This window comes from Pleurodeles waltl, chromosome 4_2 (genome assembly GCF_031143425.1).
Source record: "Pleurodeles waltl isolate 20211129_DDA chromosome 4_2, aPleWal1.hap1.20221129, whole genome shotgun sequence".
Lineage (NCBI taxonomy): Eukaryota > Metazoa > Chordata > Amphibia > Caudata > Salamandridae > Pleurodeles > Pleurodeles waltl.
This window is the reverse complement of record NC_090443.1, coordinates 12,650,480-12,794,658: the sequence shown is the minus strand read 5'-3', so window position 1 is coordinate 12,794,658 and position 144,179 is coordinate 12,650,480. Positions and strand designations below refer to the sequence as shown.

General features: G+C 43.7%; 1 protein-coding gene and 1 long non-coding RNA gene across 3 annotated transcripts; one reads left to right on the top strand and one right to left on the bottom strand.

The window, feature by feature from the left end:
- Positions 1 to 31,796: 31,796 nt before the first annotated feature.
- NACC1 (nucleus accumbens associated 1) lies at positions 31,797 to 122,235 on the bottom strand. Of its 2 annotated transcripts, none has more exons than XM_069230402.1 (6): positions 122,145 to 122,235; positions 84,213 to 85,108; positions 80,857 to 81,033; positions 79,587 to 79,692; positions 60,389 to 60,486; positions 31,797 to 35,890 (listed from the first exon to the last, which is right to left on the bottom strand). In XM_069230402.1, the coding sequence occupies exons 2-6, from the start codon at positions 85,078 to 85,080 to the stop codon at positions 35,625 to 35,627; spliced, it is 1,515 nt and encodes a 504-aa protein (XP_069086503.1). In that variant the 5' UTR covers positions 85,081 to 85,108; positions 122,145 to 122,235; the 3' UTR covers positions 31,797 to 35,624. The 2 variants fall into 2 exon arrangements, with proteins under 2 accessions (XP_069086503.1, XP_069086502.1); XM_069230401.1 differs by lacking the exon at positions 122,145 to 122,235 and adding an exon at positions 118,873 to 119,985.
- A 10-nt stretch (positions 122,236 to 122,245) lies between these two features.
- LOC138292056 (uncharacterized) lies at positions 122,246 to 139,696 on the top strand. Its single transcript, XR_011202577.1, has 3 exons — positions 122,246 to 127,532; positions 128,939 to 129,067; positions 139,624 to 139,696. It is a non-coding gene; the product is annotated as an uncharacterized lncRNA (long non-coding RNA).
- The last annotated feature ends 4,483 nt before the right edge of the window (positions 139,697 to 144,179 follow it).

Sequence of the window (144,179 nt, the reverse complement as noted above, 5' to 3'; positions counted from 1 at the left end):
CTATTCTAAACCACTACATTCTACGCCATTGCACTCTATGCCACTGCACCACTTTATGCTACTGCACTCTACGGCGCTGCACTATATCCCAATTCACTCTACACCACTCTAATCTACTGAGCACCACTGCACTCTACCCCACTTCAAACCTCTCTACACTACACCACTTTACTTTTTGTCAATGCACCACTACACTCTTCGCCACTACTCTGCACCACTCCACACCAGTGCACTCTGTGCCACTACTCTATGCCACTTCAATCTACTCTGATACAATCTACTCTACACTACTGTAGTCTATGCCACTCCACTCTATGCTGCGCCTCTGCACTCTACACCTGTCTACTCCAAACCACTGCACTCTACACTTTACACCAACTAATATGCACTCTACACCACTCTATTCTGTTTTGCACCACTGTACGCTACTGCTCTCTTCAGCACTCAACTCTGCCGCTGTACTCTATGCCAATGCACTCCACTGCAGTCCATGCCACTTCACTCTACTCCTCTGTAATTCATCCTGCACCACTAGTCTACTCTGAAACAATTACTCTACGCCACTGCAATTTACTATGTACCACTCCACACCATTGTATTCTGCGTCTCTGAACTCTACACCACTTTCACCACTTTACTCAAAACCAATGCACTCTACACCAATCTACTCTGTGCCACTGTACTTTGTGCCACTTCACTCTAGAACACTCTACGACACCATTAAACTCTACTGCACTCTGACGCTACTGAAATCTGGCACTCGACTCTACAACACTCTACTCCACTATGCCAGTCTACACTGCTCCATGCTCTATGAAGCTCCCTCTAATTCACTCCAAGCCACTTACTCCACTCTATTCTACGACAAACTACTTCACTCTATGCTACACCACTCTACTCCACAAAATTCTACTCCCCTCTATGCCATTCCACCCTACTACCCTACTCCACGCCTCTCTATGCCTCTCCTTTCTACACCACCCCACAACACTGTGCCATTCTGCTTCACTGCACTCTGACCCTCTAATCCACTCTGCCATTCTACACTACTCCCTCCTCAACACTGTACGACACTCCACTCAACACTACCCCCACTCTAAACCACTTCACAACTCTCTACGCCATCCGATAACACTACACTCTACTTTATGACAACTCCACACAACTCTCCTTTACGCCACTAAGTTTTAGCCATGGCGAACAGCAGCCACACTGGTATTACAGCGTGGCTAAAACTTATTGACAAAGCCAATAGCTCTTCCGTTGGCTTGACCTATTGCCTTTGGCAGTTCTGGTTATGTTTTCTCTTTTTTCAAACGTTGGTCAATGTTCTACTGGGCTCCGTTGTAGTGGTTGTGTGGTTCTCTCTCCACCCACTGGGTTGTTCCTGGAAGGCAATCCATCAGAGATGGCAGACTCAGCTGTGGTCGTTTTGTTGCTCAGCTTTGGCGGCATGCATCTTTATTGTGCCTCTATGGAGATGCATGCCGACTCTTGCTTCCGTTTTGGTGCTGGACGGGTACTAAATAGGCTCCAATGACTGCCATGCACGCCTTCACCAAGCCAAAGTATCTTCACTCTATGACCACCTGGGCTGACCGTTTGTGGGGGCTGGTGGTCATGCTCAATTGCCTCTGTACTTGCTCTCAAATATCTCCATTGGGGAGTTCCACGTGAGTCTATGATCTCTGTCTCTTTTTGGTTGGCATGGTTTTTTTTTTCCCCCCACCCAGCATTTATATGAACTTGATGTTCGGAGGAACCCAGGCTTTGATTTTCGATGTTACATATTTCAAAGTCCTCCAAAACTTGGTATTAGTGTGGCGTGGCTAGCTTTTGTGCTAAGTTTGTTCACATTCATCTTGGAGCAAGCTGTTATTCTATCACTTTGTCTAGAATTAGTCTCATGAGGAGGTCTTCTGCCACACCCTGAATGAGCTGCAGGGTTTGCTGGCCAGCACTATGTTGGTCTTTTTATGGTTACCTTTAGGGGAATCCGGATAGGGGCTGGACAACTCCCACTGTAATCAGTAGCAGAGGAAAGCCTTGGCTATTTTGTTAGGGAGTGGTTGCCTCTTGGGCTGAAGCTAAGGTGCATCGAAGTTACAGACAAGACTTGGGCTACCCCCATTTACTTTGCACATATTTGCCATTAGGACCCTTGTAGGTTCTCCAACAGCATGTAATCATCTATCCTTTGGATACCGAACCTTGTTTTGTGTTTTATACTATAGGGTTTTGTGGCTTGGATTTTCACAGGCTATGATTTTCTTGCTATGTTCCCATGCACCAAGGATTGTGACAGGGAAGACAAAACATGGTGGCAAAACCCTGATAATATACCTACTGGTAATTTTCGTTAGTCCAAGTTGAGATCGTACTTATCACTGTCCAATACACAGCCGTATCCCAGTCTTCTGCCATCATAGGACTGGTTCTTGCTAGTCCTCCTGGTTGTAGGGAAGGCATTTTTCAATAGTACAGCAGAAGTGCCACAGGCACTAACAAAGAAATAGGGCAGTGCTCACATAAGAAGTGGATATTTCTATTTCTATTTATATTTATATTTTTAAAAAAAACAGAGTAGACGGGATGCTTCAGAATCTCTTGTTGTTCAGGCAAGCACTCAACATCAAGTAGTGAGGACTGTCACGAGGAATACCTTGACTCGGGATCAAAGATTCCTTGTGAATGTCTAGCTCCTGACACAATGTTTCAGAGGCAAAGCTTCAATTTCACTCCTTGGTTGCCCGTTTGGCTAGATTTTGAAGTAAATATGCTTTTTGTGGCCAACAGGTCAGATTTTTCTGTGTGTTAAACTATGCTTTAAGCATTAGAATTTAACAAATTCTCCATGGGGTGCTTCAAATCAAAAACCCAATCAAGTATCATGTGAAGAAAAAAAAATGGGGGGTGCCTCGGGGCCAACGTTATCTCTACCTCTGTTTTCATATTGTTTCTTCAGAGAATGCGAACATGCAACCTAAGATGGGTCTTGCTTGTGTTTATTGGACTTTGTAGCCTTTATTTATATTAGGGTGGAAAGTGGAACTTTACAACGTTGAGGACGAATCCACAAAACATCTGCATCTTCACTAACATACATCTGTTTGGGAGTTTGACATCTGAGAGCTGTGTTCCAGACCCAAACAATGCTCACTTTGTACTGGTCCAACAGAAAAATCCCCATCCACCCTACACCCCAACACCATTCTGTATGCTGCCGAACCATTAAAAAAAAAATCATTGTTTTTTGGCGGAAAACATGCATAAAATTGGAGCAGGGGTTTTCGTCCAGCACAAGTATTGTTCTGAGGCACCTTTCGTATAGTTATCCAGGGAATTAATTTCTTACATTTTAGTCAAAACTTAAATGGTATGGTCTCCTTTGTTGAAATTCGTGAACTCCAAGAAAGCCCTTAAAATGTACTCATTTCTGAGCTATTCTCACATTGCCTGCTAATTTCCAGTTGAAAACTGTAAACACTCAAAATGTTGTATTGCTCAGAGCTTAACTGTTCGATTCACTCTTCTCTTTCGCTATTTTTACAGGTACATCTGAACCAAATGGCAGTAAAAACTCAACCTAAAAAAGCCATCAGTGCATGGGGCACTATGACAATAAGCTATTCTACCCACCCAAAATTCGGCATACTCTTACTGATTTTAAAGAATATAGGTTGCGGCTTCTGAGCCCAACACTACATAGTGCATTTATGCAACGCATTTAAATGGGTAAAGGACACATGCTGCTTAAAGGCGAGAAATCATATGATTAGCATGTACATCTAAAGAATTCAGACAACTGAAAATTATCAGAGTAAACGCCATACGCTAGGTATCACAGCATGTGATAAAGCATATTCCCCCACCTACCATTCATGAACGTAGCGGACAGATTGCAGTGGGTCCAAGGTGCTGTAAGCTGTAAAGTAGAATGAGAGATAGCTCACCAGAATGGGTATTGAGAGATGTCCCAAGAACCATAGAGAATTGCATTTCACCTGCTATGTGGCCCAATATAAAAATAATATTCAAAGACATGCAAGAACTAGATAAATAGCTTGTTGCAGGGCACAATTCTGGTCAGAAAAAATCATTCTGACCGAAACATGTTGATACAATTGCCATATACGTGCTGCACAGTTAACAAATGTACCTACATAGCTTTGTTTCTTCTTGGACTCGTAAAAACAGAATGGTCATTACACATTTACGTATAAAGTTTTGGAATAACATGGCCCATGACGCATACCTAAATAAGTCACACAGCATTTTTATTTTACAAATCTCTTCTTTTATTAACATTTTCTAGATACTTCATGTCTTCTTTTCAACGAATGTGCAAGGTCCCTATTTCTGCTTAGGGTTAAAATTCCACAAAGGTCTTGGCACTTTTAACATAGAAGAAAGAATACGGCCATATATCCAGGGATGCAGCACGAACAGGGGAAGGTTGTAGTCTTTGCAGTTGGTGTGTTTATTTATGGGTGGGAGTAGGCAATGCTGCCGATTATAAAAGTAGAAGCTAGTGCGTGGGTTGTAAGCAGCAGCGCCGGCTCATGCTGACGGCAGGAAGAACATCAGAACTTCACTAGTGCTTGATCATAGTTATAAAAAAAAAAAAAAAAAAAAATCAACAAAATTTACAGTAGGAACACACAGCGTTAGGAATAACCAAAAAGGAGGAACACCCGGCTATACTCATGCTAGTGTCTGCTAGCAAACGAAATCCTCCCCTCCATTTTATGACTTAAAAGGATGAAATGTTATTTATTGTCACCAAGATTATATTTTGTGTCCCTCACGAGCTGATTGTAATAACAGGAAACAAGTGAAGGGAGGCACCAGGGAAATTGAAGACAACATGTGGCCAAGGTGCAACGGTCCCCTAGTTAGGAACAGTGTGAATGATCTCCATTTGGATTCATTGTGCGTACATTAATCCAGGATATCTGGCACAGATCCATCCCATATGGAACTATGTTGGACATATTCTGGATAAATTGAAAGAAAACTTCCAGAATATCTTGCTGTATCGGAACGATAGGCACAAAACCATCTCTTGGACCTCCTAGCAAGTCCATTCCCACATGGTTGCACATGGTTTTCCTACAACGGCAGACAGTAGAGCAGACTCGCCCAGCAAACACATCGAAATGCAATGTATTAAAGTGCAGATTCATCCCCAACGTCTACGTGTAACTGCACACCACCAGCTTTTGCATGGCACTGCACAGAAGTTTGTGTTTCTAATTTCTGCAAGGACTTCTCCCGACTTTGGCATGGAACTCCTGACCAAGGTCAAAGGGAGAAATATACACTTTCCTGCTTCACAACAGTGCACACATGCAGCTCCAGGTCAAAAGTGCATACCTACTTAAAACCTCCCCAGCCCACTAGCAAAAAGGATCCAAGCAAAAGCCTCCATGACATGGTCTTCCCAGGTATCCACAGGCAGCTCCTACCACCCATCTTATATTCATTTCCCCCACACTACAAAAACCTAATGAAACGTCTTCCTCTCACGCACATTTGAGCTGAAGAACAGAATCATCCTTCTCAGTAAGGCACAGCCCCTCTTTGGGGTCTCTGAAGCAACAGGCTCACTTGCATGAGCTACCTTTCCTTGTGTGTTTAAAAATTCTCACTTGCCAAACAAGACTGTAATCTGAGGCCAGTGTGAGCCAGCTCTTCTACAGCAGCGGAGAGCGAGCCTTCTAACTGTGACAGGTGCATATGAGCGGCGGAAAAATAAAAATGCACAGAAATGTACACACATACAGTTGAAATCGAAATTCTTACCCACCGACATGGTACTCTTTATTCACCTCAGGGAAATAAAAGTCTAAACTGAACCCATTATACCACTATTAACTTTGAATTTCAAGTTAGATAATGCGAATTAACTAGCTTAATCCACTGCAAACTGAATATTAATTAATAAATAAAAAAATCACATGTGACTGTATGCCCCAAATTTAAATGTGAAATGTAGCTCACTAGAGTGCACGCCTCCAAATGCCCATTCCCACTGAGTATGTTGCCTTACCCCAGCAATCTTTAATCTATTATCCCCAGTCAGGCCGACTATGTCAATCTCTCTGGCTCATTTTTCACACTATTAAAAATATCCCCACCCCCAAACAGAATGGGTTTTAATATAATACTTCCTACTCCCTCATATCAACAGACACGTTAATTTAACAACAGGCTACATTACAATGCAGATGTGCCATGAAAGAATGGGTTTAATTGAAGAGTTGACTCCCCCAGACAGATGCCATTACCTTCTCCATCTTCCTCGGCAGAGTACTTAAGCAGTATTCATGGCGGTTCCTGCCTGCTACCATAGATGGGATCGCACACTTTACTCACACCTTGAACCATCCTTGAGCACCCCCTGTTAGCAAGACCACAACAAGTTTAGGAGGGTGGGTATCGCATGACTGCACCAAGGAAAACCAGGGCTCAGAAACTGAAGGTTACCCAACATAATCGAAGCATTAGAAAGTAAGACCACAACCGCCCCCACACTTCATTAGGAACTTCTATACAGAGATTACATCTGAACTGATGTAGGCCAGCAGCGATGTCTGTTTGTGATGCTGGGTTGATTCAACTGGAACATGCGACTAAACACATTGCAGGTGGGATTCCTGGTTACAATTTAGCAAGTAAACTGTAACCCTACCAGGAAGTGGAATGAATACTTATCGTCATATCCCGCATATTCTGATTAATGGCAAACCTCAGTAGAGAAATGCATCTCTGCTGCTGCTCCTTATATGTTAAGATGCAGTGCTCGACAGCCATGGGTTGCGAGATCAGGTCTTTCGGGAACGAGGAGATTCAGCAATTATGAAAGTGGGTCTGGTCTATACTAAGGGAGGTGTAGCTTCATGTTCTCCAATCTACCAACTTAAGAGGTAGGCTATCCGTTTTCAACCATTCCTAACCTACAATTTTGAAACACATTCCTACAGCCTGCAATTACATCAGAAAATGTGGTTTTCAGAGATTGCATGTGCTGCAAACTAAAACCGACTTTTAATCAAAACAGTTGTTCAGTATGCTACATGGGAATTAGGTTATGTTGTTGTCGTTTTAAAAGTTTTCCCATTACAAACATTTGAAAAAGAAAAGCATAAAAATCTGTTCCAGCTTTTAACAGCACCCCTTTAAAGGTTTTTCTTGTATACATTTAAGGAACACAAAGGCAGATTTCATAGTTTTGAGGTTGCTGCTGGAGTACTGACTGAGGTACGGTTAGGAAGAGTAGTGCTGTTGGCTACATTTGTCAAAGCTCTTTCTCTTAGGACATGAACATTCCCTCAGACTGAGATTTGATTTCATGTTATGTAATTATATATGAGGTCTGCAATTTCTAGTGCTGTCATTAGTAGGGTAATTAGTATTTTTGACACTTAAAAAACCTTCGATTATTGGTCACAGAATGTTGCCAAGTTTGTACTTCTAACAATCACGTAGTATTGTTGTACCCAACATGCTGTGCCCTCTCCTGGTATCTAGTGTGATGCAACTTCTTTTTTCGGTTGCACGTGTGCACTAATGATTCATCATCATGTGTTCTCAAATCCACAATGCATTGGGAAACACAGTTCACCTTCGTTTATATGTTTTCTTCAACATACTTAAGTATCTGTGTTCCTGCTTGGGATGTGTCTCCCATACTACTATCCAACCAGTGAGGTGTGTGGGTCATATGTGAATCCACAACACTACAAATTGCAACCCAATTGTTGCAGGTAACGCTCTTTTTGCAGCATATGTTGTTGTAGATCACATGCAGTGCATAAATTTTAAAGCACTACCCCCTCTTCCTCCAAAACTCTGGCTGAGTGAACGTAGTAGCAGAGGCAGGGAATATAGTTTTTATAACTGTATTACCCACCTGTGCTTTCTTTCTATCCTATAATCCAAACAATAGCGTAAATATTTTTCAAAGAATGTTACATACGAAAATCACTATTTTTCCCCCATTTGGAATTCACATACAAGGCCCATCTCCAGTCCCCAAATCTTTGTTATCCATCCATCTATAAATCCCAGATTTCAAAATAGGTTTCCCTTAATTCGGATGTGAAAAAAACTACAAATTATGTTTTGTTGCCAAATTAATTTGGTCCTGATAATGCAAGACATTAAGACTAGCTTAAGATAAAGAGAATGCAGAGCCCTTAGTGGCTGTCCACGTGGCTAGATGAAAAATACTGGCAATTTAGTGGCTTGACAGATATGAAAAGTGGACACTGGCCAAGATAGGAAACCTGGGTCTGTTTGCAAGAGCATTCTATCCTTGTGCATCTGCATATATGGTTCTGAGACGTCCAAAGTGTTTAACTTATGGACTCTACATCGGGGGGGGGTTTGGGGGCAGGAGAGAGAAAAAGAGAGAGAGCGAGAGAGATACTCAGTGGGGTTACTCTCTAAGCCATTGACAAATGAAATTTTGAACAGTAACATGCATTAACTATTCTATAACTATGCTAAGACTGCTATCAGATGCACACTATGGACCCGTATGTTAAACCAGACATTTCTAACATGAAAAAATATCCTTTTTTTTTAAGCCTTTAAAAGATAAACATATCGATATACAGTAGGTAGAACATCTCTTATTTTGAGGCATAACATGCCGTTGATAAAGGGCATCTAGCCGCTTCTATGAAGTCCATACATTCTTCTGACAACACAAGTATCCAAATTCTAATCTCTGGAGCCAAACAAAGGGCCCAATTCACAAACAGCCTCCCCACCCATGGAGGACTCTTCTCACTGCAGAGATTCCGCCACGACTCTTTGTGAATCGGGCCAGAGTATCTGGGTTTGAGATGCAACACATGATCTTTGGCTCCACAAGTCTGCAACAGTTTGGTGAATCCAGTCACTCATGACCAGATGGGTGCAAATGGAATCAGTGTCATTCACGTTTGGCAGATTTTCCACACCATGTAAGGAATGAGTGGCAGAGGTGAAAAACTGTGGACAAATGCCTTTATCCAATCTATCCACATAGCGTTCCCCAGGGAGAGTGACTAGCTGGAGGCACAACTTTGGCATTTCTTGTTTTTGTTGGTGATGAACAGACCACTCTTTGAAGAAATGATTGTGGCACTTCCCACTGATCTCCCATTCGTCTTTCTCGGTGGTCTGCTTGGGAGGTTTGAAGCTTGACAAACCCGTTTTTGGTCAAATGCAGCATGATTAACCCAATATCTATTTGCTGCCATATTTATCCTTCCTTCAACTTAAAAAAAAAATAATGTGAACATTTAATATTCACTGTGTTCATCCCAAAAGCACAAAGTACACAGGCATTTGATAATCATAACTTGTAAACTACATACGGCACATGAATCAAAATCAAAACAACATATTTTCTATAGGCCACTCCCCATTAAGTCATTCTCACGTTTCCTGGAATCTTAAGGGACACATAAGCCAAGGTGTCGGCAGAAAAACTTGCAAGCCTATGATCCAACCATACTTCAGTCCTGCGGCTCACTTGACTTTATATGTTAAATGTTCAACCTGTTTGTACATAGAGCATGGAAACATAGCTCTGAAACCCAATATGTCACGAGGCGTTGGGGAGCATGGTTACGAGTCACTTCATGCATGGTCAACAGTGAAACAAGGACTATGAAGAAAAATGTTGCAGTATTTCCAACTAAACACTAGACGGGGCCACAGCATTTTATCCAAAACAGATGCTGCAAACACTATCCAAGAATGGTGGTTGGGGCAAAACCAGAAATTGAACTCAACGAGGCCTGTGGAAGACAGATGGAATTAATGTTAGAGTGGGAGCTAAGACTGAGCTGGATACGTTGTACGTTCTGTGGGGCTGAAGCAAACAGGACTTCAGAAGAATGGACTGGACTGCCACTGATATCTATTAAGCCAAGTGGAAGCAGAGCAGTAGCCCTGGACTCCAAAAACTGCTGAAGAAACCTGAACAAAAACAAAGAATAGTTGGTGGGGGAAAAATACACTACTGCGGTGCAGAGAAAGAAGGTAAACATTAGTTCAGGTGTGAGTGCCATAGGAAGAGGACTAAAAAAGAAGGCAGGTGAATAAATCGGAATATCTGTGCATAAGTAATACATTGGTCCACAGTTACTGGGAACAGGAGTCGGAATAAATGGTGAGCTGGGATGCTATGGCGTAATGCCCATTACAAGTACATCACTTCTGCCGGTTATTAAACCAGAGTTTCGACTGTGTACCTGGAGCTCTAGTTGTTGCTAGTATAAAGAATATTCTAACAAAAAGACATAACAACAATCTGGTACGATTCACAAACGACGTTTAGCAACCTAGTGTGACAGGTGCAGCAAAAAACAAAACAACAAAAGCAAGTTGTGCTGCAATAATTTAGTAACCGGTTTTCAGAATGCGGATTCCTGCAACTTAAACTCTTCCAAGATGATAGGTCTTCCCAAGACAGATATGTAGAGACAAGGAATAGGATGTTGGCATTACAAACGCCTATAAGGTGGGGATAGAGAATGCAGCGTAGGTACATAAACTCGTATACTTGTGGGAATACACAAACATTTTGCAGGTAGTTTCCCAGCCTAAAGACACATGAAAGTGCCTTCACAGGGTCCTAGGGGTTTAACATTCCCATGGTTTAATTGGCAAAGGTGAAGTGCCTTGCACCATAGAAGATAAATTCTATAGTCCTTTTTAATACTAGAGGATGTGCAGTTATTACACGTCAGCTACAGCGCTCTTTGGCAACTTACAGTCATATTCAAAAGTAATGCAGCCACAAACCACCAGCCTTAAAGGCACTCCCCTGAGTCCCAGAAGACTCAAGAATAAAGTTCAATTTTCTTTGCCTGGTGCACAAGGCTTACTGGAGCAGAGTCCCAGGATACCAGTGGAAACTGGCTACCTACTACATGTCCGACATAAACCTGTGTTCAGCTATGACAAACCTCATCTCTTAAAGAGCATTCGGACAATATAAACACAGAGGCAGAGCCGCCGAAGGACAACTGTGGCGCTTACTGAAGCCACGAGCAAATCTCTACCTTTTCAGGAAAGGCCTGAAAAAGGAATGCGTTCGGAATGCGTTCACCCTGCCTTCCAGTAACAGAGGAATAGCGGACTGGCAACAGTCACGACATGGACTCTAACGCAGACACTTCTATATTTCATCTTTCTGTATTTCAACCGGTTTGAAAGAACGGAGGCATAGTGAGCTATGCAGACTCTGAATAAATAGAACTATCAGAGACTTGGGAACGGGATTAGGAAAGGCACAGCATTATATGCCAACAAGCCCAAAAGAAAAAGAGAGATCTTCTGAGCCCCTGGTTGATACCAATAAGACTGTAATATGGAGACAACATCTTAACGAAATAACTTTGGTGTGCACTTTTCACAGAACGTTCATCCTCCCACGAGACAGTTCTTTTCAGCGGATGAATCACATAGCTAAATTTGATGCCACCAGTACCAGAGCATTAACTTGTTTTTATATAGTGCTTATTGTCATTTTTGCCAACAGCAGAGTTAGCTCAGCCTGGATTCAAGCTGCAGGTTTCGCTATGGTTGAACAGATGCTTCTGCCACGCTACATAGAAGCAACAGACTCCAAGCATTACCCATAATGTGGACACATGTACACCAGTACAGAATCATTATGCACATTATGACAAACATTTTGCAATATAAACCATCCAAGAAGAAGTGACAACAGATTCTCGCTGTCAGAGCATGGTAATAATATGGCCTTCGCAACACCATCTGGCCTAATGAGATCAGATGCCCCTAAAAACTACATGAGTTAGGAAACCAGGTGGCAATGAGCACTACTTATCTCTCGCTCACACCACATTTCAACATATTGACCAAGAACACATTCTTCACCATGAGAATCATATGCAGAATCTTCCCTCACCCTGGACCTAAGTTTCTGTACAGACTTGCAAACTCTGGGACATGCTTGGAAAAACTCAGAAGAGCTGCTGGTCAGTATATGCAAGCTGTAATCCCATCTCACACACTCCTTCTACACTGCTTTCATAATACTGCATGGTGACGTGATTGCTCTCTTGATGTTTTCATACAGCCAGGGCTCTAAGTGTGCCTGTTCCCTCCACGTCTCAGACTTGTTAGTAATTAAAAACGAACATTGAAATGGTTCACTATGGGGCCCTAGAATCATGCCTGACTTTTCTGGCAAATAACACTGCTCGATTTTTGATCCATTAATGTAAAAAAATGTTAAGGTATTCCATGTCAGTGATTTAGTTCCTGTTCATGTTCTAATCCTGTTGCAAAATGCGGGTCAAGTGACACGATCTAGGGATCACAAAAATGAGTTAATGTATTTAAGCCACGCTTCTAATTATACAGGCTATATCCCTTTTACAGCCCCTCCCACCCTACACTTTTTGTATCCTATCTAAAGCCATGCGTACAGCGATACTCTGTATACTCAAGGTAACTGTATTTATATAGTGCTTACTATCTCTGACTAGGTGTTCACATTAGTTCTCCACACCTCTCTACCAGTACATCTTTTAAGGACAAAACTACAACCATGCCCTTTTCAACGAAGCAATCAGAAGGGCACTCAATAAACTGCAGTAAATTGGAGTAGTTCAAGACTTTGCCAGAGGCATGAAGTGCTATATAAACCATACAAACTGAGCAGATACTTATTAGATCACACAGAAAGCTCTTAGGCCTCGCAAGGGTTAGGAAAATGTAATATTAATACCAATATAAATCCGACTTCAAGCCAAATGGACATGAACTGTTTAAAACATTTCCTCTGGCAAGTATTCATTAGGGACCTGCAGTGTGTGCTCAGGAAACACACTGCTTGTTTGCCCCACAAAAAGACACTCTGCTCACACCTTCTCGCTCTACTCAGAAGAAACCAAAACCCATTATTATACCAACCCTTCTTGACAAGGCCTCATTCAGCACAAAAAGGCGAGCTTTTTGGTAGATAAAAGATATTCTGGTAGATGAGTGGTTCTTAATGTAAATTTAAAGTTTATCCTCAAAGTCATCGTACTACACGTCGTTTGCAAAGCTTTCAGAGCATCTCATCTGTGCTTGCTGGAAAAGTTTCTCGCCCATGCAAAAATAAACTGCAAAACAATTTACTTGTTAATGACAGATGTGGAAAAACATACAACTACATATTCTTCTTTTAGCAGTTTTTAGATGAATAAAGCCTAACTTTACAAAAACAAATGTTATCAAACTTTTAACCAAACTTTGTAAACGCTATTAAATTCACAAAGCCTTCCAGGCTTAAAAACAAAACACTAATTCACTCTGTTCTGGAAAAAACACTTCGCACAGCCCTACTGGAGCAGGCGAGGCTGCGGCAACTGTACGTCGGGTGGGTGATTATAAAAAGCGGATAGGGCGAAGGGTAATTATCACGTCATCCTCATGTACTTCTGAAGGGCCGGTACCACTGGTCCATACGTAATCACATGGCAGAGGCAGACACAGCTGACCCGTGCCCAATCTGCAACACTGAGCTTCAGCAGCAATAACCTTTAGGCATGTCACTGACTTGCTGAGGATTCGCACCGTCAGACCTCTGAATAAGGGCTCTGCTCTTAAATGGGGTTATCCTGACACCTAGTGGCTACTAAGGAAAGCACTCCTTATTAAGCTTCCTATTCCAAAATAACGCCTCTGGTGCGAAAGAACGTTGAAATTACGCCTTGGATAGAGTTATTAAATCCTTAGCCCTTCGGAGGCACGTACAATTTTTTTTTTATAGTATGAACATACATTTCTAGCACTTGAAGCACCCTCCCACCTTCAACATCTGTATTGGACCTGGCGCAGAACAGACCTGTCATCGGACTCCTGGATCATCAAACCGAAAAATGTAAACTATCCAAAATGAAATAATTATCCTTCACTCTAAAATGTTCGACAAAACCCTTAAGTGAACTCGCAAAAAACAAAAAAACTACATTTCAGAACCCAAGCGATTTGCTCGTGCCTACTTACCACTGTTTGATTGCTACACATCAGAAACACAAAAGTAATTCACCTTCAATGTTAGTCATAAAACATTTAAGTGGCAAAGATCCCGCAATACGTCCTGCAGCAGCGAGCAGACTGCCTAAGATGACCTGAATTTCAGATTTTATGTCGAGAGGAGGCTAGCATTAGGCATTAACCTTTTATTCACCTCTTCTGAGCAACAAACACATTAAAAGTATCCAATAGAACATTAACAACATCATAATAGAAACAGAATGTTCAACTCCATTTAAACTGTGTGTCCTCCATTTTGTTCCTCTTTTGTTTGCTGCTTCTGAACAGATAAGTATATGTTTCTAGTTGCTGCGAGTTTTATTTGCTGGTATATATGTTATTTATTTTAAGTAGGCTTTACCCAATTTATGGGTAGAATTAGTTGTGGGTAGTTATAGTTCCAGGACTTTAAGGGCAATATAAACAAATAAAAAAAATAAAGAACAAAATGATGTGGTTTCTTCTACTTGAATCGTGTTCGGGAACATTTAGTTCAGTTTATGGTTTTGCATGTTTATTTGGTTGAAGGGAAAGAAGGCAGTCTTACCTTTAGCTGTCTTTTAGTAGCGCGTTTAGCTTGAAGCGAGAACTTCAGCGAGAGGCCTTTCTTGCGGGTAGTGCTGACGTGACAGCGTCTCTGCTTCACTAACAGGAAGCGGTTAGGTGTTATTTTTTATGGGCACTGGAGCATGTTGTGAGCAATACTGTGTATGTTTATAGCGGATTGCTGTTACTGTGGTTTCTATTGTAACGGATCACCGTTGGTGGTTCAGTCCGAAAAAAAACAAAATTGTCACTACGTATGGAGAGAGATTTTTAAGAGGTGTAGGCATCACTAAAGGATTTTTGAGCAAGAAATAAGTATATTTGAAGCTTTTGGGAGAGGATGTCTGAAATAGACAAGGAGAAAGAAGGAAATCATGAGGATTTCATTAGGAAAATTGTTAATGAGGAGTTAAAAGTGGTAGTTCAGGAGTCTGTTAAGCAGGCCTTGGGAAAACGGAAAGGTAATGATGAGGAGGAATTTGTCTCGTTGTCTGAGGATGAGGACCGTTTTAGGGGTCCAGGGCGAAAGTGTTTAATTAAAAGAAAACATTTGCAGGTGATGCAGGAGAGATTTGGAGTCCCAAGCGGCTCGAAAAAGAGGTACCCTGAGCGGTACAAAGGAGAGTCAGCCTGACGCTGAAAGAGATTATATAGATTAAGAAATGGATAATGATAACCATTTGGACAAGTATGTTTTAGATCTAGAGTATAAAGATGGTCTTGAGGACGAGTTGGGAGGTAATTTAACAACTAAGAGTTGCAAGGATTTATTAGACCCGCTGGGTGAAAAGTGATTTGAACTTAAGGATATAAGACATCCGCGAGGTAAGGAATGGTGGCCTTTGGATCATGTGGCCAGTTTCATTAAAGCAAGGTTGTGTAAACCTCTGGAGAAAAATGAAAGAAATGTAATGAGGCCGGAGTGTTTGAGACCCATCATTGATAAGGTGTGTTTAACACCAAATTTGGATTCAGAGATGATTATTTACTTACTTAGGTTGGGTAGAGACCCAAGGAAGGGATTGGAAAAGTCACTGAAGCATGTTCAAGATAAACTGCTTGATGTGCTGGGTCCTTTGGGTAGAATATTTGATTCAGTAGAGGATGCATATCTGGAGGGGAAGGATTTGGATGTGCAGCTTTTAAGTGGATGGTGTCAGGGAGCCATTTGTTTTGTTGGGAATGCAAATGAGGGACTTTTAGCAGAGAGAAGGAAAACTGTACTAATGCATATAAATCCTAAAATACCAGATTTGGCTAATAAAGAGTCTTCTGATGAGGCTTGAGGACTTCTATTTGGTGATGGGCTGGTTAAGGCCACGTCAAAATATGTGCGTACATTTACTAGCCTAGATAAAGTGCATTTCTCTAAGAAAAGAGTGTTTTCAAACAGTAATGTATAAGGAAGGGCTGGTAGGAGAGGGCAGCTTACCAGCCGGGTAAATTTTAGAACCCATTATCAAAATCAAGGATCAGGTTTCTTACAGGGAACCAAGGTGGTTCACAATTCTATCCCCACAGAGGGAGAGGACGTTTTACCAGAGCAAGAGGTAGTAACCTTGGACATGTACAGAATCGGAGTGAGTAAGAAGACTATTTCTACTTCTATCCCTATAGGTGTAGGAGGAAGATTGAAGTATTTCAAAGAAAATTGGGAAATAATCACTCAGGATATGTGGGTGTTGCACACAATACAGGGATATGTAGTCAAGTTCGATCAAGAACCTGTGCAGGAAATGAAACCAAGAGAATTAGTGTTTCACAGGGAGTTGGAACAGATTGTTCATGTAGAAGTAACGCAGATGTTGTCAAAGAATGTGATTGTGAAAATGGAGGAACAGGAGAAAGTTACGTAAGCACGTTGTTTTTAGTGGAAAAGAAAGACTAGGGTTGGGGACCTGTGATAAATCTGAGGAACTTGAATCAGTTTGTGTCTTACAATCATTTCAAAATGGAGGGAATTAATCTTTTACAAGAGTAGGACTGAATGGTGAAGTTGGATCTCAAGGTTGCTTACCTTACAATTCCCATAGTGCAATGCAGTCAGAGGTTTTTACAGTTCAGGTGGAAGAACCAGTTATTTCAGTTTCAAAGTTTGCCTTTTGTCCTTCCTCAGCACCTTGGTGCTTCAGAAAGATATTGAGACCAGTGGCTAGTTTTCTCAGAGAAAGAGGTGTGAGAATGATGATTTATTTGGACGATATATTGATTTTAAACCAGGATTTAGGAGAATTGAAAGAACGTTTGAGTCTTGTAAGGGATTTACTGGAAAATGTAGGTTTCATTATAAATCTGGAGAAATCTGTGTTCATTCCTATGAAGAGAATGGAATTTTTGGGTTTCATAGTGGATACAGAGTTATGTCAGTTACAGTTACCAGTATGGAAAGTGAAGAAAATAAAACAGGAAGTCCAGTCTTTGATGAAGAAGCAATAGGTGGCATTGAGAGATTTGGCACATGTGATTGGGCTGTCTTCATCCATTCAGTTGATTTTTCAAGGTCCGTTGCATTACAGAGCATTACAATGTCTAAAGGTTTAAGGAAAGGTTTGTGGTACGGAGAATGGGTGTCGATGTCTCAGGAAGCATGAGGGGAGTTGATTTGGTGAAAGAGAATCTGGATGCATGGAGTGGTCAAGCTATTTTTGGAACAAAACCAGATTTTATAGTAGAGACAGATGTGAGCAAACTTGGATGGAGAGCTCATTGTCGGGGATTAGCAACAAGTGGAATGTGGACATTTATAGAGAAAGAGAAACATACATTGTTTAGAGTTACAGGCAGGAATGTTTGTTTTGCAAAGTTTCAAAGAAGTTCTGGAAGGGAGGTCTGTACTTTTGAAAATGGACAATGTCACTGCTGTGACATACATAAACAAATTGGGAGGAGCACATTCCAGGAGTCTGGCAGAGCTGGCAAAAGAGTTGTGGAGTTTTTGTTTGGAACACAAAAAAAGTTTAAGGGCGGAGTATTGGCCAGGTGTACAAAATGTTATAGCAGATTGGAATTCTCGTCAGTTGAGGGACTTCAGCGATTGGAAACTAAGGGAGGATTTCTTCCAGGAAATAAATCAGATGATGGGTCCTTTGGACATAGATCCGTGCGCTTCCAGGGTAACCTTTCAATTGCCAGTGTATGTCAGTTGGAGAGCGGATCCGGGTGCTTATACAGTAGGTGCAATTATGCAGGATTGGAGCAGAATGAGGGGTTATGCTTTTCCCCCTTTCTCGATGATTCAGAATGTTATTACAGGTGAAACGCCAACAGTGTCAGTTAGTCTTGGTGACCCCTTTTTGGACAACTCAGCTCTGGTTTCCAACGGGGATGGAAATGGCAATAAAACAAGCAATTTTAATAAGGTGTTGCAAAGGTCTGTTGTCAGGGGTAGATGGAGAAGAACATCCCTTAGTGGTGTTGGGTTCTCTGAACCTTCTAGTTTGGAGGATATCAGGCATTCAAGAGGATTCATTGAACTTTCGGAATCAGCTGCAGGTTTATTGGATGAATCCTGGGCCCCAGGGACAAGAAAGAGTTATAGGAGTGTTTGGAAAGTTTGGTCTTGTTGGTGCTTACAAAGGAATTTGGATCCCGTGAAGGCGGATATTCATGTAGCAAATTTTTTGGCTGAATTGTTTGATAAGGGTATGTCGTATACAACAGTTAATTGTTACAGATCAGCTATAGCTGCAGGTCATAATCTTAAACAGGGAGTATCCATTGATAAGAGTCCTTAATATGTAGAGTAATTAAAGGGATTTGTTTAAAACGACCGCCTACCTCGAATTATCATGTTCTTTGGAATGTGAATTTGTTTTTAGAATTATTTCAGAAATGGCCAGCTATTACGTATTTAAAAGAAAGGGAGCTTTCTTGGAAGTAAGCGACTTTACTCTGTTTGATATCTTTTAGAAGGGTTTCAGATGTAAAGGCTTTAGAAGTCTTGCATAGATTTTTCCAGCCAACTGGTGTTTTGTTTCAAGTGTGTAAGCGTACAAAAACAATGCATGGTACAATATTTTTAGCAATTATTTGATGAATTTCCAAAGATGTGTGGTTCATTGTTTGAAAGAATATGAGTCTAGGATGCTGGACAAAAGAGGGGCAGGGGTTGAGCAATGACTGATTTCATATGTAAAGCCTTTTAAAGGTGTATCAAATGCTACTATTGCAAGGTGAGTAAAAGGTGCTATGAAGGAGGCTCGTGTGGATATTTCAAAGTTCACAGCCCATTCAGTGAGAGGAGCAATGGCAAGTAAGGTTTGTACGGTGGAAGGAAGTTTGGCTCATATTAAGAAGGCTGCGGATTGGTCCTCAGCAGAAACGTTTAGGAGATTTTATTTTAAATCTATAGATCATGTTTCAAAATGTGTTTTGAATGACTTTAAACATGCGTAATTGCTAGCCTCCTGTCTTGCCATAAAATGGCTATTCTTAAAGGTTTAAAAGAAGTGGGATTTTATTAAAGGCAAGGAGGCTAGCATTATCCTACCCTCCCTTCCCTAGGGAGTGGAGGAATAATGAGTTTTGTGTACTTTATGGTTATACTACAGAAAAATAAAAAATGAAAAAGAGAGAAAGTTTTATGTTTTGAGTTATTTAAATATTTTTTGCAAATTCTTAAAAAGGGATAATTTCAGAAAAAGGGGATTCTGGAGGAAGAGAAGAATTCAAACAAAAGAGGAACAAAATGGAGGACACCGTTTATATGGAGCTGAACATTCAGTTTCTATTATGATGTTAATGTTCTATAGGATACTTTTAATGGGTTTGCTGCTCAGAAGTGGTGAATAAAAGGTTAATGCATAATGCTAGCCTCCTTATCTTTAATAAAATCCAGATTCTTTATACAGTAAACCATTAAGAATCGCCATTTCCTTCTAACACTTCTTGAGCTGTCCGATTAACTTGGCCTTCTCCATATGTTAGTATTTGGAAGCGGGAGATAGACTTACTTGTACTGTACTGAAATGGCGTCAATTTTGTCCAGAGAAAGGTGAAATAAATCCACTTCTGGGGTTCAAGTCAGTAATCTCCCGTCCAATCGAGCATGTTGGCATTAGGAGACTTAAGTCAATGGCCAAGAACTGCAACTGAAAAATGAAAGAGGGCTAGTTTCACTAACTGCCCCTCCCAAGCTGCAGACATTATAACTGGTCCTCCTATGATCACTGCAAATCAGGCGGTCAGGATAAGAATGGTTTGACTTACTTTTCCCTTTTCTTCACCAGAGGCATAGTTATTACCCTCCCCTACTTCAGCATGTCAATTCCAACTTCAAGGTGACAGGTAGTTTCTCAACTTCCCACATGACCTAGCCCCGAGCTAAAGACATGTTCTACACGCCCATACTTAGTGGCCGCAGGTGTCTTCCACTCGTAATTACAGCGGAAGCCAGTATGTGTAAAGTGCTACAAGGCAGCGTCCGGGCACTTTCTGGCATATACATGACGATAGTGAGAACAGTGTTGATAATCATGGGAAAACCAAACGATAATGCAGCTAAAGGTCTGTATGTACCTCCAAAAGCCTACCTAGATCATGTAATGATGACTAAGCATGAAAAGGGCCATCGTCTGGAACAACCTAGTAGTTCCAAACCGGCCGGTGGAGATGCAACATTAGAGGAAGACGTTCCATATCTGAAAGCTTGACTAGCCTACAAGTCTTTGTCACGTTATACACTACAGATATGTAATATCTGCAACATGACTTAAGTGCATCGACAAACCTCATGCACAACTCCTAATGGTTACCACACAGGCCAAATACAAATACAGCTTTATCAAGGTAGGCAAAACCAAACACAATAAAGAGCATTGTTATGGTAAGGGGAAAAGAGCGGTGTCAAACATCTGAAGGCCGAACAATTCTGGCAGAACAGATTACCTCACCAGTCATATTCATGCTAGCATTGAACAAACAGATTAAGCAGCTCTCTTGGTGCGAAGACAAAGCCATGTTCAGAATGAACAATCACCCATACATGTCACCGACTGGGCAGTCTTACACGAATGCGTTCTTTAAAAAGTACATAAAAATAAAAGTGCTGAGAGACAGATTTGGGCTACCATAACTCAACGCAGAAGGTCACCAACCTATATAGCACGAGTGCAGGCTTTGCCAGCATCCCCAGGAAAACTCCTGCACATATGGATCTGCCCAGCATCAGATCGTGTTGCCAAACAATTCTGTTCTGCATGAAAGGTATGACGCCACAAACCATGGCATGGTTTGCAACATTTCTTTCAAAAGCCGATTCTCTCAAGCAAACAAACTACAATTACATCTTCAGGAATCAGGACGGAGCGTGCACACAAGCTACTTCCATGATTGGTCTCCCACTTCCATCAATTACTGGACCACAAATTTACTGATACACTTCTGGGTAATTAACGAACAATGGAAAACATGCACTTTGGCCCTTGCTACAACATACAGGGACGATTTCAGAATGCGTGTCGATAGGACCTGTGCCGGCGAAGTGGCACACACCCCTCTGTCGCATACCACCTTAAGTGGAAGCATGGCACTGCACCACTTTACCTCCTGTTGGATTTGGAGTATCACCATTACGGTTGAACTGCATTTTTACATTTTTTAAACTGGTATTTCTGTAGCCCTTCATAAACATTTTAAATTCTCTTCACTTCTCGTTTTTCCTGTTTCTCCAGTTCACGATGTAACTACTGTACTGCTCATGCTTTTAAAAAAAAAAAAAAAATTTAATATAGCTGATTGCAAAGGTTTTTATCAATTGTGCAAATGAAGTATTCATTCAAACACAGCTTTACCAGTCAAGCTCATCTTACCCAATCCCAGAGAATATGGCACTGGTCCGAACCACTCACACGCTTCCTAAAGTTTCCCACATTACACCATAAACTCCCCTTCCACCAACCAAGCACAAAAATGTTGTAGCCCAAGCAGATAAACCAGGTGCGGTTTGGGGCTCAGTATGCAGCATTATATAAATGACACCACAATCTAACCATAGAGCAGGGGAACCACTTCTATCTACAAAGTGACCCAGAATGGTGGTGACAGAAACTGTCATGTGATCAAAGGTCACTTCATTTTTTTTTTTATGTCTTGTTAATATTATCACGTTGAATGCAATCCATAGTTTGTCTGTATTAATCATTGTTTGATCAGTTGCGTTAGTGCCCGTTTCTGTGACTTTCACAGTAGCCACACATTTCAACTATTCTTCTAATGTTTTTTTCTTTCTGAGCAGCCAAACGGAGCCTTCTGTTTGATATTCAAGTATTTACCGGGGCCTTTTGGGTCGCCTGGTCCTTCTTATGTACTGTGTTGGGGGAGACACACAAATTGACCCCAGCACCCCTCTGCTTCCCGTCCTTCAGTTATTGTTAAAGCCGCCAATATTGCTTAACCTTACAGAGCAACACTGGTTGCAGATGGTGTATTCAGTGCACCAGCCACATTGGACATCAATTGTCCTAAAGAACGAGTTACTTACCTTCGGTAACGACTTTTCTGGTGGATACATTAGCTACCTGTGGATTCCTCACCTGATGAATACTCCCATGGCGCCAGCATTTGACGGAAATCTTCTTACTAGTCTCTGCACGTCGACGAGGACGTCACTCTAGCCCACGCGACGCCGTCTGACGTCATACAGGCAATAAGAAGTCCTCGCCGACGTGCCGATGACAGTACCAACATTTTTTACGTGCATGAGAATAATAATAATAACCCAATGCAATGAAAGAGCAAAGCAACATCTCTTAATATTGTAAATCACACAACATTGCAATAAAATAGCTGTAGATTTAATATAACCTTTTTCTTTTTTTTTTTTTTTTTTTTTTTAAACAAATAAATATATTTATACATACGAATCATGTATATACCCAATATATATATAGATTTATATATAAATATACACATATATACAAATATCATACATGCAAAATGTATTGCAACTTTGAAGACCAAAAGGAGCACACTCAAGGATTGCTTGGAGAGACCAAAAAGGCAACGGGGAGGCGGGTGGGACCGTGAGGAATCCACAGGTAGCTAATGTATCCACCAGAAAAGTCGTTACCGAAGGTAAGTAACTCGTTCTTCTGATGGATACAACTACCTGTGGATTCCTCACCTGATGAATAGAGTCCCAAAGCAGTACCACGCCCGGCGGTGGGTGCCTAAATGGTCAAACCAAGAAATCCTGCAGCACTGACCGTGCAAAATGACCGTCCCTTCTGACCTCAGAGTCCAAACAGTAATGTTTCACAAAAGTGTGAAGGGACGACCAAGTTGCGGCCTTGCAGATGTCAACCACAGGAACACCCCTGGCCAAGGCCGAAGAGGCCGACTTAGCTCTGGTGGAGTGAGCTCTAATGCCCTCAGGCGGATCCTTCTTTGCCAAAGAGTAACAGATTTTAATGCAAAGAACAACCCACCTGGAGAGTGTTCTCTTGTGGACTGCCTTTCCTCTCCTCTTGCCCACGTATCCGACAAACAGCTGATCCTCCAGCCTGATATCCTTCATTCTGTCGATATAGAAGCTCAACGCCCTTTTTGGGTCCAGGCGATGTAGTCTTTCTTCCTCCTTTGAAGGATGAGGCGGAGGATAAAACGTGGACAAAGTGATTGTCTGAGCCAAATGGAAGGGTGAAACAACCTTCGGAAGGAAAGCAGCCTTGGTCCTCAACACCACCTTATCCCCATAAAACGTTATATAAGGGGGTTTAACCGATAAGGCCTGCAACTCACTCACTCTCCTTGCAGATGTTATAGCTACCAGGAATACTGTTTTAATAACCAAATACCTTAAGGGGCAAGAATGCATAGGCTCAAAAGGGGACCCCATAAGGAAAGTCAGGACCAAGGACAAATCCCATTGAGGCATAACGAATGGTTTTGGAGGATATTGATTCAGAAGACCTTTCAAGAATCTGAGAACAATAGGGGATTTAAATAACGATGGTTGGTCTGGAAGACAAATGAAGGCTGACAAGGCCGACAAATAACCCTTAATGGTAGCTACTGCACAACCTTTCTGCGCTAGAGACAGTGCAAAAGACAAAACATGTGACAGATGAGCATGTAAGGGATCAATCTGTCTCTCTCCACACCACATAACAAAATTAGACCACCTATTAGCGTAGATAGATTTAGTGGAGTGTCGCCTGGCCGCTAAGATAACATCCACTACATCAGGTGGGAGAGAGAAGGAACTCAGGTTGCCCCGTTCAATCTCCAAGCATGTAGGTGCAGACTCTGGAGGTTGGGGTGTAAAACCTGCCCCTGCGACTGCGAGAGGAGGTCTGCCCTGAGAGGGAGACGGAGCGGAGGGCACAGTGAGAGTTGGAGAAGGTCGGAGTACCATACCCTCCTTGGCCAATCCGGAGCTATTAAGATGACTTGGGCCCGGTCTTGGCGAATTTTCCTCAACACTCGAGGAATCAAGGGTATGGGGGGAAACGCGTAAAGCAACTGGTCGCACCAGGTTATCTGAAACGCGTCCCCCAACGCTCCCTGCATCGGATACTGGAGGCTGCAGAATAACGGGCAATGCGCGTTCTCCCGAGTGGCAAACAGATCTATCCGAGGAAACCCCCACATCTGGAAGATTAAACAGACTTGATCTGGATGGAGACGCCACTCGTGGTCTGCCGAGAATTGGCGACTGAGACTGTCCGCACGTACATTCAAGACCCCGGCCAGATGATTTGCCACCAAGCAAATCTGATGGTCCTTTGCCCAGGACCATAGCCGAAGAGCTTCTCTGCAGAGAAGGTACGACCCTACTCCTCCCTGTTTGTTTATGTACCACATCGTGGTAGTATTGTCCGTCAGGACCTGTACCGACTGACCACGAAGGGATGGGAGGAAGGCCTTGAGAGCCAAACGTACAGCCCGTAACTCCAACAGATTGATATGAAACACCTGTTCCTCTGGAGACCAAAGCCCTTTGATCTCCAGATCCCCCAGATGAGCTCCCCATCCTAGGGTGGAGGCATCCGTTATTACCGTGGCCACTGGTGGCGACTGCGCGAACGGCTTCCCCTGTGAAAGATTGTTGCCCGCAATCCACCACTTCAATTCCACAGCAGCATCTCTGGAGATCTTGACAGTACCTTCTAAATCTCCCTTGTGTTGAGACCACTGCCTTCGGAGGCACCACTGAAGAGCCCTCATGTGCCAGCGAGCATGCGTGACCAACAGAATGCAGGAGGCGAACAGACCGAGCAGACGAAGGACCTTGAGGACTGGAACTACCGCTCCATTTCGAAACATTGGAACCAATTCCTGAATATCTTGAATCCGCTGAGGCGGAGGAAAGGCTCGACTCAATGTTGTATCCAGTACTGCCCCTATGAACAGGAGGCGCTGAGAGGGCTCCAGGTGAGATTTGGGCACGTTCACCGAAAAGCCCAGGTCGAACAACAACTGGGTTGTTGACTGCAGATGATGCGACACAAGCTCCGGGGACTTGGCTTTGATCAACCAGTCGTCCAAGTAAGGGAATACTGCTATCCCCTTCCTTCTGAGCTCCGCCGCAACCACTGACATCACCTTTGTGAAGACTCGAGGTGCTGAAGTAAGACCAAACGGGAGGACCGCAAACTGATAGTGCTGCGACCCTACCACAAACCGGAGATACTTCCTGTGCGACTTGAGTATCGGGATATGAAAGTAAGCATCCTGCAAGTCGACAGACACCATCCAATCTTCCTTGTTCAACGCCAAAAGCACCTGTGCTAGGGTCAGCATCTTGAACTTTTCCTGTTTGAGGAACCAATTCAAGATCCTCAGATCCAGGATTGGTCTCAACTGACCATCCTTTTTGGGAATCAGGAAGTATCTTGAGTAACAACCTCGACCCTTTTCCTGCTCTGGGACCAACTCTACCGCGCCCTTTGAAAGGAGGACTTGAACCTCCTGTTCTAGCAACAGGAGGTGTTCTTCTGAACAATAAGATGGGCGGGGCGGGATGAGGTGCGGGAACTCCCGAAAGGGAAGGGCGTAGCCTTTTCCCACAATGCCGAGAACCCAAGTGTCCGTTGTGATAGACTTCCACTTGTGGAGAAAACGCTGTAATCTGCCCCCTACAGGAGAGGAGTGAGTGGGAAACGGTGGAAGCCTAAGGCTGCTTCCCCTGCTGCACCCCTCCAGAGGACGAGGAAGAGGCAGAGTGCTGTTGAGAGGCTCCTCTGGTACGGACCCCACCCCTCCCCCTCCCTCTAAATGACCTATAGGGGAGGGAAGAGGCGGGTTGCTGGAACCTCCCCCGAAAGGAAGAGGAATAAGAGCCACGCCCAAATCCCCGAAACCTCCTGAAAATTCTAGAAGAGGCAGAGGAAGAAGGAGCTTGCAGTCCTAACGATTTGGCTGTGGCTCTACTCTCCTTAAATCGTTCCAAGGCTGAATCTGCCTTGGCTCCAAACAGTCTGTCCCCATCAAACGGGAGGTCCAGCAGGGTCGACTGCACATCCGCAGAGAACCCTGAGTTTCGGAGCCAGGCCTGTCTTCTTGCCACCACAGCCGTGCCCATCGCCCTGGCCACCGAGTCGGTCGTGTCCAGCCCAGACTGGATAATCTGGGTCGCGGCAGCCTGGGCGTCCGAGACCACATCCAAAAGACCCTGGGGAAGCTCCGTGAATGAAGACGAAATATCATCCATCAGCGCATGGATGTACCTCCCCAGAATGCACGTGGCGTTGGTGGCCTTCAACGCCAAACTGCATGACGAAAATATTTTCTTGGACTGCGCATCCAGTTTCTTGGAGTCTCTGTCTCCAGGCACCGTCGGGAAGGAACCAGGCGCTGACTTTGAGGAACAGGAGGCTTGCACCACCAAGCTCTCCGGCGTAGGGTGTCTAGAGAGAAAGCCAGGGTCAGATGGTGCAGCTCGATACCTCCTGGCCACAGCCCTATGAACGGCCGAGGAAGACACCGGCTTCTTCCACACCTCCCACACCGGATCCAGCAAAGCCTCATTAAATGGCAAGAGAGGCTCAGCTGCCGCAGAGGCCGGATGCAATACCTCTGTCAGCAAATTCTGCTTTGCCTCTGCCACCGGCAAAGGCAGGTCCAAAAAGCTCGCTGCCTTCCTCACCACAGCATGAAAGGAAGCAGCCTCCTCCGTATATTCCCCTGGAGATGAAAGGTCCCACTCAGGGGAAGTGTCCAGCCCACTGGCGGCTGTATCCAGACCATGCAGTCCGTCTCCAGAGTCCTCAATCTCTCCCTCCTCTAGGACTCGCTGGTACTCTTGCTCTTCTAAAAGACGGAGAGCACGCCTCCTCGAATGAAGTCTCTCCTCGATACGCGGAGTCGACATGGCCTCCGCCGACGTCGAAGAACGGCGCCGATCTCCAGAAGCATCTGACGCCGCGTCCGGCGCCACAGGCAGCTTCGGCGCCGAGGCAGGAGCCGGAGGACGAGGTCTTGGAGCCGATGGACCAACCGGAGTCACAGGGCAAAATCCTGACTTCGACGGAGGGGCAACCTCCGGGGCCGAAACATCCGAAGCCACCGGAGCGGCCACCGACGCCGGCACCGGCGCCGAGCCCACATTCCCAAAAGGGAGAAAGGGCATAAAGGGTGCCGGCCGAAGAGGCGCAGGATCACCCAACGAAAAGGCCAAGGGCCCCGAAGGACCAGCCGGAGCAGCTCCTGGAGCCATCTGCTGAAAGATGGTATACATCGCATTAAGAAACGCGGTACTATCGGCTCCAGGAGTGGGAAAAGCCGGATACTGGGGTGCCTGGATCGAGGGCGACCCCGACGCCGGCCTCGACGTCTGCGACGCCGGAGAAAACACAAGAGGCTGCACCACCTCAATCACTGACGCCTGACCAGGTGAAGTCGGTGACGCCGGAGAGGGCAACGGCGTCGATGGATGCGGCGTGACCGTGGGGCTGACCTCCCAAGTCCTCCGACGCCGAGCCGAAGGTGACCTCGAACGAGACTCCTTGCTGGAGTGACGTCGTGAGTCTCTACGGCGCCGGGAGTCTCGATGACGCCGGTGAGACCTTGGCGAAGAAGACTTCTTATGATGTTTCTCCTTCTTCTTTGACTTTGCCATAAATAACTTGGCCTCGCGCTCTTTGAGGGCCTTCGGATTCATGTGTTGACATGAATCGCAAGTCGAGACGTCGTGGTCGGAGCTCAAACACCATAGACAGTCGGAGTGAGGATCTGTAACTGACATCTTGCCCCCACACTCTCGACAGGGCTTGAAACCCGACTTCCTCTGAGACATTGTTACCGCAGAGAAGACTACGCAGCAGACAATACACTGTAACCACGAAGGTAACAGTAACTCCCTCGAAGATAACCGTTTCGAATGCACGGAAAAAAGGGAACTGTCATCGGCACGTCGGCGAGGACTTCTTATTGCCTGTATGACGTCAGACGGCGTCGCGTGGGCTAGAGTGACGTCCTCGTCGACGTGCAGAGACTAGTAAGAAGATTTCCGTCAAATGCTGGCGCCATGGGAGTATTCATCAGGTGAGGAATCCACAGGTAGTTGTATCCATCAGAACAGACTGTGCACCGTCTCCGTACGTGCAACCTGCAAACTTTATCGGTGCTTCATCCATCCTGAGCTTATTTCCCACTTCTCTGGTTATAAAAATCCGAGTGATGTCTAGTGTTCTTTTGTGTACCCCTCTGGGCCTATCAAAGTCAAACACATTGTCCTCATCCTGAAACTGACCTAATGGCCTTTCACTGTAAGGGCTGAAACGTCTACATACCGAGGTGGATTTGAGAAAAAGAGAGCATCATTAGCCATACATAGATAATAACCTAGATCTGATTTGCCCCTCTTTATCAAATTACTTCACCACTTGTACATACCATTTTAACTGTTGTAGAAACTAATATGTCTGAGCACGTCTGGACCAGTGCCCAAAGATTCAACTGTAATTAATTTTCCAACTCATTCAACTATATACAGAATTTTGTCTTTCTTTTATTTGCTTATGCCTATTAAGTGTCCTCACTGAATCGATACTTTTGCACAGAAAACCGTGTGCGTGCTGGAGAGACCTGTATCATCATAAGAAAAATTAAACCAGACCAACCCCTGCTCTTCCCAGTTCTATTGAGTATTCATGGCAAACCTATTACTTGCACCAAATAATCTCTAGATGTCTGAATAACAGGTTGACTGGGCATCTGCAGGTATTTAATTCTGCTAATCTAATACTGCTGCAAATTCAAAGATACAAAAAACAGCGACAAAAAGCAGACAGACTTCTACCTTGGCCCATTCTCCTGGAAATACTCGCCAAGTCACTGACGCAGAGCTCTCCATCACTTCAGTTGCCTGAAACCACTGAAATTAAATTACTAATCTTTTGAATATGGTGTCCTAAAATGGCCACGGTCTTAAACAATAACTAGTGACACGTAACCAACCAGGGTGTAGGTGCCCTGCAAAAGCTATCTATAACTTAACACTGGTGCAAATTAATAATACACAACAAAGATCTCTGAACCTCAGAAGAGAATATCCAATACATAAATGCATATCAAACATTACTACCGGTTGTAACCACACTTCCCGAACGGCTTCCTTTGCAACCACAATTTTGCCAACAGTGGAGTAAATAAAATAAAATAAAAATAAAAATAATATTTTACTTCCACTTTGTTTCTAGATTCATAATATGCTTAGAAGTTATTACAAGGTAGATTCCTGCTACTGCATTCAAATACCTTTCACTGTGAAATACTACCACTACACTCATTCACCTCAAAGGGTGAGGATCATGAGGCTTGGATCTAACACTTAAAAGGGCACAAACCACAGAATATTCACTACACAAATACCCCGTAAACGTCTCTGTCTGTACAAGACATATTTTTTGAGGCACTAACCAATCGATCAGCTACAATCAATATTTGAAATATGCTTGGGTGTGCGTACCAGCAAAGAGAGGATATTTTGCAGCACGGACTGCAATCAGGAGTACCCGAGTGTTATCCAAAGACTTGGATCTTTGGTATCCCAGCCACTGCATTTTTTAACCCTGGCCATAAAAGCGGCAATCAGAAAAAAATAATATAAAAGAGGAACCAAAAGCCATGGATCTTTCTTTAGTTTTCATTCCCTGTGCTTTCTGCCCAGCCCCAAGGCAGCAACTGGAAGGCTGTTGAGGTTGGCTATGAGTGGGGAAATGTGGCGAGGCTTATGCCATTACCAGGGATCAAAATGTGTGTGATGAGGCTTCACTAAAAAATAACCCTGCCATTCTTCAGGTAAATCAACGTCCATGTTTTGCAGGATGGGTAAAGTGTGGAGGAAGCACACCAGGAAGGAGGTCAGGGCATGGGCTTTTCTTGTAAATCGGATCAATAACATACCGTTAAAGACTCGGCCTGCACACTGTGAGATAGACCCTCAGTAAAACAAGCTGCATAAAGATGATCATAAGGAGTAGCCATTTGGTGAGGCCTAAGTGTAACAATCAATAGGGTTCACAGTAAAACCTATTGGCTGTGCCAATGTACGTGTGTGTATATGTGTGTATATATGTATTTTTAAAAAAATTTTTTTTTTTTACTGGTAAATGTAAACTAAGAAATCAGACCCGGCAGCCATCTCTGAATAACTTCTCTGAAAATATATCTTCCAAGATGAACAACATATGTGGGTACACACAGTCAGTGGGTATCTTGGAATGTTTTTCTAATGCCAAGTTAAAAAAAAAAAAAAAATCACTCCAAGATTGCCCCCGGACACGCATATGTGGTAGCCATCTTGAGATGTGTTTTTTAGTTTATTGTGAATTTACTGTTCAAAGATGGCATGGACACTGTATTAAATTTAAACATGCGTTTTGCTGTGCAATAAGGAAAAGCAAGTGGCCCGTAGCTGAGTGCCAAAATAAATAAATCCAAATAAAAGCTTTGAAAAGCAGGGGTGGATGGAAACATGACATGAGAAGTGGGGCTTCAAAAGCCACGAAGCTGGCTGTTACTATAAAAATCACCCACACACACATCCCTTGAGTCTGAGGGGCAAAAAATCAACGTCGGAGGAAGGAAGATCAATGGAAAAATGGAGGATTGGAGTAGGGAGAGCAATGGAGGATTCAATAGAAACCAAGCACACAAGAGAAAAACACACATGCATACCACGGAGTACTGAATGAAAAAGAAATCAGTAGTTCCCGAACTGTAAGCAAAGGAAACATACAACTCGTTCACCTAGGAAACTAGTAAAACATCTATGCTCCAAAGGAGTTATAAATACTAGAAGAGGAACGAAAGAAACTGAATAAGCAAACTAAATTGACAAGAAACCCAACCAATGGGTAGACCTAAAGACCACCAAATTTTGGAATTGTACCAAAAATGTCTAGGCAAAATGCCGCTGAGGCGGCCTTGTAGGGAAGATCAACAGGGGAGCAACCACAAGACGACTTGGCCATATTTTTATCTAAAGTAGTAACATTCCATCAGCAAAGGGAGGGGATGCAAAGACGCACAAGAGGCAACTAAAGTTAGAAATAGTAAGAAACAATCACACATTTTATCACTATAGCCAGCAAATCAGATTCTGTTTCACTCTAAAACCATTCACCACTTCTTCAACATCCACCCCATTTTGCTAGATTAGAGTCCCCTTTTGCCCCACCCCGTGCTGACCCAGGCCACCGGTAACTACTGTGGTCCAGAAGCCAGGCCATAATTTTTCACCCATCAAGCCACTCCAGACACGAACCAGGCATATGCAAATTACTTTGTCTTGCTACAAAAGGACTCTTCCAGAGCAAACTACCAAGACGGTTCCCTTCTGAGAGAGAACACAAGCAACCCCAGATTAGTTTTAACCTGTTTGGGCCTTGTCAATAGACTGCTGCTCGACTCCCATGGCACTGAGTACAGATCTGTCTGGACTACTTTAGAATGCACACTTGCTACTGTGATTTCCATCACTAGATTACTGCTTCACTCATGGTCCTCACAGTCTCAAGTGTCTCACTCTTGGGCTTCCCCACTGTAGATTATACCTTGGCTCTTAGGCCTCACAGTCTCAAATTACAGCAGCATTCCTGGGGCCCTCCTCCTTTCGATCAAAGCCTCCTAGTCTCATATTACACCTTCAGTTGTGGGCCCTCAAATGCACATATAACATCCTCATACCGTCGATTAGTGTGGACTTTGGTCTACACTTGGATTACAATATCACACATGCTTCCTCCCCCAGACTAACCCAGATGAAGGCTGTTGGCTACTGGTCAATTTAACCACATATCAGAGCCTCCATCCTAGACAATCACTCAACCAGGCTCACCTTTGATTACCACCTCATTACTGGGACTTAGCCTCAAATTGAAGACTTACTCTTGAGTGCTAGTCTACAACTACAACCTCACTTTTGGTCCTCCCAGCCCTGATAATATACTGTCTCACAGGCTTCCTGACTTTAAGATTACAATTTGTCTATCCAATCTAAAATTACCTCACTTTGCGTCTTTCCAGCCTCAGATTACAGCCTCCCTCCTCGATTTACCGGCCTCATTTACAACTTCACTGCTAGCTTTTAGATCATAGCCTCAGTCTTACTTCTCTGAGCCTTAAGAAAGCCACTGTGCTGGTCTTCTTAGCGTCAGATTAAAGCCTTAAAGATAGGTAACATAATTTCTGGTTTCATGGTTTGCAGCAGTAGTGATCTTGTTCAAGTGGGATGTTCTACAACCTCGGGATGGTGCCCAATAATCTACCAAACACAGGACTGCCAGGTTTTTCTGTGAATCCAGAAACCTACGCAGTGTGTCTGTGGTATTAACAAATCACACTGGATCTTGCAACGGGGCCAGGTAGACTGTCCTCGATGTGACTGGTGGTGCAGCTGAGGAGGACAAAGTGAAGGGGAAGAATGACTGGCCACACAACTGCAGTTGAGTGTATGGGAGTGGAGGAAAGACACCCTTAAAGGGGGTACACAGACTAAACGGGGTATGATCACATATTGTGCTGCAAGATGAATGGAAACAAAACAGCAAGCAAAGCAAAACCAACAAAAGGCAAGAATCCAGGAAGAGTAAAGCAGCACCCTTCTTCAAGGCCTGCATTAGTAGGAGACTAGCATCACAACGGTTAAAGCAGAGTGACTACTAATCATTGAGTCTGTTTACTGCTAAGCACAGCAATACTGGAATAGGGAGTTTGCCATGTTAAGTTAAGCAGATCTGTAGGGCACACTATCGCTCGGGATGGTATCCTGGTGCTGAAATACAAGGATGTTGCCTCTGCTCTTTGTGAGAAAGGCACTTCCTTTCACTGGGATAGCCCATTATCTAGTCAAAAGCGACACCTGATGATCTGTGTTGAGGGCTGATTTTAGAATGGCACTGGTCAGTCTAGACACAGACCGATGCATAAATAACAATATCAGGGGTTCCGTTCCAAGTGCTGGCCTTACACTAATTTGTGCAGACCCTGGGGGTGCAGCTAAAATAAAAAAACTCTACTTGGGATGGGAAACCAAGTGGTGCTAATGGGCAACATGTGCTGGCTACAGCTTGGAATGCATTGTAAGTAACAAAAGTAAGAGCCATCCATAGTGCATACAGGATATATGCTTGACTAATGAATGCACAATTGCTGGCAGCATCATAGCCACACCAGCGGCTCTCGTGAAAACAGGGCATTTTACCCTAATAATCTGGATAATAGGATTGCAGGCTGCTGCTGAAAAAAACAGTCTTTGAGAAGGAGAGTATGTATTGCCCTGCTCTTACTATGACTGGGGGTACTGCTACAATAATGGATGGGGATCTACAAGTGACACCAGAGGTCATGACAAAGGCTAAAATATACCACTAATGAAGGCTTGGGTGAGAAGTGGTATACCATTTACAGTGACATCTGATGGGTATGACTAGGTATGCTACTGCATTACCAGCCTAAAGGGAATGATAACTATGCACTATTCGGCCAAAGACACCAGAAGGCCAGGCCAAGTGGTGTTTGTAAAATAAGAGCCGCTTGTGGATGCGGAGGTCATTACCTGCATAGACATCCGTTGGCTGGTTGTGCAAGTGCTGCTGAATTAACACAGCCCACTGTGGAGGGTCTGCAAAGCACTACACCTACAGTGACAACAAAGCAATTTAAAAACAAATGAAAATCACGCTCAGGCATAAACTGGAATATACATGCAAGCCTTTGGGAACACTGTTTGGAAGAAAAAAAATCCTTCTGCAAATGGTTTGAGTGATGTAGCTGCAATGAAAATGAAAGGGTGGGGAAGAGCACTTATCTTAAAAATGCTTTAATCAGACTGGAAACAAAAATCCAAATTCATTTAAAATAGACAAAAATATGTTTCATACAATAAAAACACCGTGTTGTCTCAGCACAATCAGCAGTAAAAAGAGCTAACGATTAGTAAAGAAAACACATTAACAGCAAAAACATCCGGAGCGCTTGAAAGAGCAAAAGGACAACTCTGCCCAGGCAATGTCTGCATGGAACGGGCAAGATGTTTGTGAACCAGGAACGTGACAAGAAAATGATACAGAGCAACAGCAGAACAAAACTGAGGCAACACAACAGACAAACATAAAGGAGGGCAAAGCAAAGTGACAAGGCAACAGAAAAGGGGGTGCAAAGTAACTGGCTCAGTGCTGATATGGTTGGCACCTGAGCTAGGGACAGTCTGCTTGTTTACCAATGCTACCAGCGTGTCCCCCTTATTACACCTCCAAACTTAATGACCTGTCCGCTTTGAAGACTGCAAGCACACTAGACCAATACTTTAAGGACATCATAGAGACAGTCAACGTTTTAACTGTGACTCGAGGAAATAAAAGATGTCAACGGAAGAACTCCAACTAGCTATTTGGAGGGAATGTAAAAAATATATCTATTCTCTATCAGATTATTGTTTTTTTCTAACATATTTTCTTTTTTCTCTCTAAAAATAAAGTCCCTTTTCTTAAGCACCTCCCCAAGCTGCAGCGTAGAATAAACTAGGTGTTTTGTTGCAGGTCAGCCCAATATACAGGTCATAGATAACCCTCAAACTATTGGAGTTCAACAGATATATTTAACCCACCAAATATCTCGCCTGCATCCTCTTCAGGTCATCTAGATAATGGCCAGAGAGAAGGTACCACAACCCATGAGCCTTCTCATGTTGATGACGGCATAGAAAACAACTCAAAAAATGTGTTCACTGTGGGAGGAGCGAATGAATTTACAAAGTGTGCAAACTCTTTGCCAAATAAAAACTTTGGTGCTAGTAGAAAAACAAAACGTTTGGAGAAGCCCTAGTAAAACCAGAGCGTCATAACCCAGCTTCAGTCACAAGTACATAAAGAGCAACATATCTTGGAATTCAGTGTAAAGCAAGAAAACGTCCCCCCCTCCCACCCAAGCAAAAAGAAGAAAAAAACAACAAGGCTCTTTCTTGCCCCTCTCCCCCCTCCCCCAAAAAAGGTACAAAAATAAAAGCTATCACCCAGCCCTCTTGGAGAAGTTCGATTGCTTACTTTTTTTTGAAGGCAGACAGTCTTTTCAGGAAGAAGCTTAAAAGAAGCACATGTTAACATTTTCACATTTTCCCTTTAGGTCTCACTCGCTCTCTGGTGCTTTTTGCCCCGTGGGGTTTATATTTCAGTTTTTTCACTCCATCAGCAAACGTACTTTTTAAAATCCTTTTTACACATTAAAAAATCGTCTGCATTCAAAAAGCAGTCTACATTTCCAGCCGATGACCAACTTCCCGGAGTGCAAAACGTCCACAGAACAGGGAAGGGGTTGGGGGTTGGAGGGGATGTTGGGGCTGGAGCTGCGACCAAACGACACATTTGAAGGGAGCTTCTCCTCTCCACCACTCAGTTTCCAACACACCTCTCTAATGCCTGCAACACCCAGACCACATATTTGTTTCTTTTGAAAGGTATGGTGCACATCTCCCAGACACTATTTCCGAGAGAAAACAAAAAATAAATGGAGTAGTGTGACACTGGTGGAGGGGGTGGAAGCACTGCATCTTGCAATGCAATTGTTTTTTAATCGCATTACTGCAGGGCTTCAGCAGCATTGGCAGCTGCGGCGTCCACTTCTGAGCCAGCAGCGTCAAAGCTGTGGTCCACTCCCATGAGATCCGGCTCCAGCTTGCCAGTATCGTTGATGAAGCTTGTGTAAGTGTCACCCTCAGCCATTAGAAGCTTCAATTTAGGGATCCAGCTCTTGCGCACCACGCGACGCGCATTAGTGCACATGTCTGCAGCGATTGCATTCATCTCACTCTCTTTGAAGTTTGGAGCAAAGTTCTGGCAATAGACTGGAGAAGATAGGAGAAAGTAATGGCGTAAAGTCAGAAACCACTTCAACTATATACATTATGAAAAAGTAATGTGAAAACAGAACATACTCATTTACTTTATTTTAACACGTGTTGGTGCTTTTATTACACAAAATATAGTGGAATAAAAACTTATCTCATGGAGATCAGTAACATAGGGGAAGTCATTCACAACATTCTCTAAAAGTAGTATTTTTGTATCCATTTGAGACTAAACTTTTTGGTAAAATTTGCAAATTATGTGGCCAAAGCAGTAACTGTATAATTATGCGGCAAGTCAGTAGCCACAGAAACGCCTAAATTAATGGACACCCACCCTTGCACGTTGGTTTATTAACAATTTATTCAAGAAAGGCAAACAAAGAATAAACATGCAAATCCAAATCAGTGCCTATTGTTAGCTACACTATGAAGAAAACAGATTGCTTTTTCCCCAGGTACCTGCCCCCCACACACAAAAACATGTAATATAAAATCAATACATAACGGGTGTCACGTATAATATGGTCAACTCGGGGGTCTGGTGACATTTACAAACTACTCTGCTTTCAGTCTTGTAGTTTATGATTTATATAAACGTTCTTATTTCCCAAAACAAATAAATAAGAAGAGATGCACTAAAAAAGGCATCATTTACCGTTTTTCCGAGTTAGCAATATGTTAAATCAGCAGTACATTTAGCTGGAGAACAACACTTAAAATAGTGTAAGCTACACAAAATAAAAACAGGATATGGTGCTCCAATATGAGACGGTACACAGAGTAACAATTCAAACCTGACCCTTTCAGAACCCTAGAGGACCGCGCCATTCCATCAGAGTGTAATTAAGGCAGGATAGGTGTCGTGGGCCCAGGTAGATAACAGTCAAAGCTACCTTAGCCATGGCACAGGTACAAGAAACAGCAGGCTTTGCCAATGCTAAAAAAAAACTTACTGAAATGTGTTTTTACGTTTCTGACGTCTAGATTGATAGCAGATATAACTGCTACCATAAAGCCCACCGCAAAACAAAACATTGTGAAACAACGCTGTCCCGCTCAGTTCATTACCCATTGGATAAAGGAAAAACTTGTCTCAACAGTCTCTCAAAAAAATGAAGAAACCAAATTGATTAACAGGGTAGGAAGATTTAAATGCAAATAGATGGCATTAATCAGGTGACACATTTATTTAATTACTATATGCACCTTTATTCAAACATAGTCTGGTTGTTTTTTTTTTTAATATGCCCATACTTATAGAGTCGTAGCTTTGGGGCCCAGTATTATGCAACTGCCATCCACTCGGCATAGCACTTGCAAGTTCAAAGCAGCAACTCCCCTCCAAGAAAGGGAGGCCACCTCTCAACATCATGAGCTTGACGTAATTTTTTATGACAGTTGTGATCTCTGATGAAACGAGGATAGCTCTGCACGAAACCAATCGGCACAATTATCCCTATATTTGGAGAGGAGAAGATAGAATCCTCAATCTTCTCAGTTATGGGAAAAAACATTTTTTCCAGTACGGACACCAAATTACGAACAGATCAGTATTTGTGCAGCTCGGGCGCTGCAGCTGTTCAGCCAAGCATGTGCGTCTTGGACATTTTGAGGTGCTGGTATATATTGTTTTTCAATCTTACAAGGTGTTGGGTATTGCCCGTGAACGTTTGAAACTGGAATTGTCATGGTATTAAGCCAATCGAGAGTATCCTAAAAAATAAAAAAAAGCGAAAGGAAGAAAGCACTGGGGCAAGGTGCTAGGCCCTAAGTTAACTGGCAACACCACCTGTCGACTATGACCTGATAGGACTGGGTAATGAAAACGGCTTGCAGCAGTTTGGATGAATCCTTGTGATCCCAGACCTTTTGTTCTCCAATACAAAATAATTTCATTGTCAACCACGTCCCAAACTGGAGAGGTCGATATGAATCCAGATATGGTCAGGATCTGGGGCGGGGTCTGTGCCCCTGAGCTGTGCAAATAATTTACTGTCGATCATGTAGTATGTAGTTGGCTTTCTTAGAGTACTGAAGCTCGTCGCTCTCTCCATAAGCTTATCTGGAATGTGTAGCTATGAGATGGACTGATAGGTCACCAGTTCCAAGTAGTCATCAGTCTACTTCTTTACCAGCAGTTATAATGGCATGCTTGAATGCCCTGGTTGCAGTGTCTTTTTGAAGGCATGCATTAATAACCGTTGGGATATCACGAGTAAGCCTGCCAAGGTGGTCACATTATAGTTCATATTTATATTGGGCTTACTACCCACCAGTGTGTGGTGCTGAAGTGCTAGCCCACGTGGGTATCACGCTACCCTGTTAGGGGTGTGTGCACAATGTTTTCAGATGCTGGACAATGTTCAACTTTGAGTTTTCAGGCTTTAATTATTCCAGCCACCCAGCAAAAGTGTTGGGAGCTCAACAACTTAAATAGAAATAGAGATAGAGATGTCCGTATTTTCGGGGAAGTGTTGTTGTTTCAAAGGAATCTTGGATAATACTGTGCAATGTCCTCAAGGGAAGTAGGTTATCTTGTTCTCTTCATGAAGAGGGCTTGCAAAGTGTTCTTCGTTGTCTCAGCCAGATCAAGGATTTTGAACACACTGTGCTTTCGCCAGGCCACGTCTGTTATGATCAGTGGAGTTGGCCTTTTTAGCTCTCTGCAATCACCCTAGTTTGCTGTTGAGAGCGTTACAGCGGTTTACGTCACTAAATTCCATGGTCATTCGAGCGTTGCTCTAGTTTCCATTGCAACCTTTTCATTGTAGATAAACATGTCCCAATTCACCTGTTGGTGCCTCCACAGCTCAATTTATCTGATCATGCATGAAAGAGGTTTCAGAACACTTACCTAAAGAACACAATGCTAACAAGTGAGGCTGCTGAAAGGACAGTCCGTCATAGGCTTTTACACTACTATAAGTTAAATATTCACCTTTGGTTGGTCGTCTTTCAACACTAAACAAATTCCAAGCATGAGAGGTTCCTCAATTTCCCTTCTATTTTCAACTGGTCTTTCCTTGAACAAAAATCTGTATGTAATTTTTAACCCTTTTCTGTGTGTTGGGCGACAAGGTGGGCGTGTGCGTCAGACAGCTCCTGGCTGTCCTGGCAACCACCCACAGGGGAAGCACTGGCGCTCCCCTCCCCCCCCCCACCCTGGGACACCCTTGTGCACCCCCTCAACCCCTCAGGCATCTGATGAGGTTAGAGCGCCACTATCATAAAAAGATGGTGGGACGTGCTGGAAGACAATTGTTTCCAGCACATCCAGGGGATTAGAGGTGAGTTTGGGGTCAGGGAGGGGGATCAGGGACAACACAGATACATGGAGGGGGGGGGGAGGGGGGAGTGGAAGGGTTTTTCTTTCCTCCGATGTCTCTTTAGTGTGCATTCCTGCTGCACAGTTGCGTATGGGGCCACAATCGTGCAGCAGGAATGCCCACTAGACACCAGAGAATTGTTTGATTTTTAATAATTGATTTTTGGGGTGCGGCCCCCTGGGAAAGTGTCGCATCCCTTTTGGGAGCATGTGTTTTGGCAGTTTCTGCCTCCTTGGGTTTTGATCGGCCTTTTTTTAGGTCGATCTGCCCAGTAGGCACTAGGAATATTTATTGTGGTGATATTTGGGGAACAGTGTCTAGGGGATGGGTTGCTCCCTGTTAGGGGCATGTATTTTGTCAGTTTCTGCCCCACTTGGGGTGGGGAAGAAACCACTAGATCACCAGGGATATTTATTGTGAATATATCTAGGGAGCAGCCCCTTTTTTTTGGGGGGGGGGGGGGGGGGGGGGGGGGGGAATTGCTCCTCTTTGGGAAGCGGGGGCAGATCCCACTAGTCCACCAAGGATATTTATTGTGGCAACAGTTGGGGAGCAGCCCATTGGGGAAAGGTCACTCCCTATTTGGGAGCATTATTTTGGCCTATTTTAAGGCCCATCTCAGAAACCACTAGACACAAGAGAAAGTTTTTGAATGTTTGGTGGGGGGGGGGGAAGGGGAAGAGGATGTGTGGACTGGCGATTAAATTTACATTTGGGGTCATAATGTTTTATTGCTCCTTTGTATTGTAGTGCAAAGCTTTTTATTCCTTTGGTGTGACTCCTGCTTGCTGTCCCAGCCATAGCAGATCTGCGGTTTGCATAGTTGCAGGTGTTTGTTCAGAAAACCTTTTTCGTACTGCTTACACCCAATGAGTATCATTGCCATGCATGAATTAGTTTTTTTTTTTTTTTTTTAAATGGTGTAATGATAGCAGCAAATTTAGCTTATGTTTTATTGTGTGTGAAAGTCTCCTTGGATTTGTGCACTATGTGTATTGTGTTGTCTTATGTGTAATTTTATTTTTGTTTTTCCTTTTTAGTGGGATATCGTTGTTGCTTGGTGCATCTGTGCAGAGTAGGTGATAGTGAATCTAGATGTCTCTGGCAAGCGAACGGCATTTTTTTTTTTTTTAGTATAAAGGACTTTTTGATAAAGCCACACTTTGTTTACAACCTATTTTACACAGTGTTGATTATTGATGATTTATTTGTCAAGTTACTTTTATTAGTATTATGGCTAGCTGCAAAATGACTGCTCAGCAGCCTGTTAGCAAGCTATTTGAATCTTCCCCGGACCATGATTATGAAACTGACTCTGCAACTGACGCAGAGAAGGAGGTGCAAGATTCTGGCAGTGAATTTTCTGACAGAGGAATCATCTGATGATGAAGCCACCCTCCGTGCGGATGAAGTGCCTGTTTTAGAGGAGGACACTGATGTGCCGATAGTGCAGCACAAGGCATCTGGATTGCAGCCTGGGGTTGAAAGGCTTGCCCCTGGAAGAGCTGAACTGGTGGCTGCCCCAAACATGGTGCAGCCAGCATAGCCTGCCTTTACTGATATCACAGAGTGTACAGTAAACACTGAAAACTTTGTGCCTACAAATTTCTTTCCGTTGTTTATGAATGATGTATTTTTGGGTGAGACTGTTGAAAAGACTAATACGTATGCTGAACAGAATTTGAGAGACAACAGTGCCAGACCTTAAGCCCTGCTCTAGAGCTACCTGGTGGACTCCGACAAATCTGGAAGAGTTGAAGAAGATAATAGGTTTAACTTCTTTCAATGAGCTTGATAAGGAAGCTGTGCTGTCTTCATACTGGTCTAACCAGTCCCTTGATGGCAACAACCATTTTTCCTGCAATCAGGAGTCATGATAGGTATTTGCTTTTGCTTCAGATGCTACATTTTGTTGATAATGCTTTAGCGTTGCTACAAGATCACCCAGATTGTTACTATCTTCTTAAGACTTTGCAGATCAATTTTCAGATATCTATGTTCCAGGGAAAGAAATAGCTGTGGATGAGTCTTTGGTCCTGTTCAAGGGCCATGTGGTTTTTAGGCAGTAAATTGCTGGCAAGAGAGTAGGTTATGGAATTAAGATGTAAATGCTCTTTAATTTCCTGGTCTACACAGCGACCACTATTACACCTCTGGTTGTTTGTCCACCTTTGGAGTTAGTGAGAAGATTGTGTGGGAATTTGGTAGAGGACTTTTTGACAAAGGTCACAATTTGTACCTAGATAACTTCTACACTGGTGTGCAATTATTCAGGGAATTGTTGAAAGTGGACACTTCCTTGTGGAAAAGTCCACTCTAACAGAAAAGGTTATCCAAAGAAGCTTACTTGTTTACCAAAACAAAAACAAAAAAAAAAAAACTTGAGAGGGGACAGTGCAGTGCCTTGTGTAGTGATGAACTGCTAGCTGCGACATTTGCAGACAGGAGAGATGCCTACATGTTGACTACCATCCGTAATGAAAGTACTTCACCTGTGACTGTTTGGGGTCAGGTTGCTAAAGTGCACAAACCTGTGTGCATTTTAGACTACAAGGAGCACATGGGTGGTGTAGACTGAGCAGATCAGAGGTTGGAACCTTGCACTGCTGTTCTTAATGCTTACTTTTGGTATAAGAAGTTGGCTATCCGTCTCTTCCATTTGGCAACCTTTAATGCTTTTGTTGTGTTCAAGGATACTTCTCCAAAGTCAAAGATGACTTTTGTTCAGTGTCAGCAGTCTGTGATAGGCAGTCTTTTTGTAGTGGAACACACAAGTGTTCGTAGAGTTGGTGGAGGATGTGGCTAGATTGAAAGAGCACCACTTTGCTGATCTCAATCCTCCCACACCCCAATAAAAACAATCCATGTAAGAAATGTAGTCTGTATGCGACGAGACATGAGGAAGAAGACTAGTATGCACTGCCCTGATTGTCCTTCTAAACAAGGGTTGTGTGTGCCAGCACGTTTTAGAATGTACCACATGCAAAACAGTTTTTAGGAGCTCCCATGAGCGTTGCCCAATCTGTATTGTTTTATATTTTCTGTTCAGTTTCACGGGTTGCATTAGTGGGATGTATTTAGTTAGAGCTGCTGTGTTTGTAGTTTTGTATTTGCTTACAATTGGTTTGTGTTTTCTTTTTTGTTAAAAAAAAATAATGTGATGGTGCTGTGCGTGGTCTGACGCTTGGCTGGCAGTGAGCGTGGACGGATGGTGTGTGAGAAGTGACTTGCTGCTGGTCACTACACACACTGCTAGTCAATCATCAGTCCACACACTTTGCAAGCCAGTGTGTAACTGCTGTATCAGTTATGTGGGCGTATAAAAGTGATGGGCCCTTGAATGGAGCAGTCTGCGGTTGTGAGTGTTGCAATGTGTTGGGCCCGCAGCTGGCAGCGTCAATGGTCGCGTGTGTGTCACGTGTGAAAGGGTGTGAATAGCCTTTAAAGCGGTTGGTGCCATGGCATGGCTTTACAGCTCACGAGCTATGAGCTACTGGTGCAGTTTTTTGACCTTTCAATTATTTACAGTGCATCTCATTTTTGTGAAATCTCCTGTTAATAACATTTTATATATAGAACCATCACTCACTCTCGTGCCGAATCCAACTAGTATGTATATGTAAAAATAATGGCGGGTATCCACAAGACGTATTTATTGCACTCTCTCTCTCTGTTGGGAACTCAACTCATGTAAAAAAAAAAAAAAAAACACACTATGCTGTAATCAAGCATTGAAGCACACCCCTGAGAGTCTAGGTGCCTCAGGTGGGACCCCAATGATGAAGCATGCCACCAACTAGGTAGGGGAGTGAGGGGTCTTTCTTCCACTATTTGAATGTCTGGAACATCAGAGAAGTAAGATACTTGGTGGTTTGCTCACTTTTTTGCCTAGGGAAAATCTATCAACTCTAGAAAGGTTTGAAAACTAAACACTCAGGGTAGTACTAGGTGGAGTGCTTCATGCGGACCTCAAAAATTTTTCTTACCCAAAGCGTCCTGCAAATCTCAAAATGTGACTCAAATCACAATTTTTCCTTGCATTTCTGTGGCATATTCTTCCAGAAACAGAAGTAAACCACACATTTTCTACCACCCATCATACCCCTTGGACACCCGATAAAAATGATGCCTCACTTGTGTGGGTGCTCAAACCAGAGTAAATATATATATATATATATATATATATATATATATATATATATATATATATATATATATATATATATATATATATATATATATATATATATATATATATATATATATGGAAAATCTCACTTACCCAGTGTACATCTGTCCGTGGCATGAGTCGCTGCAGATTCACATGCTTTGCACATCCCGCCATCTAGTGTTGGGCTCGGAGTGTTACAAGTTGTTTTTCTTCGAAGAAGTCTTTCGAGTCACGAGATCGAGGGACTCCTCCCCTTTCAGCTCCATTGCGCATGGGCGTCGACGCCATCTTAGATTGTTTTCCCCGCAGAGGGTGAGGTAGGATTTGTGTATTATAGTAATAGTGCCCACGCAATGGAGTAAACATGTCTGTACATAATGTAGTTTAAAGTGATATATTTACTAATTTACAAATGTTCAAGATCAACTTCGAAACGGCTACAGGCTCCCGGGGAGGCCGGTGGGCGCATTTGAATCTGCAGCGACTCATCCCACGAACAGATGTACACTGGGTAAGTGACATTTTCCGTTCGATGGCATGTGTAGCTGCAGATAAACATTGTTAGAAATGGGGTCCTTGGTTGACAGTCAGGTTACCCCCTGTTCAAGCAAAGACCCTCACTCTAGTCAGGGTAAAAGAGAATCACCCTCAGCTAACCCCTGCTTACCCCCTTGGTAGCTTGGCAGAGCAGTAGGCTTAACCTCAGAGTGCTAGGCGTAAAGTATTTGTACCAACACACACAGTAACTCAATGAAAACACTACAAAATGACAACACAGGTTTAGAAAAATAGGAAATATTTATCTAAACAAAACAAGACCAAAACGACAAAAATCCACCATACACAAGTAAAGTTATTAATTAAAAATCAAAAAGAGTCTTTAAGTAGTTTTAAAAACACACTAGCGCTGCTAGAGTGAAAATGTACCTGGTGTGCGTAAAAAATAACCCCGCACGGGCGGGCGTGCGTCGAAAATAACTCCGCACGGCGGTACTCGAGTCAAAAATCCAGCCGCACGATGAGTTGACGATCCAGCCGCGCAGGTTGCGATCTCCCAGCCTCCGTCAGCGATGCTGCGCGTCGTTTCTCCTGCTCCGTGCGTCGATTCTTCGGTCGCGTTTCCTGCGAGCGTCGTTTCTCAGCTGCGGAGCGGGCGGCGCGTCGTTTTTCAGCCGCAGATCGGATTCGCGTCGATCTTTTCCCCGCAAGGCGCTCTGTGCGTGGATTTTCTTGTCTTTAGGCTGCCAGCTTCTCCTTTCAGGGTCCCAGGAACTGGATGGGCACCACAGGGCAGAGTAGGAGTCTCTCCAGAGGCTCCAGGTGCTGGCAGAGAGAAGTCTTTGCTGTCCCTGAGACTTCAAACAACAGGAGGCAAGCTCTAGATCAAGCCCTTGGAGATTTCTTCTCAAGATGGAAGGCACACAAAGTCCAGTCTTTGCCCTCTTACTCTGGCAGAAGCAGCAACTGCAGGATAGCTCCACAAAGCACAGTCACAGGCAGGGCAGCACTTCCTCCTCAGCTAACAGCTCTTCTCCCGGCAGAGGTTCCTCTTGATTCCAGAAGTGTTTCTAAAGTCTGTAGATTTGGGTGCCCTTCTTATACCCATTTTAGTCTTTGAAGTCACCTTTCTTCAAAGGGGACTCACACCTACTTGTGAAATCCTGCCTTGCCCAGGCAAGGCCTCAGACACACACCAGGGGGTTGGAGCCGGCATTGTTAGAGGCAGGCACAGTCCTTTCAGATGAGAGTGACCACTCCACCCCTCCCTCTTAGCAGAGATGGCTAATCAGGAAATGCAGGTTACACCCCAGCTCCCTTTGTGTCACTGTCTGGTGTGAGGTGAAAAACAACCCAACTGTCAACTGACCCAGACAGGGAATCCACAAACAAGGCAGAGTCACAGAATTGTTTAAGCAAGAAAATGCTCACTTTCTAAAAGTGGCATTTTCAAACGCACAATCTTAAAATCAACTTTACTAAAAGATGTATTTTTAAATTGTGAGCTCAGGGACCCCAAACTCCACATGTCCATCTACTCTCTAGGGGAATCTACGCTTTAATCATATTTAAAGGTAGCCCCCATATTATCCTATGAGAGAGACAGTCCTTGCAACAGTGAAAAACGAATTTAGCAGTATTTCACTGTCAGGACATATAAACCACATTACTATATGTCCTACCTTATCCATACACTGCACCCTGCCCTTGGGGCTACCTAGGGCCTACCTTAGGGGTGCCTCACATGTAAGAAAAGGGAAGGTTTAGGCCTGGCAAGTGGGTACACTTGCCAAGTCGAATTTACAGTGTAAAAATACACACACAGACACTGCAGTGGCAGGTCTGAGACATGATTACAGAGCTACTTATGTGGGTGGCACAACCAGTGCTGCAGGCCCACTAGTAGCATTTGATTTACAGGCCCTGGGCACCTCTAGTGCACCTTACTAGGGACTTACTAGTAAATCAAATATGCCAATCATGGATAAACCAATCACATACAATTTCACACAGAGAGTATATGCACTTTAGCACTGGGAAAGTGCTCAGAGTTCAAAAGCCAACAGCGACAGGTCAGAAAAAAATAGGAGGCAGGAGGCAAAAAGACTGGGGATGACCCTGCATAAGCAAAAGTCCAACACGACCCCCTACCAGCCTAAAGCCAGGGGAGAACAATCAATACCTTGATGTACTTCCCTGATTGGGGCGATAGAACAAGGACCCAGGCCCACAACAGCAGGGGCATGTTCCAGTTCTACGCCTTCCTGACTCCAGTTGGATCCCTCTGTCCATACTCTCAGGGCCCACTAAGCTAACCCATGGGGAACCCTTCTCCACATCTACAGACACCATCTGTGCAGCACCTAACTTTACTTTGCTCACAGATGAATTGCAATGGGCAGATAGTACCACCAGGGCCAACACAGTGGTGTTGCCCACTCCACCCCCGAGGTGTGACTCTCGTTTCCCCCCCCCCCAGGGGCAACTCTGTCCACCAGGACAGCAAGCCACGGTGACCCCTGACAACTGTCAGGGATGAGAGCCCGACCTCAGGCCTCTCTAACCACTGTGACTGTGGAGAGTGGGGGGCGGTAGCCCCAGGTGCCTGGCACCCTTTGACCACTCTCTCTTCCACCAGGTCAGGGATGACACCATGAACCTGGCCTTCCAATCCAGGGTCTGTACCCTTAGATTGCACTGGGGCCAGGGGTGAGGCTCTTTCTCCCCTGTCCCTACTCTCAGGGTTCTGCACCCCCCCTCAGGGAGAGTACCCCTTGAAGTCACACCAGGGGGGGGTGATTGGGCAAACCGCCCACCCCTTCAGGTCAGGGTTTATCCCCTGCACCTGATCCTCCAGTCCAGGGTCTGTACCCACAGACTGGACCACTGCCTGGCAACCCAGGACTTCCTGGGGGGCATACCTACCCCCCCACCAGGTCAGAGTTTACCCTCTGAACCTGGTCATCCAACCCAGGGTCACCACCCTGCGGTTGAACCACTGCCTGGCACACCAGGACTTCCAGGGGGGCACACTTACCCCCCTCAAGGGACACACTGTCCCCAAGGGCCACACAAGAGTCTGGCTGGCGCAGGTCTCCTGACCTCTGCCCATCTGACAGAGTCTGGATTCCCCCCAACCCCGAAATGGTCTTACCAAGGTCATTCCTGGGGGGCTCTGCTCTCAGAGCTGACCCCTGACCCTCCAGGTTCTCCACTGGGGTCCGCAACCCCCTCTCAACCCTCTGTCTGGACTTCTGCACCCCCTCACTAGGAGTGGTACTGCCAGACACCAGAACTGGTGGGACGCTGGCTACAGCCACCCCCCCAAGTTCTCCTGACACGGTGGGGTCTCCCTCAACAGATGGCCCTATGGTACAGGCTAGGCTCCCCTCCTGGTGTTCCCTCATGGAACCCTCCAGGACCTGGGACCGGATCTCGGGCACCTTGGGCCTCAACCCATCCCCATTCCCTCTCCTCTGAGACTGGACATGGGGTCCCTCACCCATCCCACTACACTGGGACCTACCTGGGACACTACAATCCTTCCCTACCTCACCTGGTTGGGAACTACCTAGACCACTCCTCTCAGGAGCACCCCCAAATTCCTCTTCAGACTCTCTGGTACTCACCAAGAGGTCTGCCTCCATTGTAAGCTCCCTGGGGTCAGAGAACTCACACTCCACCTGGTGTTGGCATAGCTCTGGAAAATAAGGACTAGACATATGCTCTCCAGCAATTACATCACTCAGCCCCTCACATGAATTAACCAAAGTACCCTTCACCCAACCATCCAGTGACTCTGCTTTGAAAAAGCACCCCACATCACCCTCCTGAGACTGGTGAGACAGTACCTGACTGTCCCTGACACTCAACCCACACTCTTCTGGGATGTCTTCACACTCCATAACCAGGACTTCTACCTCGGGGGAACCCCTCTCCCTGTCACTCTCACCTAGAGTCAGTAGAGTGTCCCTCCCACCAGTAGGAATATGACTCCCCATGCCAGTTCCCCAATCCACCTCAGGGACCCTGTGCATCACTGGAGCTACCTCATACCCCTGAACCTCCTGGTGTGTGTTAACTGCCTCCTTCAAGTAGGGCACCACATCTCTGGGCATGTGCACTTCTTCAGCAGCACTGGATATACAATTGTTGCTGCCACCATTCCAGCTGGACTCAGCCCTCATGACTTCCAGCGGTTTCAAGTTAAGCTTGTAAGCATAAATCATCCTTTGTATCTCGAAGTCCCTTTCCCACTTGTCACACTCCCTTTGCATCCTCAACTTTTCTGCCTCCAACCGGCGAACCCTTTCTGCCTGTCTGTCCTGTAACTCTTTAGGAGTCAGACCCTTGGATGACACCCTGCTACCCCTCCTGGGGACCCTCCCCCCAGGCGTAACAGGTACCTCCACTACACCACTGTGTATCCTCTGCACTTCCCCACCCACATTCTCCTCCTCTGTGTGCCCTCCAGCCTTCTTGATTGTCACCCCGGCCCTCTGTGCCTTTTGCAGCTCCCCCTCCCTGGTGGAGCCCTTAGTGGGACAGTCAAGATCTTTAAGGAACTGTTTCAATTGAGCAACTGAGTACTCCTTCAGTTTCTCCATTTCAAACACAGCTCCAGCTGTTGCATCTCCAGATTGAGACATGATGGTCACAAGTGCAAAGTTCCAAAGGCAGAAAATAAGTTTCCAATGAAGTAAAAAGAATCAGTCAAGGGATCAGCAAAATCATGGAAGTAGAACAAAAAGGAGTCCTTAAGAGAAAAAGCAAAAGATCACCAAACAAGTAGTATGTGGTCACGTAGTGGTCTGAGATCAAAACAGTAGTGTACACTTAATCACTGTATGTCAGGCACAAATACAAGTCCAAATCCCGACCGCTGATCACCAATGTTAGAAATGGGGTCCTTGGTTGACAGTCAGGTTACCCCCTGTTCAAGCAAAGACCCTCACTCTAGTCAGGGTAAAAGAGAATCACCCTCAGCTAACCCCTGCTTACCCCCTTGGTAGCTTGGCAGAGCAGTAGGCTTAACCTCAGAGTGCTAGGCGTAAAGTATTTGTACCAACACACACAGTAACTCAATGAAAACACTACAAAATGACAACACAGGTTTAGAAAAATAGGAAATATTTATCTAAACAAAACAAGACCAAAACGACAAAAATCCACCATACACAAGTAAAGTTATTAATTAAAAATCAAAAAGAGTCTTTAAGTAGTTTTAAAAACACACTAGCGCTGCTAGAGTGAAAATGTACCTGGTGTGCGTCAAAAATAACCCCGCACGGGCGGGCGTGCGTCGAAAATAACTCCGCACGGCGGTACTCGAGTCAAAAATCCAGCCGCACGATGAGTTGACGATCCAGCCGCGCAGGTTGCGATCTCCCAGCCTCCGTCAGCGATGCTGCGCGTCGTTTCTCCTGCTCCGTGCGTCGATTCTTCGGTCGTGTTTCCTGCGAGCGTCGTTTCTCAGCTGCGGAGCGGGCGGCGCGTCGTTTTTCAGCCGCAGATCGGATTCGCGTCGATCTTTTCCCCGCAAGGCGCTCTGTGCGTGGATTTTCTTGTCTTTAGGCTGCCAGCTTCTCCTTTCAGGGTCCCAGGAACTGGATGGGCACCACAGGGCAGAGTAGGAGTCTCTCCAGAGGCTCCAGGTGCTGGCAGAGAGAAGTCTTTGCTGTCCCTGAGACTTCAAACAACAGGAGGCAAGCTCTAGATCAAGCCCTTGGAGATTTCTTCTCAAGATGGAAGGCACACAAAGTCCAGTCTTTGCCCTCTTACTATGGCAGAAGCAGCAACTGCAGGATAGCTCCACAAAGCACAGTCACAGGCAGGGCAGCACTTCCTCCTCAGCTAACAGCTCTTCTCCCGGCAGAGGTTCCTCTTGATTCCAGAAGTGTTTCTAAAGTCTGTAGATTTGGGTGCCCTTCTTATACCCATTTTAGTCTTTGAAGTCACCTTTCTTCAAAGGGGACTCACACCTACTTGTGAAATCCTGCCTTGCCCAGGCAAGGCCTCAGACACACACCAGGGGGTTGGAGCCGGCATTGTTAGAGGCAGGCACAGTCCTTTCAGATGAGAGTGACCACTCCACCCCTCCCTCCTAGCAGAGATGGCTAATCAGGAAATGCAGGTTACACCCCAGCTCCCTTTGTGTCACTGTCTGGTGTGAGGTGAAAAACAACCCAACTGTCAACTGACCCAGACAGGGAATCCACAAACAAGGCAGAGTCACAGAATGGTTTAAGCAAGAAAATGCTCACTTTCTAAAAGTGGCATTTTCAAACGCACAATCTTAAAATCAACTTTACTAAAAGATGTATTTTTAAATTGTGAGCTCAGGGACCCCAAACTCCACATGTCCATCTACTCTCTAGGGGAATCTACGCTTTAAGCATATTTAAAGGTAGCCCCCATATTATCCTATGAGAGAGACAGTCCTTGCAACAGTGAAAAACGAATTTAGCAGTATTTCACTGTCAGGACATATAAACCACATTACTATATGTCCTACCTTATCCATACACTGCACCCTGCCCTTGAGGCTACCTAGGGCCTACCTTAGGGGTGCCTCACATGTAAGAAAAGGGAAGGTTTAGGCCTGGCAAGTGGGTACACTTGCCAAGTCGAATTTACAGTGTAAAAATACACACACAGACACTGCAGTGGCAGGTCTGAGACATGATTACAGAGCTACTTATGTGGGTGGCACAACCAGTGCTGCAGGCCCACTAGTAGCAGTTGATTTACAGGCCCTGGGCACCTCTAGTGCACCTTACTAGGGACTTACTAGTAAATCAAATATGCCAATCATGGATAAACCAATCACATACAATTTCACAGAGAGAGCATATGCACTTTAGCACTGGTTAGCAGTGGGAAAGTGCTCAGAGTTCAAAAGCCAACAGCGACAGGTCAGAAAAAAATAGGAGGCAAAAAGACTGGGGATGACCCTGCATAAGCAAAAGTCCAACAAACATGCTTTGCATAGACTAGTAAGCAGTTATCTCCCCAAAAGCGGTGGTTCAGCCTGTAGGAGTTGAAGTTGTTTGAAACAAAGTTTGTAGTACTGCTTGTCCTACTGTGGCTTGTTGTGCTGTTAACACATCCACACAGTAGTGCTTGGTAAACGTATGAGGCGTAGACTATGTGGCTGCCTTACATATTTCAGTCATTGGAATGTTTCCTAGAAAGGCCATGGTAGCACCTTTCTTTCTAGTTGAGTGTGCCCTCGGTGTAATAGGCAGTTCTTTTTTTGCTTTGAGATAACAGGTTTGAATGCATTTAACTATCCATCTAGCAATGCCTTGTTTGGAAATTGGATTTCCTGTATGAGGTTTTTGGAAAGCAACAAATAATTGTTTTGTTTTCCGAATTTGTTTTGTTCTGTCAATGTAGTACATTAACGCTCTTTTGATGTCTAATGTATGTAGTGCTCTCTCAGCTACAGAATCTGGCTGTGGGAAGAACACTGGTAGTTCTACTGTTTGATTCAAGTGGAACGGTGATATGACTTTTGGTAACATTTTTGGATTTGTCCGTAGAACTACTTTATGCTTGTGTATTTGAATAAATGGTTCTTGTATGGTAAATGCTTGGATTTCACTGACTTCTTAGAGATGTTATGGCAATTAGAAATGCAACTTTCCATGTTAAATATTGCATTTCACATGAATGCATGGGTTCAAAAGGTGGTCCCATGAGTCGCGTTAAGACAATGTTGAGGTTCCATGAAGGAACTGGTGGTGTTCTTGGTGGTATAATTCTTTTTAGGTCTTCCATAAAGGCTTTTATGACTGGTATCCTAAACAGTGAAGTTGAGTGGGTAATTTGCAGGTAAGCTGAAATTGCGGTAAGATGTTTCTTAATGGATGAAAAAGCTAGTTTTGACTTTTGCAAATGTAGTAAGTAGCTTACGATATCTTTAGCAGATGCGTGTAAGGGTTTAATTTGATTATTATGACAATAATAAACAAACCTTTTCCACTTATTTGCATAGCAATGTCTAGTGGTTGGTTTTCTAGCTTGTTTTATGACTTCCATACATTCCTGTGTAAGGTCTAAGTGTCCGAATTCTAAGACTTCAGGAGCCAGATTGCTAGATTCAGCGATGCTGGATTGGGGTGTCTGATCTGTTGATTGTGTTGAGTTAACAGATCTGGTCTGTTTGGTAGTGTGATATGAGGCACTACTGAGAGGTCTAGTAGTGTTGTGTACCAAGGTTGTCTTGCCCAGGTTGGTGCTATGAGTATGAGTTTGAGTTGGTTTTGACTCAACTTGTTTACTAGATATGGAAGGAGTGTGAGAGGGGGAAAAGCGTATGCAAATATCACTGACCAACTCATCCATAACGCATTGCCCAGAGACTGATCTTGTGGGTACCTGGATGCGAAGTTTTGGCATTTTGCGTTTTCTTTTGTTGCAAACAGGTCTATTTGTGGTGTTCCCCAATTTTGGAAGTAAGTGTGTAGTACTTGGGGATGAATCTCCCATTTGTGGATCTGTTGGTGATCCCGAGAGAGACTGTCTGCTAATTGATTCTGAATCCCTGGAATGAACTGTGCTATTAGGCGAATGTGGTTGTGTATCGCCCAATGCCATATTTTCTGTGTCAGGAGACACAACTGTGCTGAGTGTGTTCCTCCCTGTTTGTTTAGGTAATACATTGTTGTCATGTTGTCTGTTTTGACAAGAATGTGTTTGTGGCTTATTATTGGTTGAAATGCTTTTAACACTAGAAATACTGCCAATAGTTCTAGGTGATTTATGTGAAACTGTTTTTGCCGATAGTCCCATTGCCCCTGAATGCTGTGTTGATCGAGGTGTGCTTCCCCACCCTATCATGGAGGCATCTGTAGTTATTAGGTATTGAGGCACTGGGTCTTGAAAAGGCCGCCCTTGATTTAAATGTATATTGTTCCACCATTGAAGCGAGGTGTATGTTTGGCGGTCTATCACCACTAGATCTAGAAGTTGACCCTGTGACCATTGTGATGCTAGGCACCGTTGTAAGGGCCGCATGCGCAATCTTGCATTTGGGACAATGGCTATGCATGAGGACATCATGCTTAGTAGTTTCATTACTATTTTGACTTGTATCTTTTGGTTTGGATACATGACCTGTATTACACTGTGAAATGCTTGTACTCTTTGTGGACTTGGCGTGGCAATCGCTCTTGTTGTGTCGATTGTTGCCCCTAAGTATTGCTGTTTTTGACACGGCTGAAGGTGTGACTTTGTGTAGTTGATTGAGAAACCTAGTTTGTGTAGGGTTTCTATGATGTACTTTGTGTGTTGTGAACACTGTTTTAGTGTGTTGGTTTTGATTAACCAATCGTCTAGGTATGGAAACACATGTATTTGCTGCCTTCTGATATGTGCAGCTACTACTGCCAGGCATTTTGTAAAGACTCTTGGCGCAGTAGTTATTCCGAATGGCAACACTTTGAATTGGTAGTGTACCCTTTGGAATACAAATCTTAAGTACTTTCTGTATGAAGGATGTATTGGTATATGGAAATATGCATCCTTGAGGTCTAGTGTTGCCATGTAGTCTTGTTGTTTGAGCAGTGGGATTACGTCTTGTAATGTCACCATGTGAAAGTGGTCTGATTTGATGTAGGTATTTAATGTTCTTAGATCTAATATAGGTCTTAGTGTTTTGTCCTTTTTGGGTATGAGAAAGTACAGAGAGTAAACTCCTGTTCCTTTCTGTTGGATTGGTACTAATTCTATTGCTCCTTTCTGTAGCAATGCCTGGACTTCTAGTCCTAGAAGATCTATATGTTGTTTTGACATATTGTGTGTTTTCGGTGGGACTTTGAGGGAAATTGAGAGATTCTATGCAATAACCATGCTGGATAATTGCCAGTACCCAAGTGTCTGTTGTTATCTCCTCCCAATGTTTGTAAAATTTGCTTAGTCTCCCCCCCACAGGTGTTATGTGTTGGGGATGTGTGACTTGGAAGTCACTGCTTGTTTTGAGGAGTTTTGGGGCTTTGGAACTTCCCTCTATTCTTTTGGAACTGTCCCCCTCCATATTGCCCCCGAAAACTTCCCCGCTGATATTGGCTTTGATAAGTGGGCCTTGCTTGTGAGGTTGTGGCTTCTGTAGGTTGACCTCGAAACTCTCCCCTAAATTGTGTCTTGCGAAATGTGCCTCTGCTCTGTGGGGAGTAGAGTGCGCCCATGGCTTTTGCTGTATCAGTGTCTTTTCTGAGTTTCTCAATAGCAGTGTCCACCTCCGGCCCAAATAACTGCTGTTCATTAAAGGGCATATTCAGCACGGCTTGTTGTATTTCCGGCTTGAATCCTGACGTACGCAACCATGCGTGTCTCCTTATCGTTATTGCAGTATTTACTGTCCTTGCAGCCGTATCTGCTGCATCCATTGCTGACCGTATCTGATTATTGGAGATACTTTGTCCTTCTTCCACCACTTGTTGTGCCCTTTTCTGGAACTCTTTGGGTAAGTGTTCTATGAAATGCTGCATTTCGTCCCAATGAGCTCTATTGTATCTTGCCAGAAGTGCTTGGGAGTTGGCAATGCGCCATTGGTTTGCTGCTTGTGCTGCAACCCTTTTCCCCACTGCGTCGAATTTGCGACTCTCCTTGTCTGGAGGTGGTGCGTCTCCGAAGGTATGAGAGTTTGCTCTCTTGCGAGCTGCCCCGACAACCACAGAGTCTGGTGTTAATTGCTGCGTAATATAAACAGGGTCTGTTGGCGGTGGCTTGTACTTCTTCTCCACCCTTGGAGTTATGGCTCTGCCTTTTACAGGATCCTGAAATATTTGTTTGGAGTGTTTTAGCATTCCAGGGAGCATAAGTAAGCTTTGGTATTGGCTATGAGTGGAGGATAGTGTATTAAACAAAAAGTCATCCTCAATTGGTTCTGCATGCAAGGTGACGTTATGAAAAGCAGCTGCCCTTGAGACCACCTGCGTGTAGGATGTACTGTCTTCAGGTGGCGACGGCCTCGCAGGTTAACAGTCTGGGCTGTTATCTGATACCGGAGCATCATAAAGGTCCCATGCGTCGGGATCATCTTGACTCATTGCAGTATGAGTCGGGGATTGCATCAGTGGTGGAGTGGCTACCGGTGATGTGTGCATTGATGGTGGTGGAGATGGTGGCGGAGTTGTCTGTCTTGCCACCTTTGCCTGTGGTTGCTTGTCTTTTTCTTGAAAGGCAAGTCTCCTTTTCATCTTAATTGGGGAAAGAGTGCTTATCTTCCCTGTGTCCTCTTGAATGTGGAGCCTCCTTTGAGTGTAGTCTGGCTCCATTGATTCAAGTTCTTCTCCGAACTTATGCCCTTGCATTTGGGAGGACAATCCCTGTTCCTCTGTGTAGGAACCTGTTTTCGGTTCCGAGGCTGGATGTTTCGGAATCGAAACCTTTTCGGTCGCCTTTTTGGGCCGAGGAAACCTTCTTTATTTTCGGCGTCATGGTGTCTCGGTGCCGACCCATTTCGGTGCCACTGTCTCGGGCCCGAGATTGCTCTGTGCCGGTATCTCGCCAGGAGTCGGATGACTTCGACACAAGCATGCCCTTTTTCGGTGCCGATGATCGGTCACCTATTTTTCGGGTTAAGCCATGGCCTGTTGGCGGTGGCGTCCCCTGGGCTTTTGTGGTCTTCTCGTGAGTTTTATGTTTCGACGTCTTACTCACGGTTTTCGGCATTTCTTCGGGATCAAGCTCGTCTGAGTACGATTCCTGAATGGAGAAGGTTTCTTCTTCCTCCTCAAAACGCCCTTGTCCTGTTGGCGCCGACGCCATCTGCTGTCTTCTCGCTATTCATGTTTTCCTCGACCGAAACGCTCAACAGGCTTCACAAGTATCTTCCTTGTGCTCTGGAGACAGACACAAGTTACAGACCAGATGCTGATCTGTATACAGATACTTGTTGTGACATTTTGGGCAGAAGCGGAATGGGGTCCGTTCCATCAGCCTTGAAGAGACACGTGGCCGGGCCGACCAGGCCCAACGGGGGAATCGAAAAAACCCCGAAGGGCCACCGGAGCTCTTCAAAAGTCGGTGTCGATCTGTTGTAACTAACCCGATACCGAACGCAAACAATACCGACGATTTTTCCGAGATTCTAACTAACTTTCCGACCCGAAACACGGAGCGAAAAGGAACACGTCTGAACCCGATGGCGAAAAAAAAAAATCTAAGATGGAGTCGACGCCCATGCGCAATGGAGCCGAAAGGGGAGGAGTCCCTTGATCTCTTGACTCGAAAGACTTCTTCGAAGAAAAACAACTTGTAACACTTCGAGCCCAACACTAGATGGCGGGATGTGCAAAGCATGTGTATCTGTAGCAAGACATGCCATCGAACATATATATATATATATATATATATAATAAAAACTATGAACACGCTTTGATGCCCCCTCAATCTCTACACATTTTTGTCCCTTCTCTGTCACAGGCACTTGGCCTACCCACACAGAGGAGGTATCATTTTTATCAGCAGACCAAGGGGAGAGCTGAGTTGTAGATTTGTGGCTCCCCTCAGATTTCGGAACTGTCAATCACAGAAATATGAGGACAAAGTGTTTTTTTTTTAAAGACAAATTGAGGTCTGCAATAGATTCTGGGTAATAGAATGTGATGAGAGCCACACAAGCTACCCCATCCTGGATCCCCGTGTATCTGTTTTTCAGAAATTTACAGGTTTGCTATACTTCCCTAGGCGACGGCTGAGCTAGAGCCAAAATCCACAGCTAGACACATTGCAAAAAACGAGTCAGTTTTCAGGGGAAAAATGTGATGTGTCAAACTTAGCGTTTTGGTGCGTTTCCTGTCGGGAGCAGTAGGCCTACCCACAAAAGTGAGGTACGTTTTTTATTGGGAGACTTTGGGGAATGCTAGGTGGAAGGAAGTTTGCGGCGCCCCTTAGATTCCAGAACTTTGCATCTCAGAAATTTAAGAAAAAATTGTTTTTTAGACAAATTTTGAGGTTTGCAAGGAATTCTGGGTAACAGAACTTGATAAGAGCCATGCAAGTCGCCCCACTCTGGATTCCTCTAGGTGTCTATTTTTTAAGAATTTACAGGTTGCTAGGTTTCCCTAGGTGCCGTCTGTGCTAGGGCCTAAAATCCACAGCTAGGCGCATTGCAAAAAAAAAAAAAAACAGTTTTCAGTGGAAAAATGTGATGTGTCCAAGTTGCGTCTTGGGCTGTTTCCAGTCGCAGGCACTAGGCCTACCTACACAAGTGAGGTAACATTTTTAGCGGGAGACTTGGGGGAACACAGAATAGCAGATTAAGTATTACCAATTGTCTTTCTCTGCATTTGTGCCTTTCAAATGTAAGACAGTGTGTAAGAAAGAATTCATTTTGAGAAATACCCTCTTATTCACATGCTAGTATGGGTACCCCAAATTCAGAGATGTCCAATAACCACTAATTCTAAACTTCATTTCGGAAATACATTGTTTGTTTTGATACCTATTTTTCACTCTTTACATTTTACTAAATGAATTACTGTATACCCAGTGCACATTGAAAAAACATTGTTTATTGGCTCTGGGTAGCTTGGGTTCTTGGAGAACCTACAAACCTTATATATACATGCAACCAGAAGGATCCAGTGGATGTAATGGTATATTGCTCTCAAAAATCTACCATACTGAGAAAAAGTTACAGATGAAAACAGACACAAATGGCTGTTTTTTTAAACTCAATTTCATTATTGTTTTTATTTGAAGTGTTACTTTCTATGCAAAAACTTTGAAGGGTCTGCACAAATGACCCCTTGCTAAATTCAGAATTTTGTCTACTTTTCAGAAATGTATAGCTTTCCAGGATCCACCATTGGTTCACACATGTTTCTGTCAGCAACTGGAAGGAGGCAGAAAACACAAAAAATAGGAACAAGCATTTGCAATGCAATGGGTTTCACGTTTGCTCGAGTTCAAGCCATTAGCGTTGTAAATTCTTACCTTGACTTTTCTTGCCACATAAATGGAAAATGAAAAGCGAACCAGTTGACATAAGCAAGCCAAATCAAAGCACCACAGCCGCTATGAGCATGAGCGCGAAGGAAAGACACAAAATGAAAAAGAAGTTTGCTCGCACTCAAACTTATAGACAAACGTGCAATTATCCATGTAACAGGGTTGATGGCCAAGGCGGTAACAAAACTGTTCCAAGGAGGGACAAATGTAAAGCATGTATCAATGATAAAGGATTTTTGTAAGGCAAGCACATAAACAAGTGATAGTGATGGGCATGCGGTGGACGCTCGACCTAAAAATGGGCTATATCCCAGTAAAATGCCAAAACTGTGTTGGAACATTTGGTTTTCTGATTCAAGTCTGCCTGTTCCTGAAAGCTGGGAAGATGGTCATTTTAGCACTGCAAACCTTTTGTTAATGCCATTTGCAGAAGGGGGAGGGGAACCAATGCTTTTTTCTGCAGCACCTTTTTCCCATTTTTCCAATGAATTATTTTTGGTAATTGCTCGGTCCCCTCCAGGGGAACGCACAAACCCTGGGTACCTTTAGAATCCCCAGGATGCTGGGTTAAAAAAAATGACGCAAATTTGGTGTGGAAAGCTTATGCTGCCAAAAAGGTATGGGAGTCTAAGCGCGAACTACCCCAAATAGCCAAAAAAAGGCTTAGCAAGGGAGTCGGGGGAAGGCTTAGCAGCAAAGGGGTTAAACTAACGATGCGAGTAAACAATTTGTAATTCAATATTTTGTGACCTCTAACGTGACCACAGAACATCCCAGTCAAACAAATGGCTGTTGTGAGGAGGCAGGGCCTGTTTTGCTCCAGTGAATGCTCAAGGGGTACATTGGCTTTAGGCAAACGGCTTGCTACTAAGTAATACATGGGGCAAAGAATACATACAAATGGCTGGTTGCTCTTCACCCGAGCATGTACTCCGCCCAAGTACTCAAGATATAGATCTACAAAAGTAAAACTCAGTGGGAAGGCAAATTAACAACCTAGCCTTGCATTCAACTTCAAAGTATCACCATATGTGGAAAAGCCCACCTTTGTAAGAGAGAAGCAAACTCTTCATTGAGACTCCATACACGTCATAGCTGTACTCAGTCTTTGCCTACATGAATAGTCCATCTGTTGCGCCCTGTGCTCCTTTCCAAACTAATATATGCTTGCAGCCCCAGCCCTTTCAGTCTTCTACTCTTGGTTAAGGGCTGACCAGCACTAGAGTAAAAAAATAAATTGCATCTTCTGTGAATGACCTTATCATAATATTTAATGCTGCTGGTATCATGAATATTGGGTTTTAGTCCAATACTCGTACCCTATCAGCAACAAACTAAAGTAAACCTCATAACTAAGAGGTATCCAGGTCCCTTCAGTTCACATGAACTTTCCCTATATATCACTAAAGGCACTCACTGCTGCACCAAACACTGGCACTCTCATCCCTCAGGCAAGGCATTGCCCAATAGGGGCCACGGGTGTCTGCTCCAATGCTATAGGGTTGATGAGGCTACTCCAAGCAGTACATATTTGAACCATGACAAGCTATTACCTTTCCTGTGCTTAATATCTTCCAATCAGACTCCATGAAGACTAAAACAACACTAACTGCGATGTCAAAAGCAGACGTAAGCACACATTACTGTGGAGCAGAAAGGGCAGATTTCTCCGGTATAATGCACTGAGGGAGGCAACCAGGGCATTTCCCATTATAAGAGATTAGAGAGGTCAGTGGTTTGGCATCCATGCTGGTCTCCTAAGAAAATTCACCACAAATAGAATATAAACACACATTCCTTTGGGACCAGAGGAGTTCTTTTGTAGCCAAAGAGAATATATTTCTGGCAGTTTAAGCAATAGAAAAAAATAACCCCGAATAATGTAAACTATCTCTCCAAGGCTAGCCCAAAAAAAAAAAAACAAGTGGACACAAGAGAGGAGAACTGGATTACAAAATATTTTTCAAGTGTTTTAGTCTGGTTGTTTCAATAAATCAGACAAGGATCATTCGTCCCAATATATACGTCTCACTTTGTAAAATATAAATCTGGAACTGGATTTGTGTATCCCTGAAATGGAAAGTTATCGCAACCAGATTACAGCCAAATATTCAAAGGGGATATTACATGAGGTAAGAATAAGTAGGTGGAAGGGAAAGAGCAAAGAAGATGACTTGAGGTGTGTAGTGTTAGAGACAGGCAGGGCAGAGAAAAGCTAGAGACCATTCAGGTTTGCCCGATTGTGGTAGGACAATAGGGAGGAAACCTAGAGAGAATTCAGGTTTATACTATTACGGTAGGACATTGAGGAGAAAATTCTGGAGATCACTCAAGTTTGTAATTTTATGGTTATTCAATTGGAAGAAAAATGAGACACCTTTTAGGTTTATAGTATTGCTCTAGCGGACAATCGCAAAGTACAGTAAGTCGCTCATCATTTAAAAAAATCCAGGTTTATACACATTATGCTCACAAAAGGCTCATGAATAAAACAGATAATATAATACCCCTTCCTAAACTCTACTCCTCAATACTCACACTTCACAGCATGTAGGACCCGACTATCCAGGGGCTTCCGGCTTGGGTCATTTGTAGAGGAGCGGATGCCCGTTCCGCAACTGTTCGCCAGTGTGTTCCTAAAGACAGCAAAAAGAACAAAAGGGAAAAACCATTCAGCACTGACTGCAACATGACCTACTCGATCCTTGACAGTCTGGAGCTTAACTGCCAACAATTATGCGGAAAGGAGCCTTGGACTATATATTCTCATATTAATGCACATCGTATTCCTCCACTGAAGGAAGTCCTCAACAATGGGCAGAATCCACTGCTTCCCCAAACCCCAGCAGAGAGTAACAAAGGGCCATTTACACTATCAATAATACACGCAACACCCCGTGCTGGAGGGACTCCTTGATATCTGATAAAGCCTACTATCCCCATACTTCCCAAAGTCCTGTTTAACAATGATTATATTACCAGTGATCCAATTCCTATCTCCAGAAGCATTTCCTCCATACTTTATAGGGGTCTGAAGCTACACACATCCTGCTGAAGTGGAGCAGTACATCACTCCTGAGGATACCAAAAGCATGTCCATGGTCTAAAAACACACTTCTAGACACCTCTTGGAAGGCCTTGAAGAATTTAAGATGACCATTGTAATCTACACACTCAAACCCCACAAAGATTCCTTTATGAGGTAGATGCCAATGATATGGTCCATAGATAACACCATGCAATGTATTCTGCCAGTAACACATCACAACCAAAATGAGAATCTGATGAGGACTCCAGCACCATTCACACTAGCTACTATGATGAAACTGATTCAATGAGTTAGGAAACACCACCTAATGAACACCCCTTCATAGATTGTTCAAGGGTATTTGACTTGTGAGCTCGACTTCCAATACGTAAGTCAGGATTATTTTGTAAACCAATATGCACCCAATTGTTTGCTGCTAATTTATGTCAGGATTTCATTTTAAAAGGGTCAGTAGCTCTTTCTTCAATCAAGTCCCCTATGCCTCATTCACAGACAGCAGATTTCTTCAGCTTGTAGACCAGGGCCCAAGCTACTTGATGAGCCTTTCTGGAAAAAAAGTACATTTACCACTGTACTATGAACCAGTAAGGTAACGGATTGTATTTCTCTGGGAATATTTTTCACTAGTATCTATAACACCTTTACCGTCTGGAGTGAAAAAGTATGGTTTAATATTTTTTTTAAATAAAATCTTTTCTGGAGGAAACGTAAACACATTCTATAAACACATGCTGAAGGAAAAGTAAACGCATTCCTTAAAGCAGTGGTTCCCAAACGTTTTTGATCCAGGACTCCCTTGACTAATTGAATGTGGCTCTCCATTCTATTACTTTATTTGGGTGGGTGGGGGGATGTAAGCCCAGCCCTGGGAATACTTCTATTTTTCTCCCTGAAAATAATTGGGATGAAGCCTATTAAGGTATTATAATCATTGATGTAATCCTCTGTGGAGCCCCATGCACTGTCAACGACTGACTGGAGGGACACGGGGTGTTTGGAGAAGTGTTACTGCATTGTGATGTAGTACCTTTTAAAGAGGTGTGTCTTTAGTTTGTTCCGGAGCAAGGTTCGTGAGGTCCCGATAGATATAGGAAAGTTGTTTCAGATCCTGGGTGGATTGACAGAGATAGAGAAGGCCTGCGTTTGTCTATTTTTTTTTCTTTTTTGCACATTATTGCATCCAGTCTAAGGGTACCTGGCTGTCCTTGTTTCCTTGGCAGTGTGGTCCTTGAGACCGAGGTTGGTGTTCAAAGAGAATCCAAGTAACTTGGTGTTGTATGAAAGTTGGAGTCTGAATTGGTCCCAGTTGATGCCACTGACTCAGGTTTGGACTAGTTATTGCTTGTTTTTCTTGGCAAATAACAGCCTCTTGTAGGGCTGAGATTCAGATCTGTGCTGAACATCCAGTTCTGAATGAGAGGCAGGCTTTTCTTGTGGCGTAGAATGCCTGAAGCAGAGGACGCTTTCGAGTAATATGATCTTTCCCCAGCAGTGCCCTGTGAGTTCTAAGACAGCAGGGAGATGCCACTGCTACAGTGCACCCCACAGGAACCCAGGAACGTTAGCTTCTTCGAGCATTATGTCTTTGATACCGGACTCAGCAGTAGGAGCTTTCTACCAGTAGTGCCTTGTCAGTACTGTAACCATAGCACAATATCCTGCCCTGCCTTCAGTGCTATAGGATCCCAAAAGTGCTATCTTCCTTCCATTAGTGACCCGACGATGCTGTAGGAAACCAGCAGTGTGACCTTCCTCCCAACTACAGATGGGCAGGACAGACAAGACTGTAAGCTGGCTCCAGTTGAAGATCTACGCTGGCCCTGCCATTGCCCCATGGAACTAGTAACCCTAAATGGCTCAGTACCCAGCACCCCAGACAGTGCTTCTATTCCTCCCTAATGTAGTTCCTAAAAGACAAAAAACACTGAATACAGGACAGCTGAGTGGAAACTAGAATTTGAACAAAGAACATGTACTGAACACTCAATATTTCTGGTTGAAGAGCTGTAATCTCAGCACCGCCTCTCTGGGATGTCCTGCACCTGCTATTAATAGGACAGAGACATTTCAGACAAGTCACTTTACTTCACTCTCTCAATTTCCTTGGCCAACTAATTTGAAAGTACTATGAAGTGAGTTTGCTCAGGGTGCATGCTATTCAAAAATCCAAACTCGTTTGGTTCAACTGAAATATGCTTCACATAAATTAGTAGGTCTGGCCATATATACAATGGTCATGACAAACTGACATTTTATGCTAACTGATAGTAGTGTCATCAGGGTATAGGAGTGACTCAACTCTTAATTGTTTTGGGATTTATTGAATGAGATTTTAATTTACTGCACACATTTAGCTCCTGAAATCCTGGTTTTGGTTAAATAACTTATTCAAACAAATATACATGAAAAATGTCATAGGATAAACCATGTATTCAAATGCACAGAATATAATATGCTACTATCATTGAGTAGCATGAGTGGACTTCGCCTCTCATTAATCATGTCCCCTCCTCACACTCAACAAAGGTAATAAACAGCATATTCGATTCTGTGCATCTGCAAACATACTACACCACTAATACATATATACTACGTTATCGTTGAATTACCCAGGCTCTTTGTAATGTAATCATATTAGCCAGCAATAAAGTTACATTTGCTGTAAAAAATCACTTGCCTAAAAAAAAAAAAAAAAAAACTTGCTTTGTACATTAGTTTTCAGACTCCTTTCTATCCAACTTCTATAAAAATTGTATATCTGTTCCGAACTCCAACATTCAAGAGCGGCTCTACATTTAGCATTGTGGACTTGTTGCTCAGTTGTGAGATCTGCATTTTCAGTCATTGCAAGATGTCCCAATATAACGCTCAAATGCGGTTTGACTTTTTAGTTAGGCAACATCGGTTTATCTGTCACTTCTGCTTCTCAGAAAGGATAAATCCGGCCCGGAGCTCTCTCTAATTCACGCTCTCTTGACGGTACTGCAATTTACAGAGGTTCGTTGCTAACTCCTAAGTGACGTATTTCATTGAGAGAGGAGCTGAGTGACTGAGCAGTAGGTGAAAACGACGGAAGAAAAATAGGATGCAAAAAGAAAATGATTTAATGTTTCCCCCAACAAAAGAAAAGGAAAGAGCATAAAAAGAAAAGGATGTAGTTTAAACTCAACCGGGTTCTAACACATTGCCACGATTTCATGCATCTGCTTCAGCCCTTTTGTGGGAGCAATTAAAAAAAAATTATATATATATATATATATATATATATATATATATATATATATATATATATATATATATATATATATATCTGAGTTTGGAAGCACAGCCAGCAAGATGACAGCAAACAGGTTGATCTTTGACCCACCGACCTTTCTCTCTGAGGGGAGCAAGGGGCTACCTTCAAACGTAATCACACAAAAGCACGCATAGAGTTAAACTGCCAGATTACAAATACAAATGATTAATAGAAAATACATATTTGTTTGTTTAATGAGAAATTTCAAGCCATGAAAAGTTGCAAATATGTGACAATGACATATAAACTCTTTCTGCCACCTCCCTAGCTAGTTGACAGCGCACCCGGGTAACTGGCGCACAGACTGGGAACTGTTGGCTTAAGTATTAATTGTAGTCAATATTTACAATCATAAATGACCTGCTTCATTTAACTACTTTTGACTAAAGAAAATGTGAACATAGTTTAAAATAAAAAGCAGTGTCAGAATTTAAAGGAAAATACTTGCCAAGGACTAATCTACTTTCCACAGGATTCAGAAGAGATGAACATGGCTCAGCCAGTCACCCTCTGCATGAGCCTAGGGATCAGATGTATGGGCTTCCAGTAGAAGGGACAACTTCTGCACCATGAAAGCCTTTTCTGTTCCAAAGTATTGCGTAAAACCTTTACTGTTTGCTCATTAGCCATAGTCCATCAAACATTTTCCTATTGCCATGCTTTTCCAGATAAGCTGCGAGGTGTGGAAAGCAACACTAAGAACACAGAAGAAGGTTGCCAGGACTTTGGGAGAAGACACGACGCACCAAAAGCAAAGAATGAAGAAAAGCTTATATGAATGACTAAGGCATTTTCTTCAAATAATACAAAAGAAAGTCAAACGTTATTATGTCAAACATCATCTTCTGCAACAAATCATCTGCTCGTTCATCACCTGTCCAGTTTTGTGTTTGTTACACTTTTAAAAAGGTCTAGAACACTTTATAATCTTCAAGATACTGCTTTATAAGATACTAAAGTTTCAGGGCTGTAAAGCTGAAGTCTAGTCCCTCTCTAGCAGGTACTAACTAGCTCCTTATCAATTTTACGTAAAATTGGGGGAAACATTAAACACAATAAATACAACTAATCAGTACAGAATCTAAGATGCCTGCAGCCAAATGGTTGAGCAAAAACATATAATTTATAATTCGTAAGTTTTATCTGTTATCAAGTTCAAGAAGTTACCAAAATGGCATTTTCCACGTTTACTAAAAATGCTATTTGGAATACGGAAGTCCCTTTCAATAATGCAGGACTGCAAGTTTGTGACTAAGCAAAGAAAAATAACTCTTTAAAAACATCATTCTGGATTGGTTTCTTCTCGAATTAATCTACAGTGCACTGGCAAATAACATGGTCAAACATGTGATCTAATGTTGGGAAAAAGACCGTCTTAAATCGTTTGAGTCACATTTAAAAGAAATTCTTATGCTGAATCTGAAGGCTGTAATTATTTGGACAGAGATTTTAATCCACCTGTGCCTGCTGAGGTGCCACAAGCGATAATTACTGCAATTAATATCCTTAATGTAGGTTTTCCCAAATAAGTCACTCATTTGTTCTAGAAACCGAGGCTCTTATAATTATAACTTGTATCGAGGATTCCTACATGGTACAAATGCTGTGAAAATAGTCCTTGAAGGTGCCTCTCAGATTTCTATTTGTTTATGTCTGCAGATAACTTTCATAGGTTTATAAATGTTTTGATACATGTAAAAACGGACAGTGATCACTATCTCTTGAAAGAAGAAAGATAACAAATTTAGGAGAGGACCTCATTATTTTCCAGCATAACCTGCAACGGTTATAGTCTCATATGAACGCAAGTATGCTTGAGGATTTAAAAACTATTCAACTATATTAATCAAAAAATGAATTTTGTGAATAATTAATGAATAAATTAGTACATTACAGTGATCTGACAGGTCTTATCCAATCAGAAATAGCACAGAGTAAGCCAAGCAAATACATTTAATGTCAATGTCAAGAGAAGAAGTGGGTAAGAGCAGGAATGTTGAACAGGGAACATGTAGTTCAAAAGAAAGAACAGTGTTAAAGTTTGGTTACAGACTTTGAAAAGGTTAGGGAGAAATACAAGCGGAAGGGGAAAAGAAAATACTATTTTCTTTAAAAAAAGAAAAGACGAGCATGTCTGAAGAGCGAGCTCAACATAAAACACAAAGATTTTCGAACTTAGTTAATAATTGTATGCCATCAACTACTCTTCAGTTGCAATGCCCAGTCTCAGAATCAAGTTGGATATCTTTTTTTTTAATTAATGTGTTTTTATTGTTCAAATGACAACCTACTACAGACAAGTAAACTTCACTGCGATTAAACTAACATACATTTACTATTGTCACTATTGAGTACGAGGATCAAAAAAGTGGTTTGACAATGAAACCACTGAGAACAACTGGTCCTGATGGGATTCCTTTTATCCTTTTTAAGCTTAATGTGTACTGGCAGTCAGAGATTCTAACTCGGTTTTTAGATTTCACCTACAGGCCGTTTTTAGATGCTTGCTGTTTAAGACCTATTGTGGATAATACCAACATTTACAGTGGGCTTGGGCCTGCCCACTTCTTACCATCAATTGGCTTTCTTGTTAAGCTCATTTTTTTTGCTTCTTATCCAATGGCTTTCCTTCTTCTTGTGTTCATCCCTCCCCTAAAGCATAGCTTTTCAATCAATTTGGATTTAATAACTTGTACACTTCCACTGCTCACATTCATGGAACTATTTTATACATACACAAACAGTCCACCAAGCGTTCACTGCTGAGTGCCTTCCCAGCTCATACATTGCTTCACTCAACCCTCACTGCCTTTTTGCTCTTTACTTATTTTTTAGGTTCATCCAAAGCTCCTCCATTACTCCACTGCTCCTCCAACCCTATTGCTTGCTCTACTCCTCCTCTGCTCCTTCAACTCGCTCCTTCAGTGTTAAAGCACAGCTACACATCCCAATCATTTGGCAAAAAAAAAAAGTTAAATAAAATAAACGTGTGTCTGTCAGCCACAATTTGCTGCCAAGTGTCTCTTTTTTTCTCAAACTTTGATTTTATACAGGTTAAAAAAACAAATGTCTTAGTTACATCAGCAAGATTAGCATCCACCATTCTGGATCATTAAACCGAAAATAATGGTAGCTGCATCACAACATGCACATACATACGTGATCCCCCTGATCACCATAGTGTCATGACGTCTATATGCATGCACATCATTGCAGCATCTCTTTCTGTAGATGTCAGAGGGCACTCCCAAAAAATTAAGGCAAAACCAATATGTCTGCCTTGGCAGTCACATGGTGAAACCTATTGCTTATTCTGTAGGATAACAAAAAGAAATTAGTTACATACTTGGCGAGTTGGTATTTTTCATACAGTCACAAACTTACTTGACCCATCAGAATGGAAATCACCAGTACTTTTGTATCAGCAATAAAATGTTAAATTAGGCATAGGCCCAGCAAAAGTTATTGTTTAGTAGCACACCCGCCTCTTTTGAAACAGCCCAAACTTCTTCCAATGAGGTGGAAGTGCCGAGTTCGTTACTCCTCTAGATGTCTTGGTCTTGCTCCAATAGGAGCAGTGAAGCCCAAACTGGAATGCCAGGTTCCCTCTGAATGCGAATACAAGCAACCCCAGACTGGTTTCCATCTATCTGGGCCCTGGTGCAGCTCGAGTCCAATGGCACAGTGAGCATGAGGCCCACGTCTGATGATACATGCCACACTGAAGAAAAAAACAAAAACATGTATGCATTTATGTGGTATTTCTATAGTGCGAGCCTAGCCAAAAGGGAGTGGAGAGTTGTACAGGCTCAAAAGATAAGCATAAAGTCAGTAATTGATACCACAGGTAACTGGTTTGTGGATTTTAATGCCAGCAATAGCTTTAGCTCCCATATTTGTTGTTTTTCCTTTGAGAGTATTCCAATGATCAGACACATAAGTAATTCAGTTTGCTTTCAGTAATTCAGATTTATGTAGCACTGGCATCTCAAATCAAGGCAGTGCATACACTTAGCATTTTATTTTCACTCAGCCCTATGAAAAATACAAAAGGTCTGGTGTTTCTGAAGTATTAGCAAAGTTTTCATAACTACGTCCATCATCTTGAATAAGTCGAAAGCTTTATTTAGTGGACAAAAAAAATGATGGACTCCACTGCAGCCCAGAATGATTGCCAGTGGCTGAGTTTATTCAAGTATTCTATCCATTGCTTTGTTTTTCTTGTAGTAGAAGCTCTAGGTGCGATGGGTATGGATAGACGTGGGTCAGAGGACTCAAAATATTCTTCACTGATAAGACCCAAGTAGGTTGAAACAGGTCTAGGATTGCTTATGTTCCCGTCTGCAGGGGACCTGGTCAGGAACTTCGGGCTGGTTAGTTCTCAATAGACAAGGATCAAGAATTATTTGCATATGGCGATTCATTGTCTGAGTCGCATGCATGGCAAAAGAAAGATGAAGAGGGATGCGGCACATAACAATAGCCACTGGGGAGATTTATTTGCAAGGATTTAATCCATCACTTTGCAGTAGGACTCTATGCTGCTCGACATATCTTGGGAATCCCCACTCAGGCATATACTGCAGCAGTCGCTGACATACTTAGGGTGGAATGCGTCATCACCTTACCCCGCAGGGGCCATTTTGGCTTCTCGTGGCAGAATGCCAAGGAGGTTGAGCGCCAATGGGCAATCAAGTTGGATATTTCTTTTTTTTAAGATGCCGTCCTCTGCCCTGGCTCCCAAAAGCGACAAATATTTGATCAGTCGTTCTTATGTCTGGTATATGGGAAATTTTCGGCAACCCCAGACGTCAAGGCAATGCAGCATCTTCTAGACGGATGTTGATGGATTTGGAAAAAATTGAATATAGGATGACAGGTTTGTTTAGATGCAAGGCCAAAAGAAACCATGGCAATGAATTTTTTGTTACTTCTTAAGGTTACATTTCCTTTTGTGAAGTGAAAGAATGGTTCGCCGATTGTTAAAACGTGCAGTTCTCCTACCTTTCTGGTTGATCTTAGAGCCCTAAGGAGAGTTTTCTTCCAAGAGAGATGCTAGACTTTTGCACTATGACTCGGTTCGAAGTGTGGCAGTATTTAGTCCCCATGGTACAGACTGACGCTGAACCTGACATACTGCTTGTCTGATTTATGCAGCTCGGGTTTGTAGGAAAGTACCATCTTGCCTGGCATGTTACCCCCATATTTCACTGTATATATGTTGTTTGAGTTGTATGTGTCACTGGGACCCTGCCAGCCAGGGCCCCAGTGCTCATAAGTGTGCCCTGTATGTTTTACCTGTGTTATGACTAACTGTCTCACTGAGGCTCTGCTATCCAGAACCTCAGTGGTTATGCTCTCTCATTTTCTTTCCAAATTGTCACTAACAGGCTAGTGACCAATTTCACCAATTTACATTGGCATACTGGAACACCCTTGTAATTCCCTAGTATATGGTACTGAGGTACCCAGGGTATTGGGGTTCCAGGAGATGCCTATGGGCTGCAGCATTTCTTGTGCCACCCATAGGGAGATCTGACAATTCTTACACAGGTCTGCCAGTGCAGCCTGAGTGAAATAACGTCCACGTTATTTCACAGCCATTTACCACTGCACTTAAGTAACTTATAAGTCACCTATATGTCTAACCTTTACCTGGTAAAGGTTAGGTACTAAGTTACTTAGTGTGTGGGCACCCTGGCACTAGCCAAGGTGCTCCCACATTGTTCAGGGCAAATTCCCCGGACTTTGTGAGTGCGGGACACCATTACACGCGTGCACTATACATATGTCACGACATATGTACTGTATAGCGTCACAATGGTAACTCCGAACATGGCCATGTAACATGTCTAAGATCATGGAATTGTCACCCCAATGCCATTCTGGCATTGGGGAGACAATTCCATGATCCCCCGAGTCTCTAGCACAGACCCGGGTACTGCCAAACTACCTTTCCCGGGGTTTCACTGCAGCTGCTGCCCACCCCTCAGACAGGTTTCTGCCCTCCTGGGGTCCAGCCAGGCTTGGCCCAGGAAGGCAGAACAAAGGACTTCCTCAGAGAGAGGGTGTTACATCCTCTCCCTTTGAAAAAAGGTGTCAGGGCTGGGGAGGAGTAGCCTCCCCCAGCCTCTGGAAATGCTTTGATGGGCACAGATGGTGCCCATCTCTGCATAAGCCAGTCTGCACCGGTTCAGGGATCCCTCAGCCCTGCTCTGGCGCGAAACTGGACAAAGGAAAGGGGAGTGACCACTCCCCTGACCTGCACCTCCCCTGGGAGGTGCCCAGAGCTCCTCCAGTGTACTCCAGACCTCTGCCATCTTGGAAACAGAGGTGCTGCTGGCACACTGGACTGCTCTGAGTGGCCAGTGCCAGCAGGTGACGTCAGAGACTCCTTCTGATAGGCTCCTTCAGGTGTTACTAGCCTATCCTCTCTCCTAGGTAGCCAAACCTCATTTTCTGGCTATTTAGGGTCTCTACTTTGGGGAATTCCTTAGATAACGAATGCAAGAGCTCATCGGAGTTCCTCTGCATCTCTCTCTTCACCTTCTGCCAAGGAATCGACTGCTGACCGCGCTGGAAGCCTGCAAAACTGCAACAAAGTAGCAAAGACGACTACTGCGACCTTGTAACGCTGATCCTTCCGCCTTCTCGACTGTTTTCCTGCTAGTGCATGCTGTGGGGGTAGTCTGCCTCCTCTCTGCACTAGAAGCTCCGAAGAAATCTCTCGTGGGTCGATGGAATCTTCCCCCTGCAACCGCAGGCACCAAAGAACTGCATCACCGGTCCTCTGGGTCTCCTCTCAGCACGACGAGCGAGGTCCCTTGAACTCGGCAACTCTGTCCAAGTGACTCCCACAGTCCAGTGACTCTTCAGTCCAAGTTTGGTGGAGGTAAGTCCTTGCCTCCCCACGCCAGACTGCATTCATGGGAACCGCGTGTTTTGCAGCTACTCCGGCTCCTGTGCACTCTTCCAGGATTTCCTTTGTGCAGAGCCAAGCCTGGGTCCCCGGCACTCTAACCTGCAGTGCACGACCTCCTGAGTTGTCCTCCGGCGTTGTGGGACCCTCATTCGTGACTTCGGTTGAGCTCCGGTTCAGTCCACTTCGTAGTGCCTGCTCCGGCACTTCTGCTTGCTTCTGAGTGGGCTCTTTGTCTTGCTGGGCGCCCCCTCTGTCTCCTCACGCAATTGGTGACATCCTGGTCCCTCCTGGGCCACAGCAGCATCCAAAAACCCCAACCGTGACCCTTGCAGCTAGCAAGGCTTGTTTGCGGTCTTTCTGCACGGAAACACCTCTGCACGACTCTTCACGACGTGGGACATCCATCCTCCAAAAGGGAAGATTCTAGCCCTTGTCGTTCTTGCAGAATCCACAGCTTCTACCATCCGGTGGCAGCTTCTTTGCACCCACAGCTGGCATTTCCTGGACATCTGCCCACTCCCGACTTGATCGTGACTCTTGGACTTGGCCCCCTTGTTCCACAGGTACTCTCGCCATGAAATCCATTGTTGTTGCATTGCTGGTGTTGGTCTTCCTTGCAGAATTCCCCTATCACGACTTCTGTGCTCTTTGGGGAACTTAGGTGCACTTTGCACCCACTTTTCAGGGTCTTGGGGTGGGCTATTTTTCTAACCGTCACTGTTTTCTTACAGTCCCAGCGACCCTCTACAAGGTCACATAGATTTGGGGTCCATTCGTGGTTCGCATTCCACTTCTAGAGTATATGGTTTGTGTTGCCCCTATCCCTATGTGCCCCCATTGTATTCTATTGTGACTATACATTGTTTGCCCTGTTTTCTATTGCTATTACTGCATATTTTGGTATTGTGTACATATATCTTGTGTATATTTGCTATCCTCATACTGAGGGTACTCACTGAGATACTTTGGCATGTTGTCATAAAAGTAAAGTACCTTTATTTTTAGTATATCTGTGTATTGTGTTTTCTTATGATATTGTGCATATGACACTAGTGGTACTGTAGGAGCTTCACTCGTCTCCTAGTTCAGCCTAAGCTGCTCTGCTAAGCTACCTTTTCTATCAGCCTAAGCTGCTAGACACCCCTCTACACTAATAAGGGATACTTGGACCTGGTGCAAGGTGTAAGTACCCCTTGGTACCCACTACAAGCCAGGCCAGCCTCCTACACGGTTAGACACAGCTGTTATCAGAGAACACTGGGACCATCACTCAATTACTGTATAGTTAACAAATGGATTGAACTGTGGACAAGTCTAAAGTTTTGGCGAGGCTTCAATACAGGTCTTAAAGGTAATTGATCTTTGTCCAGAATTAATTTAGAATAGGTAAATGTTTATCAATCCTCACAAATGTATTCCAGATTATTATCTCAACATGATTATGCGAGTTATCTGTGTTGGGAGGCATCTACAAGTTTGGTTGTTCATATGGAGGTATTGGATTTATCTCTACCCTGAAAACATTTAAGGCCTAATTACAATAGCCTTGCATGGCATTGAATTTCCTATTCTTGATGATCAAGTTAAATAGTGCATCCTCAAAACCTTAGTGATAAAAAGGTTATTTCCCCTTTCTAAGAACACTATGATTCATTCTGGAATTGAGATTAGCTTAACTGAAAATTTTAGTTTTCTGTAGATTTAAATGTTTTTACTCCAAGCTTTGTGGAGGGGTAAATCTAAATGTGCCAAGAACTTAAAAAACATAACATTTATTGAAAAGTTTATTTCTTTAAAAATTGATGTTAATAGGAATTCTAAAATGCTGCTAAAAAAGAACTATATAGCTGTACAGTACAATTCAGTCGCAGTAAGAATATAGATTTAAATGGATAAGAAAAGTGTGAATTAATCATTAGCAATTTAAGCAATGTTATATTAGGTTTATGTTTTGATCCCCCTAAAAGAGAAATGCACTTACATTTATTGAGAATTTGGGTTGAGATTAACCGAATTCTGCAATTTCCCGATTGTGGTGTTCAAAATATTAACAATGTCTCGTGCTTACGTGGATTTGAAAGCAAATGTAACACTGAAGAACAAGTCACTTACCTTTTGTAACCATTTATCTAGTAGAGACATATTCTAGTTGCAGATCCCTTACCTTAGAATTCCCCCCAGGCGATTTTTCTTCGAGCAGTACCCTGGAGCGCAGTCAGGCGACGTTTGTCAGCTCCACGTCCATCATTGGCATCATGGTCACTGGACAGGACGTTGCAAGTAATACATAAGCACCACCCCACGTGCTGACGTCAGTTTCTTTTCACGACTGTCCATGCCAGAAGAGCGTAGCCATGAAGAACACTGATACTCATGCGCCAGAACTAGGGCCCTGAAAGAGATTTTCCGGTTCCTAGAAATCAGTTTGCAGAGCAAGAAGGTTGGTGTGGGGGGAGGGGTGGAATTTGTAAATAATCTGCAACTATAATATGTGTCTACCAGATAAATTGCTATCAAAGGTAAGCAACTTGTGCATCTGACAGAGACTTCTAGTTGCAGATTCCTTACCGCTGAATAGCTACCCAAGCAATACTACCCCAGGAGGTGGGTCGGCAAACCAAGATCATACTAAGGACCGAATGGCCAAAGTAGCCGTCCCTGTCAAAAGGACTGTCCAGGCAGTAGTGTTTAGTGCACGTGTGTAAGGATGTCCACGTCACTGTTTGGCAGATATCCAGGGCTAGAACTCCATGTGCTAACACAGTGCTGCTAGCCGTAGCCCTGGTAGACTTAGCACGCAAACCCTCAGGGGACTGCTTCTTAGCCAAAGTGCAGCACATTTTAATGCAGAGAACAACCCATCTGGAGAAGGTTCTTTTCTGCACCTCCAGACCTTTCTTCACAGCCACATAGCCCCCAAAGAGTTAAGCATCCACCTGGAACTCTTGCATACGATTGAGATAGAACACCAATGCTCTTATTGGGTCCAGATGGTGGAGTCTCTCCTATTCTTTAGCGAGAGGCTGGACACCTGAAAAGTAGGCAAGGTGATGGACTGGCCTACATAAAAGGGCCTGACCACTTTAGGGACTAAAGAAGCCCTAGTACGAAGCACCACCTTGTCATGGTGGATGGAGATGAAAGGTGGCTTCGAAGAAAGAGCCTGCAACTCAGTCACTCTCAGGGCAGATATTATAGCCATAATGAAGGCTGTTTTTAGAGTAAGAAGGCGAAGGGGACAATTTTGAAGTGGCTCAAAGGGAGCGCACATCAGATAAGTGAGAACCAAGTTCAAATCCCACTGGGGCATTATGAACGGGGAAGGAGAAAAGAGGCGTGTGAGACTAAATAAATCGTTCAACAATGGGAGATTAAAATAAGGAGGGTTGGTCAGGCAAGCAGAGGAAAGCTGAGATGACAGACAAATAACCCTTTAGGGTGACCAGAACGGAGTCCTTCTGGGCCAAAGAAAGAACAAATAAAAAACCTCAGAAAGAGGGGCAGAGAGGCGATCAACAGACTTCTTGGTAAATCATGCCACAAATTTGTTCGATCGACAGGCATATTCTGTTTTGGTGGAGGGACACATGGCTGCCAAGATATTATTACAGACTTCGGGAGGAAGATCAAAAGCCGTCAACTGCCGTAGCTCAATCTCCACGCAAGAAGGCAGAAAATTGACAGGTTCAGGTGGGGAACAGTTCCCTACTGCTGTGACAGAAGATCCTCCCAAAGGGGCAGTCTGATTGGAGGATTCATGGACATGCTCAGGAGCTCAGGGTACCATACTCTTCGTGCCCAGTCCAGAGCTACAAGAATTACTTGGGCCTGGTCATTCTTGATCTTCTTGAGAACTCTGGGCATAAGTTGTATTGGCTGAAAGGAGACCCGAGTTCCACTCAAGACAAAAAGCATCGCCGAGAGAGTGCCGCTTTGGAAACTCCAACATGCAAAACAGCAGACATTGCTCGTTCTCTGCGGAGGCAAACAGATCCAACCAAGGCTCTCCTGACTGCTGAAAGAGTCCTTAAGCCACCTCCAGGTGGAGAACCATTTGTGATCGACCAGGCATTGACGGCTGAGTTTGTTCGTTCAGAGAGCCTTCAGGTGTTGAACCACCAGGGATAAGCCCTGATGTTCTAGCCATGTCCAGAGGCGGAGAGCCTCCTGAGAAAGGGTCCACGACCCCAACCTGTCCCGTTTGGAGCAGTACCACATGGTGGTGGTGTTATCCATGAACACCTGCACCACTATCCCTTGGAGAGAGAGAAGGAATGCCTTCAATGCTAGTCTGATTGCCCAGAGCTCCAAAAGGTCAATATAGAACCGACACCTCTGAACTCCGCCTCTCCCATGCAACCCCTCAGTCCAGGAGTGACTCATCTGTCACTACTGTCAGCTGTGGTTGGGTGAGGGAGCTGCCTCTGACCCAATTACGGTTCAAAAGCCCCCACTGCAGATCTTGTGCAGTCCCCTCTGAGATCTGGGGGATGTTGTAGAGATTACCAATGGAATTTTACATCCCACTGCGTAGCCCACACATGCCTTCTGGCATGAATCACCAACAGGATGCAGGAGGCCATGAGGCCCAGCAGCCTCAGAGTCATTCTCATCGAAATCCAGGATAGAGGCTGAGGTATCAGTATCATAGCCTGAATATCCTGGACTCGCCGCTCGGGAGGATAACCCTGAAACTGCACTGTATCCAGAACAACTCCGATGAAAGGGAGCATCTGAGAGGGAGTCAGGTGTGACTTCCGCAAGTTTATAGTAAACCCCAGTAAATGCAGGAGGTCCGCCCTAGTCTGGAGGTGGGAGACGACAGCCTGGGGCGAGCTCACCTTCAACAGCCAGTCGTCGAGGTAAGGGAAGACTGAAACCCCTAACCTGCACAGATGAGCTGCGACCAATGCCATCACTTTGATGAACACTCAAAGGGCGTTGGTAAGGCCAAAGGAGAGCACGGTAAATTGGAAAAGCTTGTGACCTACCATGAACTGCAAGTAACGTCTGTCGGCAGGTGGGACGGGAATATGCAAATAAGCATACTGCAAGTCCAACGCTACCATCAAATCTCCAGGGTCCAGGGCACATAGAACCCGAGCCAGAGTGAGCATTTTGAACCTCTACTTCCTGAGGAAGAGATTGAGGGACCAGAGGTCGAGGATAGGGTGGAGGCCCTTGTCCTTTTTGGGCACCAGAAATTAGCAGGAATAACAACCACAACCTACTTCTGGCAAAAGGACCCTCTCTATAGGCCCCTTGGCCTAGAGAGACATAACCTCCTCGAGGAGAAGTGGCAAGTGATCCTCCGTTATGCGATCATAGCATGGTGGCATGGCAGGAGGGGTAGTGTCGAAGGGGAGGCAGTAGCCCCTTCTGACAATTTGCAAAACCCACCTGTCTGACGTGATGGTGGTCCAGGGGGGCAGGTGATGGCGAATCCACCGCCGACTGGTCCCTGGTGAGACCGAGCTGTAGCCCAAAACTGCTTAAAGCACTCAACCACTGAGTCTGCTTTGTTCCCGAAGAGATCTTAGCCATCAAAGGCCATGTCCATCAGAGTAGATTGGACAGCACCAGAAAAGCCAGATGTACCTAACCAGGTGTGGTGTCTCAAAGCCACCACTGACGCAACTGATCTGCCCAGAGAGTCAGTCGTATCCAGCCCAGATCTGAAGGGGAACTTCATTGCTTCTCTCCCATTAGCAAGTTTGGAAGAGACTAGTCCGGGCCTCCTCCAGAACCTGTGGCAGCACTTGCTAAACCATGTCTCGATGTATGGGTGTAAATGGCTCAAAAGGCATGCGGTGTTCACCAACCACAATGCCAGGGTGGAGGAAGAAAACTTCTTCCCAAGATGGCCCAGCCTCTTTGATTCCCTATCTAGGGGAGCAGAAGTGAGCGTGCCATGGGAGGTCAAGGCTTGGATGAACAAGCTCCAGGGGGTAGGGCGTTAGGTCAGGAAAGCTGGATTGTTAGGTGCAGGCCTATGGTGGCGGGCAATTGTCCTATTAACAGGGGCACCTGTGCTGGGCTTGGACCATGTTCCCAGCAGGACATCAGTGAGGGCTTCATTAAAGGGCAAAAGAGGTTCGGACGTAGAAGCACGGGCTGAAGCACCTCCGTGAGGAGGTTAGTCCTTACAGCCATCGACGGCAGCTCGAGACCCAAGACCTCGGCTGCTCTTCTCACCACCATGAAGTAAGAAGCTCCCTCCCCCGTAGCCACGGTAGGGGGCAGGAGCATATCAACGTCAGGTGAGGTACCTGAACCGCTGGCTTCGCCCAGTTCCTGAGCCCAGGCCATAGGATCTTCCAGCTGGTATTCTAAACGGCGACCCCTCCATACCTTGCCGTATTCAGACCTATAAGAATAAGGGTCTAATTCCAATCTAGGGACCAAAAGCCCTGCCGAAGACGGAATCAGCATCAAGTGATGTTGGTCCGGCTCTATGTCGGAGTCGATGATGAGTTTAGGGTTGGCGCTGCCCGCGGGCTGGACATCATCAGGAGCATCGATGCCTGAACTGACATCAGGGAAGATCGAGGCATGACGGACACCAGTCCCTGCAAACCAGCTGGGGCCCAAAGGCTCACCAACAGGGTCTGCCTGCCCAAAAATGAGGCGCATGGCCTCGTAAAACTCTGAGCTGGACAGGGGTTGCTACAGCTCCCAGAAAGTCAGTTGGGCATGATGCTGATCCAGAAGTAGGTTCTGAAGACTGAGGCCTAGTGAGAGTACGCTCATTATCCCTCGTCATGTTGTCCGACCGACAGAGTAAAGTAGAGGAGCATTTGTGCTTCAACTTCTTCTTCTTACCAGAGTTTCCTGAAGATTTGGAATGAGACAGAGAGGAGTTGTGGCTAAGTGAGCTGCCTCAGGACCTTCCGTTCAAACAAGAGCGTGAGCGAAGCAGAGTCAGATTCTGGGCTATGGGCAGCTTTGGGGACCGCTCCCTCAAAGCCTTCGGGTTCATGGTCTGGCGGTCGGAGCCTGACTTTGGGTCGTGGTCGCGCTCCAAACACCACAAACACACCAAGTGCAGATCCGTCACTGACATCATGCAGTGGCAAGAGTCGCAGAGCTTGAAACTGGTCTTTTTGGACATCCTCGATGCACCAGAAAAGTCCAAAACACTTCACCAAAAAGTCCAAAATTCAGTCAAAGAGTGACTGAGGGTAGCTCCTCTCCAGCTCTGCGTGTAGATTGTCGAGACAAGAAAAGAACTGACATCAGCTCACCGAGATGTTGCTTTTATACAACCCATGACGTCATATCCAGCAACCACAACGCTAACGACGGATGCGTAGTTGACCAACGCCACGTGGCGGTGTGCAGGGTTAATGTTGGAAGACAAATATTCAGACTGACAGCTGGGGGAATTCTAAGATAAGGAATCTGCAACTAGAATCTTTATCAGATGAACCATATATTTGATTGTTTATTGTTATTGTACAAGCACTGGAAACATTTACATCCTGTACACAATTATTTTGTGAGGTCTTGATTGAATGTAATAAAAATGCCTATCTATTTCATCACTGGTGGCAGTTTTAGTTCTAATAACCTTTTAAAGGAAGCAAAATAAATCATACATTGTATTGGCTAAAATTGTACGCTGATTAACTCAGTTTGTAAAGTTTACATGATGAATTTTTAATAGTCATATTTTATACACATATGAAAAAAGAGAAGTCAAAAGTACAAAAAATCTCAATGATCCATCAGAGCACAAGTCAAAGCATATGTTCATTGCAGAGATTAAAGAGAGGGTTTTCTGAGGAAGTGGCAAGGTTAACGAGAAGGGAGTCCAGAACACAGTCTTGGCAATTAGCCAGTTTTTGGTAAAGGGGAGGGTCAGTCAGATATTAGTCCTGGAGACTTATTTTAGAGGTAGTACCTGAACTGCAAATTTATCTGGATACTAACAACAATCTCCACGATTGACTGTCTACACCTCCCTGCAGTGTGTACAGGGATTCAAAGCACTGGCAAGAGGGAAGACGGGGCTATTCATACTCCCATTCATTCACAGAGAATAAGACAGCTGTCCACTGGCAAGGCAAGTAGCAGCCTAACATTGCAACTAATATGGAAATAAGAGTAAATTTTACTGATGGTGCGGTGGGAAGATCTGTGTGAAGGTACTTAGAGTATACATCTGCATTTACTGATCACTAGCACACTGATGAATTACAGCAGAATACAGAGAAATAGTATTATATTAAAAAATTATATCCTGTAATGTAAACGTCCCCGCCTAAGTACCCCTATAAGAAGGCCTCAGGAAGTACAGTTAAAAGGTTCTGGCCACAAAGACACAGTTATGTAATGGCATTTTTTTTTCTACAAAGCTAGATGACCTAGGAATGGGATAAACATTCAGTTCTTTTTGCAGTAGGCATGTGGACAAGCACAACATGACAAAACGAGGAAGGTAAAAAACGAAACCAAAAATACCTACCGATCAAAAAATGATGCCAGGAGTCGCCTCAGGAGCACCTTGTGACGTGTTCCTGCACTGACGTGGCAATTCATCAGTTGAGCCCGTGTGATGAATACATTGGTACCTAATGGAATAATCAGGTGGTTACTGAGCAACACAGTAAATCAGCCAATTCCTCCAGCCAAAATTATCTGTTCTGCATGTTTTAGAATACTTGCACTGCTTCGGTCTATGCTGTACCTGTTCTGTGTGAGAGTGAAGATTCTGGTTTTGATCCAAGTACTGTAGCCGTTTTGGCTGAACCGTACACCTGCGCTGCTTCAAATGTGCGTGCACAACTGCAGAGTGTGAAGATTGCTATGTGTGCTGTGTCTTTTGGCCATAAACGGAAGCCATTTCGCTTGCACCCCTACGATGTTGCAGCCCTGGTTCCGTGGTAAACAAGGACTGCTCCTCTTTGCAACATGCACGGCAACAAATACAGCACCTGTTCTGCTGGAGTGAAACTTTTACCTGTGATTCTTGAGGTGTAGCTGTTTTGATTGAACTGAACAAATGAACTACATCAAGTGTGTGCAATCAGAGTGTAGGTGAAGCTTTCATTGCTGCACCTTTCTGGGTGCAAGCAAAGCTTCATCACTGATGCTGGCGGTGGATCGGTTAAAGTTCCATGATAAGCCTGGACTGATGCTGTCTACAGTATGAATGTGTGTTTCTTCCATTGATGTTGCTAATACTGCACTGGTGTCGTGCATTGTGCTCCAGTGAGGATTTCACCTCTGATGCTGTAAGCTGGTCTGGTTGCAGGGCAAGCCATCCTCCTGCTGTCTGCAGAAAACGGTGTTTAGCCATCACTGTTGCTACCCATTTTGCACCAGTTGTGAAGTCTTTCCCGCTCTTACCTGTGCACCCCCACCTGCCTCCAAAAGCAGATTTCACTTCTGCCTATGTGGCACCCTAACTTTATTTGCAACGTTAGCTTTTTGAAAAAACAGGAAAAACGACTGAACTCGGCATTGAATTGCGGTTAGTATGTACACATTATATTTTGATATAATACATGTGCCTAGGTTTTTGCAAGTTAAGACGAGCAGAGGCAAACAAAACTAACGCCAAAGTGAAAAGCCAGAAATACTATCCAATTAAAGCTCCGCGAGACAGGGAAGGAAATCCCTGACCATTAACTTTTTAACGCGTGTATAAGCCATTTATTAATAAAATAAAAGTGTGACTTAGCACCCCAGTTTTCATCAGCTTCAAGGGGTAGTGCTACACTTACAGTACGTACCTATAACAAGTTCAAGTTTCTCAGCAGGATCTCCCTCCTCGTACAGTTTCGGGTGGCACCTGTTCCCAATCTGGCTAATGAGCTCTGCCGGCAAAGAGGCCAAGTCTTGCCGGACCCGTATTCGATTCCTGGAGTCAGAACCGGAACTCTGCTCTGGCAAGGCCTCCACTTTCTCTGCTGCGGTGAAAGAGCGTGAAAATTGATCATTAGGGCTGGGGAAAGGATGATCAAGGTGACATTTTCCCATGAACCCCACTCCAATGAAACACAGGACCAGTCAACAAATCCGTTCACGACTGGAATCCAGTCAAGAGGAAAGCTCGAACTCCTGACTATGCCCATGAAGTCTGAAAAGATCATGAATGGAATTTATTACTTAGGGTCAACTAGGGACCACTACATCTACACACCTTTCCGGGTTATTCCCTCAATTGTTGTATAGCATCAGAAAGTTATGCCCTGGAACTTAAGTCTTATGAAATAATATTTAACGTGTTTCGAATGCGTCACTTTCTCAAAAATTTGATTTTCCACTCTGCCATTCACCACTTCACTAAAAGAAAACCATTTCTTCATGTTACAGCTACTCCAGTGGAGCATTTGATTTGCATGCCTTCACTGGCACGGCGATGCCCATTTTGAGTCTACTATCATTAACCTGGAAGGACAACAATTGTACCCACTATCGGCCAAGCAATCTCCCTGCATCCGATTTTCATCTACTTATATATACATATGGAAGAACGACCAACACTGACCAGCCATGTAACCAGGCCTGCATCTCGGAGCATTCCTGCTAGGTGCATCTAGTTTTATTCAGTAGCCTTCCATGGTTGAAGAAGTGTGGTGCAGAAAGCAGTACTTTAGACCTCCAGGAATGTCTGATCTACTGCTTCAATCTCATACAGCCACAATTTTGTTTAGGTTTTAGATACAGGTGGTCTTCTTATTGAAGTTGGCATTAAGTTGATGTGGAGTACTGCAGCTGCATGATAGAAAGGGGAAAATGTGGCACTTGAACTGGAAAAGACTGCGTAAGAGCCAGAGAATGGAAAGGAACTGTAGAACCAAGCAGTAAGGACTTTTTTGTTGGGGTGTGTGTGTGGCTTGTGGGGATGGGAGAATGTAGTGTACTACACACAGTCACGCACAAGACAGAAGACCAAGAACTCCCCCAAAAAATCTTAGGGCGGGGGGGGACTTGCATAGAAGAGATGAGCTCCCTACTGTTGGGGCTGTCGTGCAAGTGAGATTTAAGAGAAACAATACACGGGATGACAAAACTGTGAAAAATAGAGAATAGAAATCAGTAGAAGTGGCCTGACAGAGTTACTAATTAGCAGCCCTTGGAGTGACCTGCACTCACAGAGCCAATGAGCAAGTATCTGCGAGGAAATCCAGAACGGGGTGAACACTTTTTTACAATGATCTTAAATGCACCTCAAGTTTCAGACAAGGTCATGCTTTGACTTATGGAACTGGATGCCAGTTCGTCAGAAGTCATCACGATGCATCATGTTTCGAATCTCAGACTAGCTTCATCTATCCTTGGAGACTTTATCCATAAGCATCTTGTCTTGGATCATCACAGCAGGTGTGTCATGTCTTGAAACATTATATAAGGTAAGTTGTGTGGAGAAATGTCCAAATGTGCCAGGTCTTGCATTATGAGAAACGTTTCATCATGTCTTAAGAGGATTGTTCCTGGTGCATAGCATATTGGATTATCAGACCAGTACAGTTTAAGAAACTGCCCAAATGTTCCATGTATTACATTGTTACATCACTTTCATTGTGTCTTGGAGGATTTGGCCATGTCCATCATGTCTCCGAATATCAGACCAGTGGCTTGCTATCTTGGAAGGCATGTGCCACGTTGGTTTTGGATTCTGAAATGAGGTGTGTCATAGCATTGACAGTGGGTTACACAAAAACAGGGCAGGGCAATGCACAAAAAGAAGGGAAAAGTATCAGACAAGTAGAAGGTCCCAAATATGACCAGCTTTTCTTTCAAATATTTTAAGACTAGGTTAAGCTATCATTTTAAATCTACACCTAGCAGGTTTGAGAGCAAGTGTCTGATGGTGGGAATTGGGTGAAATCAGTTATTATGGCAGATAGAGAATATAAAGTCCAGCCAAAAGTTGCTATCTACGTTTTATGTAGTTTTAAACAATATTTTGTGTAGTGTTTTCCACGTTACTGGATTTGCCCATACGATTGCATGGGATGCATTGGGATTTGCTGAGATGCATCCAGTCACAGACTATCAGAGCAGATGTGTCATATCTGAGATAAAGTCACTGAGACACCTTAAGTCTGGATTATTAAAGCAGATGTTTCAGGTCATCCATAATTTGGGGAGATTGGTTAGTCTTGGGTTATTGAAACAAATGCATCAGGTTTTAGGGGATCTGTTGAGATATAATACCATAACTTGAAAGATATATGCAGTTGCTTCAAGTCTAGAGATTGAAGCATAAGCATCAGATCTTCATTTATCGAGGTACATTACTTCTTGGATAACTTTTTGGAGGAAAAATCTAAATGCGTCTTGAAGGACCGGTGAAGATGCCTCAATTCTCTGACAAATTATCTTGAATAACTTGTTTCAAAGCACCAGTGTGTTGATGGTTGGAACCATACCATCTTTGCAGGGGGGTCTTTGTTTGGGGGGTGGGGGGGGGGGGAAATCAACCCAACTCTCTAAAGACTGGACCACGTGCACTTGGTCTCAAATTATGTCAAGATGGGTCATGTCTTAAACTACTGCACTAGCCGCAGTGTGCCAACGTGAGTGACGATTATGGTGATCATCTGTCCAGACAAATGCTGTCTTGTGTATGCTCAGATGCACCATGTCTTAGGTGACGGGGCAAAGGGAAACGTAATTGCATCCTTACACCAGTAGCATCCCAACTAGGTTAACTTTTTTTTTTTTTTTTTTAATGATCATGTTTCGTGTGATTTGCTCAGTTGGGTCCATGCACACAGAGAGGATGCAACACGGCTCATGGGATAACTGTGTATGCCCAGTTTAATGAATGTGACCTTTAACTGACAAACTAAAAATCAACTCTACAATTCCAAAAAAGCAGCTACTTACTATATTTTAGAAGAATATTCCAGAAACAGCCAGGCTTGCTGCACAACACTGACAGGGATCCCCCCCCAACCCACTACACCCCTCGCCTGACCCCAACTTACCACACAGCAATACAGCATTTAATCAGAAAGCTCACTATCCTAAAGTGGCATCACAGTGTTCCCAGGATGACCCTTCTTAATGGGGATAGCTTGGTATTTCTACAGTCCCCACTGTGTAATATGCCTGTGCCCGGCAGGGTTTGCCTTACCTGCCTGGTTCACGTTCATCATACTGTACATTGTGTACATGTTACAGATCTGCCGGTACTGCTCGTCTGTACCTTCCTCTGCTATGTCTTCCTCCTCATCCTCCTCGTTGTGGTAGGAGCTGGGACTGTCACTTGTGTAGGCACTTGAGGTACCAGGGCTCGTCCTATCTGATGTGCTGGGTCCACTGCCAGCTGCTGGGGCAGCCACAGTTGCTGCTGCTGCTACCGCCTGCCTGTTACAGCTGGCCGGCTCCTGGGAAAAGCGCGGCATTTTCCGATTTCCATTGCCCTCCTTCTGTCCACTGTCCCACAGCCGCTTTGCCACGGGTGTGCACTGCACAGAATCTGAAGTCTCCTGCTGCTCAGTCTTGACACGGGACACTAAGGGCAAGGGAGTAGTGCTAGAGGTCCGCGTGGAAGTCTGGGCTACTGGACTCTGTGGCTCTGAACAGGGTGTTTCCTCCCCGTGCAAGCCCTGGGAGTCACAGCTGGGGGAACTGACCTTCAGGAAGAACTCTGTGCCCTTCTCCATGATCTCCTGGATCTGCAGGAAGCCAGCTGTGTACATCAGCAGGAACTGATCCCCAACATTCATGCTGAGGCGGCCAGTGTAACAGAAGGTCAAGATCTGCTGGAAGGACTGAGGCTGCACTGCAGCTGGTAACTCCACCACTGCGCTCTTGCTGCTGTTGAAAAGGTCCCGAAAGTAGGAACTGCTGGCTGCCAACACAGCCCGGTGGGCTTTGAAGGCATGGCCCTTCACCACCACAGACACATCACAATATAGACCCTGGAGTCGCTGCTCATTCAGACACTCAAGGATGCTGTTGCCGAAGTTAGGTATCTCCATCTGGAGCGTCTGAGCCATGGTGGCCTCACAAGGGACAGCCTCGGAGCTGGAGGGGGTAAGGAAGGATAAAGAAGAAGAGTTAAACATGCCATTAGCAGGTAAGAAGAAACTTACACCAACCCTATGACTTCCAAGAACCCAAGTGCTGCCTCTGGAAACAAGCATTTGCAAAGCAAAGGGTCTCGCATTTACTTGAGTTAAAGCTATTGGCGTTGTAAATTCATAACTGGACTTTTCTTGCCACATAAACTGGTCAATCCTGGCACATAAATCCAGTGGCACTGCTTATAAATAAAGCACTTCCATTTACCTTCTTCCTCTATCTGCAGCCAAAAATGAAAAAGTTGCCATTTAGCATCCCAATTTAAATCTGCCATGCTAATTCCAATAGAATACCACTTTCACCACCCCACCATCAGTGTTGCTAGCTGGCTAACACAATTCCCAAAACAAGACAGCCAAGGACGAGTAACGAGAGAAATAAACTAGAAGGGTCACCCAAACATATAAAGAGTGTTGAAAAGTCATAGTGTAAAAAGGATGTTAAGCTGGCCTGAATCATGATCAAAATTGCAATAAGGAGAGATTAATAAAGCATATATAATTATCATATAAACTCAATAAAAACCATTATCAGAAATAAACGTTTGGCATTAAACTGTAATGCTCAGGACAGCCCCTAGCATTTGTAAGAAACATGGTTACATTACAATATAGTTAGCTCCTAGAGTACATAACCACAGGATAAAAAACAAAAATTCAGAAGGTATTATAGTGTAACCATATATTTAGCCCCTAAAGGGCGTAGTGCATTACACATTTTCTGGGCTAGCAGGCCTGCTGCACAGATATTACAAACAAGATCGTAAAAGAACAAGTTACTTACCTTCGGTAACGCTTTTTCTGGTGCATACAGTAGTTACCTGTGGATTCCTCACCTTATGAATTCTCCCAATGTGCCAGCATTCAACGGATATTTTCTTCCTAGCTCCCCAGGTCGACGAGGACATCACAATTGCACGGCTCCGCACACGACTCCGTCTGACATCATCATGTGCTGACATCAGTTTCACAATGCTTTACGTGCCTTCGAGGCGAACAGGTGAATACCGACCTCACAAGAACAGTATATGCCAATCCAAATACAAACCACGATATCTGTTTATATAGAAACACCAAAAGAACAAGTTACTTACCTTTGGTAACGCTTTTTGTGGTGGATACACTAGCTACCTGTGGATTCCTCACCTAATGAATTCTCCCCAATGCGCAGCATTCAACGGAAATCTTCTTTCCAGTTCTGCACGTCGGCGAGGGCATCACAATTGCCAGACTCTGTCTGATATCATCGTGGCAATTAAAGGTCCTCGCCGGCGTACTGACGTCAGCTTACACCATTTTTTACGTGCCTTTGAGGCTAATAGGTGATAACCGACATCACTTATTCACTACAATCGCATCAATGAAAACCTTTATACAAATTTTATTCAAATATAAATAACAAATAATATCAATATAATATCAATATATATACTTATAAGAATACACATTTAAAAAGGCACACACATGTATATATATATATATATATATATACACACACATATATATATACACACACACACACACCCAAGGAGATCTTGGTCTGAACAGACAGACAACAGGGAGGCGGGTGGGACTGTGAGGAACACACAGGTAGCTAGTGTATCCACCAGAAAAAGCATTACCAAAGGTAAGTAACTTGTTCTTCTGATGGATACAACTACCTGTGGATTCCTCACCTAATGAATAGAGTCCCTAAGCAGTACTGCCCCAGAGGTGGGTGTCTGACTGATCACACCAAGAAATCCTGCAGCATAGACCGTGCAAAATGGCCATCCCTCCTAACTTCTGAGTCCAAGCAATAATGCTTTGCGAAAGTATGGAGGGAAGCCCAAGTTGCGGCCTAATAAATGTCACCCACAGGACCACCCCTAGTCAAGGCCGAAGTAGCCGACTTAGCCCTGGTGGAATGGGCTCTAATTCCAACAGGAGGAACCTTCTTTGCCAATGAATAGCATAGTTTAATGCAAAGAATGACCCACCTGGATAGTGTTCTTTTGTGGACGACCTTGCCCTTTCTCTTCCCCACGTATCCGACAAAGAGTTGGTCGTCCAAGCGAAACTCTCTCGTTCTATGTAAAAACTCAAGTCCCTCCTTGGGTCCAGCCGATGTAGTCTCTGCTCCTCTTTAGATGGATGTGGAGGAGGATAGAAGGACGAGAGTGTGATAGACTGCCCCAAATGAAAAGGAGTGACTACTATGGGAAGGAAAGCCGCCCTGGTCCTCAGCACCACCTTGTCCGCATGAAAGGACGTAAAAGGGGGATGAACACAGAGAGCTTGAAGCTCACTTACACACCTAGCAGACGTGAAGGCCGTTAGAAAAACAGTCTTCAAGACTAATAGTCTTAATGGACAAGAATGTAAAGGTTCAAAAGGTGAACCCATTAAAAAAGTTAAAACTAAATTTAAATCCCACTGGGGCCTAAGAAACAGAGTGGGAGGAAATCTATTAGTAAGCCCCTTCAAAAACCTTAATACTAAAGGGGATTTGAATAAGGAGGGTTTATCAGGTAGGCATAAAAATGCTGAAAGAGCCGATAGATAGCCTTTGATAGTAGCGACTGCACAACCCTGCTGTGTCAAAGACAATGCAAACAACAATATGTCCGACAAATGAGCTTTTAAAGGGCAAATTTTGCCCATCTGCCGGCAGAGATAGATTTGGTGGAGTGTCGCCTGGCCGATAAAATAACGTCCACCACTTCCGGCGGGAAAGAAAAGGAACTCAGGTTGCCCCGTTCAATCTCCAGGCATGAAGGTGCAGGCTCTGGAGGTGGGGGTGTAGAACCTGCCCCTGCGACTGCGAGAGGAGGTCTGCCCTGTGAGGGAGACGGAGTGGTGGGCACAGTGAGAGTTGGAGAAGGTCTGTGTACCACACCTTTCTCGGCCAACCCAGAGCTATTAAAATGACTTGGGCCCAGTCTTGGCGAATCTTCCTCAGAACCCGAGGAATCAAGGGTATGGGGGGAAACGCGTAAAGCAACTGACCGTTCCAGGACATCTGAAACGTGTCCCCCAACGCTCCTTGCACTGGATACTGGAGGCTGCAGAACGACGGACAGTGCACATTCTCCAGAGTGACAAACAGATCTACCTGAGGAAACCCCCACATCTGGAAGATGTAAAGGATCAGGTCCGGATGGAGACACCACTTGTGATCGGCTGAGAAGTGCAGAATGAGACTGTTCGCACGTACGTTTAGAACTCTGGCCAGATGATTTGCTACTACACAAATCCAATGGTCCTGAACCCAGGACCAGAGCCGCAAAGCCTCTCTGCAGAGAAGGTACGACCCTACTCCTCCCTGCTTGTAGACATACCACATCACAGTAGCGTTGTCTGTCAGGACTTGGAGAGACGGACCGCGAAGGGAAGGGAGGAAGACCTTGAGAGCCAAATGTATCGCCCGCAATTCCAGCAGATGGATATGAAACATCTGCTCCACTGGAGACCAATGACCTTTGATCTCCAGGTCCCCCAGATGAAATCCCCACCCTAGAGTGGAAGCATTCATTATGACCGTGGCCACCAGAAGTGGTATAGAAGATGGCCTTCCTTGGGAAAAGTTGCCGTCCACAATCGTACATCCACTGCAGCGTCTCTGGAGATCGTTATTGACTCCTTAAGGTCCTCTTTGAGTTGAAAACCACTTCTTGCAGAGGCACCACTGGAGAGCCCTCATGTGCCAATGTGCATGAGTGACCAAAAGAATGCAGGAAGCAAACAGACCGAGCAGACATAGGACCTTGAGGACTGGAACAGCCGCGCCATTCTGAAACATTGGAATCAAAGTCTGAATGGGGAGGAGGGTAGGCCCAATTCAATGTTGTGTCCAGTACTGCCCCTATGAACAGGAGGCAATGAGAAGGCTCCAGGTGAGATGTGGGCACATTTACTGTAAAGCCCAGGTTGAACAACAACTGGGTTGTCACTTGCAAGTGATGCAGCACGAGCTCTGGGGTCCTGGCTTTGATCAGCCAATCGTCCAGGTAAGGAAATACAGATATTCCCTTCCTTCTGAGGTCCGCTGCAACCACTACCATCACCTTTGGGAAGACTCGAGGTGCGGAAGTAAGACGAAAAGGAAGGACCCCAAAGTGGTAGTGTTGAGACCCTACCACAAACCAGACATACTTTCTATGCAACTTCAGAATAGGGATATGAAAATAAGCATCCTGCAAGTCGATAGACACCATCCATTCTTCCTTGTGCACAGCAACAAGCACCTGAGCTAGGGTCAGCATTTTGAACTTCTCCTGTTTGAGGAACCAATTCAAAATCTGCAGATCCAGGATAGGCCTCAATCGACCATCCTTCTTGGGAATCAAGAAATACCTTGAATAACATCCCTGACCCTTCTCCTGCTCTGGAACAAACCCCACTGCACCTTTAACAAAAGGACTTGCACCTCCCTCTGAAGCAGCAGGAGATGATCTTCCGTGCAAAACGAATGAGGTGGAGCGATGGGAGGGGGAAACTCCTGAAAAGGAAGGGCATAACTTTTCCCACTATATTCAGCATTCAAGAGTCCGATGTGATTAACTCCCACTTGTGCAGAAAATGAAACAGCCTCCCCCCCACGGGTACAACATGCTGGAATATGGAGAGAAACTAGGGCTGCTTTCTTTGATGGGCTCCCCCAGAGGAAGAGGATGAAGAGGAAGGCTGCAAAGTGGCTTCTCGGATTCTAACTCTCCCACGTCCGCTATAAGATCTGTAGAGAGGGTTAGCAGGCTGCTGAACGTTGGATTGTGGCCTTCCACGAAAAGAGGACCTATGGCCAAAACCCCTGAATCTTCAAAAAGAACTAAAGGGAGCAGACGATGAAGCCTGGAGCCCCAAAGACTTTGGAGTAGCCCTGCTTTCTTTAAATCGTTCCAAAGCGGAGTCGGCTTTGGTCCCAAACAACTTCTCGCCTTCAAAAGGAAGGTCCATCAGCGTAGCCTAAACATCAAAGGAAAAACCAGAACCTCTGAGCCATGCATGCCTCCTGGTTGCTACAGAAGTGCCCATAGTCCTGGCAACTGAATCTGCAGTGCCCAAGCCAGACTGAATGATCTGCTCTGCTGCCGCTTGACTGTCCAGCAGAAGTTCATCAAAATGCCCCAGCACATCCTGAGGCAATCTTGGCACAACAGCTTTTACTGAGTCCATCAGGGCATGGATATACCTCCAGAGCACACACGTAGCATTGAGGGACTTTCAAAGCCATACTCCCAGAGGAGAAGCACTTCTTTGCCTTCTGCTCCATACGCTTAGACTCCCTATCAGATGGAGTCGCAGGGAACGAACCAGGAGCAGATCGTGCAGAACAAGAGGCTTGAACCACCAAGCTCTCAGGCGTTGGATGTTGCGACAGAAACTGCAGATCTCCTGAAGCAACTCTGTATCTCCTAGCCACAGTCCCGGGAAACCACTACCGTGACAGTCTCCCTCCAAAGTTCTAAAATGGGCTCAGTAAGGGCATAGTTAAAATGGAGGAAAGGCTCAGCGGGCTTAGCCGATGGATGCAACACCTCAGTTAAAATGTTTGTATTCGTCTCCGATTTCAGTAAAGGTAGGTCCAAAAACTCAGCAGCCTTTCTTATCAAACTGTGGTAAGAAGCTGCCTCCACTGTACATTCTCCTCCAGGGGATGAGAAATCCCCCTCAGGGGATGTATCCAGACCACTAGCAGAGTCTAGGCCCTGAAATTCTTAAGGCCCTTCTTCTCAACCTCAGCCTGGACTCCAAACGCGGCGTCCCACAGAGAATTGGTTGACATCGAAGACGGCAGTTTGAAAGTAGAAGGACGCTCCTGCAGAGGAGAGGGAGGTGAGACACTGTGGGTTAGTCGGGATCCATCCGGCACCGTCATCGGGGTAGAGGAGGAGAAGTCATCGGCGCCGACCCAGCCCCTTCACCAGGAAAAAAGGGTACAAACAGAGCCTGCTTGTACGGCGCCAGCAACCCCAGAGTGAATGCCAACGGACCCTTGGGACCAGCAGGTGCACCAGATGGGGCCCTAGCTCTGTCAAACATGTTAAACATAGCATTGAGGAACGCTGAAGGATCTGCTCCCAGAGCTGGGAAGGCAGGAAACCTGTGCTCCTCCTGAGGTGTCTAAACCGACTCCAATTCTTGCATACGCGACTCCTGATCACGAGTAGACCCAGTAGAAAACTGAGCCATAGGGTTCTCCAGGGTCTCAGAGATTTCAAAGTCAGTGCCGGAGAAGCCTGTGGACGCTGAGGAGACACTGTAGGGCTGATCTCCCACGCCGTGCGGCACCACCTCAGAGAGGACCGAGACTGATCTCTGGAAGAACGACGTCGAGATTCGTGTCGGCGCCGCTTCTTATGTGACTTCAAGGATCTAGGTGATGATGTCTCCCTCGCCTTTGATCTTCGGTGACCTCTCTGCTCCTTCTTAGCTTTTGCCAGGAAAAGCTTAGCCTCTCTCTCTTTCAAGGCCTTCGGGTTCGTCCACTGGCAGGACACATACTCCTCCACATCGTGGTCTGAGCTCAGGCACCACAAACAATTTTCATGAGGATCCGTCACCGACATGCGATCCCCGCATTCATTACAAGGCTTAAATCCCAATTTTTTGGGTGGAGACATTGTAACGCTCTACAACAATTCCTTGAAACAGTAACTGCCAAGAGGTAGGAATAAACTGTTAGCGTCGAAGGCACAGAAAAAAGGGAACCGACGTCAGCACGCCGGCAAGGACTTCTTATTGCCATGATGACGTCACACGAAGTCATGTGCAGAGCTGTGCAATTGTGATGTCCTCGTCAATGTGGGGGGCTAGGAAGAAAATTTATGTTGAATGCTGGCGCACTGGGAGAATTCATAAGGTAAGAAATCCACAGGTAGCTGTATCCATCGGAAACACAAACTACTCTCAGCTGTAAAACAAAAGTTCCAGCCATAAGAAAGGTTAAAAAGACACTGAATGGAGGGAGGGGTTATTACCACTTGACAGGGATGTGAGATAATTATCTCCTCCCCTTTTTGATTTGTGATTGTGAGAGTGAATGAGCATCATCTCAGTCCTCACTCTCCCATGTTTTTAACAATGACCTGGACTCTGCCCAGATTAAAGTAGTGATTTGGTGGTAGGGATCTTGAGACAATTTTAGATTCTTTCTTTTTGCTCTCCTATTTCCTGGTGTGCCCATACATGGTGCACCATTTGCCACTACTTTGTGGTTCGGGCACTCGATTATTGAAAACATCTCCGGCAAAGAGCCCCCGTTTGGGGTGCCCGTCAGACACTGCAACGCCGGTCTGAAGAGGAGTCTGCCAATGATGAAGCATGACATCCGAATGGATGTGTGAGGGCATTTTGCTCCTAACTATAGGAGTGTCCTGTGGTTCTATATTTCTCTTGTGTTTGGAACGGTGTACTTAGATTTATTAAGTATTATACTTGGGAGGCTGTACACTGGACCATTAATCTCCCAGCCCCTCTATTTTGGATTATACTCAAAGTACGACCCAGGGGACGCTTGGGGCCTCCCTGACCTTTACATGCGGCCCATTGGGCGACAGAAGCACTGGCTGCTGTTTACGTAACTCATCACTAAAAATAAAGATATTAAACAGACAACCAATTGTTTATTTCAAGGTTAATTGGTCTTAAAGAAAGGAAGTAACATGGGAGTCCTGCGCTTCACTTTAGAAGCACGCTAATTTTTAAAGACCTCTTGCTGCAAAAGTGTAAAAATATTAGTCTCTACAAAATACAAAAAGTGTATTTGGTTAACATGCGGAACCTTTTCCCAAGTTCAATTTATTATATCAGTGCATTGAGAATGTTTAATTTAAAAGCAATACTTTTCAAACTTTAATTTTGAAATATTAATCCCCCCCAACCCCACCGACAAGGCCAATAATGCGTTAAGGAGGCAAGTCAGTTGTTATGTGTACTTTTAGAGTGACCTGGGCCCCAATTATACACAAACAAAATTATAGTTTATTAATTCATAGACAGGAGCAGGTTTTGTGTAGCACACACCCTGAAATCATGTATTTTGAGGTCCTCTCATATGTGGTAATAAAGACAAAGTAGGGAGAGTGAAAATAAACAATTGCCTAGGATGACACAATTTGGAAAAGTGAGGAAGTTGGGATCAATCCCAGGTTTTCTTTTTTCACATAGTTCAATTCAGCCACTAGACATATATCCTTTGCTTCGCTTACACCTACCTTACTGCCAATCACCCAACCCCCTCACCAAACCGCCACCTCCCTGGCATCAATGCAGCCCTTGGGCACATCACAGACCAAACTTTGTGGCCCCTTGGAAAATGTTTGTGAGTACCTCTGATCTAGACAGAAAGAGCAGGCTGTGGCGATCATTTGGAGAGTGGTCCCATTGCCCTAGGACGACCGCAGGCTGAGTTATGAGCAAAAGTGTTTTGTAAAAGAATGCCTACAAAGCATTATGGGACACCCAAGTGCAGCAAATATTGTAGTATGTTGACTGTAATGCTCAGAATGTTCCCTAGAGGACACCACAATATAAATATAATTTGTAAGAAACATGGTCATGTAGCCATATAATTAGCTCCTAGATTGCATAACCACATGTAAATAGAATGGCACAAAGTAATGTATTGTAACCATATATTTAACCCTTAGTGCCTTACACATTTTCAGGGCTAGCAAGCCTATTGTAATACTAAGGCCCTTAGAACACAAACTAGTCCAGGCTGTAAAACAAAGGTTCCAGCCATAGGAGAGCTTAAAATAGGACTTAGTGGTGGGAGGGGTTATTAATTTGTGGTCCCCACTAACCTAGTGTGGGGACCCATAGATGACCTAAACAGAAAGAGTGAGTTGCGCTGAGCGTTTTGGTGGTGGTCCCATTGTCCTAGGACCACCACAGGATGAGTTATGGGCAAAGATATTTTGAAAAAGAATGCTTGTAAAGAATTATGGGGCGGCTTTTCCTGAGTGCAGTGAATATTGTAGTATTGGCTCTTCCGCTGTGCCGGGAGAGGCGCATTGCGGATTTCTGTGTTTTTAGTAAAGCATTTATAAATTACAAGTGTTCTTGGGAGAACTATGGAACATGAAGGAGAGGGACAAAAGAAATGACTCTGATTAGGTACCAGTGTGAACAATGTGACCAGCGCACCAATATCGCCGATAGAGTTTGCACCGTTGGCGCTGTGAGGGCCATTGCTGCCATGGAGCACGAAGGGGAGAGACAACAGAAAACAAATATTTGCAGTGCAATGGGTCTCGCGTTTGCTCAAGTTAGAGCTATTAGCATTGTAAATTCCTCACTGGAGTTTTCTTCCCACTTAAATTGAAAATGAAAAGTGAAACAGTTGGCATTAGCGAGCCAATTCAAAGCGACATGGCTGCCATAAGCATGACTGCGAAGGAGAGACACAAAAAGAAAAAGAAGTTAGCTCACAGTCAAACGCAGCAGCAATCGTGCAATTATCCATTTAAAAGGGGCAGTTTGCAAGGCGGTAACAAAACCGCCCCTTGGAGAGACAAACATAAAGCTTTTACCAATGATAAAGGATTTTTGCAAGGCAAGCCCGGGAATGAGTGAAAGTGATGAGCACGCAGTGGGTGTGGTTAAAACCCCACAATACGTCAAAGCGATTGCGTGATCGACCTAAAAATCCTCAATTATGTTCATGCCTTCTAATCTTCTAGACAAAAGCTAAGCCAGGAGAACAAAATACCCCCAAGCTCTCCTGGAGGAATATTGCCAGAACGTGCAGCTAGGACTCAAATGTACAAAACTGCTGTTACTTTTCCCACAGAACAGTGGTTTGGATGATTGTTTACTAAAGAGAAGGGTAAACAAGTGCTTTTTTAAGGGGACGATTACTGCAGATGGTTGGCATCGGCACTCATTTTTGGGACTGGGATTTATTTTATTTTTCATTCATCATTGACTGAGTGGAACAGAAAGGGGAGAACGAAAGAAAACAATAGGAAAACAGTGGCAAACTTAGAAATCAGAGATGAAAGTGAACCTGCAAGGGAGACAAAAGACAGGAAGTATATGGTTGTGAAAGAAAGAGGATTGAAGTGGAATCAAAACCAGGCAACCTTGACATTCTGAAACAACAGACTTTAGTAGTGGGCTCCTAAGAAGCAATTGGCCATTACGCTTTTATGTTTTCTTTTTATCAAATTAAGCACTGGGTGAAGCACACAGAAGACATTTTTTCAAGGAGCCGGAGTATCAACCCACAATATCATACCATACTACCACATCTGGAAAGGATGTGTCAAATGTGAGTTGTGGAGGGCATTGGATGATCGTAGGACAGATAGCAGAAAACAATATTTCAGAGGTGGAAACAGAGTGAACACAGACTAATCTGTAAATAACTTAATTGTCCTGTAATGACTTCAAGAACGGTAGAGGTAGTGGCATCAATCGCCCCACCTCGTTTGCAGAAAAAATCTCTGGTCGTTAATAGCTCTGTATAGTTTTTACCAGTGCACTGAGAATGTAATTTACTCATTTTTTAATACTATGTACCTACAACAAGGTGATGGCTGTGACCCATACTACATGTTTTGCTGCCAAGCAGCAACAGCACTCATTAGCACAAAGAACATACTTCACCTCTTCAATAAGTAAGGTCTGTACAATCCACGTAACATGTCTTGCGGGCGATGCCGCTATCCACAAATCAAATTCCTAGCACAATGAATGTAATACGTTCCATCGGCACTGTACTTTTAGTGCATTCGTATGGAGAATAGTCGACAAGATATTATTTAAGAGCATTATTCTCTTATTTAAGGCAATATTGCTGCAAGGCTTTTTCTTTGAGCCCCAGAGCAATCACTTACTCCTGGGCAGCATCCTGGTTGAGTACTGTCCACTAGTGATGCCTGCCCATAGGACAGCTTAATGGTGGTGGATAATAAACTGAGTGGCAGCATGATTCAGTGGAAAAAAAGAATTTCGATATCCCACAAGGGCTATCACTTCTGTAAAGAACAGGGATTTTCTTTCTTCACAGGGAGGCAAAATAAGGCAGTTAAAATTATATTTTAAAAAGGTGTCGCACCATTGCAGGGCTTAAACCTAACTCCTGAGCGCTTATTGCATTAACAGAGTTGAGGTTTATGACATGAGGCCAGTGGCCAATGCCACCATCAAGTTTTTCTTTGCTATCATAGTGAAGAGTGCCACACATAACAGTGCATCGACGTTAGGATGTTAAGTCGGTTATTGGCTCTACTTTCCTTGTAGCCTTAGGCTCAGGCACAAGCGTGAGTAGAGATGGGTACAAAGTGGATTTAGGCACAACACCAAGCTCCCCACAAAGCTAGTCAAAACCAGTAAATGAGAAAAAAACTAGCATCCTAAATGAAAAGGGGTTACAAAATACTTAGGGGGTGTTAAAAGCAAGCAAGCTCACATGAGAATCTGTGTTAATTTAACTTACATTAATGCACTGTACTAACCTCTCTTATAACCTCCTATGACGTGGCGTAAGTGTAGACTTGAATTTGTGAGGTCCATCTGCTTTGACCAGGCCACGAGGAGACTGGTGGAGGTTAGCATCTGCAGAGTATGGTTTCCCGAACTACAAGAGGAATTACACTATGGACCCTTCTCTTGAAAATCTGTGGAGCACCCCCATCTCCTTCTTCCTGCCAAGAATGTGTATTGGGTGCTTTATGTGTATTTCTTGTACAAGTTTTATGCAATCAGGACAGCGCGTGCAGGGTGAATGGTAAGCACTTGCACGATATGGCGAATGGCCATCAGGTTGCTTCTGTCCTTTCTAAACGGCTCGACTACCAACGCGCTACTGCCACTACAGTCTGCCTCGCATCATGTTGCTGTCTACTGGTTTTGAAGAATATGGTCTGCCAGCCAGACTATCTGTCCTGTCACAGTGGGTAAGCCTGCCTTCCCCTTATGTGTTACCCTGAGCTGTGCCTTGCATGGAGAATATATAACCTGACAGGGTCTATTTCTGTCAAAGCAAATCAGCTAATCTTGGCCAGTTGCTATAATCTTTCCAGAAACAATGTAAGTTACCCAAAACGAGTTCAAAGTGGATGAGTGTTTGAATTCTGAACAAAGCTCACGCTTTTGGGTTGCTCCTAGCGTCCCACTACTGCAATCAAACGAGGATAAATGCTACTCATTCAGCCAGTTATCAGCCCGGAGAATCATTTACCACATATAAGACTCTGCTGGTTGCCTCTTCCCTTTTAAACAAGCACTGGCAAAGCCAGATGGTCTCGCCTACGCAAGAGATATTGGCTTTGGCAATGTGTTTTAGCCATGTTGTACATCAGTGTGGCTGCTGTTCAGAATGACTAAAAGTTAGTGGTGTGGGGTAGATTGGGGGTAGAGTGGAGTAGGTAGATTGAAGTAGAGTAGACTGGTGTACAGAGGGGATAGAGCGGAGTAGACTGGAGTGTGGTAGACCGAAGTAGGGTAAATCTGAACATAGTTGGATATATTGTGGTAGAGTGGATTATGGAAGATTGGGGAACACTGGCGTGGGGAAGTTTGCGGTAGATTGGACCTGACTGGGATAGAGTGGAGTGGAATATATTGGAGTAGACAGGAGTGGAATGGGGTAGATTGGGGAAGAGTGAAGTGCAATGGATTGGGGTAGAGTGGAGAGGGGTAGATTGGAGAACGGTAGTTTGACTGGAGAGCTGATTGGAGTAAGGTAGACTGAAGTCGGTATATTAGGGTAGACTGGAGTGGAACCTGAAAGATTGGGGAACAGTGGAGTGCGGTTAATTGGTATAAAAATGGAGTGGTATATATTGGAGTAGGGTAGATTGCAGGGAATAGGGTATATTGGAGTGGAGTAAATTAGGGTGAAGTGGGGTAGAGTGGAGTGGGATAGATTGTGTGGATTGTAGTATGGTAGTTTGAGTGAAGTGGGCTCAAATGAGAGGAGTGGGGTAACTTGGAGTAGAGTTGGACAGAGTAGTGTGGGGTAGATTGAGATGGGGTGGGGTACATTGGAACAGGATAGATTGGGTTAGGGTGGGGTAGAGTGAGGAAGATTGAAGAGAAGTAGGTTGGGGAAAACTGGAGTGGGGTAGACTGTAATGGGGCACAGTGGATGGGGTAGACTGAAGTAGGGTATGTTGAGGTGGGGTTAGATTGGGGTGGAATGGGGTAGATTTGAGTGTCATGCAATGGTGTGGAGTGGGGCAGATTGGGTAGAGTACAATGAAGTGTGGTAGATTGAGGTACAGTTGAGTGGGGTAAATTGGAGCGGAGTGAAGTGAAATGGAGATGGATGTATTAGAGTGGAGTCGAGATTTGAGTGGAGTGTGAGACTGGGAAGAGTGTAGTGGCATAGATTAAGGTGGAGTGGAGCGAGGTAGGTTGAGTGGCATAGAGTAGGAAGGATTTAAAATGAAGTAGGGTAGACTGGATTGGGCTATACTAGAGTGGGGAAGATTGAACAGGGATGACTGGAGGGGTAGTTTGGAGTTGTGTAGATTGGAGTGGAGTAGGTTGGAGTGGGAGGGAGTAAATAGGGGCAGATTTGGAAGGGGAAGACCAGGGTGGGGTAGACTGGAGGGAGGTTAGATTGGGGAGGAGTGGAGAGGGTAAGGTTGGGATGGAATGGAGTGGGGTAGACTGGAGTAGGGTAAATTGGGGTGGGGTAAACTGGAGAGAAGTAGATAGGGATGGGTATATTGGAGTGAGGCAGATTAAACTGGGAGAGTGAAGTTGGCTATGTTGGGGTAGATTGGAGTGGAGTAGACCGGTGAACAGTGGAGTGCACTCAATGGGGGTAGAATGGTGTGGAATGGGATATAATGGAATGGGATAGATTGGCGTGGAGGAGATTGGAGAGGAATAGACTGGAGTTGGATAGATTGGAGTGGATTATGGTAGGATAGAATAGAGTAAAGTAGGGTAGACTAGAAAGAAGTGATGCAGATTGGAGTTACATAGGAATAGGGTAGCGTGGTGTGAGGTAGTTTAGAGTAGATAGGACTGTAGTGGGGTAGGTTGGAGTGGAATTGGATAGTGTGATCTGGGGTAGACTGGGATGGGGTAGAGTGGGTTAGTGAGGGATGGTTTGGAGTAGATTGGAATGGGATAGATTGGAGTAAGGTAGTTTGGGGTGGAGGGTGTTAGACTGGAGTAAGTTTCAGTTGCATGTGGTAGATTGGAGGGAAGTGGAGTAGATTGGGTACAGTGGAATGGAGTGTGATAAATTGGGATAGAGTGGAGTGGGGTAGATTGGACTGGAGGGAGACAGATTGGGGTAGAGTGTACAGGGGTGTGGAATTTAATCAAATATCTACTTGTCCATGGGACAGGCTGTTTCTTAAATCTGCTAGTCCTGTAAAAAAAATCTATTTGTTCCTTTGGTGCCATGTAGTGCAGCGACAAATTATGACAGTAATCTTATTATGTAAGGGCTCTCATAATAGCCTCTCTGATTATACCAGGGTTAATACTATAATAGGGCTTGAATAGCCCTACTATAGCAATTTCATTACTTTGCCACCTTTACGTAAATCTACATACTGGGCTGGAGGAAGCAGTAAGCAATAGTTCCAGGGCTGGAACGCCTTTGAGTCTGTGCAAACCTACTAACTTGCATGTTTTAAGGATTTTCGCCAGCTTTTCTCTAATGTTTTCTCCTTCTCAGAAAGGTTACAAATTTTCTCCTGAAAAGGGCAGAAGTAGAAGTTCTTCCAAGGTTGAGAGAAAAGTGGTTGGAGGAAAAGTGAACTTGTAAATGCTCAATAGATTTGCGCATGAGCAAATCTACACATGCATATTTGCTTGTGCTCAAATACAGTTCACAACTATTTTCTAGCAGTATGATTTCCTGGTCAACTTATGTAAAGTTTTGTTTCACGAAAGCCACCAATTGAAAGATAATACACCAAGGGTGCACTTTTGTGACTTTAAGGTCTGGTGTTAACCAAGACATTTTGTTTTTATTAAAATTCTATGTCCCTCTTTATCTATTGGCTAGCTTAACTGTGAGTGATAACATTCTGCTCTTCCACTAGGAGCATTATGGCACAAAAAGTAATTTTGTTCAGTGTCGGAAACTACTGTGGCAAAGCGTGCTTTTTGAGACCAAAAACTTGTTTTACTTTTTGCCAATGTTTGTTACAATGGTGAGAGGCTGGCAGCTCCCACAACAGTAAAGGGTTGAAAAAGCAATGTTAAAATAAGACACGCATTGACAAAACCAAGAGACTGACAATCAATGTCGGATCAGTTGGCCTTGCAAGTGTGTGAATATTTTCATGTTTTCCATAATCTTGTTGAACATGGTCACACTGATTTTCCATTATTAATATTTTTTGGGAAACACTAGCATCCATCTACACATTTTACTAAATCATGCTTCAAAGAAATAGTACCCAATGTTTCACAGTAATTTAGCAAAACGCTTTTATTTTCCAATTGCATTTTTATCCCCTGAATATTCAAGTTTGAACAGCAATATCATACCGACACAAATATTACCTCAACTGCAGACAGTTCCCTTCCCTGTAAACTGGCAACCAAAGAGTTTGTCCTACAGGGGGTTATGCCTACTTGTCCCAAGGAATAATAAACAAGTAAACTCATTGTTCTTAACCCCAAGCAATATGCCCTGATAGATTAGGGTGAAGTAGAGTGGGGTGGGGTAGAATGGAATGGGAGGGGTAGATTGGAGTGCGGCAGATTGTAGAGGGGTGACTGGGGTCATTTTTTAAGTGGGGTAAATTGTAGTAGATTAGTTTGGGGTAGATTTGGAATGGTGTAGAGTAGATGGGGATAGACTGGAGTGGGGTAGATTGGAGGGGTGGACTGCTTTTGATTGGAGTGTGGTAGATATGAGTAGAGTAGATTAGAGTGGGGTAAACTAGAGTGAAGTGGGGTAGACTGGAGTGAAGTGGGGTAGGAGTGAAGTGGGGTAGGAGTGAAGTGGGGTAGGAGTGAAGTGGGGTAGGAGTGAAGTGGGGTAGGAGTGAAGTGGGGTAGGAGTGAAGTGGGGTAGGAGTGAAGTGGGGTAGGAGTGAAGTGGGGTAGGAGTGAAGTGGGGTAGGAGTGAAGTGGGGTAGGAGTGAAGTGGGGTAGGAGTGAAGTGGGGTAGGAGTGAAGTGGGGTAGACTGGTGTGGAGTGCGGTAGATATGAGTAGATTGGAGTGAAGTGGGATAGATTGGAGTGAAGTGGGGTCGATTGGAGTGAAGTGGGGTCGATTGGAGTGAAGTGGGGTCGATTGGAGTGAAGTGGGGTCGATTGGAGTGAAGTGGGGTCGATTGGAGTGAAGTGGGGTCGATTGGAGTGAAGTGGGGTCAGATTGGGGTGGAGTGGGTTAGATTGGGGTGGAGTGGGTTAGATTGGGGTGGAGTGGGTTAGATTGGGGTGGAGTGGGTTAGATTGGGGTGGAGTGGGTTAGATTGGGGTGGAGTGGAGTGGGGTAGATCTGAGTAGAGTAGAATGGCGTGGGGTAGAATGGAGTACATTGGAGTGGGTAGATTGTGATGGAGCGCGGCAAAATAAAGTGGAGTGGAGTTAGATTATAGTGGAGTATATTGGAATGGAGTAAACTGGAATGGGGTAAACTGGCATGGAGAGCAATAGAGTGGAGTGGTCTAGACTGGAAAGGCGCCAGGTAGATTGGAGTGTAGTGGATTGGATAGGATAGGGTGGAGTGGGGTAAATTGGAGCAGACTGAGTGGAGCGGAGACAATTAGAGTGGCGTGGGGAAGGTTGGTGGTGAGTGGGGTGGATCGGGCAGAGTGGGATAGACTTAAGTGGGGAAGACTGAAGTGGGGTAGACTGAATCGTAATGGAGTGGACTGGGGTAGACTGGAGTGGAATGAGATTGGTTAGAATGGGTTAGGTGGGGTGGAGTGGGGTAGACTGAACTGTAGTGGAGTGGGGTAAGGTAGAGTGGGGTACAGTGGTGTGGAATGGTGTGGGATAGATTGGAGCGGAGTACATTGGAGTGGGGTAGGGTGAGTGTAGGGGCATAGAAAAGAGTGGCATGTTGTGCCAGGAGTGAGTGGCATAGAGTGGGGTGGTGTGGAGTCAAGTGGCGTTGCGTGTCACAGAGGTTTTGGAGTGGAGGGGAGTGGAGTGGCATAGAATGGAGTGGTGTTGCACAGAGTGGAAGGGCAGAGAGAGGAGTGGCACAGTATGGAGTATATATGGTGTGGTAGCACACTGTCTTTACAGATAACGCATTTTCAATTGAAATAACCATTACATTTGCACTGAAATACGGTTTTACTGCACACAAATGTCATCACCTAGTGTACTTATGTGTTTTGCTTGTGTTCTAATATTTGTTACCATCACAATTCAGAATTACAAAAAAAAAAAGTGCTTCATTCGTACTAATTGTCATATATTCTGAAATATCCACACAGTCCTTTTTTGCTGTGTGCTAGAAAAGAAAAAAAATAATCTTACACCCTCTCCTCTTAAATAGGAACTCAGCAGAATTGTTATATAAATTCTTTCACTTTGAACTCGGAGAAAGAAATATAAAACCAAGCTCCCTGGAAGAGAGAGACCGACATTTGACCTGTGCTTTGAATGAACAGGAAATGTGATAAGATAAGAACAAGATTTAAAGGCCTGCTTACAGAAAGCGAGTTTGTGACAGACTACAGTAAACAAGGTTTGGGGAACAGGAGGAATGAACTCAATCTGGACAGCTTAAAGCAAATAAAAACAAACAAATAGAAAGCTAGAAAATGTGAGTTACAAACCACAAAGCCAATGGTAAGCAACAGGCTAAATGGATTCGTAGGTCAACTTTCTGAATGTCCCCAAGATGTCTTTAGTAAACCAGACAGCTGCGCTGTCTGGTAGTCTTTGACCTAAAATAGGGCCAGGCTGGTGACAGCCGAAGACCTGTTGAAGTACAAGATGTGTGGGGAGAAGTAGGCGACTGGTCTGGAGGACAAAAGATATGGTCCGACCCCCTGTAGTCTTTGGAGAAATTTACCCACCCAGGACTTCAAGGTTCTTGAGAGTCAATGGCACAGAATGAAGAGAAGAGCATCTGTGTGACCACAAGACTGAGGACTTGAAGAGACATTCTCCCTGCCTTAGAGTGTAGAACTGGAAGAGGAGGATATAGCATCTACCGAGAAGGCCAGGAATGATGCAAAGTCTCTGGAGGGACACAAATGTTTTTTACCTTCACTCCAGGCCTTAAGGTAAATGTTTTTTTGACTGCATTTGGTTACTCTTTAAATCCAGAACCTTTTTAAGGTTTTATCTAGTCCGTTCCAGATATATAGTCTAAAGTTATGTTTGGCAGGTCTTTGTCTAGGGTGGTACAGTGGGTGAAAAATGATGTGTTGGAATTCTACCCTAAGCAAATACCAATGGTTAGACTTTTTGCAAGTATTCCTACCAAATTACCTTTATGTGATTAATGTAACCTCCAAGGTGGCCACTGGTATGCCCCTAAGTGGGCCATTTGCTCACTGTGCTAAAGTATCCAACCTGTACACGCCTGGGGAAGAATAACCAGGCTGAAACTGGTCTGGAGTTACTGGTGTTCTGTTTTGGAGGGTCCTCAACTGGCAGTTCGAGATAGACTGTTAGAACAAGGTTAGTACTGATTTGCATAAGGCAGTCTCGAGTCGTGAAAATTGACGCGTTGGACTGCTACTCCAACAGATGACACGTGGTTAGACTATTTGCAAGAATTCTTCCCTTCATTTTTGTGTGATTGAAATTTTGCTTCGTCCTACACTACAAATCCCAGTTCTTCAGCACCAACATGTGAACCATTAGGTCCAGGTGCCCTCATTACCTTGGGGTGACCAACTGAAAATGTTAATGGCCACAGTATCAGTCCTAGAACAACTCCCACACCAGCAGTCTCTCTGTGTGTTTGACTATATACTCTAGGAACCATTTCGATAAGTGGTTCCGAACCTTGGGGTCCACAAAGCCTCCTCAGGGGGGTCCACGACTGCTTAGAAAATTAAATATTACCTGATTAGGTCCCCAACTTTCAGTAATGACTTAGTGGGGTCTCCGGATTCAAATTATGATTCAGTGGGGGTCCCACGCTCCAGTAATATTAAAGTGGGGGTTCACAGAAGTCAAAAGGTTGGGAACCACTGGTTTAGATGAAAACATTTCCATCAGCACAATAAAACACCTCCACTGACTCGGGGGGCCCCACCAGCCTTGCACAGTGAGCTAAAAGAAACTTAAGAAGGAGGCCAACGGAGTTGTATCATAGCCAACATAATACACTGTAGCAAGCTTGGCACATTTCCCATTTTGACTTACTACAACAGAGAGTTTACAAATATAAAAGGGTTCTCCTTGGAATAACTCAGAGCATAACGCTCAAGGCTATTCACATTGCTGGGCCTTACAGTGAAAACTCTACAAGTGCTCTTATCATATCTCAGCCGTTGGTGATGCAAGGATCTTCTGCCTTGTGTGTTGTCCATAATTTTAACTACCTAGCTTTCTTGCATTCAAGTAGCCCTAATCTTCATAAGAGACTAAGCCCAGTCTTGACAACAAGCTTCTTAAGTATAAATACTTGTGTCATCCAGTATCTAAGTTCGAAATGTGATGACGGCCCCCTGCACCCAAGAAGGGTCGCCCTTGCTATATTTAGTTAGTCAACTGCTCAAAGGGAGGAATGGGGTGGTCTAACTGGAATCCAATAACATTGTGTTCAGGGCATACCAGTAGTAAACAACAGTCATCATGGGTACTGCCCAGAAGCAGCAACTGCAACCCATGGTGCAATATTCTTAGTCTATTTGCTCTGAGCTGCACCCTCAAGGCAGCACTTTCCCCAATTCAAAATTACTACTTTTCAACCCTTCCTAAAAATACTTGGAAAATGTGTAACTTTCCCCAAATATTTCACTGGAGTTAGAATAGTAAACAAAGCCTCCTGGAATACTTGAGAGAAAATTTCTCTTTCCTCTAATATTCTATGAGTGTTAGAATAGTAAATTTGACCTTCGAGTGTCCGACACACCCACAGCTGCTCAGAGCAAGAAAAACAGCCCGTGGTGAACAGGAAAGGTACAAAAGCAAAGCCTTCTATATCAATATTAGTACATGCAACACGTTTGGCTATTTAAGTATTGCAGTCACTCTCAGCTCCGCCAAGGAAACTCAACTTAGCCTGCCGCCGCTGTTCAAGCAGAGGACTAACGTACTGGAATGGATCTCAACTCTGGAATGAAGCCGTCCTTTCTCTGCCAGCACTGGGACCCACAAACATCCCTGAAAATATATCTCAATTCTAACCTGCATCTTCGTCTCTGAGCCAGCAGAAGCTTAAAAACCTGGCATTTATAGGGGATGGTGCGATGGTTGCAGGGGTGCTCTAATCAGCAGCGGGGGGAGGGGAAGGCGCGCTCCCGCAGAGTCAGCAGACAGACACAAAAGAAGGCAGCTGCAGTGTGTCTGGGCAGGGCTGTGCCACAGACAGAGTAAACAGTGGCAGCAGAATTAAGTATTCAGAAAGGCAGCTCGAGAGGTAACCAAGGAGCTACTGACACACAAGGCAGCGACAGGGAGTGGAGACACTGCAGTGCAGGTCAGGGGCGGGGGCGGAGGCAGACGTCAGGCCTCCAGAGTGAGGGGTTGAAAGAGGACAGACACCTCCACCATCACCCATCAGACACTGCACCTCTCTGTTGCACCAGTCAGACTGCCTTTGTTTTGCAGTTATGCTAATGAGCCGCCTGCTTCAAATACCCAGACTGCACGAATCTCCTGCCACAGATTTCCCTCCCAGGCAGTGGGAGTCTGCATAGACCACTAGCGCCTTTCGACGGGCCTGGCTCTGAGTGGCCAGGGGAAGGTTGGCGGGTGCAGCACCCACGGGGGTCAAACAATAGAGGCGCCCGATAAGGGCGCTTCAAAACACCCAAAGTGGAAACATGGATACAGAGATCATTCACCTAACCTGCAGCACCCCCTCATGTTCCAGTACTGGGGTATACACACAGTACTGCCACTGCACTTTCATCCGAACTGGAAACACAACCCTTCTTTTAGCAGGGTAACCGAACCAGTACCGCTCAAAAATCATGTGAGCTCTATCGTGAAGCACACCTGTTGCTCTAGTACTGTGACAGACTACTATGGCACGGTACACTGACTAACAAGCAGCAGACCTGCTGTTCCATTACTATGGCCAACAGATAGCCCTGTCAATGTACCTCAATCCCCCTTTGCAAGACACCTGTTATTAAAGTAGACTCGTAAAAAGACTAGAGAGCCCACTGCAAGAATCAACGTGTTTTAGAGACTGCCACAAACATACAAAGTCTACCACCTCCTATGCCATGAATAAACTTACACAGCCCCTTGCATCATGGCACACTGGTGCCCAAACATAGGGTGACCCAGATTTCTGAACTTTGAAAAAAGCGTAGCATTACACTTCCAAACATATGCGTGCACAGGACCTATGCATACCTCTAATGCTTAAGCATACACAGAATTCCAATTCCAGTGCACACTTGCATCCCTCCCATAAACATCTGCACAGATACAAACCACTCTTACAAATACCATGAATATACAGTGGCCTTCCACACATATCATAGTGCGAACTCCCAACGCATATACATGTGGGCCTACACGTGCGAAAAACCTGCTCGCAACTTAAGTCAATGCAAAAATATGGTAATTACCTCACCTGATAAAGAAGCTTTTTTGATAGACTATGATTATCCCTTCAACCTATCTTCAGAACACTTCCACTAAATGACTTTTGCTTACACTTCAAATTGTTTGGCCAAACTACATGAACATCGGTCTAGAGCATGGAGACAAAGTTATAAAAGAGGGTCACTAGACATGTGTTTGCCTGTTCAAACCGCAATACACTGATGACTTTGAAAGGGCTACAATAAGCAGCACTACTACAGCCTAAAGATCCAACTGGTGAAACCTATTGGATTTGACAATGCTTGTTTTTACCAATCCGAGCTGAACGCTTCCCATCTTGGTAAATTAAGAATAAACTAAAAAAATTAAAATGGCACATTTATGCGTACACATGCACAGCGGCAATCATGGATTTTTTATTTTTTTAAGAATAAGAAAATTAACTCCAGGTGGCCACCATGTGTGTGCATGCTGCACGGCAGCCATCTTTGAATGATCTTTATGATGCTTTTTGTCAAATTAATTCCAAGAGAGCACATGGAATTCTGGGGGTGAGGGCTGAGGGGATACAAAGTTACAAAGTATGCAAGTACTACCATGCTACACGGAAAGTAAGCCGCTGAGCTGCTGCAAAATAAGTAAATGTTACATATCAACACAAAAAAAAAAAATCAGGGGAGATGGGTGGGTAGGGGAGGAAGGTGGAGATTGTGCGAATGGGTGGCGACTGGCGATTGAAGTAAAGGGAAGTTGATTGAGGGAGAGGGAGGTTGGGAGAACAGTACGGTAGCAGGCTTCCAAAAGCAAGCAGCCCAGTAGCACAATATAATTAAAAAGAATACAAAAGAAATTAAAACCGAGGGGAAGAGGAGGCATCAGGGTGTCGAAACGCAAGCTATCAAACTGTAATGTGCAGCTCCCCCGCACTCACAAAAAAAAAAAAAACATTGGCAAAGGTACTAGGTCTGACCTTGGCAGTTGCAATCTTTTTTATTGCACGTATAAGCCACAAAAAGATTTTTTTTTAAATATATATACATTTGACCCAACCTAATCATGGCCACCATATGCTTCCAATAATTAAAATATAAATGTGTTTAAGTTTTCAGTAATGTTGCTGTTTTACTAGTGATTTAAAAAAAAAAAAAAAAAACTGCTAGTTTGCAATTTTTTCGAATTGTCGTTTGTAATGGAGACCGGAATAAATCGCAACCCAACCAAGCTCTCAAATTTAAATCACAGGCACCTGTAAAGTTATTTAAACACTTCATAACCGCAATTTAAAAAAACAGATGGAAAATAAATCATCCGTCTAAACAAAAGCAGAAATGGAGTCAAAATAAATAGCTGGAATTTAATGATGCAATAAATAAATAAAAAGCACACTCTAAACCAGCTTTGTCACTGAAGAGAAAGGAACAACTCTTAAGTGGCTGTAAACAATGTGCACAAGCTTTGTGCAATCAATCGAAGTAAAGGGAGCCAATCCGGAAAGTGGGCTAACCTGTTGTCACATGCTATATGCTGTGGTGGGTGGAAGCAAAATGTTAATAGCAGTTAATCAGAACACTAGATAACGCCTGGAGACCAAAAGCCCCTTTTAGTATGTATATTATGTATTAAGTTTTTGGAAAAACAACAGTTAGGAGAAATTGATAAAACTGGCTCAAAGGCCAGACCTAAAAAGTTAATAAAAATGATAAAGTGTGTTGGGGCAGTGAAGATAGCAAGTAACACAATGCACTCCTATGGACTGCAGCAAACAAAATAAAATAGTGTTTGCTTAAGTCACGGCTGGAAGGCTACAAACAAGTTAAACTAAATGATGGTTTAAAAAAAGTTAAGCTTCAGAGGTGGTGCTAACACAAAAACAGCGAGGAATGCAATCAAACAAGGACAATTGAACTGAAAGAGAAGAAAGCCTTCCACTCATTAGCAAGAGGCTGACCAGAAGCCCACTCAATGTGTTGCATTGCAGACAACAGGTCTTCAATAAGAGAGAGCTAAATCTGTAGGTCGAGAGCTAAATTCAGAAGGCTGAGCTCATTTCCAATCATTCCATATGTTTTGTATGACATGTGGAACATTTTGGTCAGTGATGTTCAAATTTCTGAGGTTAAATGGCAAATATATGCAAAATGGTATAGCGATAAATCAATGGCAATCTAATGTTTTAAAACTATCAGTTTTAACTAACTCATACTTAGGAGGACTAAACTTTAGTTGTTCTACCTTAATGCAGTGAAGAGTCAGTCTTTTAGCTTTCCTAAGCTACTAACGTAGTTCCTCGGAGTTAAAAAACCAATTTGGGTGAGCACAGCTCATATTCGGATTTCACGAACGGTCCATGTGGCAATACTCACTCTCACAGAGGCTCCATATCTACCATGGATAAGGATTACCCAAGAACGATGCCCAACTCTAATCCACCAGCAGCTGTTACGGATGGGTCTTCGGAGCCCTGCTTATGAGAGTTCCGATTGATGGGTTTGTTTGATGCACCATTGTATCTGCTTAGCCCGGCTGTGATTTTACAAGCTGAGAAACACAATAGCTTAAGTATTGTGATCTAGAATGCTTTAAGTCCGTCTCCAAATGGCCTTTTCTTACTGGTGCTTCCGAACTCTAAAAAGCTGGACTCAAAGCAGCTGCACGCTCTACTTCATAAACAGTACTTCAGAAAAGCAGATCTCCCCGGGAGTACATAGTTTACCAGCAAGGTTCAACAGCCACCTGATCTTACTCTCATAAGCACGGGCCAAAGAACTATACAAGCGCTTTACTAGGGGTGTTACTGATGAATCTACACTGAAGGGTTCTAGTCTATCCAGTATGCCACAGATCCAGGCACAGAGTGCTTCGTTAAGGTGCTTCACCCCATTGCCTCCCTCAAGGACAATCAGAAGTGTTGACGCCCCATCAGAAGCACCATTAAACTTTTTGCAACATAGTGGGAGGAAGACACAGTTTTCTGTTACCTTCACAGATATACTCTAGTACAGCCTTGGTCGAAGATTCACCTTTATCTTTTTTGGGGAGTGCCAACTCCTGTACGTAAATAGTGCAGACTCCTTTCTCTTCTCCAAACTTCTTAATAATTATGAAACCTGCATAAGGGTTTGTGCAAGAGGGTGCCTAGTACCAATTACTGCAATGTGTATGAGTGAAATATGGTGAAAAAGGCCACAGAACAAGCTGGGTAGGCATTCCCCAAGCATCTCTAGGAGGACGTGGAACAATTTAATACCTAAAAACTTGAGGATCAACTGTTGTCTCCTGAACAGTGCTAGAATGCTCCTGCACGCAGATTTCTACTGGATGCACAGAACCAACTGTAAACATTAGAGGAGTGAGCTTGGACCCCAAAGGATAATCATCTGCCTCTCAGTGGCTGTGCATGCCTTAGTATCTCTCGCAGTGTAACATTTCCAAAGTTTTGTCAAGCACCTTTTAACTCTCATGGTCACTGCTCATATTAAATTTCTCCCCAAACCATCCTCATAACTCCTTACCTATCTAGCTTGCATCTTTTACTACTACTTATTCCTTCATCCCTGCAGGCCAGGTTCCAAAAGCCATATATCCCCAATGCACTATAGCTCCGTCCAATGAGAAAATAGTTTTAAGGGAGTCCACTCTGTCCCCAAGCTCCTTCATTATTTCCTTGTTTTTGTCCTCTTATCCTATTTCTTGGTTCCCTTCACCATTTCTCCTATCCAACTTATAGGCTGCGAGGCAACCCAAACTGACAAACTTCTACACAAAAACCCAACCTAACATATACCCTGCCCTTTAAAAATCCGTGCATACGTACAGAGCTGGACTCATCTGATCCACTAACCATCTATTCCAGTGAACACATATAGGGTCTGGTCACCATAACACATACAGGATATCCTACCCCACCACACATACAAAATGTCCTTCAACTGCATTACCTCAAAAGTACCTTGCCACTCCAGGACTCAATTACAGGGACCTCTGTAGGGCTCTCTGGGATACCAACTTAAAATATCTATTTAGCTGAAAAGCTTTTTTAAGGTTTGATTAAGGCACACTGGGCAGGGGTTATTCTGTAGGCAAAGCTACACTACTGTGGTGTCTGTCATAAAGCTTAAAAACACCTGGAATTTCCCTGTAAGCTTATTAGTGCAGCCTCAGCTCTACTTGGCCACGCAGTGTGATTAGGAAAGTGCAATAGAACAGTTGATGATCGATGACTAACAGCAGTGAGTCAGTAATGAAAGGAAGTGGGAAATTGAGCAATATAGTTTGAGTCTCAGTGTAAGTAAGCATTGTGTTTTTCAATGAAATGTTGTCAACATACAATACAATTACGACGCTCTGCAAATATAAGTGAGGTCTTCAAGGTTGTCATGGGCAATGCCATGTGAGATGTAATGAGTACGATATGGGGTAGGAATTAAGGCTGTGTTGGTAACCCAAAAGGAAAATTTTAAAGGTTTTAAGTTTAGTGTTTTTTAGAGAACTTCAAAGGATTTGTGATGTCATATCAGCTTTTTGAATTCTTTTTTTTTTTTTCCTGGACCCACTTAAAGTCTCAAGCTCTCTCAACATGGCCACAATAAAGTGAAGTGGTCCAACACTTTAATAACAAGACTATTTATACCCCATACTTCGGCACAGTCTGGGAGGGTAAGTATCACAGGCCAATGTTGGTGTATACTGTTAACAAAACAATTCATGTTAGTGAATGCAATCACGAAATCAAAATGATAGATGTTCAGTGGTCAAGATCATTTATATGGCGAACGCCTCCATAAAAAAGCATAATGTATATTAAATGGACACAAGAGGGGCAGCAAGCAGGACCCAGCGTTACAGGCTTACATCAAGTTTAAAATAATTATGATCCAAAACAAAGGCAAAAGCCGATGAGATGACCCTGTTGAGAAAATATCAGGGCCTACATCAACTAAAAATAGGCAGCAAGGTTAAAATTGGTTGGCACATCCTGCAGATGACTAACATTACTAAATGTTAATTAGTCAAAGTAGAATTTCGATTTTTAGAAGATACATCACTGTACGACATATACATAACATGCAGATTACCCATATTTTCTTTAAGGTCTAAATGAAAATCTATCAAGTGATCCAAGGGTATCAAATAGACCCAACTACCTTGCACTTGCCTAAAATGGTGAACTTCCGGTCAGCTGTTTTTCAGAAAAGAAAACTGAGGCAAGTGTGTTAGAGTGTAAGATGGCATTTCTGCCCTCCACAACTTGGGGGTGGAAGAGGGGAGAGGAATGATAGGCATGTGCTGGGCAAAAATTGGTAGGAAGGGACAAAGTTTACAGAGATTTAAAAGTGGACTTTCCTATTAAAAAAATTAAATACATAAATAATGAATAGAAGTGCAATTTGTGTACAGTCACCAGAGAGATACATAATTAACCACTCAATCAACAAGCCAAGCCCACTCACTTTATATAAAATTATAGTTGGAGCAGTGATGAAAATACAGGGGTATGGATTTCTTATAGCCCGACTCCCAGGACTTATTGTCTGTAGTCAAGGAAAACAAGTTGTCATGTTTATTTTATCCTTGGGACAAGTGGATTTAAATTCCTGCAGCACAAACTCTCTGGCTGCCAGTTTACAGTGTTACATCATGGATCAGGAAAGGGCACTGTCTGCAGTTAAGGTAATATCTGTGCCCATATGGTAATGCTGTTCAAACATATATTTGTGTTTCATTAATGCAAAGCCTTTATTATTAGGGCAAGTGCTCTAAACAAATGTTGTAACCTCGGACTACACTGCTTACAGTGGTCTCAGTATAAAGATGTTTACACACGTTTGCAAGTTTAACAATATAAGGCTACCTATACAGGGAGTGCGGAATTATTAGGCAAGTTGTATTTTTGAGGATTAATTTTATTATTGAACAACAACCATGTTCTCAATGAACCCAAAAAACTCATTAATATCAAAGCTGAATATTTTTGGAAGTAGTTTTTAGTTTGTTTTTAGTTTTAGCTATGTTAGGGGGATATCTGTGTGTGCAGGTGACTATTACTGTGCATAATTATTAGGCAACTTAACAAAAAAAAATATATACCCATTTCAATTATTTATTATTACCAGTGAAACCAATATAACATCTCAACATTCACAAATATACATTTCTGACATTCAAAAACAAAACAAAAACAAATCAGTGACCAATATAGCCACATTTCTTTGCAAGGACACTCAAAAGCCTGCCATCCATGGATTCTGTCAGTGTTTTGATCTGTTCACCATCAACATTGCGTGCAGCAGCAACCACAGCCTCCCAGACACTGTTCAGAGAGGTGTACTGTTTTCCCTCCTTGTAAATCTCACATTTGATGATGGACCACAGGTTCTCAATGGGGTTCAGATCAGGTGAACAAGGAGGCCATGTCATTAGATTTCCTTCTTTTATACCCTTTCTTGCCAGCCACGCTGTGGAGTACTTGGACGCGTGTGATGGAGCATTGTCCTGCATGAAAATCATGTTTTTCTTGAAGGATGCAGACTTCTTCCTGTACCACTGCTTGAAGAAGGTGTCTTCCAGGAACTGGCAGTAGGACTGGGAGTTGAGCTTGACTCCATCCTCAACCCGAAAAGGCCCCACAAGCTCATCTTTGATGATACCAGCCCAAACCAGTACTCCACCTCCACCTTGCTGGCGTCTGAGTCGGACTGGAGCTCTCTGCCCTTTACCAATCCAGCCACGGGCCCATCCATCTGGCCCATCAAGACTCACTCTCATTTCATCAGTCCATAAAACCTTAGAAAAATCAGTCTTGAGATATTTCTTGGCCCAGTCTTGACGTTTCAGCTTGTGTGTCTTGTTCAGTGGTGGTCGTCTTTCAGCCTTTCTTACCTTGGCCATGTCTCTGAGTATTGCACACCTTGTGCTTTTGGGCACTCCAGTGATGTTGCAGCTCTGAAATATGGCCAAACTGGTGGCAAGTGGCATCGTGGCAGCTGCACGCTTGACTTATCTCAGTTCATGGGCAGTTATTTTGCGCCTTGGTTTTTCCACACGCTTCTTGCGACCCTGTTGACTATTTTGAATGAAACGCTTGATTGTTCAATGATCACGCTTCAGAAGCTTTGCAATTTTAAGAGTGCTGCATCCCTCTGCAAGATATCTCACTATTTTTTGACTTTTCTGAGCCTGTCAAGTCCTTCTTTTGACCCATTTTGCCAAAGGAAAGGAAGTTGCCTAATAATTATGCACACCTGATATAGGGTGTTGATGTCATTAGACCACACCCCTTCTCATTACAGAGATGCACATCACCTAATATGCTTAATTGGTAGTAGGCTTTCGAGCCTATACAGCTTGGAGTAAGACAACATGCATAAAGAGGATGATGTGGTCAAAATACTCATTTGCCTAATAATTCTGCACTCCCTGTAGTGTTCATAGAACGCTCTCTGCTTAGATGCAAATATGTGCGGAGGCTGAAATAAAAAGTGATGAATCTTTGCTTTCAAATTAAATGTTTGCACAGAAAAAGCAACTAGAAAAAAAAGGTTTGATAAAGAACTATGGAATTTTAGGTACCATTTATTTGAAGCATCATCTAGTAAATGTGTTAATGCATGCTAGTATTCCTAAACAAATATCCATAAAGGTAAATCAGTGCAACCAGTTTCATCAAGGTTTTGGGAAACATGAAAACAAACAACCATTGCAAAGCCTATATGTCTGATACTATAGGTCAGACTTTTGGTTTTGTCAATGTATGTCTAGTTTTGACTTGTTTTTGTGAAACCTTATTGTTCTGAGAGCTGCCAGGCCCTCACCATTATTACAAACACTGTTAAAAAGCAATAATATTTTAGAGTCCCAAAAAGTACACATTACCACAGTAGTCCCTGGCACTGAACAAAACTACTTTGTTTACAGATATGATCCTTGTGAAAGAACAGAATGCTGTCACTCACAGTGAAGCCAGTCTCGAGACAGAGAGAGAGAGCAATAGAGACAATTTTGATAAAAACAAAAGGTTTAGGTTAGCTCAAAACCTATTTGGGGCCCAATTCTTAAATGAAGTCACAAAAGAGCACCCATGGCATGGGCTCTTGCATTTTTGCAGATTTACAGCTTTCATAAACTTACAATAATTTATCGAAGTAGGCCAGGAAATCCTAGAAAATACTTGTGAACCGCATTTAAGCATGAACAAATATACATGTGGAGATATTATTATGTGAAAATCTGTTGAGCGCTTACAAGTTGACTTTCCCTCTACCCACTTTTTCTTTCTTTCACAAAACGTATAAGTGATTTCACTTTTGCCCTCGTAAGGAGTAAATTTCCATCCTCTCAGCATGCAGAAAGGATTTGAGAAAAGCTGGTGAAAACCCCTAAAACATGCAAATTAGTAGGTTTGCACAGACTCCAAAGTGCATCCCAAACCTGGAACTATTGCTTAACGCTACCTTCAACCCCAGATCTGTGAAAAGGTGGCAAAATGTGGGGATGGCTTGAATTCAAACCTTACTGTCGCATGAGCCCTGGGATAATCAGAGAGGCTATTTATTATCAGAGCCCCTACATAATGAGGTTGCTGGAGTAATTTATCTCCACACTAAGCGGCACCAAAGGGACAAGTGGAATTTGTTTTTTTTTATTTTATAGAAAAAGTAGATTTATGAAGTAACCTGCCCAAGGACAAGTAGATATTTTATTAAATTCCACACAGCTGAAATGCCAACCGAGATGCGCTGATCTAAGTGAACTATGGATTTCATGGAGAAAGCCAAAGCAGTTCTAGTTGTAGAAAAAATAAATAAATGTGGATATATTTCAAGCAGTAAATTAAACACTTTGATAAGTTTAACAGAGGAACTACTGGCACAAACTATTTACTAAACTGTGTTGCATTTATATATTACTCACTTTATTTCTTTCCTCTACTGCTGTATATTCTCTGGAATGCTTCTTAAGCGCTAGTTTACGAATTTCTAATTCTGGCTTGCAGACAGCTTCAGTTCTCAGAACCTTAATTTAATGTAATCAAAACGATTCACAAATTAGAGCTGCAAACATAAATACACACAGAGGGTGAGTGTGTCAAAACTCTTAAGCCATTGTTCTGGTTGGCGTTCAGATTTTGCTGCCACATCCCCATCAGCGTGGGACCAATGAGTCGGTCTACTTCAGCCAATAGCTCTCTTGCACTGTGATTGCTGGCGTGATGCCTGACCACACTGACACATCCACCTAAAAAAGTGCACTTATGTGCCACTGCTGGTGGGCCGATGATTTACTAACTTACTTTTCTTTCCATTATTTATAGCCATCCTGGTGTGCTTATATTTTGTCTTCAATTTACAGGAACTCAAAGCCAACAGTAATCCCAACACTCATTTTCTTGCGTTGTCTATGCAAAATAAATCAGGGTTTCTTTAGCTCGTATAGGTGCCCATGCCTACAACTAAGCACCAGTACTGTTCTACGAAAATTATAAACTATGTTTTTTTCTCCAAATATTTAATGCAAAACATATGGCCATCTCATATTCTTATTTTCTGTATTGCACACTCTTGCAATAAAACATTTAAACAATGAACCATTGCATCAGTTTGCCTATGCCACGCCTATCGGCTTTGCCAAAGGTGGTGGTTGTTGTTGTTTGCATTGGTTTATCCGAACCTTGGTTGTCACAAATGTCTTGTGTTAAGGTCCCTGACAACAGTTTCAGTTAAGAGCTGTGGTATATCACAAACATAAATTAAATGTGTGTCTGTGCCTCTATGCTACATTTTGCATACGTTTTTAAATATTGCTTCAACCATGCTTACATCTGAAATAGAAGCACCACTAAACAAAATATACTATAATCATGAATTCTACACACCAAACCCTTAGTCTCCAGGACACATATGATGGGCTCTCCCGCTGTAGCACATACATACATACAGTTCCCTTCCACTCACAAAACTGATGCCGGTGCTCTGTCTCTCCGAAACATTATGCTGCTGGAGCCCCAAATCCGGCACATTCCTAAGTAGGTTTTACCGATACATTCAGATTGGGCTCTTACCCACATATATTAAAATTGGGGTATATATCAAGTACCCTTTCCCTAGTACACGTTTGCATGAGACTTACTTCCGTGCACATAAATGGCATTTTCAGCCTACAGGGCAAACGCATAAGACTCTTCCTCCACTGTATGCAAAACGAGGCCCTCCCACTGAAAGCAGATCTAGAAACCGGGCTCTACTAATTCAGTACATTTACACAGGCTCTTCTTAACTATTAAATGCACTATGTATTCCCCTGATTCCGGGAACTACATACAAACCTTCCACAGAAGTGCGTACATTAGTGGCCCACAAATCCCATTTGCAACAAAAATCCACCTACATGGGCGACACCCGCCCCAACACCACCGGGCATGCAGGATACACCCACTTCAGTACAGACAGTGGGCTATTACAGCCTGAAGAATATAAACTAAATGTTTCCATACAGCATGATTTTGAAACCAGTCTTAAGAATTGTTGGAAACCATAGTGTTAAATCTCCTCTAAATGTCAATTCAGATGCAATATGACTTCACATCTTCTGGGCCTGTTTCTAGGGAAGAGTAGATGGAAATTCCCCGTAAGATCGAGAGAAAGATGTATTGAAAAGGCATTATTGCCAGAGATTGTGAGCACAGTATGTCTTAATATAGAATCTCCTGTGGAGGAATTGCCTTCCACCTCATCGGAGCCTCTAAGACCATTTCAGCATACCCTTTTTCCACAGTTACTCATTCATCAGGCTATCTAAGATGTAATTATGCAAGAAAAGGAGCCTGATAAAATCAGGACCCACCTAAAATCAGAGTGCTGAGATTCATGCCCATTTGAATGTATGTATAAGAATGGGTAAGTCTGTGGCCTCTTTGGTTGCTAGCCTGGTGGTCAACACTTTTATGAACGATGTAAGCATTCTCTAGAATCAGACTGACAAAAGGATTGCCCCTGCATTAAAGAAAGGTGATGCTGATGCATACTTGTCAACAAGTGCAGCGTCTATACCATTCAATCTTTAATTTCTGACTTCAAGACTTTATTATCTACCACTATAGGTAAATATTAGCTTAACTATTTATCTACAAGCATTTTACTATTGAAATATTGAGAAAAGATAAATTATTTTTTAAAATTACACAAATAAATTAAAATACTGTATACCTTGAAAGCCTGTGTTTATTTGATACAATTTTAAATCTAAATATATTATTCCTTATACATTTGTTCCCTTGATTATATAATCATGTACCTATACATTCACTCATCTTATCCTAATGTACAAGAGAAAAAAATTATTTTACCCTCTCGAAAGCTTTACTGTCTGACCATCACCCTAAATCTCTATCAATCTATCCTCTGCCTCATTCCAAGCTCCTAACACTACTACTACGATCTCCAAAATGACCCTTACCAGACTCTTCCCCCCTCTGCCCCTCCTGGCTCGCCCCAAACCTCAGTTTACGACTATGATCTCTCAAACAACCCTACTAAATTCCCCCTCACTTAGCTCTCCTTTGACTCATCCCAAACCACATTTAACTACTAGGAGCTCCTTAATTCCTTTCTACAGACTCTTCCATCCTCCACCTCTCCTTTACTCCCCCAAACCTCATCTTACTACTACAATCTTCCTGAAAAGACTTCTGGATTCTTCCCTTTGGCCCCCCATTATACTATTCAAACCAACTAACAGACTTACACGTCCTCCGCTCAAAAGAACTCATACCTCCCTACACTAGTACTGTATTCGTATTTCCCTACAATCCACCACAAATCCTTTTGGGTTCTGAAGTAGCGTGCTACTCGCCGAAAAGCTCTTTGATGCCTCGTCAGGAGTAATAAGCGCAATATAAATACAATTCAATATGTGTATACTGCCCACTCACAGTCCACGAACAATGTGCTGTCCCCCCATTGCATGTACACATAGCCTGTCCACCCAACAGGAACATTTATGTATGTGACACAATAACCCCAAAGCACATACAAAGCTCTTCTATGCCTTCATTGTAGGGTGTGCCTATTCCCCATACATCACAAGGGGTTTCTCACCTGTCTGGTTCACAGATGTTTGAAGCTCTTGGGGGCCCTTGGCCGGGCTGTTTGCCCCTGGGATACACAGTTCTCGATTATGGGGCCCGTTGGGGCTCTGTTCCAGTGGGCTTCAATAACAGCGAGGCCAGCAAGGGATGTGTGCCGAGTTCTGTGGCTCGTGTAAATATCCGATGCTGTAAGGCACTGTTTGACCCTTAGGGGCCTCCTCTTGTCCACGTGAACCTACTCTCAGAACTACTGCTCTCAGCAGTACTGCTCTTCAACTAGGGGCCCAAGGTGATTCAGATCCAGGGAGTGTCGATCCCAGTAGGTGCCCGTTTTTTTTTCTCTCTGGGCATTCAGAGATACTATTATTACTTTCTGTACTTCGGTGACTTGTGCTCCTCACTTAATGACCCTCTTTCAAGTTTGTGGCCCTCGGGGGTCCTTTTCTCAACTCGGAGGCCCAGATTCGGGTGGCGTGTCTCACAGGAATTCTGCTCCCAGTTTGATAAACAGAACGGGGGCTCAGCTTTCGACTAAGGGCTTGACGTCCCTTTTTTCGAGCTGTGTGGCCACCAAGTTGTTGTTCTTATGCCGTTTGGATTCAGTGGCCCTCCTCTTCACTTGGGTTCCTCACTGGGACTTTTCTTTAGTATATAGCCTTAAGGGACCCTTGTTTTCATTAACTAGGCCCTGGGTGCCCTGCCCCTTACACCCGGGCCCCGTTCCGGGTACTGGCCCTCAGGGGCCCTGGTCTTCCTTCTAGACGTTATAGAAGCTTCAAGGGCCCCGCTTCAGGATATAAAGTCCCAGGGGACCTCGTTGTCGGTTTGTGGGCCTTTGGGGCCCCTTTTTGGACAAGGGCCCTGTTTTTCCACTCTATGGGACTGCTTGGGGCTGTGTGGCCCCAAGGGGCCCTGGTACTTTCTGAGGCACCTTACTTTTCGGGGCCCGCCACCAGCGCGTCCTAGCTCGACTCCGGGGCCCAACCTCCCGCCCGCTTTCAGCGACACCACCTCCGGCTCCAGCCGCCGCGGCCATTCATTGTCAGCCAGGGTGGAGTGCCGCACACCGAGCGCCGCCAGCCCAGACAGAGCAGCCCAGACTCGGCCCCAGAGGGGCGGCGGATAGGAAAAGCAAGCAAACGCAGAGCAAGCGAGCCAGACAGCAAAAACCAACGAAAGAGGACTGACATACAGCCATCTTGGATCGGGAGAAAATTGGTGACCGGTACAGTGCCGTCCATCTTGCTATTCTAATAGACCTAACTGCCAAAGGCTATCTCAAGTGCGTCATCGCAACTGCCATTTTAGAATGGCACAAAGTCGACGGGATGTGCAAAAATACAGAGCACAGAGGACATTTTCGAAAAGGCAAACAAAAGAACTCCATGACAATGACGCAGGCGGCTGATTTCGGAGTCCTCAATACGTAGCAGGCCAGTCCATGAATCCCCGTGGACCATCTTGAAACAAGACTTCCTCCCGTTCGTTCCTGGAATAAATCTACTGAAACTAACAGTGGAAATTAGAGCCATTCGAACTCATACTAATAGTTCTTTAAGATTAGATCATTGTGGTGTATTCAACTCAGTGTTTTTTGGCCATGGAAACTCAAAAGTAAAAATCACCCTTACTTCCTCGTCTTAGTCATTACGTGTGACGTGAGCTCGCCTCCAACATAAGAAAGAAAAGGAAGTAAGCTAAAAAAAAAAGCCTTGCTCACCTCTTAGGCTACCTTATTAAAGCGCACTTCCTGTTTTTGTTTGAAGCCTACCAGATAGGTTTCCTAAAGACATCTTGGAGACTAAGAAAGTTAACCTAGAAATGCATTCCGCCTATTGATTACCATCCCAGGTCATACAGGATTACTTTAGAAGCCGTCCCAGAGTCATTAGATGATCATCTAACTACTTTAGAAGTCATTTTCTTGTCATCCTACATCATCAAGCTCTTGAAGTCATCAGCTAGGCTTGGAAACTTGCCCTGACAATTTGAGGATGACTTGAAAATGAGTTGTTGATGACTTCACAAGATGTGACTGTTCCTGATGATTTCAGGATGACTTGAAAATTAGTTTTCGATTACTTCACAAGATGAGTTTGTTCGTGATGTTTTGATGATGATTTGAAAATGAGTACTGATTACTTCCCAAACTCTACTTGCATTCAACAAGAGGAAAGGGTTTATGACGATCTGGGGAAGATTTGTAGGTTACGTGTAGAGCACATCTACAATTTTGGTTTACTTTTTGTGAGGAAAGTTTTAACCCATTATGCTATTTGTGATTTCAGAATTCCCTGACGATTACTGCACAATGTACACCATTTTAAATAATACATGTATCTTTAATTATATGCACATAAGCATCCAGAGTATGACACTACTGTGTTTTAGGTAAATCACAGTTAATCATTGTTTTTTTTTTTTAAATATCTTTAAACATTTTTAATAATTTTACATTTATAAAACAAAGATACAAGCATTAAAATGACACATACTTAATATTAATGATGCAAATGAAGCATTGAAGGCAGGACCACTGGGATCAAGTTGAAATGTAGTATGCAATAGTGCAGCAGGGTAGACTAAATTAAGCAGCTGTGTGAGGCAAGGTATGGTGCATATATTACAATCAAATACAGCAAAAATGTAAAGAATATGCTGTTATCTAATACATGCATATGCAGCAGTATTTAACCGTGCTGCACCCTAATAATGCTATACCATATACTTCCCCAAAACAAACCCAAATGACCTATTTTGCATTCCACCCACCATACCTTAAAGGGGTTTCCAAAAATGTGGCTTCTTTGCAGCCTTCAGATCCCCACCCCAGCTTTCAGTAATAAGATTATCAAGACTAAAAAGTGGGTGATGCCACAGACAAATGCAATATTAAATGTTGGCACTGACCCTGGACGTCAACATGTAAGGCTACATACACCACATATACTATAGTGATGCTTGAAATTAAGATCTAGAAATGCAGGGACTCCCCATCAAATTATCCGTTCCCTCCAAGAACTGTCAATTAAATGTATGTCTCACAAAACTGTAGGGCAAACTAGACATAAGAAATTCACGAAGGCCCAGCGCTAATCTGCATTTCAGTTATAGAAGGTGCGAAAAAATTGCATTGCTTTGTGACAGGAATTGTTTGCATTAATTCTATACAAGGAAACAAATTAGTCAGGTCCCCTTTTCAAACCTAGTGCAGCATTAAAATTGTCTGCTGCAGAAAACGTACAGACAAAAACAGGGTGAAGTTTTGTTTTCAATAAATACCTTTTCTCCTTTTCACAATGTTGTTAGATTCAAAGGAATGCAGGTGCTCCGTGTTTCTGTCTGTAACTCTCCAGTGTCCCCAGGCTTTTCACACCTCTTTAATGCCTGCTGTGCTGCATAAATAAGGAAGGCAGATTTGCAGGCGACGCCTTAAAACAATTAAGTTATTTTCATGGTGTGCTGTTATACGAGGAAAATGTGAGCATGGAATCTCTTTACCAATTTGAGTTTAGAGTTTAGAACATGTGTTCACATTTAGGAAAAGGTTAGAGACAAACCTGAAAAAACGAGACTTTGCCAGCAAAATGTTTGTTGGCTGGCTTAGCTGCAGCAGCTGAACCATGACAGAAGATTACATTTAGTTAGAGAATCGCAAATGCTTTGACACCTGGCTTACGCACATCCTGTGGCGCCGGAATTACCTCACTGCCTGCACCAGCCGGGTCTTGTGGGAACAATGGAGCTTGAAGAGATCTTCATCGAGGCCTCCTAAGGAAGGTGCTACGGCGATTCCTTGCTCTCTTTTATTTCCCCCACCTTCAGGAGTTTCACAGTGAATGGGAAGATTTACTCAGCAAACGGACATCGTGTTTCTGGCAGCAAGTAACAGGGGCATGCTTTCCTTCCTTATGTAGATTGTTATCACTGTTTAAAAGACATCTGGTAAATAAAATCATTATTTTTCTATTGGAAAGCTAACTGGGGTCTGAAATGTACCTTTTGGAGTTAATCCATTTTATGTGATTTCCGTGGTATAGGAGTTTAGATCTGCAGAGGATTAGTTGGCAAATCTCTTATTTTAAACTTCTGAAAAATATAAAATATTTATAATTGTATTTTTTCGCTCCAGTATGTTTCTTTCCTTATGTTGTACAGCTTGCTACCACAATGTTTATCCGAACAATAGCAAATATATGAGGGTTGTCAACTTTCACAGAAAAAATACCGGCCATCTCGTCATGTTTTAAAAGTCTGCAATCATTCTTAAGTAGAACTTTATATGCCTGTATTAATTGTTAACAAAGACTTTCTACCTTTGTTTTCTTCAACTGTTGATTTGGGGTCATTAATGATGTTGCAGAACACATTTAAAATTGTTTTCTTCTTACATGATTTAATGTGTAATGTATGTAATGATAAGGGAAAATACGGTCATTAGGGAATTTTTCTAACTTTTATACCACCAGGGAGATTTTAATACTGGCCATGTGGTACAAAACTGGCCAGGTGGCAACCCTAGCAATAATCGGAAAACTTACCAAGAGACATTCCTCTACCAAAATTGTAGCTAGCTGTTATTTTCAGAAATGTATCCTTACACTTTAAGTTCTTCACTGCACTGACCACCACAAGCATTGTCACATAAATGACTACCAATATTGTGTGAATAAAAGTCTGTGGTATGCATACAGGGATCAAAACCCTTTACTGCATTTTGCATGAGGTTATTTGCAGCAGGCACATTAAACCATTGAGTTCTGACCACACCCTTTCTAATAGTATATGAAATTAAACATGTACAATGAGCGATAACTCAGTGCGTTAAGCGCCACAACTTTAGGAGCAGTCTGAAACCTTGTGTGGTGAACTCAGCCTTTCATCTTTCCAATATTATTTTACACTACTACTCTACCACTCTCTGTGCCACTCCACTCTTCACCTTTCCACTCTACACCACTCAATGCTACTCTACTCCACCCCTCTCCACTTTACTGTATGCCACCTCACTCAATGCCGCTCTACAGCACTCTGTGGCACTCTACTCTACCCACTCAACTCTACTCATTGCCACTCTATGCCACTCCACACAATGTCCCTCTATGCCACCCTGCGCCACACAATGCTACTCTACACCTCTCTGCACCACTCTGTGCCATGCCACTCGACTCTAGGCCTCTCTACTCCACACAACTCTACGCCACTTCACACATTGCCATTCTACACCATTCTGTGGCTCTCTACTCTGTGCCACTCTACTCCACTTTACTCCATGCCACTCTACTTTACGCCACTCTACTCTGCACCACTCCACTCTTCTCTACTGTATGCCACTCTACTCCACCCCACTCTACACCACTCCACACAATGCTATTCTATAGCACTCTATGCCACTAAACTCTACGCCACTCTGTCCCACTCTACTCTGCAGCAATCTATGCCAGTCCAATCTACACCACTCCACCCTATTCTATACTACTCAACTATATGTCACTATGCCACTCCACATCGCACTGAGCCACTCCACTCCATGGCATTCTGTGGCACTCTACGCCCCTCCACTCTATGCCACTCCTCTCTACTCTGTGCCACTCTACACCACAACACTGTACTCTGGCCACTCCACACCATTCAATGGTGCTCTACACCACTCCACACATTGGCACTCTACTCTACGCCACTCTGCTTCACTCCCCTCGCCGACACGCTACTCCATGCCACTCCACTTTATGCCACTCCACGCCTCTCTATCCCACCCCACTCAGTGCCACTCTACTCTCTACCACTTTACAGTACTCTACTCTATGCCAATTTACTCTACCCCACTCCACTTTGCTCTACATAACGCCTCTAAGTATTAGCCATGCTGAACAGCATCCTTGCTGCTGTACCACATGGCTAAAGGACATTGGCAAAGACAATAGCTCTCACATAAGCATTGGCAAATTCAACAGGTTGTGTCTGTTTTATTGTGCCTGCATACCGATTTAGTATTTTGAAGGGTCATGTTGTAAGCATCCCTTCCAAACATCGAATTGGTTTGTGATGTATCAATGTTATGCAACTGTAATCTGTTTGCAAAACATAAAAAAAGTTCCAGCCTTTGAATTAGGGAGGTAACTCGTTCACAAAGGGAAGGGGTCCAAAGGACACCCAGCTCTTTGTTAATGTAAAAAAACAACTTAGGTAGAGAGTAGGCAGTAGTCCAGGAGACCACTGAGAAGTCTCAGACTTCGCCCAAAAAACGTTTCTATTTCCCTAAATGTCATTCCTGTCCTTTACAAAAAGGAGTTGCTGCACTACAAAAAAAAAATACTTTAATGAAAGGTCATCACAGACATCATGATGTGCCAACCCTCGTATAGTTAAGATCCCTTTGATGGCCACCAATCTGAGTCCAGTTTGCAACCTGCTTCATTAACTTTTATGTAGGTAGGAATATGACCCACGCGGAATCAGCATTTTACAAACTGACATATTTGTTAGCATTTTACCTACCAACCTAGGTTGGTTTGTGACATTTTTTAGTTGTCACAAAAGTACTTGTCGTAAATTGCGACTACTTCTTCATACATCTGGCCCTTAATCTCCAACTCTGTCTTTGCTCCTGGTATTTCAGGTGGGGTGAAGTGGAGAGATTATTTTGCTTCTGCAATGCTCTCCATCGTCACCAACCTTGCTTTTGATCTTGCCCTGTTTTCATAATGAACAGATTTGGTCGAATTCAGTCAGATGAGAAGAGGCAGGCCTATCTAGGTTGCCCATTGAACTGCTGACTGCTGCCTCATAGACTCTACTCTCTGTTTCAATGTGCCTAGTGCTTTAAAGATGTGTACATGTGCTACATGGAATTAAAGAAGCCACCACTAAATTACATGATGAATAGGGGAGCGACGCCTAGGTAGAGGCACTGTAGACATACTGGGGAGGAGTTTAAACTGGTTTCCGCTCCTTGCCCTTTGCCTGTAAAGCTGATATAGTGTTGCATTCAGCACACACAAACCTCTGTTCTCACATCTCAAAGTGAAAACATGGGACCATTCTCTTCCATCCAGGAACATTGCCCTGCAGCCATTTTGTATGGGTCACCTACAGCCTGATTACTCCAACTGAACTCCCTTTCTACAGACCCTCCCCTTTTCATAAGTGTCCCTTGTGACCCATATTGACCTTTTGTGAGACCCTGTGCAGTGGTTGTGATTCTCCCACGTCCTTTTTCCAATGTTAAGGAACAAGAGCTCTATTTTATCTCCCACTGGAAGCACCCACTCCTTCCCTTTTCTCTTCATACAAGGCGCCCATGGAGCTTGTGTACACCTTGCAGTGATTCTTTAACTTTGAGAGCACTGTCTGAATCTTGTTTTTGCATGCAAGTGCTTTCCAGCTGAGGATTCTCTGAAGTCTCCTCTTGTATTGGTTTGGCCACCTCAATAACGCTATCAGTAGCAAATACTATCTGTATGGCTCCCAACAGCAGAGCTGGTTTCTCTCAAGCCTCTACCTGCACAACGCCCTCGGTAGCTTCTTCTCAGTAGTAATTCAGGGGGTCAGAGTTCAAGATTCCCAAATCTATGTGAGAGTATAGCATCCTTTGTAGTTTTTTGTTGTTGTTTTTTTTGCATTTAACTACTTGTAATACGATGAACAGGGCTACACTTGTAGAATGGAAAGCAGAATCTTAGACTGGATGCACTACTCTGACCTGGAGCTGGTAAGGAGGGTCAGCACAGACATAGGCCTGGTGGGGCTTAAGGCAGCATGAGTGGGATAGCACATGGGGGTTGGCTGTACAGGAATACTGCGATCTAAGACACATCAGACACCAGTAATCCATATACTATGCAGCACCAGAGGAGCATCAAGGCAGGAAAGAAGAAGATTGGAGTCTGAGGCCAGATCTGCAGTAAACTGGATTGTTCCTGAGAGCACAAGAACCATGTGGTAATACGAGAAAAAGTAAGACCTTTACAGGTTGGAAATGACTACTTAAAAGGTAAGTGAAACTGATAATTTAAAACCAGGTCACATAACCCCCTGTGCTTAATTCTCTGACACTTTCTTTTCCACCTCTCACTTGCATAGCTTAAAAGTATGTCTGCGTTTACCAAATGTAATGGCTTTAAAAACCTTACTGCATGGTAGCAGAAGCACATGAAAATTATTTGGCCGTTCAACATTTGAAGGGAGCACTGTTTTTTACATATTCAAGGACACTAAGAAATGCAGCATTCTCTAAAATATGCAGTGGTTTGTTTATAGTACATAAGGTGACTTGCTTTATTTTCCACTCTCTTACCATATTTGTTCCCTTAGACTCAGATAGTATTCCTGTAGTACTAATAGTTTGTGTTTGAGAAACAAATATTTCTTGCAAAAGGAATCTGGTTAATGGATAGATTATGGCTAGTATGTATTTTTGGTGCTAACTATCTGATTTTATTCATTGTTACACACACTCCGTATAGATTTCAAAACACCATCCACAACCTCTGCTTTTATTTTTGTTACACTATGTATATATAATGACATGTATGATAATACTATGTTATATGCAGGCTGATCTGCAGCACCGACTGAAGAAATCTAACGGGCCCTCCTGAGTACCAAATGCCCTACTCCTGAAAAGAGCATTGCACAAGGATTAACTATTAACAACTATTCAAGTCAAAGGTATTTATTGTTTGTGTAAAAATGGTAATGATATCTTTGTTGTGAGTCTTAAAACCTTTTGACATATATTGTCCTCCTAACAAATCACATTGGAAAAGCATTCCATCATTGCTGTTTTGTATTCTTTCTCTCTCCATTCTTCCAACCACTTGTTTCCAAAGGAGCAAGTCTTTCCTGATATCTTAAAAAAAGACTCAAAACCATAGAATCTTAGTGCAAACTATACTGATGGCACACTTTTCCCAGCTTTATTTCAGACTTTGCCTAGCAGAACGTGCAATAGTGCGGTATGAAGGATTCTATTTGCTGTATGATACTGGTCACCGAGAAGTTTCTTAACTTTTTTCTAGACAGGGGTGATGCAAGCAGAGTTTGATATTAAATCTCCCTCAGTGCCCATCTTGAAGAACCCATTTCTTGAGGCAATGACTGTTTACCCTCTGTTTGCATAGGTGACATCTATTGACCGCAATTACTGGTAGTGGGAAAACTTTCTTTTGGGTTTCACATTTCTACATTTCTACTTTAGCCATTGTCTCTTCTTTCCTGCTATGATCTCTACATTTCAAAATCCAGAGAGACAGTGTCTAAAAATGTTGCCATGTAAAACTATAACAAAAAGAACAGATGACGGATGGAATGCTGAACAAATCAAACATTCACCCCCAGTCACAGATCTGGGATTAATCAATTTTTTTTTTTTTTTGTTTTTTGCTCATCACACTACCCAGGATGGACCCAGTCTTATGTAAATCAGTCTTGACCCTGCTCTCCATGGGAACAGTCCAAGCCAAACTGCCAGGCCAGGTCCTTCCTGGACCAGAAACAAGCATCCTGGGGCCAGTTTCAGGGTATCACCTCTCATAAGCCAGGTTAGCTCGAAACAAGTGGCACAGGAGCACGGGACCCACATCTGGGCATACCCTTCCCACTTAGGGTGACAAAAGCAAAAAGAACAGATGCTAGACGGAATGCTGAACAAATCAAACATTCACCCCTAGTCACAGATCTGGGTTTAATCCATCGATTTTGTAAAACATATGGCATACCCTGGGGCAGAGACAAGATCCTCCTCACTTGAAAAACAAAACAAAAATGAAAGAACATGTTCCCAGATGAGCCCTTTCTAGCGACATCCACATTCTGCCCGATCACTCGTCAAGATCAGAGAGATATTTTTTCTTTTGTTACCTACAATCCTATAAATTACTTAATTGTGCATGTGCTCCTTTTTGCACCCATGACACAAGCAATCCCTAAGCGATGTGCTTGTACTGTTAACTTTGGAACTATCATGTCCATAACATCTTATCATGCTTGCTGTAAAGACATTTGCTGCTTTTTGAAGGCAGGCCAGCCTAAGAGAAGCAAGGTATTAATCTATTCTTTTTGTTTTCTTTTTTTAGAGTTTACGAAACCTGTGTACAAGGTCCAGCAGGTTGCGATCTCCAAACAATATATCTATGAAGAAAAAGCTTGCAATAAAAATGCTGTCAGAAGAGAACTAAAGAAACTTCTGAATCTGAAAACTTAGAGTAATGCTGCTCGTTTCCACTGACTATTTTAAATTTTGCATATCTTTAATATTGTCTTGCATAGTATCCTGAATTCCTATGGGATGAAGCATGTGTTTTAGCTTAATAAAATTAAATGGTAATATGTCATTTGAGTCCATTTTGTTTCAATAGGCAAGTCACTATGTTAAAAAACATTGTATAATAAACTGTACCTCAAAGGCAAGACCCTATTAGTATGGGTGAACATCACAAGATGCAGTGATGCTTTTAAATACAAACTATAAGACCTTTTTGCTGGCATCTACTTTACGCACAGTTTCATATCACTGACCAGCTTTTACTGTGAAGATGCGTGAAATTATTTGTAGGGCTCCCAGTTTTATAATATATATATTTTTTAACAGTTCTGTCTGTATTTGTCCACATTTATCTTTTGGTCATCCATTTGGTATTTATCCAGATGTATTTAGTTTTTTGAGAATTTATGGAGTTGTAAAATGGTAGATTTTCGCATTTATCTAACTGATAAACATGCACTCAAACTTTGATGCCTGTCACATTTTAGCAAATTAAGAAGCACATATAACAAAACACTATACCCACAGATAAGTATTAGCATTATATACAAATATATGTCAACATATACCTGTATGTAAGGAACTTTCAGCCTGTTTTTCAACTCCTCATGCTATCTATCTGTTCAGAGGTTTGCCTGGAATTCATAATGGACAGCATGAAGAGTCTCTGTTAAAAGGACACTTGTCTGTATTTTTCTGCTTTTAAAAATAACTACAGATCGTAAACAGACTGTTTTCTGTCTGTAATTATCTGTACAAAAACAGAAAACTGGGAGCCTTAATTATATGCCAAAGAAAGCGCATTGGTTGGTCCGATAACTGGTTATTTCTGAAATGGCTGTATTGTACAAAGGAGGAAAGTTTTTTACACCCAAACGCAACGATTATATGACGGAACACCGAATTAAAAACAACTACTAACCTTAACAACGAGTCGGAACACCGACCTCGTCCTTACTACTAATGATTTTACCACGAATGCCTTAACAACTATATTTCATTGTAAAGGCATTCCTGATAAAATCATTAGCAATAGGCACCATTCACCCTACATCCCCCACCCCACCCCCCCCAACCCCACCCCAAAACCTAAAACCCGCTGACCCCCCACCCACTCCCCAAAACCAAAAACGCCCCACCCCCCAACCCCACCCTAAAACCTAAAACCCCCGGACCCCCCACCCATTCCCCAAAACCAAAAACGCCCCACCCCAAAACCTAAAACCCCCTGACCCCCCACCCACTCCCCAAAACCAAAAATGCCCCACTCCCCCAACCCCACCCCACCCCAAAACCTAAAACCCCCTGACCCCCCACCCCCTCCCCAAAACCAAAAACGCCCCACCCCCCCAACCCCACCCCAAAACCTAAAACCCCCTAACCCCCACCCCCTTCCCAAAACCAAAAACGAACCCACCCCAAAACCTAAAACCCCCTAACCCCACCCCCTCCCCAAAACCAAAAACGCCCCACCCCCCCACAACCCCACCCCAAAACCTAAAACCCCCTGACCCCCCACCCCCACCCCAAAACCTAAACCCACCACTTACCTTCGCCAACTCCCTTCTTTGTACCTTAACCACGCATGTTCGTTGTTCAGAACATACGTAGTTAAGGCACAAAAATACGTAGTCGTGGTTAAAAAAAGCGTTGTTATGCTGTCGTTAACCACGACTTTCGTAATTAAAAAGTCGTAAAAAAGGATGTTTCCCAAACGCAACTGCCTTTTTTAAAAGGAGGTGGTGCTTCTCCAAGTTATTACTTACAAATTTGTTTTTCTAAGTTCTTCCTGATGGACCCTAGATGGGCAAAGTGTAATCAGAGAATATATGCCAGTCACAGAACCCTTATAGTGATCCAGCCCTAAATTAATATTTAATAATTTGAGAAAAATCTGCAATCATCTAAGCCATCATTGGGAATCATAACATAGTTGTCATTAAAGCATTCAAAAGTATTCCATAATATTTTGCAGGATGGAAGAAAATAATAATGGAGATATCCAATGTGCATTTTAAAGTAAGTTCTCATAAAATCATCATAGAGTGGTTCACACTCATTCTTAAATTATCGTAATATAATCCTCAAGTAATATACAGCCATCATGAAGTTATCCTGAAATCATCCTGGTGTAATTAAGACTCATCCTGAAGTTGTCCAGGACTCATCCTGATGTAATTAAGACTCATCCTGAAGCTGTCCAGAAATCATCCTGATGTAATTAAGACTCATCCTGAAGTTGTCCTGGAATCATCCAAAAGTAATTCACACTCATCCTGAAGTTGTCCTGGAATCATCCAGGAGTAATTCACACTCATCCTGAAGCTGTCACTTAGTATTCCTGGAGTAGTAGGAGATTATCACACACTCTAAAATGAAGTCATCAGAAACCCATCCTGGGATAGTTTTAGTGATGACTTTAGAGTCATCTCATTTAAATATTTCGCCCTATACACATACTTCAGGATGGCTTGGGATGACTTCCCCTGATAATTACAGGAATAGCTCAGCTGAAGTCATCGGATGACTTCAGAATGACTCCAGGAAGATCTTCCTTTTTGACTTGGGATTGGCTTTGTGGTTTGTAACTCACGTTTCTGGTTTTGTATTTGCTGGCGTCATATGCTTTAGGCCAGTGGTTCCCAACCTGTGGTCCAGGGACCCCTGGGGGTCCGCGAAGCCTTCTCAGGGGGTCCGCGAGAGCCTAGAAAATTAAAAAATATTAACAAATATTGACAAGTTTGGTCCCCAGCTTCCAGTAATGACTCAGGCGGGAGTCCCCGGATTCTAATGATGATTCAGTGGTGGTCCCTGGGTTTCATTAATGTTAAAGTGGGGGTCCACAGAAATCAAAAGGTTGGGAACCACTGCTTTAGGCTTTACGGGTTCAGTTCGTCCATCCTGTTGCCTAAACTGTGTTTACTCTTATCTTTCCATTAACTCCCATTCTGTGAACAGGCCTTTAAATCTTCTTATGTTGTCACATTTGCTGTGCATTCAAAGGTCAAGGTCACATATCAGGCACTGTCTTCCGAGGGCGCTTGTTTAATTGTCTCTCTCTCTCACTTCATATTGAGAGGATTTCAATAATGCTGGATATTGGGGGTAGAAAAGAGGTGTTTTCTAGCACATAACCACAGTTAAATGAACCGTGTATTGCAGAATATATCAGAATTAGTAACATAAATGAAGCACATTTTTTGTTATTTCTGAAATGTGTTGGAAACAAATCATTACACTAGGTGATGCAATTTCCACACATTTATGTTTGTGCACTGTATAGTTTTATTAGTAAAACTGTATGTCTGTGCAAATGTAATGGTCAATTTAATTGCAAATGTATTGTCTGTAATGGCAGTGCACTACCATACCATGCATACTCTGCTCTACACGACTGCACTCTACTCTGCACCACTCCACTGCACTCTGCACCACTCCACTTTACGCCACTGCACTCTATGGCACTTCACACTATGCCTCTGTACTCTACCTGTGCCACTCTATGGCAGTGCACTCTTCACAACTCCACTTTACACCTCTCCACTGTACCCCACTCCAGTTTAGGTCACTCCAATCTGCTCTGCACAACTGTACTCTACACCACTACATTCTATGGCACTCTGCAACACTGCACTCTGTGCCACTCTGCTCTTAATCACTGTACTCTAATCGCCAATGCAGTGTCACTGCACTTTGTGCCATTGCACTCTACTCTGCATCATTGCACTCCACTTATCTTTCCATTAACTCCCATTCTGTGAACAGGCCTTTAAATCTTCTTATGTTGTCACATTTGCTGTGCATTCAAAGGTCAAGGTCACATATCAGGCACTGTCTTCCGAGGGCGCTTGTTTAATTGTCTCTCTCTCTCACTTCATATTGAGAGGATTTCAATAATGCTGGATATTGGGGGTAGAAAAGAGGTGTTTTCTAGCACATAACCACAGTTAAATGAACCGTGTATTGCAGAATATATCAGAATTAGTAACATAAATGAAGCACATTTTTTGTTATTTCTGAAATGTGTTGGAAACAAATCATTACACTAGGTGATGCAATTTCCACACATTTATGTTTGTGCACTGTATAGTTTTATTAGTAAAACTGTATGTCTGTGCAAATGTAATGGTCAATTTAATTGCAAATGTATTGTCTGTAATGGCAGTGCACTACCATACCATGCATACTCTGCTCTACACGACTGCACTCTACTCTGCACCACTCCACTGCACTCTGCACCACTCCACTTTACGCCACTGCACTCTATGGCACTTCACACTATGCCTCTGTACTCTACCTGTGCCACTCTATGGCAGTGCACTCTTCACAACTCCACTTTACACCTCTCCACTGTACCCCACTCCAGTTTAGGTCACTCCAATCTGCTCTGCACAACTGTACTCTACACCACTACATTCTATGGCACTCTGCAACACTGCACTCTGTGCCACTCTGCTCTTAATCACTGTACTCTAATCGCCAATGCAGTGTCACTGCACTTTGTGCCATTGCACTCTACTCTGCATCATTGCACTCCACTCTACCCCTCTGCACTCTGACACTCTACCCTGCAAAACGACAATGTCCGCCACTGAACTCTGCACTATTCCCCTTTATGCTGCTCCACTCTAATCCACCGCACTCTACTCTGCACCACTCTATGCTCTTCTACTCTGCACCACTTTACACCACTGCACTTTCTGCCACTGGACTCTACTCTGCACCATTCCAGCCACTGCACTCTATACCACTCTACTCTGCACTCCATGCCACTACATTCTATGCCACTTTACTCTGTGCCACTGCCCTCTGCATCACTCAGCTCTACGCCACTCCACTCTACACCACTCCACTCTACACCACTCTATTCTACGCCAATCTACTCTGTGCCACTCCATTCTGCGCCACTCCACTCTGCGCCACTCTAATCTACGCTACTGCATTCTACGATGCTGCATGGTATCCACTGAATTCAATGCCACAGCACTCTACGCCCCTATACTCTGCAACACTCTATGCCAGTGCACAGTACACCAGTCCACTCGACTCTGCCACTCTAGTGTATGCCACTTTATGCGACTTCACACTATGCTGTTCTAATATACGGCACACTCTGCCACTCAACTCTACAACATTTCACTCCAGGTAATGCTATTTAGATCGGACCGTCAACTCCATCTTGTTTTGTTTGAGTGATTCCATTTTGTGTCCTGTGGCAGCTGTAGAGCAGGGCAGGTGTTTTTCCTCACAAACAGGATCCAGATGCGGACTTCCCCAGGGCTCCTCCCTGAGCCCCACCCTCTTCAACCTCTACATGACCCTGCTCTCCGAGATCGTCAGACACCGTGGGCTCAACATCGTGTCATACGCTGATGACACACAGCTCATTCTTTCCCTCCTGGACAAACCATCAATAACCAAAGAGAATTTTCACAACGGAATGAAGGCAGTTACCGACTAGATGAGAGACAGCTGCATCAAGCTCAACTCGGGCAAGAGGGAGATAATCCTGGCCACACCACCACTGCATGAGATGACTCCGGGTGGCCAAGCGCCCTAGGAACTGCCCCTTCTCCTACCGACCACGCACGCAACCTCAGCATCATCCTTGACTCATCACTGTCCATGACCCGCCAAGTCAATGCTGTCTCATCCTCATGCTTCCACATTCTCTGCCTACTCCAGAAGATCTTCAAGTGGATATCCATTGATGCAAGAAGAACAGTCACCCAGGCACTCGTCAGTAGTAAACTCGACTACGGCAATGCACTCTATGCCAGAATCAACAAGAGACTCAGAACGAGACTTCAGAAAATACAGAACGCCACGGCCAGACTGATTCTGGACATCCCTGCCACAGCCACATCACCACCCACCAAAGAGACCTACACTGTCGCCCCATCAACAAATGCATCACCTTCAAGCTCCTGACACACGCATACAAGACCCTTCACAACATCGGACCTGACTACCTCAACCACCGCCTCTCCTTCAACATACCCTCCAGGCAACTCCGCTCAAATGGCCCTGGCCACCATCCCCAGGATTCAGAAGAACACGGGTGGAGGAAGATCCTTTTTCTACCTCGGTGCTGAGATCTTGAAAACAATGCCTCTCCACCTCAGGAAGTTCCCCTCGTTGGCTCAGTTTAGGAAGGCCCTCAAGACCTGTCTCTTCGACTAACCCACGTCTCCCAGCTAGAGCCTTGAGACCCCCTGGGTCATAAGTCGCACGTTATATAAATGCTGATCAAATGTTTGAGAATTTGTTTTACTTTCTGCACCAGCACAAGATCAAACAGTGCTGGAACATACTATGTGAGATGCGGACAAGATAAGCGTTCACAAGGCTGAGATTATTTTTACAAGAGGATTGTACAAATCTGTCTCAGAACCAACATTGGGAGCCTGGCCAGCTTCCATTGGTGTTTTTGACCCAAATGAAGCACAGCCAGCATTTAGTTTTATAACACAGGGGAGGGAGCTCTAGAAATCTCTTCTTGAGGTGTACTAAGGTACAAAAGACGGGGAGACTTGGCGCTCAAACAGGAGCTCGTCTGTGGAACGGATGCATTCCCCAGGATCTAATTTGTGATCCAAATTTGGTCTCCTGAGTACTGATCTGAGGGCTCCCTCAGTCACGCTGGCGAGCAAGATGACTTCAGCTCAATCAGTGAAGTATCTTAAATATTGATTATTTAGCTTATTTATACATGTTCTGTTAATGCATTGCACTTTTCCTTTTAAGTCTTGACCATTTTATATATGAATTTATCTTTGTATTTACACATGTTCTGCGGCATTTGAGTTATATGCTTATTCTAATATATTGGTATGACCTTTATTTGATATTGGGGAAGTGCCCTAATAAATTCATTATTCGGACTAAGAGTGCTGCATTTTTTTGGCATTGTGTCCCCTTAGTTTAAGTGAAAGCAATACTTTTTGGCATCACTTGCAGGATTCAAAGTAAAAGATTAAAGTGAAAAATGTTTGGCAAAAAATAAAAGGCAGTTTCCCAAACACCAAATGAAGTACTGGGGTGGGAAACAATATTTAATTAGTGGTCTCACTGTGCTCGCTTGAGTGAAAACTGGAATGCGTTTATGACAGATGCAGAGCCATTCGCTGTATTGCTTGTTAGCAGAAATTGAAAAAAGAAGAGAATTTACCACGTTAGGACGAAGAGGCTGGATTCTCTTATGTGCTTATCGTAAAATGCATGAGAAATGTGTTCCGTTAGAACAGGAATGTAAGCAGATGGAAAAGCAGTTATTGGAAGCCAAAAATGCCTCCACAATGTAGCCCAGACATACACAGAAAATACAGACTGGCCCACAATATCCTCCTCAGGGGGCTGCGACGGACTCCCTGGAGGATTACACTCAGCAAGAGATTAATGATGTATATAGACAGATTTCGGCAAAGATCTGGGCAATATTTGCTCTCATGGATGGCGCGATTGTTTGCTACAGGAGCCTCTGGAGTGATGCTAGATCAAAGACACCATTGAAATTCTGTATACCCAGTACTGACCCCACTGTACATGAACATTTTAGGGGTTATCAGGGTAACAGTCAAATCACCTTATTGCAATTAGTGGTTGCAAAGTGCAATCTTAAGCATCATACTGAGTCAGAATGGCCACAAAATGATAAGCCCTGGCTCACGTTGAGAGATGCAATGCAGAAAACCAAGGAAGAAGGTATGAAAACTGCCATTTTTCTGGGTGATGCTCACCATTTATTGGACGGATTGCTGATAGTATCAGTGCAAAACCAAATAATTCATTTAGCCCCCCCCAGCCTACAAACGTGATAACGGACCTATTAATCAATCAGATAGGTAATCCTTTAAAATATGTACCAGAGGCAGTCCGTAAGTTGGGAGGGTTGGGTGAGTAGATAAAACCTGAAAGAACCTCCCGAGCTGAGGGCCGCACAGACAACAATAGGGTATCGCAAAAAGATATGTTTATGTTATTGTTGAAGGATGATGTGAGGAAAGAAAAGATAGATGAAATAGATACCAAAAGTCAATGGGAGATGTATCACAAAAGAGGCTTGGACAGAAAATAGGGGAGCAAGATGGTGAATAAGCAGGATAACAAGCGGAAGAGTCAGTGCAAGTCAGAAGCAAAGGATGAAGAGAAGGAAGGAGAGAGAAATAGCCCCCCACAGGTGAAGTAAGAGGAAGACTTGGACACTTATTGGTTAATTGAGGAAAACAGGGATGAAGAGGAGTCAACCCGTAGGTATCAAAGCATTTATCCAAATTTGACCTTTGTGAAAGTCAGCAGGTTGAAATCAGATTAGGAAGTAGGCTACGCTCCGGTACAGGGATGTACTCGTAAAGATAATAGATTCCATGTTGACATAGAAATTAATTGGAAAAACAGGAATGTCCAAAAGGTCTAGGCCCTGGTGGATACCGTAGCGGAGGCTTTTTTGATATATGGAAATCTAAAAAAGTTCAAAGGATAGTATTACACCATTACAGGGCTAGGTGGAAAAGAAACCCCGCTGTGAGTAAACCAAGGTCCAAATGAAAATTGTGAGAACACCAAAAAGGGAGAACACTGTCATGATAGTGCCCCTCTTTGGATGCATCCTTGGGATTGATATTTTGAAGGGGATGACTCTATATTTGGAAGATGAATGCTATCAATTTGGGTCAATTTGGGTCAAAGGGATACATTTCAGTGTCGGCAGTGAGAGTGGGTCATTTGAAAATACCTTTGGGAAAGGTTCCCCCAGCCACCACTTCACTTAAAGCAGTACCGGATTCCGGGGGGCAGGAGGAGATGAGTAAAACCATATGGGATTTGGTAGAGGAAGAGGTGGCGGCCCTATTCACCACTCCGTGGAATAATCCTGTGTGCAAACTGGATGGTAGCTGGAGAATGACAGTTGATGATCGCAAATTGAATAAACATACACCCTTTGACTGCCACCATTCCAGACACCATCACCTTGATTGAAAAGATACAGAAGCATAAAGGGACCCGGTATGCAACAATTGATAATGTCAGTGCTTTCTTTACTATGCCATTGGCCCATGAGAAACAAGAACAATTCTACTTCTTGTGGGACAGGAGACAATTTATGTTTTTAAAACTTTCTATAGGCCTTGTACAGAGCCCCACTGTCTATCACCAGCTAGCGGCAGAACACCTGGATGAAGTACCTGTCATTCCAGGGGTGCAGCTTTCTCATATTGATGATGTGATGGTGCAAGTAGAAAGACAAGAACAGGTTCAGACTTAGTTTGACAAAATTGTGGAACGTTTGCAAAGCAAGAGGTGGGAGATAAATCCTGAAAACGTACAAGGACCCTCATAAAGTGTGAAATTTCTAGGAATTCAATGGAATCAAGGACATAGGGAGGTTTTGTCGCAGATGAGTCAAAAGATACTGGAATTTGCTACACCCTGTAATAAGCAGGAAACCCAGCGGTTCATTGGATTTTTTGGTTTTTGGAGGCAGCCTATCCCTCACTTGAGTTAGATTTTGGCCCCTTTGTACAAAGTGAATCAGAAGAGACATGAGTTTGAATTGGGAGAGCAGCAGCAGTGTGCTTTAGAGCTGGCAAAGGAGGCCATACAACACACAAAAGACTTGTGGCTATTACAGAAGGGACATTGAGTTACATGTGACAGTGCAGGGACAATATGCAAACTGGGGTATGTGGCAAAAACAGGGAAGGAAGAGAGGGCCCCTAGGTTTCTGGACCAAAAGGCTCCCAGACACTGGAGAGCGGTACACTCTCTTTGAAAAACAGTTTACTGGTGTGTTATTGGGCTTTGGTGGATACTGAGCAGATGACAAGAGGGCACAATGTGATTCTGAGGCCCAAGATTCCTATAATGCAATGGGTGATGAGTTCACCCAAAACTCACTGAATAGGGCACGCACAATGAGCAAGTGTCATAAAGTGGAAATGGTACATACAGGGCAGGGCGTGAGTAGGATCAGTGGTAACTGCCTTGCATAAAAAGGTGGCACAGGCCCCCGTTGAAGATAAGAAGGTGTTGCAGGAGGCAACAGAGTCACCAGAGAAGTTGTATGAGCCATTTGAGTCCTTGTCCCCTGAGGACCAGAAGCGTGTATTGTTCACTGATGGTTCAGCAAAGTATGTAGGGTCCAAAAGACATTGGAAGGCAGTGTCAGACAATCCAGTAACACAAAATCTGCTTTCCACTACTGGAGAAGGAAAGAGCAGTCAGTATGCAGAGTTGTATGCTGTGTATCAAGCCTTAAAATAAACAAGAATTACCTGGGAAATGTCACATTTGTACTGATTCTTAGTCAACTGCCAATGGGCTAGCTACCTGGCTCCCCATCTGGCATGCACATAACTGGCAAATACATTTGAAGAAGGTGTGGGGCAAAGAATTGTGGCAGGACATTTGGGAAATGTTACAGCAAAGTACAGTCACTATATATCATGTAGAGTCCTACTGACTCACTAGAACTACTATGGTTTAATTCCCTTGCAGGCAAAAAAGACAAAATCTCTGAAGCAGAAGAGGCAACACAGGATTCTGACTTGGTGGGGATGGCTAAGTGGGCTCAAAAAAACTTGAACACCTGCAAGAGAAGGCCACTAACAGGTGGGCAGAGATTAGAGAGATGCACATTCCCCTAAATTTTATCAAAATTGTAATACTCCAATGTCCTGTTTGTCATCATACACAACAGAGATCTGTTCCACAGACAGTCAGAGGTCAACTGAGGAGAGGAAAGTTGCCAGGGCAGATATGGCAGATTGATTACATCGGACCAATGCCAATTAGTCAGGGATGCCAATACACATGCAGTGTGGTAGATACTTATTCTGGCCATTTAATAGTGTATCCATGCAAGCGTTCTACCCAGTGTAATACCATTAAGATACTAGACTTGTTGATGTTGTATTATGGAGTTCCACTTCAGATTCAAAGTGATAATGGATCCCATTTTAAAGGCAAGTTGATACAAGACTATTGTTCGCAGCACAATATAGAGTATATTTATCATGTTGCATATTACCCACAAGCTGCAGGCTTGATTGAGAGAATGAATGGATTGTTGAAGTCTCAGTTGAGGAAATCGTCAGAGGGATCGTTGAAAAATTGGAGAGATCACTTAAATGTAGCATTATAAATACTGAACAATAGACCTTTGATAAATGCAGAGTCCCCTTTGATGCAAATGTTAACCCCAGCGTTGCAAATATAACCCCATGTGGCAACCAATACTATCACATATTGGGAGACAAGTATAGGAGCCTTAGCTCCGTATGGAGCAACACCAGAGGCTGCAGGTCTTGATCTGCATGCTTTGAACACGTACAGATTGAAACCAAGAGATATGCTACTCATTGAGACAGGGGTCAGGATAGAAATTCACCTGGAGCATTGTGGATTGATTGTTCCACGATTTGGACTGGCACTCAAGGGTATTCAGGTCTTGGGGGAGTGATCGATGCAGATTATCAAGGCAAAATCAAAGTAATATTATTGAACAGTGGAGATGCTGATTTGATAATACAAGCTGGAGACAGAATTGCTCAAATTGTGATTATTCCAGTGTATGGAGGAATAGTCAAAGAGGGGGCTGGCCCAGCCCTTCTTATGGTGCGGAGGGAGGGAGGCTTTGGCTCCACTGACAAGAACCTCTGTGCCAAGGTGTGGGTGGAATCCCCAAATCGTCCCCTTGAATAGCAGAAATCTTAGTGAAGGGAAAAGACAATATTCTGTTAGCCATGAAACCAGGACAAGAAAAGTGGGAACATATACCAGCTAATAAATGTTACTTGCGAGAATAATCATACATGTCTCTTTTACAGATCATGCTATGAGGTGCTTGTGTCCTGAGTGCACTATGTGGAGTGTATTTGGTCATGTCTGAGTGGGGTAGAGAGGGACCCCAACCCTGAAGTGATCGACCGACAGCACGATCGACACCTCTGCTGCATCAGTTGAAAAATGACTGGATGCATTTGGTGCGGACTACTCTCAACAGTTTGGACTTTTGCATGATGAATATGAAAAGTACCACAGATGTCATTTCCACCTGCCTAGTTGCCATACAAACTTCTGCTAATGTTTTGCTACAAGTATTTAGTTCTACTAATGCAGATGGGGCGGTGGAAGAAAGTAACATACAAAATCATCTATCTTTATATGAATATTGCCGGTTCTGCCAAGAAACCACTGATGATAAGTGATTACTTACAATATCACCACAGGTGAGGTGTGTTATAATTTTACTTGTGATGGCAAAAACATTTGCAAATTTACCCAAATGTGTCTTGAAAAGTCTCAAAAAACCTTGTGAGAACAACAAAAATTATGTACCAGAAGAAATGACCACATGTGAAAAAATGTAAATAATGGTTTGTTTTGCAAGAATGTAGTGTCTGCTACTAGTCATATTAGGCATGTTAAGTTACCTGTTGGATGGTTATTGTCTTGTGGTAATGTCTGTTACACCGATATCCCAGCAAATATAACGGGAGGACTGTGTGCTTTCACATTGTTGGGGCTTATGATGTTTCCATTGCACTCAGCATTACATACTCGAAACACAAGGGAAACAGTTAAACTAGGTTAAGACTGTGACTCTAGAATTCAGTTATTATCCCGAGCAGAATATGTAAGCTCAGGTCCCAGGATTACCTGTCTATAACACTAGAATTATTAATAAACTAGCATGTTTAATGGTCAAATATATTAATCACACATCTGTTGCTATGGCAGAACTATAACTAGAAAAGTTGCTTTACAAAATAGAGCTGCAATTGACAATTTGCTTTAAAAACAATCATGCATGCTCAGAATTTGAAGGAATGTGTTGTTTTAACCTGGCGGACCATTCTAAATCCATCCAATCGCACTTTGGAGCTTTGCATGAATTAGTAAAGGGAGTGAAGCAAGATGTAGATAAAGGGTGGAGGGACTGACTATTTGGATGGTTACCTGATTTTGGGCAGCTTTCTTCTATTGTAGGTGGGATAATTATGGTAATCTGTGTCATAATAATGCTATGTTGCTGTGTGCAATGCGTGCCTAATCTAATATCCATGCTTCAACCACAAAAAGTTGATTTCAAACCAATATAAGTTATGAGAGTCAGCAGTCAAAGGGTGGAGTGTGATGGTATTTAGATTTCACTATCATTTGACCATCTACTCCGTTTTGTTTGAGTTATTCCATTTCGTGTCCTGTGGCAGCTGCAGTGCATCGCAGGTGTTTTTCCTCACAGAAGTTGTTTTTCTCTCTGTACCAGCACAAGATCGGACAGTACTGGAACATACTATGTGGGATGCAGACACGATAAGAGTTCACAAGGCTGAGTCTATTTTTACCACAGTAATATACAAATCTGTCTCAGAAAAAACATTGGGAGGTTGCCCAGATTCTATGGGTGTCCTCGATGCAGATGAAGTACAGCCAGCGTTTAGTTTCATAACAGAGACGGGGTTCTAGATTTCTCTTCTTGAGGTATTTTAAGGTATAAAAGATGAAGAGACTTGGCACTCAGACAGGAGCTCGTCTGTGGAGTGATATGAGGGCTCCCTCAGACGCACTGGGGAGGATGATGACTCCAACTCAATCAGTGAAGTATTTTAAATCTTGATTATTTAGCTCATGTATATGTGCTCTGTTGATGCATTGCACATTTCTTTTTAAGTCTTGACCACTTGATATATGCATTTATGTTTGTATATGCACATGTTCCGCTGCACATGAGTTATATGCTTATCCTCATATATTGGTATGACCTCTATTTGATATTTGGGAAGTGCCTTAATAAATTCATTACCCAGACTAAGAGTGCTGCATTCTTTTGGCATTGTGTCCTCTTAGTTTAAGTGAAAGCAATACACTCCACTCTTTGCCATTTCACTCAACGAAACTCTATGCGACTTTATGCCACTAACTTTTAGCCATGCTGAACAGTAGCCACACTGGGGTACAACATGGCTAAAACACATTTGAAAAGCCAATAGCTCTTGCATAAGCACGATCTATCGGCTTTGCCAATGCTTGTTTCCTCATGTCTCTTGACTGAGATAAGGATAGGAAGTATGAGATTCTTGCCGGGCTTGTGATCCAGATGTTTTACTATCTGAATGCCTTGATCTGAGCTATCGGTGTTGGGCACAGGTTTTACAGGTATTTGACAGGACTGGAGGCTCAGGTTATTCCTAACTTGCTTTATTGATACAGCAGCCAATTAACATGAACTATAATATCCAGTAGCCACGTAGAAAAACACTACAATAAACAGGTGACACCTAATATCCAATCACAGCTATGTTAATTTTTATTAACACTCTTTTCACAGTCCTTCCTCTTCTTTCTTTGCTGTTGATGTTTTTTCCTAATAACAAAAACAACTGCTAATTGTTTAAATGACGTGAGTATTTGTACGGTGTTTACTTGTTTAATAAAAGCTCTTAGCTGGCATGCGTCCGGCTGTAATGGCCCACCACTTTCTTTTGCAGCTGGGCTAGTGTAGAAACTCTCCCCACTCTTCTCACCTCTGATGTCAAGTTCCTGTCAGGAGGGAGTGTTGTAAAGACTCCTTATTACCTTCGTTGGGCACCCTTCACTGGGCACCCTTCACTTAGCTTAGTTTCCTGGTGTGTGCCTTTACATTTATACGCGTTTTATTCATATTTGTTTGAGAAAGCCTGCATTTAGCAATTGTTTTATATATTTTATCAGCTGCCTCTTCTAGAAAGGCAGAGTTCACGCTGCACATTTTTAACAGCCATTGTACAACATGTAATCTGCACCTTTGTCAAAGGCTACCATGTAGGGTAAATTATATGCTAACTTGTATTGCAAGCCAAGGAGCCAGCTTCTATCCCCGAGACACAGCATGACTTCAGAACTGTTATGCGAACACTGTATGGGTTATTGTATAAACACATAGGCCCAAGGAGGGTAAAAGGGCATTCCGGTCACTGCTGTTCTGGGACGTGTACCGCACGACAGACAGCTTTGCAGATCCTGGCTCTGACTCTTCAGCTTCCCAAGAGGATTGCCATCCAGACAGTAGG

Bases quoted from the DNA above. Each gene is read 5' to 3' on its own strand.
- NACC1 (XM_069230402.1), bottom strand. From the start codon at position 85,080: ATGGCTCAGACGCTCCAGATGGAGATACCTAACTTCGGCAACAGCATC. The intron at 60,487-79,586 runs GTAGGTATTTTT...TGCTGTCTTTAG, and splicing joins CTGGCATCATTTTTTGATCG to GAACACACTGGCGAACAGTT. The intron at 35,891-60,388 runs GTGAGTATTGAG...TATCTTCTCCAG, and splicing joins GGTCCTACATGCTGTGAAGT to TCTATTGCCAGAACTTTGCT.